This window comes from Trichosurus vulpecula, chromosome 2, assembly GCF_011100635.1.
Source record: "Trichosurus vulpecula isolate mTriVul1 chromosome 2, mTriVul1.pri, whole genome shotgun sequence".
Lineage (NCBI taxonomy): Eukaryota > Metazoa > Chordata > Mammalia > Diprotodontia > Phalangeridae > Trichosurus > Trichosurus vulpecula.
The window spans coordinates 178,833,519-178,977,697 of NC_050574.1; the positions used below are offsets into that span (position 1 = coordinate 178,833,519).

A 144,179-nucleotide genomic window follows, 5' to 3' on the forward strand; every position below is an offset into this window, starting at 1 on the left:
GCATCTAGTGGAAACTGAGCAGAAGCAGTGTCAAGACATCAAGCCATCCGGTAGCATCAGAAACAGCTGTGAGTTGCCTTGGACACATGGCTTCCTTCCTTGTATGCCTCTCTACCTGTGAAGCAAATGGGTTCTCTCTCTTCCTCCTTACATGGTATATATTTGTGGGAGCGTGTACTGTAGGTTTATGGAGATTTTCTTTTTTATTTTACTGTTTTTAGTATTCTGTTTTTTAAGCAAATTATCTAATGAGCTAATTGTGTTATCTACCTGACTAAAGATAAGACAAAACACACCAGTGGGGACTCATGAGTTATAGTTTTAGAAGCGGAGACTCAAAGGAAAGCTTTAACCTGTGAGAGTCTTCCCCAGGAGGCGCTATTATAAATTTTGGGGGCAGTCTGAGAGTGCTGCATATACTTAAATACATGATGTCCTGAAAGTCTGAAGATTTTTGGGATACCCCTCTGTGCTCTTTTCATTTACGCTTTTTTTTTTGGAGGGGGGAAGGCAGGGCAATTGGGGTTAAGTGACTTGCCCAAGGTCGCACAACTAGTGTGTCAAGTGTCTGAGGCCAGATTTGAACACAGGTACTCCTGAATCCAGGGCTGGTGCTCTACTCACTGTGCCACCTAGCTGCTCCTTATTTAAGTTTTAATAGCTTAAAATTGCACTCCCGTTTTGGGGCATCCTCTACGTAGAGAGACATCATATCTGTGAATCCATACCAGAATGAGATCCTCGTCAGTAGGTAGCTGTTAGCAGTAACCAGGCGCCGGGATAATTCTTGCTTGGCTGCCTCCAGCAGCTGAAGAGAATCTACTTGCCAGGCCAGCTCCTCTTCTTAAAAGAAGTCTAGGGTCTAGCCCATGTGTTTTACCATTCAATGTTTTCTGCAACTTTAATGACCATTAATTCTCCAGCTTAAGTCACATTGATTCTTGACTTTCTATTGTCCCTGGAGTTTAGATATCCCCAATATATCTATGCCTTTAATTACCTACCACTCTTTTCTGCTTTCATGGCTAGACTTTTGGTCTGGCTTCCACTGTCACTTCCCTTCTCCCCACCCCAATTATACCAGGTGACAAGAGTATTTTGCAGGGTTTTTTTGGAAAGGAAAATGTTCATATTTAGAAATAAATGTACCTGGACAAGGTAAATATAATTACAGATAGAAGAAAACTACTCAGTTCTAGCTTGGTGGCAAGAAAGGTTCCTAACAAATCCTTAAAGTTCTCTAGGTTTAGCTTGGCCTTTGATGAAAGTCTTACCTGTCTTCATCGGGTTCCCTCCCAGCTCTAGGAGAGAACCACCTTCCTTAGAATGATCTTCAAGAACATTATTGGCCTATTCTTTAAAGGTCATCCTTCCCTTTTATAATTTTAGGCTGATTCTCAGCCACTGGGGCTATAGAGGGATGTGTGCTACAAACGATTATGCTCCTTCCATATTCCTCTTGTTATCTAAACTAACTCTGACCCTTCCACATTCCCCAAAGGAGGGGGCACAGCTCTGTAATTCAGCCAAACTCATGACATCCCCTGTCCTTAGAGGGTCAAAGCTCCTATCCTTGGTAGATAGATGTTAATGATATAACCCAGTGCTTTCTTTCCTGGGTATGCGTGATTAAAAAATATTAGCTAACGTTTGTATAAGACTTTCAGATCTGCAAAGCACATACGTTATTGCATTTGATCCTCTCAACAATCCCTTGAGATAGGTGCTAATTGTAATTATCTTCATTTTGCAGATGAGGAAACTTGGGGTCACAGAGTCATTAAGTGATTCACTCAGGATCACACAGCTAAGTGTCTGAGGCAGGATTTGAATTCAGATCTTCCTAATTTCAAGGCCAGCTCTCCATCCATTGCACCATCTCGCTGACTCTAGAGGCCACTAAGAGACTGAAGATGCTGAAACTAATAGCTCTATGACCCCAAATTTGCTTAACCTCACCATGCCCTTTTCATTTTAAGTAATAGGAAAAAAAAAGATTATGAAGGTTTCAGTAATTTCTTTGAAATTTTAAGCATTGCTTGAACTTGTTAGCTGCTAAGGAGAAATATCTAGTTCTTTGGGACCCTATTTGGAGTTTTCTTGTCAGTAACACTGGAGTGGTTTGCCATTTCCTCCTCCTGTTCATTTTAGAGATGAGGAAACTGAGGCAGACAGGGTAAAGTGACTTGCCCAGGTTCACACAGCTCTAGTAAGTGTCTGAGGTCACATTTGAACGCAGGAAGAGGAGTCTTCTGACTCCAGGCCCAGCACTCTCTGCACTGCATTGCCCAGCTGCCCTTAATACATAACATAACAGATACTGGACTTTAATTATTATGCTGTTCTTTTGAATGGAATTCAGTACGCTCAGGGTCTCTCTCAGTCTACATGCAAAAGAAAGGACCCTATATTAAGATAATTTTTACCTTCAGGATGGTTTCATGGCAGGATTCCCCAGGATAGCACGATATGAAAGATCCTAAGTTTTTGATATTCATTTTGCCATGGGATTTACAGTCTTTGAAAATTTTTATAAACTTTAATTTTTGTAGTGGTGAGATTTCCTTTCTAATAAAATAGATACTGCTTAGCCTTTCAGAAGGAAGAGAAAAACATGGAAAAAGAGGCAGGAAGAAAAGATATTTTCCTTCAGGTCTTTTTCTAATCCCCAATAATTCTTAGCATTTTTGTTAGTTTTCTAAAACATTTTCCTTCTATTACTAAGTCTCAAAGCTTTTCTCTTAGCTGGTAAGTGAAGATCCTAGATTTTATCTTTTGGAGAATAATGGGTAATAGAGTTGTTGACTTAGAATTTGACCTTCACCCAGAGGCTAATATGAAAAATGCTTATTGTTCACATTGTTTGATGGTTATGGTTATTTAACTGAATTCATTTTCATCTCAGCCTGTAAATATAATTTAGTACATGCCTGTAAATTTAATTTAGTATATGTTTTAAAAGAGTGTATAGTCTGATTCATAACATAAATTATTTTCAGAAATTTCAATGTCTTAGAAAATTGATTAATTCATAGAACTGAATTCAGTATGTACTCCATTTTTAAAAACAAATTTTATTTTCATGTCTGAATTTTCTTCCCTCCCTTCATTCCCTCTCCCACCCAGTTAGAAGGCAAGGAAGACTAGTTATACATGTGAAGTCATGCAAAACGTATGTCCACATTAGCTGTGTTGCAAAAGGAAAAAAAAAGGAAGAAAAATAAACTGAATGAAAATATGCTTCAATCTGCGTCCAGAATTCATCACTTCTTTTTTCTGTATATATTTTATTTAATATTTCAGTTTTCAACATTGATTTCCACAAGATTTTGAGTTACAAATTTTCTCCCCATTTCTACCCTCGCCCCCATTCCAAGATGGCATATATTCTGATTTCCTTGTTCCCCTGTCAGCCTTCCCCTCTTTCACCCCATTCCCCCTCCCCCCCATCCACTGTCCCCTTACTTTCTTGTGGAGCAGGATAGATTTCTATGCCCCATTCCTTATATACCTTGTTTCCCAGCTGCATGCAAAAAATTTTTAAAAATTTTTTTTAAGCATCTGCTTTTAAAACTTTGAGTTCCAAATTCTCTCCCCTCTTCCCTTCCCACCCACCCTTCCTAAGAAGGCAAGCAATTCAACATAGATCACACATGAATCATTGTGCAAAACACTTCCACAATGTTCCTGTTATGAAAGGCTAACTATATTTCCTTCCATCCTATCCTGTCCCCCGTTATTCAGTTTTCTCCCTTGACCCTTTCCTTTTTTAGATGTGTTTGTTTTTTATTACCTCCTCCCCCATCTTCCCTCCCTTCTATCATCCACCCTTTTTTATCCCCTTCCCCTTACTTTCCTGTGGAGTAAGATACCCAATTGAGTGTGTATGTTATTCCCTCCTCAAGTTGAATCTGATGAGAGTAAGATTTGCTCATTCCCCCTCACCTGCCCCCTCTTCCCTTCCTACGGAACTGCTTTTTCTTGCCACTTTTATGTGAGATAATTTACCCCATTGTATCTCTCCCTTTCTCCCTCTATCAATATATTCCTCTCTCACCCCTTAAATTTATTTCATTTTTTAGATATCATCCCTTCATGTTCAACTCATCCTGTGCCCTCTGTCTATATTCCCTTCAACTCCCCTAATACTGAGAAAGGTCTCCTGATTTACACACTTCATCTTTCCATGTAGGAATGTAAACATAACAGTTCAACTTTACTAAGTCCTGTATGAATTCTCTTTCTTGTTTACCTTTCATGCTTCTCTTTATTCTTCTATTTGAAAGTCAGATTTGCTATTCAGCTCTGGTTTTTCATTGAGAAACTTGAAGGTCCTCTTTTTTATTGAAAATCCATATTTTGCCTTGAAGCATTATACTCAGTTTTGCTGGGTAGGTGATTCTTGGTTTTAATCCTAGCTCCTTTGACCTCTGGAATATCATATTCCAAGCCTTCCAATCCCTTAATGTAGAAGCTGCTAGATCTTGTGTTATTCTGATTGTGTTTCCACAATATTCAAATTGTTTCTTTCTGGCAGCTTGCAGTATGTTTTCCTTGATCTGGAAACTCTGGAATTTGGTGACAATATTCCTAGGAGTTTTCTTTTTGGGATCTTTTTTAAGAGGTGATCAGTGGATTCTTTCAATTTTTATTTTACCCTCTGGTTCTAGAATATCAGGGCAGTTTTCCTTGATAATTTCTTGAAAGATGATATCTAGGCTCTTTTTTGATCATGGCTTTCAGGTAGTCCAGTAATTTTAAAATTATCTCTCCTGGATCTATTCTCCATGTCAGTGGTTTTTCCAGTGAGATATTTCACATTGTCTTCCACTTTTTCATTCCTTTGGTTCTGTTTTATAATATCTTGATTTCTCATAAAGTCACTAACTTCCACTTGCTCCAATCTACTTTTTAAGGTAGTATTTTCTTCAGTGGTCTTTTGGACCTCCTTTTTCATTTGGCTCATTCTGCCTTTCAAGGCATTCTTCTCCTCATTGGCTTTTTGGAGCTCTTTTGCCGTTTGGGTTAATCTATTCTTTAAAGTGTTATTTTCTTCAGTATTTTTGGGGGTCTCCTTTAGCAAGTCATTGACTTGTTTTTCATGGTTTTCTTGCATCACTCTCATTTCTCTTCCCAATTTTTCCTCTACTTCTCTTACTTGCTTTTCCATATGCTTTTTAGCTCTTCCATGGCATGAGCCTAATTCATATCTTTTTTGGAGGCTTTTGATGTAAGCTCTTTGACTTTGTTGACTTCTTCTGGCTGTATGTTTTGGTCTTCTTTGTCACCAAAAAAGGAATCTAGAGTTTGGGTTTAAGTCTGCATGTGAGTCTGAGTTTGTTTTGACTGCCCGTTCATGCTCCCAGCCAACTACTTGACCCTTGAGCTTTTTGTCAGGATGTGAGTGCTTGTAGAGTACAGAGTACTTTGTCCCAAGCTTTAGGGTCCAAGCACTGCTGTTTTCAGAGCTACTTCTACTCCACCGTCACCCCAGGCTCTGTCACAGCAGCATTCCTTCTTCCCCAAGAGCTGCCAACCAGGAACACAATTCAGATCCAAGCAGAGCACAGCAAGAGAATCTGTCTTTGTGTCTACAAAGCATTCCTTGCATTCCCGCTCTGATCTGTTGCTAGATTCCTCCCACCTTGTTAGCCAGGGACTCAGGAAGCCGCTGATGTTGGCTCTCTGGAGGCAGCCTCAGGAGCTTCCTGCTACCTCCAACGCTGCATGATCTCCTCCACCCCCAGAGACTGCTCTGAACTCGATCCCGCAGTTTCCCCCTAACCTGCTCTTTGGCGTTTGTGGGTTGAGAAGTCTGGTAACTGCTACACCTCACTAATTCAGGGCACTACAGCCTGTTCTGCCTGGCTCCTAGTCTGGTTGGTCCGGGCGCGGCCCACGCTTGGCTCTGCTCCTCTCCACTCCCAGCATGGTGCAATAGACCTTACCTGGTGACCATCCAGGCTGTCCTGGGCTGGCGCACTGCTTCCCTTTGCTATTTCTTGGGTTCTGCCGTTCTAGAATTTGTTCAGAGCCATTTTTATAATTGTTTGGAGGGAGCTTTAGGCAAGTCTCTGCTTTCCTGCTGCCATCTTGGCTCCACCCCTCCCCCTGCCTTTTTAAAAAGAAATCTTTCTGTGATACAGACTTAGTAGTGGTAGTATTGGATCAAAGGGGATGCATAGTTTTCTAGCCTTTTGGGTGTAGTTCCAAATTATTCTCCAGAATTGTTGAATCCATTGACAACTCCAACAACAGTGCCCTAGTGTTTCCCACATCTCCTCCAACATTTATTGTTTTCCTTTTCTGTCATATTAGCCAATCTCATAGGTGTGAAGTGGTACCTTAGATTGTTTTAATTTGCATTTCTGTATTAGTGATTTAGAGATAGGTTTGATTTCTCTTGAAAACTGTTCATATCTTTTGACCATTTATCAATTGTGGAATTGTATTCTTATAAATTTGACTCAGCTCTCTATATATTTGAGAAAAGCTGTAAACCGCACCCCCCAGCTTTCTGCTTTCTTTCTAATCTTGTTTGCATTGGTTTTGTTTGTGCAAACCCTTTTAAATTTATTATAAAAAAATTATCCTGATTTTTTTCATCTTGTAATGCTTTCTACCCTTTTTTGGTCATAAATTCTTCCCTTCTCCATTGATCTGATAGGTAAATTATTCCTCGCTCTTCCAATTTATTTCTGGTGTCACCCTTTATTTTTAAATCATGTAGCCATATGCTTTTCATTTCTTACAGCAGAATAATATTCCATCATAATCATACCATAATCATTCCATCATAATCATACCCCAACTGATGGTTATCCCCTCAGTTTCCAATTCTTTTCCACTACAAAGAGAGTTGCCAAAATATTTTTGTACATATTGTTTCTTTTCCTTTTTCTTTGATCTTTTTGGTGGTATGGACTTAGTCTTGGTATTGCTGGGTCAGTTTTATAGCCTTTTGGGTGTAATTCCAAATTGTTCTCCGGAATGCCTGGACCAGTTTACAGTTCTACCACCAGTACTCTAGTAACCCAATTTTCCTACAACCCTTCTAACATTTGTCATTTTCCTTTTCTGTCTTGTTAGCCAATCTGATGGGTATGAGGTGGTACTTCAAAACTGTTTTAATTCGCATTTCTCTAATAAGTAGAGAGTTAGCATTTTTTTCATATGCCTATAGATGGCTTTAATTTTTTTCTTGAAAAATGCCTGTTCATGTCCTTTGACCAATTTATCAATTGGCAAATGGCTCTCATAGTATTTATATGTGTGTGTCTGTGTGCGTGTGTCATGCACTTATGCATGAATGTATAATAAAAAATCTCAGAGAAAGATAATGAGAGCTAGCATCTATTGGCATGATCTAGGTTTTATTCTTACCACTTGTATGTGAATTTGAGTAAGCCACTCAGCTTCTCTGTGATTCTGGTGCCTTATTTTTAATATGGAAATATAAGACAACAAATGGAGTAAAGTATGCAAAATGTTCTGTGATTATAAACTTTTATACTTGCCTTGATCCCTGATGTCACATACGTGGGCACACCCACCATCCTTACATATTATGCCTCCTCAGGGTCAGATGGCTAGGATGTGTCAGAGGTGGGGCTTGAACAACCAGGTCTTCCTGATTCTGAATGCCAGCTCTGCAAGTTTTGGTTGGTCAGGTGCTTTGCTCCCAGTATATATGTTTCCATTGTCAACTGGTGAGAAAATTCTGGAAGATGGGATTATTATCAGCTGTGGGGAACAGGATGATTTCATGGAGGAGGCAGGATCTGAGCTGGGCCTTAAAGGAAAAGAAGGAGAAGGGAGTACATTCTGGCCATGCAGCCTGTGTGAATTCCCAGGGGATACACTGGAGGCAGGGAGACTAGTTATGATGCTTTCCCAATGGTCCAGATGAGAGGTGGCAATGAGAGGATGGATATGAGAGATATTGTCAAGAAAAAATCAACAGAACTTGGCCACTGATTTAATGTGGGTGATGAGTGAGAGAGTAAACACAAATGATGTTTTGAGCCTGAGTGACTGGGAGAAAGAGTGGTACTATCAACAGAAATAGGGAACCCTGGGGATAAGGCGGTGAAGTGAACTCATTTTTGGAATTGCTGAGTGTGAGCTATTAGAGGAATCCTACCAGAGGAAGATTTTTCATCTTTGTAGGGGCCAAGATGAAATTAAAGAAGGGATAGCACCTCCTCTTCTTCTCCCTCCAACAGCAGATAAGAATGATAAGAATGGATAATACATATTACAAAGTCAGAACTTTACAACTCTTTCTTTACTTGTCTGTATGTTTTTTCTATAAAGGAGAATGATCCTCAGCCTGAGAAAGAGAACAAAAATAGGTAATGGTTAGCTAAAACCTAAGACGACTGAGGTAAGAGAGCATCCTGCCTCTTCAATCAGTTCAACTCATCAAAGCCAGATTAATTTCCATTTAAAGTACCGAGAATACTAGTAAATGTAATTGCTCAGCTTCTTTGTGACTTGGGAAAGTCATAGAGAACATAAAAGAAAGATGGTGTTGGAAAAAGGCAACTATCCTAGTGTATCAGTAAGGCAATAAACACAACATCAACAATAATCATGAATACGCCTATGTATTTCTGTATCACAAAGTGTGAGAGACTCTACCTAAAGAAGGTACAAGAAGTATAACATTTATTCAGACACCAGATAAGCATATCCCATAACCAAATGTTCAGCACCAACAACCAGTTAGCTCACTGCATCATAACAGCAAGGAACCTAAAACACAGTATCACATCCTGGAGCCTTGCTTTCCCAAAACCTTTCAGACCTCCTGCTGGGGTCTTCCCAAAAACAAACTCACAGATAGCCACTAGCTATTACAGGTTCACTTTCTTTCCCTCAGCTCTAACTATCACTATGACCATTAACAGCCATAACTGCTTTCTCTGCATTTCCTGTGGCACATTTTCCTTTCCCTCTCAGCAAGGTCCTCCCACCACATGTGACTTAGGCTTCTTGTGATGTAAGCAAGTCACATGGCCTATTAAAGGGTGGGAAAGATCTTCAAATCTAAATTGCTATTACACCTAGTTAAAGAAAGAAAAAGAAATGCCATCTTCAGACTTTGTAGGTCAATGAGCTTGATTTGATTTCTGGCAATTTAAAGAACACATTTTTAAAGGGAAAGCTTGTGAACGTTAGAAAGGGAAATAGTAATCACTCAGCATGTACATGATTTTAATGAAGAATGATGCCAGACTAAAACTTTTTTCCTTTTTTTTTTTAAATAAGGTTTTTAGATTGGTAGAGCAGGGAAATCCTGTAGATTTTAGGGGTTCAGAGAATCATTTGATGAGATCTGTTATTTTCTCCTTAGGAACAAGATACAGAAATTCAGGTTAGATGATGAGTTGGATTTGGAACTGGTTAAATGTCTCAATCTAAAGAGTAGTTATTATTGATGTCAACTTGGTAAAGGTCTCCAGTACAGTGTCCCAGGGAACTGTGCTTGACATTTGTATCAGTGATTTGGATGAAGGCACAGGTGGTGCATCTATCCAATGTGTCAGTGATATGAAGTTCAGAGAGTTAGCTGATATATTGAAATGACAGAGTGAGGATCCACAAAGCTTGCAACATTAAAGTTATGTTAAATTCCATTCTATTATATCATTAGTCTTCCCTCTGATAAGTGAGTGGATGGATGTAGTTTATTCTTTCTAGAATTTGAATAGTGAAGAGAAAATAGACATAGGATAATATTAGCTATGTGACCTTATTAGCTATGTCACCCTGGGCAAGTCACTTAACCTCGTTTGCCTCAGTTTCCATATCTGTAAAATGAGCTGGAGAAGGAAAGGGCAAACCTCTCCAGTATCTTTGCCAAGAAAATACCAAAAATAGGGTCATGAAGAGTCAGACAAGACTGAAATGACAAATGACAAATAATTGATGAAATAAACCCTGAATATAGAGAAAAGTATACTCTAGCTCAGTGTCTCTGAGCAAGGCCCAGTATATCTACTCTTCAGGCAAAAGGATATTTATTTCAAATATGTAGCAAGAACCAAGTATAAACATTTTTCACAATACCTGGCCACTTACTCTCTCCTACACTACTTTGGTTTCTGGAAAAAACAGGCTCAGCCTAGCTCATTTCCTATATAGAGTGGTCTCAACAAATTCCTATCCAGAGGCAGCCTCCCTGCTCGATGAGTCCTTGCTTTGGGCTAGGGTTTTCAGGCTGTTGATGCAAGGCTACCTGCAGCCCTGTATTTGAGAAGGCCAGGAAGCTGAGGGAGGCTGCACTCCCTTTATGTCTTGGGAGTATTGATCATGTCTGCAGACCTGGAGCAGAATGCTGTGATGCTGAGGGGCCCTCCAGATCTTTTGAACTCATGGGTTCATAGGGTCAGCTCCCTTCACTGGTTACTGTGAGCTGTCCCAAGAACATTGAGGCAAAGAACAAATGGCCTAAGCTGAGGCCAGTAGGCTATTTTGAATGCTTCCATAGTCAGAGAGCCTCATCTTCGCCTAATAGTCAGCCAAGCAGAACAAGTAACAGAATGTCTATGTCTGCTCCACTCTCTCTCCAAGGTACTTCCATTCCATCTCATCCTGATTTTCCCAGAAGCCAAATCTCTAGCTTCCTCCATAGTGAAAGACACTATCTGAGGCTTTCTGCTAATATGCTGAATCCTCGTTATAGCATAAATGCAGTAGTCAACCTTGGCAAATCGTCTTCTGAGCCTGGAGCAAAGGACTTGAGAAAAGGCTTTTAGGAGTGGAGGAAGGAACTCTTGATTTATGGTCCTAATCTGAGCAATGTCATGATATAGTAGAAAGATTACTGGCTCTGGAGTCAAGAGGACCTTGGTTCAAATCCTGCTGTTTGATGTTGGGCATCGCTTAACCTCTCAGGACCTTCATTTATAAAATGGGGGACTGGACTAGATGACCTTTGAGGTGTCTTCTAGCTTTGTCTATGACCCTTCTGATTCTTGAAGTTATCTATTATGTATCTTCTTTTTTCCATGCTAAACTTCCCTAGTTACTGTGATCTTCTGACACGATTTCAAATCTTGGATCTGCCATTTATTATTGCTAATTAGTGTGACCTTGGGCAAGTCTTCTCATCTTCCTGTGCCGTAGTAACCTCAACTGTAAAATTAGGGTGTCTAGAATCAAGGGTCTTGAAGGTCCTTCTCATTTTTGAATCTGTTATTTTAGGATTATCAGCAAAATAGGAGTCATTTACTGAGGATTGTGAGTGATTGTTGGGTAGCTGGAGACGTGAACAGAAAGAAGGTTCGGAACAGCCATTTGGGGAGTCTATCAGAGATAATTGTACTTTTTCTAGAGCTACTCTCCCAACTCCCACTCACACTGTTGATATAAGTCAGGTCCCCAGAGCAAGGCTGGCTTTTGTGTTTCCTTTTATGGTTGGAGGGGTAACCCTAAGAGGTTGGGGGTGGTGTATTTTGTAGTACACACAGCTCCTGAATCTCCACTGGTGTGCTTCCTGCCGTAATTCTAGGTTCAGTATCAGTTAACCAGACCTAATTACCTTTTTTTCTAATTACCTTTTAGAAAGGCATATTTTACTATGGCAGTATATTTGGTACAATACATCCCCCCAAAAGTCTGTGATACAGTGTCACATCAGTACATGCTAGAGCCCTGGGGAAAGTGGGCTTAAGCATAGTTAGCACAGGTGGCAAAAGATAACTCATAGCTCCTAGAAATCCTTTTGCTAGAGTCTTCCTTTTAGATATGGGGTCACCTCTCTCAGAGAAGCTCTTGGTGGAACTTTGAATCTGCATCCAATCTGTTCTTGTTTCTTAATTCAAACATTGCTGGAAATTGATCCAGGGACACAGCTAGAAGATGGGAAATCCTTAGGACTGTGAAGTTCACGAGGAGGGGGTTGGATAATGAGCCAGAAGCCTAAGGCTGTCCTGCCCTCCCCCCACATTCTTTCTCTGGAGTTTAGCCGGAATGTTCCCCTCAGTTTATTGTAATTTCTCCTGGGTTCTGAACTAGCTCCTGATTTTATTCAGGCCCCATATGGAGTTATTGAGTTTGCTCATCAATTAAAAATATTTTGTACCTAGTCTAGAACTGATAATTGATTTTCTCTTGGTAAAGGTATGAAGGCACAGATTTTATTACATCCTTTAGATGTGCTGGGAGTAATTTGAATGCTTTATTTAATTGACCCCTAGTCCTATATTAAGATTTGGAAGGCACCTCAAACCTGCCTAGTCCCCTCTTGGCTCTTCTTCTGACTTTTTGGGCTTGTCTGTTGTGCCTCAGAAACTGTCTCACCCTGAAATATCCCTTAGTCAAGCAGGCCCCCTTTCTCCCACTGGGGAATTTCTCCTCAGGGCTCAGTTTGAGGGAGTGGAAGCCAGACAACCTCAGTTCTCCTCCTGGCTTTGCTTCTGATTTTCTAGAGCTTCAATACTGTGCCTCCCTGGCAGGTTTATGCCCTTTCCCCTTTCTCCCCTCCACTTCTGTTCCCTTTTGTGTACTGCCTTCCCCCATTAGGATGTAAGCTCTTTGAGGGAGACTGCCTTTTTACTTGTATTCGTATCCCCGACTTAGCTCTTGGCTCTGTGCTTGGTATATAGTAAGCCCTTAGTAAATGCTTTCAACTCATACCCGACCAGCAATTCCATATACAGTGTTGCTGACTAGGAGCCATTCATTATCTACTTTCAGATATCCTGTAAGGAGAACCTACTACCCCTAGAGCAGGAATTCTCAACTTGTGATCTACAGGTCTCCAACAAGTTCATGGAGAGATTTCAGAGAAGTCTGTGAACTTGGGTGGGGAAAATTTTTATATCTTTATTTTCATTGTTAACTGGAATTTAGCGTTTCTTTCAATAATTTAATAATATGATTCTGAGAATGGGTTCATAGATTTCACCAGACTGCCGAAGGGGTAGATGACACAAAAGATGTTAAACCTCTGCTCTCTAGAGAATAGCTTTTGTATAGCTATATTAGGAAGTTTTTCCTCACCTCACACCAAAACTATCCCTTTGCAACTTCTACTCACTGCTTTTAGTCATTCTGTCTTGGGTCAAAGGGAACATTTGTCTTTCACATGATGGCCCTTCACATACTCAAAGGCCGCTGTTAATGTGCCTTCTGGACCTTTCTGTACCTATAGTCCTCTTCTCCATATTAAATCTCCCTCCCATGTTCTTTCTACTAATCCTCATATGCGGATGTTTTTTAGTCTTATCTTCATTATATTTCCTGTCTTCCTGTTATTTTCTTGTCTATTTTCTTCTTGAAACAGAGTGCCCAGAACCCAACACAGTATTTCAGATGTAGTCTGACAGTTTCTCAGCCCAGTGTCTTCCCTCCTGTTCAGTTAGGGGCCCATGATAAAATACCCTGGTTTTCCTTCTGTTCTGTCCGTCCAAGATGCTACTGTTTAGTGGATCATTGGACAGTGTTTTCTTCATTGTATCATCTGCTATAAGAATTTTTCTAACTTTAATGTATGGAATGTATGGAAGACATATTAAGAAAAACCTCTAAGGTTGCAGTTTATTCTGCTGAGTCAGTTAAAAAAATTAGCAAACAAGCACAGTTGGATCTTGTATAAGGTCTGTCAAAAGTTTTAGTGTTGGTTTAAGCTGTTAACACTTGAGCACTGCATAGTCTGTCTGAAGATATCTGTCTGTATCTGTCTGTGAAGAAGTGGTCTGTAGAAAATTGCCTACAAAAGCCTTCTTGCTTAATACTTTTGATATATCTATAGACCTTCTCATAAAGTCTTTACTAAGATGAGAAAGAAGGTAAATAGGTTGGTAGACTTCTGCTGTATTGTTTTCCACATATGAACACCAACTATAATTTGCACAGAACTGGAAGAGATCTTAACTTAGTTTTTATCCCATTTGTGTCTGTATATCTGTATAGGTATTCCATAGACACATATATCTTGGGCTTTTTGTTTTTCTACAGTAATAGTGGATAGGGAGAGGGCAGGCTCAACTGCAGAAGTCCTGGGGTTCAGGTCCCTGTGGATACATACTGGTTGTGTCTCCCTGGGCAAATCACTAGTGCTCTCAATTCTGTAAGTTTCATAGTTGATGATGATCTGCATTTTTAGATGGAGTTTGAATGAGTTTTTCAAACTGAGTATACTTTTTGATTACTATTAGTTTCTAGTGTTGTCACTGTAGATTCATTCAATTTTCTTCTCCTGATTCAGACCTTTAATTCCTTATTTAGTCCCTCCAAAATAAACTGTTTTGTGAAAGCCAGGTTCTAGGACAACATAGTGAAGAAGAGAAGGAAGAAATTTGTGGTTTCTCCCATAGAACTCTCCTTTTAATTAATAAGTGTAATTTAGCAAAACAAATCCACACATTGTCTATACATGAAACTGAGTACCTCATTCTGTCTGTCTAGTTCACTACATCTCTGAGAGGTAGGTAGTGATGCTTCATCATCACTTTTTTGAAGTTATTATTGATTAGATTTCTCAAGTCTTTAAAAAACTTATGTTGTTTCATTTCAGTTAAGTATTTTTCTCCCAACTTTGTGGCCTCTCCTTCCCTTCCCCCTTCCCCAAGTGTTTTGATATTGTTTTCCTTTACATTGTCATGGTCATTATGTAAATTGTTTTCTTGGTTTTATGTATTTCACTCTTAATTGGGTCATACTACTTCTCAAGTTATCTCTGAATTGTTCATATTTGTCATTTTCTTACTGTATAATACTATTCTTTTTTTTTGTTTGTTTTTTGGCAGGGCAATTGGGGTTAAGTGACTTGCCCAAGGTCACACAGCTAGTGTGTGAAGTGTCTGAGGCCCAATTTGAACTCAGGTCCTCCTGACTCCAGGGCCGGTGCTCTACTCACTGTGCCACCTATCTGCCCCATGTGCAATACTATTCTGATAAATTCATATGCAACAATTTATGCATCAATTTCCCATATTGGTGGGCACTTGCTTTATTTCTAGCTATTTGTTACTACATACATGCTGCTATTAATATTTCTACGTCTATACTTCCTTGGGTACGTACATGCCTTGTAGTTCTGTCTCTGGGTCAAGGGCTACGTACAGTTTTGTGATAACTTTTTGGTATAATTCCAAATGATTTTCTGGAATAGGCCAGTTTACAGCTCACGCAACAGAATGTTAATGTGCCTTTCTTTTGACAGCTTTTTCAACATTTACTATTTTTGCCTTTTGTCATCATTACCTATCTAAAGAGTATAAAGTCAAACTTCAGATTTGTTTTATTTTGCATTTTTCATATTAGTGACTTGGAACATTCTTTCATATATTTGATATCTTGTTCATAATACAAAAATTTTAAAAATGAATGTTAAATGCGAAAGAGACGCACATGTACAAAAATATTCATAGCAGCTCTTTTTGTGGTGGCAAAGAACTGGAAATTGAGGGAACCCCATCAATTGTGGAATGGCTGAACAAGCAGTGGTGTATGGATGCAATGGAATACTATTGTCTTATAAGAAATGATGAGTAAACTTCAGAAAAACCTAGAAAGACATATATGAACTGATGCTGAGTGAGCGAAGCAGAACCAGAACATTATACACAGTTATAGCCACATTGTATGAATGTGAAAATATTTTTAATGTAAAGGTATATGTAGAGCCTATATTGGATTGCATGTGGTCTTGGGGAGGGGGGCAGCGAAGGGAGGGGGAGAAAATTTGTAACTCAAAATTTTGTGGAACTGAATGTTGTAAACTAAAAATAAATAAATTTTAAAAAATGAATGTTAAATTTTTTTTACATGTAATTGGGAAATATTTAACAAAATAAACAGATATTTATTAAGAACAAAAGAAAACTGTTCAAATCCTTTGGCCCCTTATCTGTTGAAAATGACTCTTGGTCTTACATTTTTGTGTCAATTCCCCACGTGTCTTAGATGTTGGACCTTTATCAAATATATATGTTATGAAGTGTTTTTCCCTCAGTTAATTGCTTCTCTTCTAATTTTACCTTTTCAATTTCATGTAATCAGTATTGCTCATTTTGATTTCTGTGATCACTTCTTTCCATTTCGTTAATAACTCTCCCCATAGCCATAGCGGAACCAAACTACTTCCATTTTTCTCTAATTTTTATAATGCAACTTTTCTTACTTAGATCATCTATTCCTTTAGAGCTTATCTTGGACCGTGGATTAAGATGCTGATATAAACCTAATTTCTGCCAGCAGTTTTTGAGAATGTATGTTTAGAAGGAAAACTGTGTTAGAGAAATAGTTCAGATTCCCTACCCATTTTGTGGTGTTTGTGTCTTTTTTTTTAATCAGATGTATAGAAATATGCCTCCAGACTCTATTCCCCTTTAATTGATCTTTCTTCTGACAGGTATTCCTTACGTATGGATCTAATCATGTTTGGGAGGGAATAAGGATACATTGGAGGGCTTTTAGCAACCAAAGGTCAGACTGGACTGCACAATCTGGCATCCAGTGACCTTTCTCATCTTACTTCATACTGTTTCACAGCCCTCGCTTTTCTAGTCCTTTACTCTCCTGTTTTTGTGCCTTTTTTTAATCTTTTGTCTGTTTTAGCCCCATCTTTAACTCTGGTGCCACGTCTTCTACAAGGCTTAATGACTGCCTATCACCCACCGAGGTAGAGGGAAGTGCTATGTTTTTCCTTAAATCCTTCCTAGCAGTTTGCTTGGACCTCCCATTTATACTTACCATATTGTTCCTTACATAATCTGTGGCCTAGCTCCTCCCATTCTAAACTTATGTGGACTGAATTCAATCTCTGGGGCTGCCTATATAGATCTTTGGCTTTTGCTCTCACGCAGTGTCTCCCCTGGCAACCTCAGAATTTGGTTCATTTTATTTCCACTGAGTGTCTCCCTAGGGAACAGCAGATACAGCTCTGTAAGGTGCTCCGTATGAGTCTGTCTAGATACGGCTTGCAAGGAGGCCTGAATAGCTATCTTCAGGGTCTCCTCTGCCTGTTTTTCTTCAAGGAGGACTTTGTTTCCTGCCAGGCTTGGAGCAAGAGATTGAGAACTCGAGGCTGGCCACTTTGAAGTAGCATCATAGAATTATATCTCTTTGCCCCTATAAATATAATTAGTTTAGGGAAATAATGTACAGCTTCAGCCACTCTCCTGATTCGCTCTCTCTGCCCCGTACTAAATCTAAAGGCTTGACTCCCTTCCTGCCAAATACCAGATACACAAAGACTATCACACATAATGAATAGAGAATAAACACAGTTATTCAAGCTGATAGCAAATAGAAATCAGAGAAGCTATACACAGATATACCAGATAATACACACAGCGGAGGAGCTTTCCCGCTGGGAGCAAGACATGTCAACCAAAATAGACTTCCAAATTTCGCTCATGGGGAAATTCCCCCAAATCTCTAGCGTGGCAAAATGTGTCTTCTACGTGACAGCTTCTTCCTTGAGTCTCTTTATCTGTCTAGGGACCTCTCAGTCAATTAACGTTTATTAAGTGCCTATTATTTACCAGCCACTGGGCAGGTAGGTGGCACAGTGGATAGAGGGCCTGGAGTCAGGAAGACTCAGCTTCCTGGGTTCAAGTGTGACCTCAGACACATATGAGCTGTGTGACCCTGGGCAAGTCACTTAACCCTGTCTACCCAAGTTTCCTCATCTATAAAATTAACTGGAAAAGGAAATGGCAAATCACTCCAGTATGTTTTCCATGAAGACCCCGAGTGGGGTCACGAAGAGTTGGACACAACTGAAAAATAATACCCTCAAGGAGTTTACAATCTGATAGATTCTGTCCTGGAACTTTGTGTGTTCTCTTTCAAAGTTGAAAGCCTGAAGCCCAAAGATCTCTCCCCTCACCAACTTTACCCCTCAGGAAAATGAGGAGTGATAAATAAATATTCTTTACCAATGAGCTACAAATAGGTCACAGTTTACATCCAGGTCTCTACAGGAATAAAAAGGGCCTTTATCTACCATGCAAGGACTTGGCTAACAATACACCATTTGATATAGGACAACATTGATTTTACCTCATAGAAAGAATGTAGAATTAAGGACCCACAGTAGCCCATTAGTATTTGAGGCACCTCTCATTCCCTCTTTGGTTTGTCCTACCTTTCCCACAGGAACCACCTATATATAGTGCAGTAATCCAGACTCTTATTACCGTGTTGTGATTGAGACTCAGAATGGAAATGATCTCTCTCCGTGCTATGAACCCATACTTCCTTAGAGAGTCATAGAATTCTCTAGATTGACTGCTTCCTGAAGGTTTTCACAACTGTTGTTTTTCACCCCAAGAAGTTTTACTTTTGGTGTTGCTAGTATCAACTCTTATTTCTCCTGTACCTGTAGAGTCTGCATAGTTCCTGACCCTGAGTACAGGGCATAATTCATGTACCTAGTAGGCATTTAAAAAATGCGTGTTAATTGATTCTTTCACTTAATGTTTGGGGCCCTTGGTGCTCTCTTGAGCTGTGTTCTTGTCTGTCTTCTCTTTTAGGTACTTGGAACTTTTATATTGTTGGGGAAATCCCCCCTCTCCTCTTTCTGACTGGCTGGTCCAGCAACTGTCACCACCCCATTGCTGCTCTGGACTGTTTCTGTCTCTTAGGCCTCGTAAATCCAGGAGCTCCTTGACCATTTTCCCACTGTTCTTCATGACCACCATCTTTGGAGCTGGGGGATTCCCTGGAAGCAGAGCACACAGTGTACACTCGTATACTTCTGTTTGCTTCCCCATTCTTTGCTTCTCTGGGAGACTTGTCGACTTCCCTTTATAGACCCAAGTCCAAGGGTTCCCCTCACATCTTCAGTGTCTGAAATTCAATTATGTGTCATAATTCAGTCAATACCAGAGGAAATCAGGAGGTTTCTTCAAAGGCAGAAGAACAAAGGCACCACCTTTCAACTTTGTCAAATGGACCAAATTCATTCATCAGGATGTCCTCAGTCACATTGCCTATCTATACCTTGTATGTGAGGTGTCTTAGGGCTATCCCTGGTCATGCCACATGTATGTGTGTATGTGTGTGTGTATACATATACACACACACATATATATACACACATTTATCTGTGTTCATATACGTATATGTAGATACACACATATACACATGAGTATGTACATACATGCATCATGATCAGGCATACATACATGCATGCATACATACACACATGCATACATGTTATTGGTGTATATATTCCTCTCATATTAGATTGCGCGTTCTTTCACAGTGGAGTGTTCATTAGTCAGTCAGTATTTATTAAATACTTACTATGTACCAGCTAATGTGACAGTACAAAGAGTGAAACATTCTTACTTAGAGCTAGCTAGAGTCAGCTAGGTGATGCAGTGGCTAGAGTGAGGGACCTGGAGTCAGGAAGATCTGATTTCAAATTGTGCTTTAGATGGTAGCTTTGTGAATATGATCAGGTTAGCCTCTGTCTAACTCAGTTTCCCCATCTCTAAATTGGGGATAATAACAGGGTTGTTGTGGGGACAAAATGAGATAATATTTGTAAAGTGCTTTGCAAGCCTTAACATGCTATTAGCTATTACTTTAATGAACTTACATTCTAATTGAGATGAGTACATATAAATATATATGTATAGCACAGCTAAAGTTAATAAGTACACATACATACACAAAGTAGTTAAATACAAGGTATAGTGGGAGGAAGGGCACTAGTATTTGGGGTGATTAGGAAAGGCTTCAGGCAGAAAATGGTACCTGAATTGCAAATTAAAAGAAAAGAGGGACTCTGAGGGGGAAGTAAGAAGGGAGTGTATTCTAGCTATGGAGGGCAACCAGTGCAGAGAGAGGGAGAGACAGGGGGCTAGGTGTTGTGATTGAGGAACAGAGGGAAAAAGCTAATTTTACTAGATTTTAGAGTGTAGGAAGGGGAAACAAGTCTTCACTGAGGTTAGAAAGATATGTTAGGGTAAGGTTTTGTAGGATGTTAAATGCTGAACATACGTATATGTGTATATGTTTCTACAATCCGGCTAGCAACTGTTGTAGGGGTGTAAGACCAACCCAAGCCCAACAAGAAGAACGCTACCAGCATGCTGCAAAAGCACAGGTTCTTTTGATCTGCTTAACTAAGGAAAGCTACGTGAAGGGGTTGACAAGCTTACTTTAATTCAGCGTACAAATATCATTCACTTAGTTCAGGGGAAAAAGCCAGCATCCTGAACTTCAGAATAAATACAAACAAATTACAAACATCAACAGACAGACCTTGTCTGATTCAAATCCCAATACATAGTTACCAGAGTTTAACAAAGTCTCAGCATCCAGGTTACAAGCTGGAGGGCCCTTAGCTACAGCTGCCCAGAGTCTCTGCATCAACACCATCTCAAGTGAGAGCCCTGCACAAAGGGCTCTGTCTTCTCTTCTTATAGGATTTCAGATGTCATCAAACATCATCTGAATGACCAGAACTTAGGCTCCTATGATTGGCTCTTGAGTTAGCCCCTCCCCTTAGGACCCTGGGACATTCACATCCACATAGGTTAGGTTAACACCTAATAGGGGTTTGGGCCTGGGGCTTAGCCCTTAGTAAGACTCAATGAAATACACTGAATTATTCAAAGGAAACAAAAGCCAAACTCTTCAAGGGCACTTGTTGAACTAAGTGCTAAGAGCCCATTTTGCTTACCAACACATATACTTGATCCTAGAGGAATATGAAGCCATTGGAGTTGGTTGAGGAGTATATGGTCAGATCTGGGTTTAAGGAAAATTACTTTTCATATCTATTTTTGCATCCCTATTCCATAGCCCAGTGCCTTGCATGTGCTAAATGCTTGTTTGTTGGCCGAACATGATTAATTTTAATGGTTGAATAATTTTGTGGGGTTTTCTCCTTTTATCCTAGATTGGGCGAATTTTCTAGTCTCTTCTTTATTGGGTCCAGATCTGTGTATTGGTTTCCTAGTGATGCATTCTTAGAGAATTAGGTGAAATATTATTCTCACTTGCAAATCCCTGTATGCTCACTTATGAATTACAAGTATGTATGCTGCTGCAGAGTCTACTTATTTCTGCCTTTTCAATTTTAATTTTGACTTTTTGGAAGTTAAATATGGTTTAGGTTCTATCTGTAATATTTTAGTTTTTTTCGAACACCATCAAAGCAATTAGGAAAAGCAAGTGAGCTCTTGGTTTCCAAAAGATTAAGCTTTTGAATATTATTAGTATAGTTGGAAGACAGTTACTTTAGTCACATGTTTTAAGTATATATACCTTTGGTGCATGCTATAAAATTTCCTTGTGGTATTGAGCATTTCATTTTCCTTTTTGTAAAATGTAAGTAGTATTTTATTTTTTTCCAATTACATGTAAAGATAATTTTCAGCATTCATTTTTTTATAAGATTTTAAATTCCAAATTTTTCTCTCCCTCCCTATCCTTCCCCCTCTCCAAGACAGCAAGCAGTCTGATATAGGTTATACATATGCAGTCATGCTAAATACCCACATCAGTCATGTTGTAAAAGAAGAAAAAATGAAAGGAAAAAGAAAATGAAAAAAACCTCAAAGAAAGTGAAAATACTATGCTTCTATCTGCATTCAGATTCCATTTCTTTCTTTGGGTGTGTATAGCATTTTCCATCATGAGTGTTTTGGGATTGTCTTAGATCATTGTATTGCTGAGAAGTCTGTCATAGTTGATCTTTGCATAATGTTGCTGTTACTGTGTACAGTGTTCACCTGGTTCTGCTCACTTTACTCAGCATCAGTGCATATAAGTCTTTGCAGTATTTTCTGAAATCTGCCCAGCATTTCATTTTCAAATTATACACACACACACACACACACAAATATATACACACACATATATACATATAGATGTCGGTGTGTATCTATGGATATATGTAGTAGGTATTTGCAGGTTTACTTTACTTTTAATGGGAAAATATGGAATAAAGATTTTGAAAAAGCATAATGAGCATTCCTAAGATCAAGTTTCTATGATTTTTCTGTATCATAGGTATACCACTTGGTATGCTCTTGTAATGGGCTTCATATAAAATTCAGTGATGGGCTCATATAAAATTTAAAGTAACTAAATTTGATATTGAACATCATATGAAAATATTCCTTTTTTTTTTCTGGTGCGTTTTTCCTAGGCTTCCTGATGACATGTCTGCTTTCAGGATTATAATAAAAGGTATTCATGGGCAAATAGAACTGGACCTTATTTCCTTTATCCTTTTCAAGTTAAATAGTATATTATTTCCTTTTACTATTCCAGTCTTTGACTGTGGTAAGGAAGCCTGAGAGTGAGAGAAGTAGAAGAGAGCTTTAAATTACATGCTTAAAACCCAGTAGCATATGGTAGCTGACTCTAAGGTACCTATTCAGATCTTTGAGAAATTCAATTCCAAATGTTTTCTTATCAGACCCTCTCGCTCTAAATTCAGTGGATTGCTGGCTATTACCAACTAAGGGTGGTGTCGTTTTCTACACTCCTTATAATCTCGGTTCAACTTTGGCTTAATTTATTTATTCACTTCAAGTAATGAGGTTGGGGTGCTTTAGGGAACTTTAATGGTGACTGGTGACATTAGGTTTATCAGAACAGAAGTGTAGCAAGTATATCAGTTTCAATAACATGGTATGGAAAGAATTTTAGGCTTGAATGCAACTATGGAATAAAATCATCTTTAAAAAGAATCCTATTGAGAATATTGCAGTGAATTATTAGTAAAAGTTTATTTTGATAATTCAATTAAATTCAGTAAACATTTATTAAGCAAATACTATGTACTAGGCACAGTGCTAAGTGTTTGGGATGAAAAAAACAAACCAGTTCTTTGAGGAGCTCACAATCTCATGGTGAATGGTGGTAGAACACGCAAACAAATGTATATATCAAGCACGGACAAATAGAAAATAATTAAACAGAAGACACAGAATTAAAAGGGGTTGGGGAAGGCTTTCCTAGGAAGTGACATTTTAATTGGGACTTCAAGGAAGCTATAAGGTCAGTAGAGCAGAGGAGGGAAAGCATTCCTGGCACCGGGGGTAGCCAGGGATGATACTCATAGCCAAGAGATGGAGAGTCTTGTTGGTGAATCAGCCAGGAGGCCAGTGTCCCTGGATTGAAGAGTATACCTTAGGGAAGTAAGGTCTAAGAAGAGTGGAAAGGTGGGGCTAGGTTATGAAAGGCTCTGATAACAGCTAATAATAGTATTAGCCAACAGTTATATAGCTTTAGGGTTTGCAAAGTTCTTTTACAAAATGTTAGCTCACTTGATCCCTGTAAAGTGAGTGCAATTATTATGCCCCTTTTAGAGGTGAAGAAATGAAAGTTGAGAGAAGTGACTTGCCCAGGGTCACACAAGTGGTGCTTGTTTTATTTAAAAAAAAGGAACGGGGGGGGGGGCGGCGTTGTTCACACTCAGGACCTTAAATCCCAGGTAGAAGGACTTGTTCAGTTTTTTCCCCAGTATGACTAACCAGCCTAGCATAATTTGATTCAAGAAATCTTCAATTTCTACCAAATTGCTCTCTCTAAATTGAATATATTAGGAAAGCTTGTGCATCAGTCTTGCAGCGCCCTTCACGGATGATTAACTTCATTAAAAACTTCGTGCTCTCGCGGCTTCGAGTCGGGGCGTTCAGTCGCCGGGGCGCTCCAGCACCCGCGATTAGACAAGACAATGCTAAGCTTGCAGGCGGGCGAGCGGCCTCCTCGGCCTCTCCTCGCCTGCCCAGCCTTCATTTCCAGCCCCCGTGCTCCTGCTCGGGCCGGGCTGCGGCGCCCTCGCGGGCGCTTCTCCCGCAGGGCACGCTGGAGCTTCGGAAATGGTGCGCCACCATTCCGGCGGCATCAGACGGATACAGGGAGAGGAATTCTTGGGGCCTCAGGCAGCCCGAGGCCCGGGGGCGGGCAGAGAGGGCTCCTGGGTACGCGTCGTGCCCAGGGGGCCTGGTGGCCGCCCCGCCCCCCGGCTGTGGAGGACTCTAGAGGCTGGAGCTCTAGCCAACCTTGGACGACCAGAAAGGGTGGAAGGCTGTTGAGACGGCCGCCTGAGGATGGGGGAGGAGGAGGAGGCGAGGAGGCTGCAGGAGCGGAGGGAGGGGCACCGTCTTGTGACAAACCGAGGGGAAAGCTCCAACCCCTCCAACAAGCGGGAGTCCAGGCTCCAGGGGAGTCCGCAGCTTCCTCCATTTTGGTTGATGGAGGCGGGGAGGAGCGCCTTGATCTCTCACCTCCCTCTCCAACCCCTTTTGCTTCCTCTATCCCCTCATCAACATATGCTGGAGGCAGGGGATGCCCCCACGGTCAAACGACCGGTCCAGGCTGGGGCTTAGCAGGGGGAAGTGGCTTTAGCCCCACTGGGTTTGGTTTTGAATTGGTCCCAAGTTCCCACAGCAGCTTCCGACAAAATGGAGGACGGCGTCTCCTCCTCCTGCAGCCATGACAAGGGGGGGAAGGGAAGGGGGGGGTATTCCCCATGGGGGGGGAGAAGAGGGTTAGAAAGAGTGAGGCTCCCCTTCCCTCAAGAGGCTTTAAGAGTTTTACCCTATCCCTGCCCTTTAGCCTGGCACCCCAATGTCAGCTCCTGTCCACTTCTTGCCCCTTCTCCAGGGGCGTGAGGGATACTAGAGTCGGGGTGGGGAAGAGGGTTTGGGGGCATCTGGGCTGTTGGTGTCTTTCCCCAGTTATTCCTGTAGGGAGAGTTCTTTAGCTGCTGCAGTTGCTGCATAAGATTGAGTGCCCAGGCCTGGGTGAAGAGAGAATGGCCCTTTAGTCCCATTCCCATCTGCCATAGTTTCTACTTTTACCCGCCTGTGCCCCTAGGTAGCAACCACTGGCTGGTGGTAGTGGGCAACCAAATTCACATTTGCCATAACCAGAAAGATCCAGCGGGGGGTTGGGGTGGGGAGGGAAAGAGGATGGGGGAGGGGGTTTGGGGGAAAGGGGGAGGAGTGCAAGGGGGGGACGGTGGGTGTGGCCAAAGTTTGACGGACAACCCTTCAGACCACCCTGCGAAGGCGGGACGGTGAAAGATAATCCTGCTGGCCAATCGACACGTTCTAAACACCCCCGCCCGTGCCTCCCGGCAGCCAGTCCGCGTCTGGGTAGGCGGAGCCTCGTGGGGCTCGGTTGTGCCGCCTCCTCCTCCTCCTCGCCAGCGCTTAGCCCGGGACTGGACCGAGTGGAGTTGTGCGTGTTACCGAAGGGGGGGGTGGGGCGGGGGAGGGGAGGTTCGTTCCGTGGAGCCGCAGCCAGAACCGGGTGAGGATTATCCCCCACTCTTTCCCCAGCTCGGTCCGCTGATGGTGGGGGTGGCTGGGGGCAGCACTGCCTCCGGAGGAGGCGACTGGGGAGGCGGAGACGGGTGAGCCACCGAAGGAGCCTCCCACCTCCTCGGGCTTCTTACCCCGTAGTGCGGCGCAGCAGCCGTGCAGGGCCTCGGGGGCAGCCCCGGGCTCCCTCCCTCCCCTCGGGTCCGAGGCCCTTTTCGGCGCAGCTCAGCCCGGCCCGCTGGGCCGTGAGGCGGAGCGAGGGGGCAGGGCCGGGGCGCCGGTGGGGAGACGAGGCCGCGGAGGGGGCAGCCCCGCGGGCTTGGCAGTCGGGGCGTTCGGAGGCCGGGGTATTTTTCCTTTCCGTCTCGGTTTCTGAGGGGGGAGGCGCCGCTGAGGGAGCTGGAGGGAGGCGGCGGCGGTGAGGACCGGAATGCCCCCCCCCGCCTCGGGCGGGCTATCGCCGCCGCTTGTTTTCCCCGAGTTATTGGGGGGTTGCCCCCTTTCCCCCCGGAGAGCCCGGTCGTCGGCCCCCCGCCGTCCCAGGCGCTGCCCTGCGACGCTTCTGCGTCTCCCGTATTGTTTGCTTGGGTCTCTAATGGCGGACGGGGAGGTAGCGCTGCCGGCCGCCGACTGCAGGGGGGGCCAACCCCGGGCCCGGGGCAACTGCTGGGGGCAGATGGGGAGATCGGGGGCTGGCGGTGACGTGATCTGTTCGGGAGTGCGGTGCGAACGTCTGGATTCGTGGAAGGGGAGGCCGGCAGGGTCCGCTTCGGAAGGAACATCCTCTCCCTCCTGGCGTCGAGGCTCTCGCTTCCCCCTCCCTGAGGAGAGGGCGCGGATGCGTGCTGGCCGATGTCGCCTCTCTAAACCTGGTCCGGGTGCAGGGGCGGGGTGGGGGCGGCCCCTCGGGGCTCTGAGGGGAGGAAATGAGGCCAGACCTCCACCACCCCCTCCCCCGGGGTGGGGGGACGCGGGGTTGGGACGCGGCCTGATTGGGGCCACTTGATTGTCGTTCAAATCTCTTCTCTTTTTCCTAGGACCAAGAATCCTTTCCAGCCCCATCTGGTGCAGCTTTGGCCGAAACTACGGAGGAGAATCCCCCATTGTGAGTCCTTTTCTCGTTATTTGTCTCCTTTAGCGGGCCTAGCCCCGGGGTGGGGGGGGGATGTTAAACCTCTGGGATTCGCCGCCGGCCTCTGTTGTCTTGAGGAGGAGGAGCCTTTGCTCGGGTGGCAGCTGCCCCCGGGGCCAAGACCCAGGACTGGCTGGGAAGGCGGCAGGGGTGGGCGCTGTGTCGCGGCCGCCACAAACGCGTCTCCTGCGGCCGCGAAAGCCGCCCGAGCTCCCCGACGACGGGCTGCAGCTGCTCACGTTACCGGGGGAGGCGGCACCGGGAGGGCACTTTGCTGGTGCCCCCTAGAGTCTGCGGGTGGGAACCCGAGCAGACCCGAGAGGCGATGCGGAGATGTCTTCGGCATCTCTCCCACCCGAGAGGTGGGGAAAATGAAAACCAATCTGTTATTTGGTGTCCGGTTTGTTTAAAAGGTGGATGTCTTAATCGTCGAATGCGTGATGAGATGCTTCTCAAAGCTTCGAGTTTGGGTACCAAGGGCTTCGGTTGTTTCAGTCCGAGTGTTTAAATGCTGAACAGGCTGATGCCCCTTTTTTGCCTTGGTTTCCTAAGTCTCGGGATTTAATGTTAGATGTATTTTTCTCTATTGATTATTAAATGAGAATTAGAATTTAATGGTTGTAATTTGTTGTTGTATATGAAACTTTACTTTTTTCCCCCCTGTTCTTCAAAACTAAGATGATAAAGTAGTTTAGTGACAAAAGTTAATACTGTGCCTCACGATAATGTATTTTGGGAACCCGTGGAATTTTGTTTAATCGGGATTTATAGGACTCTCGCTAGGGGCGCTGCATCAGTTTTTCAGGTTTTTGCATAAATACGCAGTAAACACCAAATGCTCAAGAAAAGTTAATCACATCCGATCCAAATCCACTGAGTTTGGTATGTTAAAGAGTAGTATTTCTGAGAATGGGAGAATGTATAATTGCATTTAAAAGTGGAAAAAAATTACTTGTGTGAAATATAGCTTCCAAACTAATCTAGCAGTTTTTAAAGAAGGTAGTGATCTGATTTTCTTGTCCTTTCTTTGAAATTAAAAGGAATATAAATACTTTATAAAATATTAGATTTAATAATAAATTCTTCTCAATAGGTGAACCTGTTAATATAAAAATTATAGATACAGAACTAAGCTTCCCACCTTGTTCCTTTTCATCACCTTTTTTTGATGTGACATTGGATCATAACTACTTAAAGGTGGTTAGTGTTCAGATATTTTTCCCATGTGTTTCCCATCTTATAGTTACTTGAAAATGGGAAGGGAAGGACAGATGGACATTATTTAATTGTGATACTGAACAAAAATGAAGAGCTATTTTAATAGATCTTTGAAAGAGGAATGAAAATTTATTTTTTGTGCCTTTGCCATGATGAGTTTTATCTTAATGGGGGTGGTGGCATAAATATAGACAAACATTATAGTAACTAACATTTAAGGTTTACCTAGTGCTTTATATAGGATGTCTCATTTGATCTTACAAGAACTCTGTGAGATAGATGCTGTTTTGATATTCCTGTTTTACAGATGAAGAAACTGAGTTTCAGAGGTTCAGTGAGTTTCCCAGGGACAAACAGCTCTTTTCTGAATTGAGATTTATAGTCAGGTCTTCCTCACTCCCAAGTCTGTCTGTCTTCCATCATACTTTATAGCTAAGAGGTTCCCCAACTTATTAGGCCTACTGGCCCCTTTTCAAAAAAAAAATAATTCTCAGCACCCCTGGAAATCTCCTTTCTTTAACCTTTTGAACAGTTTTTTTTTAAAATTTGTGTCATTTAAAAAATACAATTTAAAAAAATATGCATCTTAATTTTGATAGTTTATTGTAAATTTATGAGTTTTTTCCTGCATTGAAATTTTGATGATGCAAGAGTACCATAAACGTCATTACCTGCGCATATTCCTACTGATATATGCTGGACTTCCCAGCAATGCCCCTCAGGCTGACCTGCCAGCACTTGTTTGTTAAGACCTGTGGGCCGACTTGACCACTGATTGGTTACAGCTTGCATTTTTTATGTTTGTTTGGAAAATAGCTGATGAAAACATATGAATGGTTTTTCAAAAATTTTCTTCTTTTAACTCATGCTTCCACTGCCCCTTTATTTTTATTCAATGCCGCCCCCCCCCCCCCCCCCCCCCCCGTGGTCCCCTTTGATTCTTCCAGTGGGGCCCCCCCAACAGATGGTATCACCCACTTTGGGAACCTCTGAATCTAACTGTTTATTTGGAATGAATGATTTTTTTTGTAGTAGATTTGCCTTTAAGATTTTACTTAAGCTAATGTGAAATTTTTCTTTTTTCAACCATTTAAAAATTTTAGGTTAATTGCCTTGAATAATCAACAAAGTAACTAATTGACTTTATTAAGAAATTGGAATAACTTCTAATAAATGGTTTCCCTTTTTTGTATTCTTTAGAGAGGGGTGGGTATACCCATAAATGATATGAAGTTAGTTTGAGTACAGGAAGCAAGCAGCAAATGATGTAACTTGGACTTATGGGTACTTCTAGTCTAGCTTTCTTTCCCTTGGATTGTCCTGCCTCCCCATCTTTAAAGGAATTTTCCTTGATGGGCCTACCTGGAAGTTATTTCTATTTCATTTGATCCTCTAGCTTTTTGTACTTTTCATTAGGTACTTTAAAACATTCAAATTTGGTTTTGGTGTGTATTTTTATTAAAACTCCTACTAGTCAGTGCCTTCAGGGCAGAGATTCAGTGTTTTGTAGTTACCTCAAGTCATAATGAGACATTGCACTACTAGTCACTTAGTAAATGTTGAATGATACCAGAAAGCCGAGTAATTTAAACTAATGTTCTAATGTAAAAGCATTTCAGTTTAGACCAGAATTACTTTCTATATAATTATTGTCTTTAACTTTTACATTCTTTTATTCAGGTTGATGTGTTTTCTTATAGTTCTATGTGGGCATGGAATCCTAGGAGTTTAGCGCTTCAAGAGACATTTGAGACTTAGGGTAATTCCCTCTGTTTGCAGAGAAGGAAACAGGCTCAGGTCAGTGAAATAGTACTCATGGACATTTAGCGGCAGAGTTAAGGCTAACATAGATATCCTGATGGTCAGTCTACCACCTGTTCTATTATGCTAGGCTGTCTCCTATAACGTAAATGTCTTAATTTAAAAAAAACAAAATGGAACCTCTAGTTGTCCCCATGAAATGACCATTTACTGAAAATTGAAAGTAAAGCTTACAAAGAACATAGAGATTTGAATTTAAATTTCAATTAATGAAAGGTACAGAAAGAATCTTTGTCCTGGAATAGAATGTAGTAAGAAGCAAATTCTTAAGACGTGTGAATGGTTTGATTTTTCCAAGACTGGGTTCATTATTAATGATAGTGGAAGGTTGAGATTGTTGCATATTTCTTTTTGTGGACTGGGTTAAATTTCCGTATGTGAGTGTTTGTGTTAAAATATTTCTGAGAGTAATTTTAAATTATTTAAGCTGTTGGGATGATCTGGTACATGTCAACATACCGCCTTATTTATATCATTACTGAGGTTTTTTCCCCCCGGAGATCTGTGAAGGTTTGCCAAAATGTAAAAGAATTTAGTTCATTCCATTTGGAATGACTTTCTTTAGAGCAAAGGTCTTAACCATTTTTGTGTCATTGACTTTTTTGGCAGACTAGTGAAGTCTATAGATTCCTCATAATAATGTTTTAAATGCAAAAAATAAAATGCATAGGGCTGCAGAGGAAAGTATATTGAAATGTAGTTAAAATACGTTTTAAAAAGTTAATGGCCCACAGATTAAGAACCCATTTTTAGGTCTACATTTTGTCTTTGTTTTCTTAATTGGCTCCAGGTATAAGTTTGCCTAAAAATTTTTGTACTTGAAGTATTTTGTGTTGCATGAAAATATGAAATTGTAAAATGAATATTTCAAGCAAGTTCTACAATAGTGTTCTAATGTAAATGAGTGCTAATAGTATAATCTTACTGGATAGGGTAGGTTGAGTTAATTTGACTTTTTTCTTTTTAGCAGGTGGAAGAGAGATTAGCATATCCACTTGTCCCAGTGGCTTTTTTTAAGTATTCTCTAATCATATTTGCATTGGTTAGGAAAAATATTTTAAGTATCTGGGTCAGGTACCAGGTATCTTGATTAAAAATCATGGAGCTACTGATCTAAAACAGATTTTTTTTCTTTTGTGTGGGCCAATTAACTTAGAAGAGAAAAGTTTGAGGAACTACAAAATGAGACTAATTTATATGTAAGGCTGAGGAAATTCTTACTATTTTATATCCTCATATTGACTATAGCCTGCCAGGGCCTTTCTGTCTTGGTCCACTAGCTTACCTTCTTTTAAATGTATTCTATAAGGTATAGATTCTCTGTTGTATTTCTCTCCTTTGACCAATAACAAAATGTATGCATTTGTGAGATGCCGGGGCACAGTGATGTAGTAGAACAGTTTTCTTTTCTTAAAAGTAAATCAGATTCTCAAGATGGAAGAAGCAGTTAATCTAGTCTGACCACACATTAGCTAATGTATGAATCCCCTTCAGTATCCACAAGTTGATTTGTTTCTAGCTCGAACATATTTAGTACTAAAGGTTACCTATAATGTTTTCAGATATCTCTCTATCTGTTAGGAGGGTCTGAAATTGAGCCTGGATCTGCTGGTCACTTCTTAGGCTCTAATAATAGAAGTAAAAGGAAATAATCAGTTTGTATTCTTTGTCAGACTATGTCAGCAATATTGTGCTCAATTTGGGAACTAACCTAGGAGATACTAACCTAGAGCACCTCCAGAGGAGGGTAGAAAATAGGCAAGAAGTTAACAAAATTGGACTTCATAGTGTGGTATTAGTTGGAGGTGTTGAAGCAAAGGCTGTGTACCTAAACCACTTGGTGGGTATAAAGGAAGGAATATGCGTTTTAGATTGGGCCAGATGGCCTGCAAGGTCATTTTAACTCTGGGAGTTTGACCTTTGTGAGGGCCGATCAGTTTTTAACTATTCTGCTGAACTTAATCACGAATACATTACTTTCCTCTCATTTAAGGATTGGGCAAGTGTCTATGGCTTAGTTTGTTTAGTCACTATTATATAAAACAACTCAATGTATTTTTGGTTTTAATGTCATCTGCCCCAGAATAGCACTTGTATATTGACCTAATCTCTAGTTCTCTAATGTTTATTATCCTTTAGCATTTCTAATAAACATTTCAACTCATTGGTACAGGGATAGGATGTAAATTTTAAAAATCAAGATTTCTTTAAAAACAAAATTTTATTTGTATCTTTTTTACATTGTCAAAATTTCTCCCAGTATCTCTTCCTTCTCTCTCTCAGAGCCTACATCCCATATAATAAATATTTTTCTTAAAAGAAGCAAGAGAAATAGATCAGCAAACCTTACCTATTTATTGAAAAAAAATCTGAAAACATATGATACCGTATGAAAACATAATACACCATAGCTATGGGCCTTTCACCTCTTCATAGGAATAAGATGTAGTTATTCTCTCATTTCTATTTTGGGGCCATACTTTGTAATTTTGAAACATTCCTCACTTTAAAAAATTTTTATCATTTTTTAACAATTGAGTTTGGAATTCCTTGCCACCTCCAATCTTTCCCCTATCCATTGTGAAGACAAGAAATGTGTTATCAGTTAAACACACAATATTCATTTTTGATTTGTGGTAGTTCTTGTTTTCTTTGATGTAGTATATTACATTGACGTTGTGTACATTGCTTTCTTGGCTCTGCTTTTTTCAGTCTGCATCAGTTCTTTCTATGCTCTTCTGTATTCTTCATATTCCTCATTGCATATCTAGCAGTAATCATTATATTTACATACTATAAATTATTTAGATATTCCCTAATCAGTATCTGCTTTGCTTTCAATTCTTTGGTACCACAAAAAAGTGCTGCTTTTAAATATTTTGTTGGGGATGATGACTTTGTTCCCAATGACCTCCTTGGTGTTTAAGCTTAATAGTGAAATCTTAGTCTGTTGTGAAGCATTTATTACACTCCTACTGTGTCCTAGGTATTGTGCTAATTTCTGGGTACCTAAAGAAAGGCAAAAGACCTTGTTATCAGGAAGCTCACACAATTGCGGGGGAGGGGGACAACAAGAATACAGATACTTTAAAACAACCTATCTATAGGATAAATAGGAAGTTATCAGCAGAGTGGAGATACTAGAATTAAGAGGGATTAGAAAAAGTTTCCTACAGAAATTTTTTTTCAGTTGGATCAAAGAGTATAGGCACTTAAGTAACTTTTTGCTTAATTCCAAATTAATATCCAAAAGCTGATTCTCAATTCTATCAACAATGCACTAGTGTGCTGTATTCCTGTAATACCACCAACAGTGATTATTCCAATATTTTGTCATCTTGGCCCGTATGCTGGGTATGAGATAAAACCTCAGCATTATTTTGATTTGCATATTTCTATTGATGGACTTGGTAGCCTTGTTAATCATTTGAAATTTCTTTTGAAAACTTCATATTCTTGGGCCATTTATCTACTGGGTAATGGTTTTTGCTATTAGATTTACATTGTTTATAATAGTGTGTCCCAAACTTTATTTAAAACTTTTTTTAAGGTTTATTTGCTTAAAACCTGCACTAAGACTCTTGAGACACGTATCTTAAGTTACCAAAATTGCCTGAGAAATTTGATAAAAAGAATTTTTTCATATTCTGCCTACAAAATTAATATTTTGCTACATGTTCTAAAGAATAATTTTAATTATGTTTAGGTGGGGAGGAGGTTAGTTGAAGGTAATGGCTAAAATGAAGATTTAATTTAAAATTCTGATTCTGGATACCTATCAATAACTGAGAGTTGGGTATATTAATATTTTGTGTTTTTATTTTCAAGTAGAAAGTGTGTCATCTCTTACTATATTAAGTTATTTCAGACCAGACCTACCTATAACTTAGTTTTTGCCACCTTATCATCTTGCTGGAAGAGATTTAGGGCATCTGATATGAGTTCTTTCATCTCTGAAACTTTTAAAAATACTCACCAATCTTCTCCTGTCCTCAGGTTTAAAAATGAAATGATATTTATGCCCCTTTGGGGACCTAATTCCATTACTCATCTCTACTCTTACATTCATTTTTGCACCTCATTTTCCCCACCTCCTTGTAAACTTGTACATGTCTACCTTATTTAAAAAAAAGACCCAAATGTTTTCTTTTGACACTGTTATTCTTTACAGCTATCATCTCATATCCCCTCTTCCTTTTAGTGATAAACTAATAGAGTAATCTACAGTTGGTTTCTTCCTAATTATCAAATTCTCAACTCCATGCATTTTGGCACTTTTCTTTTAGAATGTGCTTTTGCTAAGTCACTAGTAACCTAACAACCAAATCCTATATTTTATCCTCATCCTTAATCTTTTGCTGCATTTGACAGTACCACTTTGAAATCCTTACCTTCCTTAGCTTTTGGAGCATGACTACCTCTCCTGAGTTTCCTTACCTTTGTGACTGTTCCTTTTTAGTTTCTTGGAGAATGTGCCCTGCTTTTGTCACTTTATCTTTTCTCCATAGGTGATATTATCCAATTTTATCATTTATCATCATTTATCCTTTAGCCTCGTTTATCATGTATGCAAATGACTTCTAAAGTAATTGTCTTTATCTCCAACTTTGCCTTCTGGATAGTTGTACTGAGTGTCCTTGATTTAGGAGACTCCCCAGCTTCACATCTGTGCTTTACCCCACTGTCTTTTTGACTTTGGGCAATTCTTTTAATGAACTCTTTAAGCCTCAATTTCCTTTTTTCTAAAATGAGAAGGTTTGGCATCGAATATCCTTTAAATTCCCTTCTAGCTCTAAATCTATGCTCCTGTACTCTATGAATATGAAATAACTCGAACCTACATCTGACATTATTCCTAAAACTTAGCTAGTGGCAGCTAGGTGGTGCCTTAGATGGAGTGCTGTGCCTGAAGTGTGGAAGACGTTAATTCAAATCCAGCCTCAGATACTTAGTAGTTCTATGACCCTGGGAAGGTCACTTATCCTGTGTTTGCTTTAATTTCCTCACCTGCGAAATGGGGATAATTACCTCTGGTACCTCACTTGCTGATTGTAAGATTAGCATATTACCTGGCATATAGTAGATGCATAAAAATGCTTATTTCCTTTCTTATTTTTTCAGTGCCCTAGGCTTAACTTTCTAGAGTTGTCTTTGATTCTTCCTTCTTTCTTCTCCCTTTAATCATTCATACAATCCTATTGGTCAATTCCTCAAACATTAAACACTAAATTCTTTGCACTCTATTGTGCTAAGGGAGAAAAATTTAGATTGCCCAAGAGGCAGAACTAGGAGCAGTGAATGGTTGGAAGTTGCAAAGAAGTAACATTTAATTTAAGTAACATTTAATTGATTTAATTTAAGGAATAATGTTCTACAAGCTAAAGCGATCAAAAAGGCGAAGGGGCTGTTTGGTAAGGTGGTCGATTTCTCTCACTCTCTCACTGAAGATCTTAAAGCAAATTTGGGATGGATCTTGTGTGGGGAACTTTGTGTGGTGGATCTTATTTTTCAGAGGATCTCAGATTTATGGTCCTATAGGCAGCTAGGTGGCTTCCTTTGCTGCACCTGGAGTCAGGAAGATCTGAGTTCAAATGTGGCCTCAGTCACTGTGTTGACTGCAGACCAATCACTTGAACATCTCTCTTAGTTTCCTTTTGTATAAAATAGAGTAATGATAGCACTACTACTCAAGATTGTTGTGAGATCAACTGACATTTGTAAACTGCTTTGAAAATCTTATAAATACTATATAAATGTTAGCTGTTAAAATTATTTTTATTATTTAGATAGGGGATTGCATTGGGAAATTGAAGATTAGAGAAGTAAAGTGACTTGTTCAGAGCAAAATAGCGCCTTACCATATTTCGTGTCTTATAATAATTTTGAGGTTAAAGACATCAGAAGTAAGGACATAAATGTTGCCAGGATGGGGTGGAGAAAACAACGTCAAGGGATATACTATAGTTATTGGTGGTAGATGGTGATGATAAGACAAGAACATACTTTTAACAACATTTTTTTTGTTTCCTTGGAACTGATGTTATGCTAGATTATTGCTGTTACTGATTTGTGTGTGTGATTTGGAGCAGCTGTAGTGGAAGCCTGAAAGATGTTGCTCTAATATAAAATTGAGGCTTGCAGAAGTGTGATGAAATGAGAGTTAAATCAAGGGAAGATCGTAAACCAAACTGTTGGTTAGATGGTACAAAATTGTTTTGGTGATAATTTCTACCTAAAGGTAATACCTTATTTAGCCTTAATAAAGACATTTAAAAATTATGTAGTTAAATGCTATTTACTAGTGTATTTAAACTGATTGTGTATTTGAACTGGTTACTAAAGTTGGTACTTTGTATAGTAGAGGTTTTCTTGATAAGTTTGTGAAAATGGAATTTTCATAAATCTTATGTATAAACAAAAAGATTTCATAGCAGTTGCTTTGCAAACAATCTCTTAGTTTAACAGTTTTAAATGATTTTGGATTTTCATTTCCATTTAAGCTTTTTAGGGACAAAAAGACAACTACTTTCTATTACTCAGCATACATGTTAAATCTTCCAAGTCAGTATAATTTACCTTTTTAATTCTGCGTGGTTCTTTAAGTGGTTAAAGTTTGTGATCAATACTAATCCAAATATTTATGAAACTGAGCTTATATAGTTTATTATTTTATATTGAATTACACATTTTAGAAACAAAATTGCCCTGCTTTTCTGTATCAACTCATGAATTTTATCTGTAAATATTGCATATATTTTAAAATATTTTATTGACAACAACTTCATCCTTCCCAAAAAGAAGTCCTCCTTTATACAAACAAGTATAGTTAAGCAAAATAATTAATACTTTGGATGTGCCTGAAAATGTCTTGTCCATCATCCCTTTACCAATAGGTGGGAAGTATGCCTCATCATTAGTCTTTTAAAGTCATCATTGGTAGTTACTTTGATAAGTTCTTATGTCTTACACAGTTGCATTTCTTTTTTCTTTTTTTAATTTTTTAATCCAAAGTAATTTAATTGTTTTGCAAAAACAACTTTTTTTTTTGAGCATGTGCTTTTAGAACTTTTGATCCAAATTCTCCCCCCTCTTCCCTCCCCACCCACCCTCCCTAAGAAAGCAAGCATTTCAACATAGGCGACACATGTATCAATATGCAAAAAACTTCCACAATAATCATGTTGTGAAAGACTTAACTATATTTCCCTCCATCCTATCCTGTTTCCCTTTGTTCAATTTCCTCCCTTGACCCTGTCCCTTTTCAGAAGTATTGCTTTTGATTACCTCCTCCCCTATCTGCCTTCCCTTCTGTCATCTCCCCTTTCTTATCCCCTTCCCCCTACTTTCCTATGGGGCAAGATTCCCAATTGAGTGTGTATGTTATTCCCTCTTCAAGTCAAATCTGATGAGAGCAAGATTCACTCATTCCCCCTTACCTGCCTCCTCTTTCTTTCCAACGGAACTGCTGTTCCTGCCACTATTATGTGAGATGATTTACTCCATTCTATCTCTCCCTTTCTCACTCTTTCAATATGTTCCTCTTTTACTCTTTAATTTTATTTTTTAGACATCATCCCTTCATATTCAACTCACCCTGTGCACTCTGTCTATATATATGTATATTCCCTTCAACTACCCTAATACTGAGAGAAGTCTCATGAATTACAAAAATCATCTTGCTTTGTAGGAATGTAAACAAAACAGTGCAACTTTAGTAAGTCCCTTATGATTTCTCTTTCTTGTTTACTTTTCATGCTTCTCTTGATTCTTGTAAGTGAAAATGAAACTGTCTGTTCAGCTCTGGTCTTTTCATTGAGAAAGCTTGAAAGTCCTCTGTTTTATTGAAAATCAGTATTTTGCCTTGGAGCATGATACTCAGTTTTGCTGGGTAGGTGATTCTTGGTTTTAATCCTAGCTCCTTTGACCTCTGGAATATCATATTCCAAGCCCTCTGATCCCTTAATGTGGAAGCTGCTAGATCTTGTGTTATTCTGATTGTGTCTCCACAATATTCAAATTCTTTCTTTCTGGCTGCTTGCAGTATTTTCTCCTTGACCTGGGAACTCTGGAATTTGGCAACAGTATTTCTAGGAGTTTTCTTTTTGGGATCTTTTTCAGGAGGTAATCAGCAGATTCTTTCAATTTCTATTTTACCCTCTGGTTCTGGAATATCAGGGCAGTTTTCCTTGATAATTTCTTGAAAGATGATATCTAGGCTCTTTTTTTTTGATCATGGCTTTCAGGTAGTCCAGTAATTTTAAAATTATCTCTCCTGGATCTATTCTCCATGTCAGTGGTTTTTCCAATGAGATATTTCACCCTGTCTTCCATTTTTTCATTCCTTTGGTTCTGTTTTATGGTATCTTGATTCCTCATAAAGTCACTAGCCTCCACTTGCTCCAATCTAATTTTTAAGGTAGTATTTTCTTCAGTGGTCTTTTGGACCTCCTTTTCCATTTGGGTAATTCTGCCTTTCAAGGCATTCTTCTCCTCATTGGCTTTTTGGAGCTCTTTTGCCATTTGGGTTAACCTATTCTTTAAGGTGTTATTTTCTTCAGTATTTTTTTGGGTCTCCTTTAGCAAGTCATTGACTTGTTTTCATGATTTTCTCATATCACTCTCATTTCTCTTCCCAGTTTTTCCTCTACTTCTCTTACTTGCTTTTCCAAATCCTCTTTGAGCTCTTCCATGGCCTGAGACCAATTCATATTTTTCTTGGAGGCTTTTGATGTAGGCTCTGTGACTTTGTTGCCTTCTTCTGGCTGTATGTTTTGATCTTCCTTGTCACCAAAAAAAGATTCTGTAGTCTGAATCTGAGTTCGTTTTGGCTGCTTCTTCATGTTCCCAGCCAACTACTTGACCCTTAAGCTTTTTGTCAGGGTATCAGTGCTTGTAGAGTAGAGAGTACTTTGTCCCAAGGGGCTACACTGCTATTTTCAGAGCTACTTCTACTCCACACTCACCACTAGCTCTGCCACAGCAGCATTCCTCCTCCCCTAAGAACTGTCAACCAGGACCAAAACCCAGGTCCAAGCAGGGCAAAGCAAGAGAACCCTGCCTCTGTTCCAGCAAAGCACTCCCTGCGCTCCTGCTCCAATCCGCCACTTGCTTCCTCCCACCGTGTGAGCCAGGGATTTGGGAAGCAGCTGGAACTCTGGAAGCAGCCTCAGGAGCTTCCTGCTGCTGCCACTGTCACCACCTGGCCACCTTCACTGCCCCCAGGACTGGGGCCAGACTGCTCTCACCCCGATCCAGCAGTTTTCCCACCAACCTGTTACGTGGTCTTTGGCGTTTGTAGCTTAAGAAGTTTGGTAACTGCTCCAGCTTAGTGATTCATGGCTCTAAGGTCTACTCCAGTCGACTCCTGGTCTGGTCTGTCCTGGCACTTGGCATGGCCCATACTGGACTGTGCTCTGCTCCCAGCACCATGCGGTACACCTTTCCCAGTGACCATCTAGGCTGTTCTGGGCTGAAGACCTGCTTCCCTCTGCTATTTCGTGGGTTCGCAGCTCTAGAATTTGTTCAGAGACATTTTTACAGGTGTTTGGAGGGATTTGGGGGAGAGCTCAAGCAAGTCCCTGCTTTTCAGCTGCCATCCTGTCTCCGCCCCCATCCAGAGTTACGTTTCTTTACCTCATTGTGGTCATATATTCTTCTGTATCTGAATATTTATCTCTGTGTCAGGTATATAAATCTTTCAAATTACCCCAAGTCATATTTAGCATTTCCTAATTGATGGCAAGCCTTTTAGTTCTCAGTTTTTTTGTTAAAACCAAAAGTAGTACTGTCATCATCCTTGTGAAACTTTAGAGTTGCTATAATTTGAAATTCTATTATTTCTAGTGATTGGATCATTTTTTCCATATAGGTGTTAATAGCTTGGTTCTTCTGATTCTTTGTTCATTTATCTCTTTAAGAATGGCTCCTTCTTAAATTTGTGTCAATTTAAAATACATTTAGATACCATATTTTTATAAGAGAAATGTGTTGCAAATGTTTTTTCCCCTGAGTTCAAATTGTTTGCTTTTTAAATCTCACTTCGTTGATTTTGTTTACGCAAAAGATTCTCAGTTTAATCAGAATTGCTTACATTGTCTCCAGTGATCATCTTTATCTCTGGTTTAGTCAGGAAGTGGCCCCCATCATAATTAAGAAAGTTCTCCTTTCCCTGCTCTTTTAATGTTTAGATAGTATATCCATTTGAAGTTTATTGTGGCATAGAATATGTGATTTTGGTCTAAACCTATTTTCTTTAAGACTGGATGCCAATTTTCACAGTATATTTTGTCAAATAATGAGTTATACAACTAATAGGTGTGTTCTTAGGTTTGTTGAGTGCTACTTTACTACATTTGACTTCTAGGTCTTGTGTATCTAATCTTGTATTGATTCACTCTTCTATTTTTTAATCAGTTCTGAACAGTTTTGATGATGATACTGGCTTTTGTAGTATAGTATGAGATCCTGGCACCCTTCCTTTTCTTTTTGTTTTCAACATGTCCCTTGAGATTTTTGACCTTTACTTGAAATGAATTTTATTATTTTGTCTATAAAATAGTTGGTATGGCATTAATGTGTAAATTAATTTAGCTAGTATAGTAATTTTTATTATGTTGGCATGGTCAACCATGAGCAATTAACATTTCTTCAATTAAAGACATTTGTTCCTTCTCTATCTTATTGGTAATGTTCTGATTTTTGTGAGCTTATTTTAGACTTTTTTACTTTGCTGAATTTATTAATAGTTAATTTTTAAATTTACTCTAAATTTCTGTAAGCCAGTATGTCATCTATCAGTCTTGAAAATTTTGCTTCTTTGTATATTCTATCAATTATTTTATTTTTTGCTATTACAGTAGTTAGCATTTGTAGAACTGTATCAAATAATAGCAGTGAAAAATAAGTTTTCCTTAAGTGTAGATCTGATCATATGACTCTATTCCTCAACCAACATCAGGGGCTTCCTAATTTCTCTAGAATAAAACATAAACTCTCCTTAGCTTCCCAACTTACCTTTTCAAGGTCATTGCTTCCCTTCCTGAACTCTTGAATCTGTACCAGTTGGCTTACTACCTGCCCAGCATTCCTGGAATGAACTTCAACTCATATTCTCTTCCTTTCAGATGTGACTCAGCTACCATCTTCGTTATGAATACTTTACCCATCCTGCTGCCTGTTAGTATTAGTTCCCTTCTAGACTACCCAGTGTTTAATTTTTGTGCATGTGCATGTGTGAACTTACTGTTTATGATGTGTATATTTTTATATGTACTTGAACACGGGCCTATTTTAAGTACTCTTTTCTGCTTTTATCATTATGGTCTAGTCCTGTGCCTGAAAAAGAGTAGGAGCTTTTAAGTACTTGTTGATTGTTTGAAAATGGAACATTCTTGCTTTATTCTTTAAAAAAAAAGATACCTTTTGTTTTTATGTAAGTTATTTTTGGAAATACTCTCTTTGTCATGTAGTAAAGTTAGAGATTGTGGTGACTGACTTAAGACAGACAATAAGAAAAATGTCATTGACAATGTATGTGAAAGCTTTTGGAAGTCTATTACACATATTCCAAACTATTAAAAAAATGTTTTTAAATTGTGAATCAAAACACCAAAAGGGAGCATTTGTATATAGCTGAACATGAAAAGAAGATTCCCTATGAAACTAAATCTCCCATTTTAAATTATATGATAAATTCTACATGTTACTCTTAAAACTGTCCTGCTTGTTTCTTCTATCTTCTGAATTTGCTGTGGTTCTCTTCTGTGCATTTTTAAGTGTAAAAATGACCCTTTTTCCCATTAAACATTATTTTTGCTAAGCCCTTGATAACTCTCTCACACCATCCCTCTTCTCCCCATTAACTAAGAGAAACAGATGAAAAAAACCTCCATATAATAAATAAGCTTAGTCAAGCAGAATTAATTCATGTAGTGGCCATTTCCAAAAATGTATGTCTGCATCTTGTGCTGGTCACCTGTTGGAAGATGGGTAACATCCTTCATCATAGGTCCTCCAGACAATAAATGATTGGTCCTTGTCTTGATCAGAGTTCTTAGTCCTTTCTTTTGTTTTTCTTTAAAGTGTTCTTTGTATACATTTTCTCCTGGTCCTGTTCACTTCACTTTGCATTGCTGCATATTACCTGGGATTCTTTTGTCATAATATTACCTTACCTATACCTATACCCTGTGTTCCCTAATTGACTAAACCACAATCTAAGGCACTTCTTTATATTCTGTGGAGATATTTGCTTTTTTCCTCTTTTATCCCTTTTTTTTTTGGACTTGCCATCAGAAGCAAGAGAACTGTCTTGCTTGTGACTACTACCTCCCTACCTCTCCTTCTTAACACCTCCCCCTAGTCTCTCTCTTGGGTTGTTGTTTCTCTTTTGAATTGAATTTCTGCACCAAACTTTGTGTATGTGTGTATTTATTCCTCTTTTTCCATTTTGGGTTCATCTGATGTCTATTTACCACCCCCCCCATCTCCATGTTTGTATATTATCATGCACCCCAGTTGTGGAAAAAACAGCATATTCCATCCCCTTTTCTCCACTAGTATATTTTTGATTTTTATTCTTCCTTCTCCACACTTAAAATAGAACCAGTTCTCACCCTAAGATTTGTTTTTTCAAGAAATCACCTACTGAGTTTCTTGGTGGATTTCTTGATCAGTTTGTTTCCGTAAGAACTTAACGGTTTTACCTTGACCCAAGGTATGTGGAGAATGTGTGGCTTGACTTTCCTGAGAGATTAAGTCACCATCTTGCCCAAACTATAACAGCATTCTTTGTAGTATTAAAACACTGGAAAAAATGTGGGTGCCCATTTAACGGGAAAAAGTTGAACAAATTATGGTATATTAATGAAGTGGAGTATTGTGCTGTAAGGCAAAATAAATGTGAAACATGAAAAAATAGAAATAAATGCAGAATGAAGTAAGCAAAACATAATCAGTAGGCATTTATTTAAAATACCCATGTGCCAGGCACCGTGTTGGTCACTGAGAATATAAAGATAAAGAATGAAAGAAGCTCTTCTTTCAGAAAACTTACGTTCAAGCAGAGGATTGTGTATGTTCTATACTTAGGTGCTTTGGGGCACACACCTACAATAATTTAAATGAAAAATAAAAAAAAAAACTTGGAAGGGAAGTGAAATGCTGAATGATGATGACCCAATTGACCTGGAGATAAATGCAACTTTCGTCTTTGATGTAGAAAAATGTAAAGGAGGGCTAAAGGTGCACAATATTGCATCAAATATGGTCAGATTTTGTTGTGTCAATTAATTTTGCAGGGAGTTAGCACAATAAAGTAGAAAGAATATTTGACTATTCTAACTATTTCTGGTATTACTTTCAGTGTTTCAGCAATACTTTTTAATGATGATCTTTTTGCCGTTATTTTTAATACTTTAATTTTTTCTGAGTGGTAATTCTTGTGTTGATCAAGTTTGCTTTTTTTGGAATGTAAGGGTAAGGTCTTGCATTTTACACATTGTAAGTGATCAGTTAACAATGAATGAATACATTTATAGATGTTAACTCTTTATATTGGGGGAAATACACAGTTGTCTTAGATGCTTCTTATATTTAGATAATGGAACGTGTCTTGCACAGGATTACTTGAACCATCAAAGGCATTAAATAATAGATTTGTCCAAGTAAGCTGTTGCCAAGTACTTCATAGTTATGTAATTCTTTATCCAATTTAAAGTTTTAAGCTAAGGGAAACACTATTCTGTACCTTTGATACTTTATGATCTCTAAACATTTGAGTTGATTCAAGTTGTTTTGTATTCATTCTCCTTAAAGTTGATTCACATTTTTGTATGTATGAAATTAGATGTTTAGTATTTTGCTTCCATTCAAGAAATGCTTATGATGTACCAGTATGAACTATAGAGAATTTAATTTGGGGAAGTGAACTACAGTATTTGATTAGAATAAACAAACTCCTTACTTCCAGATACTATTTGATAATTAAAACTTTCTCCTTCTAAATGTTATGTTTCCTGCTTGAATTTTCTTTTACAGAAATGATAGCTTATACAAGTTTTAGCCAGTTTACACATCTGACAAGTAAAGAAACTAAGACACTGATTTTGCCTTAGAATACTCAGATGATGCTAAATAAGATACGTAGTTTTCCTTGCTTTGGGATTCCAGTGGAGATCAGAACTCAACATCTTGCATATATTTTATTTATAATTAAAATTTTGGGGGGGAGTATTAGTTGTATGGAGGAGGGAGAAAGATATAATTGAGGTGAATGAGTAGTAGGTTGTCGGAATTTTAAGACCTAATTAATAATTCCTCTAGTTTGGCTTTGGGCTATGTAAAGTTATGATTCTTTAAACATGATGGTGTTAGGTGATTTGGTGATTTAAAGACCTTTACTGATAGAATGTTTTTTAAGGTGAGTTTTTGTAGCTGAGCAGAATTGACATATTTGAAAGCCCTGTGTATTTCCCAAAATGTGAAGGGGCCTAACCATTGTCTTTAGTTTTTACCCTAGCCTATCCTCCTGTGATGACTATCCAAGATGATGTGAGACAATATGCAAAGTGCTTTGCAAATCTTAAAGTGTTAAATAAGTGCTTGCTGTTATTGTTAAAATGACCAGCAGGAAAATGCAGTCCTTGCAGTGAGCTTTTCATCAATGTTTTTCTCAACTTTGGATGGTTAGAATAGTGTCAGAATTTCTAATAAACTGCATTTAATTGAGGCTTTTTATTGTTCGTGACTTGATACAATTAGTATCATATGTAAACAGGGACATTTGAAGAATCTTTGTATCCCTGTGGAATCTTGTGTTTTAAACTCTTAGCGTCTAAATTGTCTTAGCATGTGTGGGAGACACTTAGTGGTGAATCTTGAAGGCCACATAAAACAAAAGTCACTGGAGCATAACCAGATCTTTTTTTTTATTTTAATTTTGGATAATAATATAATTATGAAAGATGTGAATCATGGTAGAAGATTGCAAAAACTGTTTTCTTTCTCTTATTTCCTCATGTGTGTATAGATAACTTTTAACAATTTTTTTAGTGATGAAAAAGATGTAATTTCTAAGGTTTTTTTTTTTTAAATCTAATTTTGATCCTTTTCGTTCTTTTGGAACCGTGGCTTCTTTGTCCTCAGCATAGATTCCATATGAATATATGTACTCGGGTCTACCTGTTCTTACGGGTCATACTATGACTGTTTCTTAGAAGAATATGTCTCTATAGAAATGGAGGTGTGCTGTTTCATATTTGCTTGTTCTTCCCAGTTTCACTTGCTTTTGCTTCCATCTGACTCAGACCAATCTACCTGCAGGCATATTTTCCCTTTCTCCTTTCCCCCTCCTGTTTAGACATGGCATTTGTTTTAAATCTTCTGCTATCCTTTCATGATGAAAAAAAGATGAGACTTGTATTGGAGATAGGCATTACCCCGGCTGCTTTCTGAGGTATGTTTTTTTTTTTTTGCATTGTTTAAACTTCTCTCAGAAATAGTGATATTTTGGAGCAAATAACTTGTTTACTCCAATTAGAGCACTTGTAAAATTTATATCTTTTCCTTAGACTTCTGATACTAATTTTGACCTTTACTCTTAACTAGTTGATTTTGAGTATACTGAGGCAGCGGATTCTGAAGTGACTGCTGTCTTAGTAATCAGTTTTCTGTTGTTATTCAGTCTTTGCCATTTTCCATGGGTTTTGAGGCTCTTAAGACATGCTGAAGCTTTTGAGGAGACTTAAGGTTTTGGTCTCTTTCATTTCTTGATCATAAACCAATTTCTCCATGTAATTGTTCATTGTGAACATTGATTCCAAGGTGAGATAACCAAGTATTTAATGATATAATATTATTAGTTGTCTTTGTATGATAAAACCGACTCTGTGATCTCCACTATTCATCCTTTTTAAGGGTAAACTATGAACTGTTATTGCTTCTAATTCCACTTGTTATCAACTTGAAGGTTAGACAAAGATTGTACGTTTTGTTTTCCAATGGTAAAGTTTGTTCATTTTAAATAAAAGTATTATTCTTTTTTCTGTTACTGTAAGGAAGCTGAAAGGGGACAGTTTAATGAATTCATATGACCAAAAAATTTCACTTAATGGCCAACCTTTTTTTGGTGAATCTGACTATATGTTTAGATAAGGTGATCTTACCTTTTCAAACAGTCTGTCAGGTTGTCTTGAAGATTTTCATGCTTGGTAGATAACTTGAAATATCTATTGCTCTGCTTATATAGCCTTTGAACACCCAGGGTCACTTACGTGCCATGAAGAGACATTGGAGCAGCATTTTTGTGAAGGATTGCTATAACAAAAATCAGCTTTATTATTGTTGATATATATGCAGCAGTTAAATCAGCAAACTGTTAGGTTAGTACCTGTGTGTCAGCAGATGTATTTAAGCCTTTTGATAGACTTTGCAGCATGGTACACTGGAAAGAGCATCTGGACTCAGATTCAGAAAATATTTAGTTGAGTCCTGGCTCTAATACCTGATAGCCTGGTGATCTTAGAAATCTCACTTACAGTTCTCTGAGACTCATTTCTCTTAATTATTCCTGACATGGGAATTATTAAACTTGTCTTGTTTACTTCACATAAAGAGTTATGTAAGTTTTATTATGCAAGAATGTACGAAACTGGTGGCAAATTTTAAAAATCAGTGTAGTATAACTGATGAATCAGTGGGTGGCAAACTTGCTTTCTTAATATTATCTGGGCAAATGATAGTGGGGAACTAAAATAATTGGTGAAAACCTAAATTAATTTGCAAGGCAGTAATACCTTTTTCTTTATGAATGAATTAATAATTGTCTTGCTCTGTCATTTTCATCTATTGAACAGTTTGCATCAGTGCCATCAAATAAACTGGAACTAATATCAAATGATCGCATTTTATTTCCAGTAGTGAAGCCTGTGAGTATAGTAATTGATTCCCAGTGGGTTGATCATGGCTTTTAAAGTAATTGTTGTAGTTGTGCAGAACCAATGAGGAAAAATTCAGGGTTTTTATACAGTTGCAAAACACCCAATGTGATCAGATGAAGCATTTCAGTTCTGTAAAGGAGGAGTTTCTGCTTTTATGAAACTTAGAGTATAGTTGATTTCTTAGCTCTTTTGCAAAAAAGTAGTTCAAGTACCGAATATGAAATCAAATCTAAAACTATACAACATTTTTATTATATAAATTATTTTTTATTCTGAACTTGAACACTAAATAGAATGGGCATTTGTATTATATAGTAGAATAGAAATTGAGAATTACACATGAAACTTAAGATCTCTATTCTGTACCTAGTTTTTCTTTTAGATATAAAAGATCCACCAATTGTTTTCGAAGCTGTTGTGTTTGGCATTCCTCCTGTTCTTTAAACTCGATTAACAAAAATCTTGGCATCCCTCTTTGTCTTCCCTCATCCACCCTCCCTTTCCTTTTCCTGTCCTGTCCTTCTTTTCTTCTGTATTCTCCTTCCTTCCTGCCCTCTTCCCCTTCCCCTGGAAAAAAAGAAAAAGCCCTTGTAACAAATAAAAATAATTAAGCAAAATAATAGAATTAATAGAACATTAGAGTTACAAGCAGGAACTTGGATGATCAATACATAGAAAACAGATCATTAGCAGTAAAGTGGCAAATGATGTCTTATGGCAAATACTGCCAAAGTTTTTACCACTCTTCAATTTTTAATATCGTATCATATCTGTTATTTGAAATAAGCATTAATATCTTCAAGTACATGAACATTACTTTTGGAATGCTATTTTTGTTTCATCTTAATTTTTTATCCGTGACCTGTTGTCTTTTAAACGTTGGGTCAGTGTTGAAAAACATGATTTTATATCACGTTGGCTCTGCGTAGTTAAAAAGGTGTCATTAAAAGTAACATGAATGCCACCAAACACTTTCTAAACCTGTGGAGAATTGTGAAGTCAAACATGATGATATGGTATTGTGGCTCCAGGAAGTTTAAAAATCATGGTCTTATATCAATACTAGTAATAGTTATAATGTGTGCAAATAAAATATTTCTAAAATTAGAAAATTGTATCTAAGGAATAGTGGGATGAAGTGGTACTTGATCTTCTTTGCTTTTGTATATGATATCTAAATTAGAACTTTGGATATCAGGAGACTTAATACTTTCTAGTGAATGTTAACTAGGGAAAGAAGGGAAGACTCAGAATGATAGCATATTCGATGTGGATAGGTTAACTTCATAGTGAAAATCACAGTTCATTTACTCTTCATCCAGAAGGATCTTGCCTATGTCCTTTCATAAATCAAACACCCTGTATTGTACATCAGCATTTAAAAAATATGCTTGCTGAATGTGAATCCTCCACACAGGGGAATCCACTTAGCATGTTGAGAACCTTTCACATCTGTTGGCATAGAAATGGCCTACTCACACCCACATGTGCATTTATTTTCATTGTCTTTTGGGTTTTCTACAACTTTAATTCTTTGAAAACTGTGGTATTCCAAGGTATACAGCTGTGCTGAATCACTGGAAGATGAGCCTTTGCTTTGGGGAGGATCTTGGTGCAATGCCTTTTCCCTAAATGAAAATCTAGTCCTCCCTCCTAGTCAATTTTGGTCCCATTTAATTGTGCAGTTGAAGTGTCTCTCTAGGTTTTATGTGAACTGATGGGCCAGCTCTATGGCCTGTAATCTTTTAGTCCGAACAGCAAGACTGTCATCCACCTAATCTTTCTTGTATGGTTAGGGCACAGTATTATATGTGGTTCTGTGTGTTTGATGCATTCAGCATAGTATCATCTACAATCAGCAACATCTGGAAGACTTCAGTATTTATGGGGAATACTTGTCTGGTAGGGCCTCTGTACTGAATAGTCTAAATGATAGTGGCAAACATCTTTGGCAAGGATATGGCTCTTTCTATTATAACTAGCTTGTGATACAAATAATCAGAATATTATTGAATCTTTGGTGGAATCTTGTTGTAAGGTTTTTGCCATATGTGATTACTTTGTTGGTGAGGAACCTTTAAAAGGTGGCATTTTGCTTTACTCCCAGAATGAAATGCTTTTTTATGGTTGATAGTTAAACAGTGCTATCTTACATTCCCCATTATAAGATGTTTGCTAAAGCTGTTAGCTTGCCTGTCTATCATTCTCATGCTTTCATCAACAGTGTCCTTAAAATATGTGTAGAATATTCTCAAAGGGATTTTGTAGACACAGGAAAGTCTGACTTGCATTTTTTTTGAGGGTCAGTAATTAAGGCCAATGGTTTTTTCCAAATAATTTAGCAATTTATTATCTTCAGGTAGCTTAAAAATTGTTATCAGAATTATCACTTTTATATAGACTTAATTTTCTGCAGTTGATCTTCCTGTCTTCCTTTTTAACACATGGGGGATTGGGCAGTGATGACTACCATGTCCAGCTACAGTGGCTTAGCTATCATTGATGATGAAATAAGTTTGTTACAGAAATGTTGATAGCTTTCCCTCTTTGCCCTTGTTTTCCTCCTTAGAATTATATATTTTTCAATGTGCTTGGAATCCTCTCTCTTACTTGGTCCTTTTACCAAGCTCTTACTCTTTTTGCTGTTTTATGAGATAGTGCTATTTAAAATCTTTATCCCTCTAATCTTTAAGATTTCCTTCCTTCCTTCCTTCCTTAAGATGTCAAGTGTTTATTGGCTAACTTTTTTAGTCATCGCAGTGATTGATTCTAAGCTTAGTTTTTTGTGTTCTATTTCCCACGTTTCTACGTCAGTAGTTATTTAAATAGGTTGGGTTCCAGCTCTTTTAATTGTATGCCATAGTTACTTATTTAAAATTTTGTATTGCTATGTTTGTTTTTTATCATCTTTATTTCCTACTATATCTCTTCTCCATGCCCACACGTGCCTAACAACAAAGAATATAAAGGGGAAAAATATTTTCAGTAAAATTAAACATGTCAATATCCATAGTGATCTCATATGTATTTTGCAAAGAAGAGAAGGAGACACCATCTCATTTTTTCTTGGGGAGAAGGGGTTGTTTGGACATGTTAATTTTTGGCAGCATTCAGTTTTGATCATTTTGTCCATTTACATTGTTGTCTTGTATTCACAATGATTTTTCCTTAACTTTGCATTAATTCCTGCAAGTCTTTCTGTGCTTCTCTGTGTTAATGATATTCAGTATAGTAATTCCCTTACCTTTGTTACGTTAATTTTGTTTTTGCAAAAGCTTTTCAATTTCATGTAATTGAAATGATCTTATTGTTAAAAATTAACACCAATCCTCTGTTTCCATCCTCCAATCCCCCCCCGCCCCAAGCTGTGAAAGACATACGTATACTTTTTTTTACCCTCTTAAAAGAGATAAAGAAAATAAAAACTCGAAGAGGATATTCAGTGCCTCATGGCTGGGCGATGCCAAAATAATGAAAATGACAATACTATGAAATTAATTTCTATATTTTCATGCTTTACAAACCAAGGTACCAGAACAATTCTTTATATAGCTAGACAAAATTTTAACACTTTGGAGAAACAAAAAGTCTAGAACAGGAGCTAAGAACATTAACACGTGGGGGAGTTCAGTGGTGATGACTACAGTGGTACTTGGATAACCTGTGGCCTTGAGGTCACATGTGGCCCTCTAGGTCCTCAAGTGCAGCCCTTTCACTGAATCCAAACTTCATAGAACAAATCACAGGTTCCCCATTCCTGGTCTAGAACATCAGGGGAATTAATGAAAATATTTGAGAAGATCACTCTAGACCCTAGTAATCATCAAAACTATTTGGTAATTTAACTATTTAGGAAAAAAAGTAGATCAATTGGACAGACTAGACAAAGAAGAATTAGGGATAATTTAACCCAATCCAATGTTAAATACATGAGAAAATCTAAAGTAGGAAAAAAGTGTTTGATAAGAATTATTAAGAAAAACTGTTAAGCAGTCTGGCAGACTGACCAATGTCTTCTTATACTATGTAGTACAATTAGTATGCATTTACTGAAGTAGTTTTGAAAATTAAAAAGTGAAATTCATTGACTTTTAGTGATCTGACAGAATGAAGTCTATTTAGTCCTATTAGGGGGCTTTGTTGTTGTTAGTCATTTCTATCACATCCGACTTTTTGTGGCCCTATTTGGGGTTTTCTTTGCAAAGATACTGGCGTGGCCTTCTCCAGCTCATTTTACAGATGAGGAAACTGAGGCAAAGAGGGTTAAGTGAATTGCCTGGGGTCAAAGAGCTAGTAGGTACGTGTCTGAGGCCAGATTTGAACTCAGGAAGATGAGTCATCCTGACTCCAGGACCAGCACTAGATCCACTGTGCCACCCAGCTGCCTCTAGACTTCGCTAATAGGAAATATTTGTTTGAAGAAAGTGGTATTTTTAAAAGCAGGAAATATATTCATTTTCTTTTTTAAAAACTAATTTTTTTCTGAACTTGAAAATTTACATTTCCATAAAATGTAGAGAAGTAAAAGAGGTTTGAATCTAAAACTGTGAATCTCCCGTGACGTGCTTTTCTTTAAAAATACAGGATAAATTCAATGTATAACTTAGAACTGCCCTGCTTATCTGTGATCCTCTGGGTTTCTGTTCTTTTCTTTGCATTTTTGAAACATGATTCATTGTCTTTTCTTTTACTTTATTTTTGGCTACACAATTGTGAAGGTTAAAACAATGAATGTATAAGTATATGTATGTGCCTGTCCATATAAGGCTGCATGCCTATGTGTATACACATATCTGATGAGATCTGATGAGTTTGCTAAGAGAAAATATAGGAGAAGAGAAGGGGGCAGAACTTTGTACACCCGACATGTACCTGTACATATAGGGCAGTACATAATGTGAATGTCAAGAAAGCAAAGGAGATTGAGAAGGATTAATTTGATAGAACTAGGACAGCATTTTGTCAGAAAAGAACCCAGAGAAGAGAGAGAATATCCAGGAAAAGAAGGTAATCTGCAGTGTCAAAGTGCAGTAGACAAGTTGAGAAAGGGTTAGGACTGAGAAAAGATCATTAGATTTGGTAATTAAGAGATTGTTCATAACTTTGTAGAGGTAGTTTCTGTTGATTGATGAGGTAGAAAGCCAGATTGAAAAGGGTTGTGATAGTGAGAGGAGAGCAAGTGGAGGCAGCAAGTGTAGAGTCTTTCCAAGGAGTCTTGACTAGGAATGGAGAAGAGAGAGAAGAAGCTAACTTGAGGGAATGGTAGGGTCTTTTGTGAAGTTTTCATTTTTTTTTTTTTTTTAAGGATGGAGGAGATGAGCATATTTGAAAGAAACAGGGAAAGGTTGAAGATTTGAGAAGGAAGAGGATTGAAGATCCAATCTGCTTAGGAAAGATGAGAGGGGATTGGATCAAGTGCACATATTTTTCAAATTGATCATAGTACACAGAATGGGGTTACCTGTCAGAGACTAAGGGAAAAGAATAGTGTGTGGGAGATGATTTCAAGGGGTTTTGAGATAAAAAGAGAATGAGTTCACTGACTTGATGTTTCATTGATTAGTTGTATCCAACTCTTTGTTGACCCCATTTTGGATTTTTTTTGGCAGAGATACTGGAATGGTTTGCCATTTTCTTCTCCAGTTCATTTTACAAATGAAGAAACAGAGGTAAACAGGATTAAGTGACTTGCTCAGGGTAACACAGCTACTAAGTGTCTGAGGGCACATTTGAACTCGGGTCTTCCTGATTCCAGACTTGGCACTCTATGCACTTTGCCACCTGGCTGCTTGAGCTCTTGGACATTGAATGGCCAAACCATATATAACAATGTAGAAGACAAAGGTCCTCAGCTGGGGCAGGGGGGAGTTGTAAGGGGATTGAGAAGGGAAGAGGAGGTTTTAGAATAGATTTTTGTGGAGAGTGAGGTATGGAATCAATTACAGAGGAGTAAAAGGATTGCCTTACTGTAGTGAGGGCCCAATTGAAGTTTGGTTACATGATTTGTAGTGAACCCACTCAGCACAGTTATAGGAAATAGGAGGAGTCACAGCTGAGGTTTGGTAAGAGAGGAGTAGAAATAAAATAAGGGGGTAAGAGATTCAAGAGCAGGGGACAATGTAGAATTGAAATGGTTAACTATTGGGAGATTGGAGACATAAGAAAGTGAAGTCAGATCAGGATCAGTGGCCTGAGAAAATACTGAGCGGTAGATTGGATATATATTTCTATGAGGTAGAAGGATAGGTGTAGGAGGGAGATGTGGAACACTAACAACAGTGTGGCTAGCAGCTGCTGTAGGGGTGTAAGACCCAACAAGACCAACAACAAGAGCTGCCAGCACAGGTTCTTTGGTCAGGTTTTCTAAGGAAAGCAACTTTAAGGGGTTAACAGTCTCACTTTAATCCAACATATACATATATATGTGTATGTATATGTATGTGTATGTGTATGTATGTATATATATATATATATATATATATATACACACACATACACACACACACACACACACACACACACACACACATATCATTCACTTATTTCAGGGGAAAAAGCCAGCACCCTGAACTCCAGAGGAAATACAAATAAATAGAAATTACAGACAGAAAATATCAACAGATCAAATAACACAGTTCAACAGACAGGCTTTGTCTAATTAAGATATCACATACGTAGTTACGAAAAAGAGAAGCACCAACATCTGGGATGGGGGGTGGGAGTTCCGTGGCTACCCAGAATCTCCACACCAGCATTCTTCCAGTGAGTGAGAGCCCCTGTTCAGGCCCAAAGGCTTCATACCTAATCAGCAAAAGGGTGTGAGTCTGAGGCTTAGTACCTAGTTAGCAAAAGGATGTGGGCCTGGGGCTTAGCACCTAGCAAGACTTAATCAAAGGCACTTGATTACTTTAGCATTCTAAAAGAGAAAACAGTAAAAAAAAAAAAAAAAAAAAAAGGTCCCACCTTAATTACCTATACAAACACAGAGATCAGTGGAATGATACAAAGTTATGTTTAGATAGAAGAATATCAAGTAGTTAGGGAATTGCTACACTTGTGAATAATGACCAGGGTGCAATGAGGTAGAGTGAAAGAATAGGCCATGGAACTTAAAAGAGGTTAAAGAAATAGGAAAATAGAGAATTTAATGGAGCATCTACATGGATGTTAAAGTCTCTCAGTTGTAAGGGCACAAGTTGGGGAGCAGAGGATGATGGTGAACCTGATGCTGAGCTTGGGAAAAGAGAAGATGAACTGAGGATCTCAGTATACTCTCAACTACCAAAATCTTAATTGGGCGGAAAATGTTAAAGAGATGGACTTCAAAGGAGGAAAGGTTACAGAGTGAATAAGGTAAAGGGAGAGTCTGGAAGTGATGGTGAGGAGCAAGGAATATTCTGGGGATTGAGATACTAACTTCCTGATAGCTTATATAGATTTTAATATACCTCTCCCTTTCCCGAAATAAATACAGAAAGGAAGCAGAAACCCAACCCTGACTGTTGATGACTCTCCATTATTGGCAGAATAATGGCCAAGCCTCTTAGATTGGCGTTTGATGTCCTTTATAGCCTGCTTCCAAACCTAACTTTTCAGTTTGACTGCCCTGTTTTCCTTTATATAAGAACCGTATCCTCAAGTTGAGCCAGACTACTTCCTGAAGAGGGCCTAGTGTTCCCCTTCCTCTGTGCCTGGAAAGCCTTCACCTGTAGCACTTGGTTTGAAACACCTATCCAGTCTTCACGGCCCAGCTCTCTCAGTGAATCCACAAAGCATAATCTAAATCTCTACTGTATACCAGGTAATGTGCTCAGTGTTGACAATATAAAGACAGAAAATGACAGAGACAGCCTAAATAAGCATACTCGAATAAAATATAATCTCTCATAGACCTTTCTATTTCTAACTTTTCCATCTCCTTAATATTTTTGTCCTCTGAATTTTCATAGCTTGTTGGGTCAAAATCTCAACTCCTTTACTACTTTGTAAACTCCTTGTAAATTATTCCTACTTCAGCTGCTCCTTTGAATGATGAAAAGTGAAAGTTAGGAAAAAAAACAATTTTAGCTTCTAACCCTTACCAACATCTGCTCTAAAAACACTGCTTCTTAAAAATAGATTTTTTTTAATTGAGGTTTTTTGGTTTTTCTTTGGCTTAGATTTCCTTCTATACCCCTATCCTTCCTACCTCATTCCTCCCAGGGAACCACCCCTTAGGGTGTTGTTTTTAGAACTTTTTAGAAATTTTTAGAAGAAGAGAATAAAGAGAAAAAAATTCATCAAATTCATTTGTATGTGGAAAAAAATCTGACATTACATTCTTTGTTCTAAACCCACCTCCACAGATGAGTTAGGCAGGGGAGGAGGGTATGTTTGTGGCTTCTTATATCTTTTCTTTGTCATTCAAGCTTAATTATTATAATTTCAAAATATTAATATCCTTTTTAAAAAAACATTTTGTTTGATACCTTTCGTTATTACGTTAAGGAGCAAAATGCATAAATGTCAGGTCTGTAACCCTTTTCCCAAAGTGATTGGGCAACTTGATAACAGATGAAGAAGGTCATTTAGCATCAGAAAACCAGATCATTCTCAGCCATCTTGTCAGATACTCTGACACTGTCTTTCTCCCCACCCTTGCTCCCCACCTAGAAGCTGTGCTCTTCTCAACATGTCCTGTGAGCTGATTGACCATTATTGATCATAGGACATCCTCTTATCAGCTAAGATACACTTTTCCTAAATTAATTTCAGCTAAAACTTTTGCATGCATGGAATTGAAGAATGATTATCGTGATTTAGTAAGTTTAGTTATCTATATATTTTTTCTGTTTGGATTTATGTAACTTTGTGAAATAATCTTACTTGACACTGCCAACCATTAACACCCAGCATTGAGTTTTTGTTTAAAAAATTTTCCCAATGGGGTATATGATCAAAAAAATTTGGAGACTATTTATATATAGCAATGGTTCTCACTGAGTGGTTTGTGAATCCCTTGGAGGTTCTTGAAGATGATCCAAATATATTATTAAATATATTAATGGCACCATAAGGAATTAATAATTGTCCAGTCATGTTTCAGATGTTTTTCCTCTGTGATAAAAGGTGTGCATGTTTGAAGCATTATTGAAGTAAATTTTAATTTGGACCTTTTCCGGGCAAAAGTTATCATTGTAGGTATTGTAAATATGTAATAAATATAAAAGACTGTTAGGAGTAGCATATTAAATTAGGGTTGGGGGCGGAGTTTCATAACACATGTTATTGTTGATGTTCAAAGTAGTTTGTGGAACAAAAAATGTTGTGATCCTCCGTAATAGAGGAGAGAGGGAGCTAGCTCTCCTCAAAGACCTTGGCTTATGTCCTGTTCTGCAGTGTCTGTGGAACCCTGGGGAAGTTGTACTCTCTTGAGTCCCAAGCTATTTCCTAAGGTTCCAGAACGGTTGCTTATTTGCATTCATTTTAAAAATTTTTTTTAAATTTTGCTTATTTGCATTCATAAATTACCCACTTTCTTTCTACCAGTGAAATTGCAGGCCTAGGTTTTTCACTGTTACAGGAAGCTTAATATTTGATACAGTGAATACCTCTTAATCATGTTTATGTTGAATGCTATAAGTCACATACTTTATGTGCATTCTTCTTTTTTCTTTTTGGAGGGGGGAAGGCAGGGCAATTGGGGTTAAGTGACTTGCCCAAGGTCACGTAGCTAGTAAGTGTGTCAAGTGTCTGAGGCCAAATTTGAACTCAGGTCTTCCAGACTCCAGGGTTGGTGCTCTACTCACTGCGCCACCTAGCTAAATTGGGCCACCTAGCCCAATTTATGTGCATTCTTGGAAAAAAAACCAAGGATTTAATTTTGTTAAGTGCAGTCTTGATTTTTTTTTTTTTTACACAAATGCAATATGTTGTTAGACCGGGTTAATAGAAAAATTCATTTAAAAAAATTACCGACTTTTTGTTGCTTATGACTTACGACTTTGTAAAATGAATTTGTCTTGATAGATTTTTGCTAAATCTTTTATTGTAGAAAGTTATATAAAATTACATGAATAGTGAATTGGTTGACTTAATAGTTTAGTCTGTTTATGTCTTTTGTAATCATTGGTTTTTAAGAACACAGACACTATTTTAATTGTTTATTTAGTGTACAAATGAATGTTTAGAATTTGAAGATGGGAGATACAAATTCAGATGGCCAGAAATTGATATTCAGGGTAAGGAGAAGCATATTGGGGGAAGCAGAAAAATATAGTTGAAAAGTGTTTGCAGTACCACAAAAGTTGGGAGTGAGTGTCATATGTACAGGTCATCTCATCTTCCTGACTACATTAAATAAAAGTAATTGGACCTCTTGATTCTGGATGCTTTATCTTCTAAGATTATTTTTTAAATTAAAAATAAAATAATTTTAAAAAATCAAATTTGACCTCACATTTTTACTAGCTGTGTGACCCTGAGCACAGGATCTCAGTTTGCCTCAGTTTCTCTAAATGTGAAATAGGGATAATCATAGCACTTACCTCACAGGGTTAGTACTCATTCCTTTTCCTTAGTAAGTAGTGGCTTATCTGAGCCTTTAGAAGTTAGGATTTATTTTTTTTTTAATTTTTTAAAATTTATTTATTTATTTGATGTATTTAGTTTTCAGCATTGATTTTCAGAAGTTTGAATTATGAAATTTCTCCCCATTTCTACCCTCCCGCCCACTCCAAGATGGCATATATTCTAGTTACCCTGTTCCCCAGTCTGCCTTCCCTTCTGTCACCCCACTCCCCTCCCATCCCCTTTTCCCTTAATTTCTTGTAGGGCAAGATAGATTTCTATGCCCCATTGCCTGTGTATCTTATTTCCTAGTTGCATGCAAAAATTTTTTTTTTTTTGGAACATCTGTTTTTAAAACTTTGAGTTCCAAATTCTCTCCCCTCTTCCCTCCCCACCCACGCTCCCTAAGAATGCAAGCAATTCAACATAGGCCACATATGTATCATTGTGTAAAAACTTTCCACCAATACTGAAGTTGTGAAAGACTAACTATATTTTGCTCCTTCCTAACCTATCCTCCTTTATCGAATTTTTTCCCTTGACTCTGTCCCTTTTTGAAAGTGTTTGTTTTTGATTACCTCCTCCCCCTATCTGCCCTCCCTTCTATCATTTCCCCCTTTTTTGTCTTCTTCCTCCTTCTATCCTGTGCGGTAAGATACCCAACTATACACGTGCGCGCACACACACACACACACACACACACACACACGCACACGCACACACATATACATATATGTATATTCCCTTCAGCTACTCTAATACTGAGGTCTCATGAATTATGCACATCATCTTTCCATGTAGGAATGTAAACAAAACAGTTCAACTTTAGTAAGTCCCTTGTGATTTCTCTTTCTTGTTTACCTTTTCATGCTTCTCTTGATTCTTGTGTTTGAAAGTCAAATTTTCTATTCAGCTCTTGTCTTTTCATTGAGAAAGCTTGAAAGTCCTCTGTTTTACTGAAAGTTCTTATTTTGCCTTGGAGCATGATACTCAGTTTTGTTGGGTAGGTGATTCTTGGTTTTAATCCTAGCTCCATTGACCTGGAATATCATATTAATGTAAAAGCTGCTACATCTTGTGTTATCCTGATTGTGTTTCCACAATACTCAAATTGTTTCTTTCTGGCTCCTTGCAGTATTTTCTCCTTGATCTGGAAGCTCTGGCATTTGGCTGCAATATTCCTAGGAATTTTCTTTTTGGTATCTTTTTCAAGAGGCTATCGGTGGATTCTTTCAATTTCTATTTTACCCTCTGGTTCTAGAATATCAGGGCAGTTTTCCTTGATAATTTCTTGAAAGATGATATCTAGGCTCTTTTTGATCATGGCTTTCAGGTAGTCCAATAATTCTCTCCTGGATCTATTTTCCAGGTCAGTGGTTTTTCCAATGAGATATTTCACGTTGTCTTCCACTTTTTCACTCCTTTGGTTCTATTTTATAATATCTTGATTTCTCATAAAGTCAGTAGCCTCCACTTGCTCCAATCTAATTTTTAAGGTGGTATTTTCTTCAGTGTTCTTTTGGACCTCCTTTTCCATTTGGGTAATTCTGCCTTTCAAGGAATTCTTCTCCTCATTGGCTTTTTGGAGCTCTTTTGCTATTTGAGTTAGTCTATTTGTTAAGGTGTTGTTTTCTTCAGTATTTTTTTGTATCTCCTTTAGCAAGTCATTGACTTGTTTTTCATGATTTTCTCACATCACTCTCATTTCTCTTCCCAATTTTTCCTCTGCTTCTCTAACTTGCTTTTCCAAATCCTTTTTGAGCTCTTCCATGGCCTGAGACCAGTTCATGTTTTTCTTGAAGGCTTTTGATGTAGGCTCTTTGACTTTGTTGCCTTCTTCTGGCTGTATGTTTTGGTCTTCTTTGTCACCAAAGAAAGATTCCAAAGTCTGAGACTGAATCTGAGTGCATTTTCTTTGCCTGGCCATGGTCCCAGCCAACTACTTGACCCTTGATTTGGGGTATGACTGCTTGTAGAGTAGAGAGTACTTTGTTCCAAGCTTGAGGGGATGCACTGTTGTTTTCAGAGCTATTTCTATACAGCCAGCTCTGCTACACCAGCACTCCTCCCCCAAGAACCACCAGCTCAGACAGGACTCAGATCTTAAGCAGGCTCTGCACTCCTGCTCTGATCTGCCACTTAATTCCTCCCACCAGGTGGGCCTGGTGCTGGAAGCAACTGCAGCTGTAGTTTTGTAGCCCCCCCTCCCCCAAACCATGAACTCATTTCACTCTGTCCCCCACAGCTTTTCCCACTAACCTTCTATGTTGTCTTTGGTGTTTGTGGGTTGAGAAGTCTGGTAACTGCCACAGCTTGCTGATTCAGGGTGCTAGGGCTTGTTCTGCCTGGCTCCTGGTCGGTCCTGCCGCCACCCAAGCTGGGCTCTGCTGCACTCCCAGCTCTGTGCACATTAGACCTTACCCAGTGACCGTCTGGGCTGTCCTGGGCTGGAGCCTTTCTTCCCTCTGCTATTTTGTGGGTTCTGCAGTTCTTTTCTGTTGTCTTTAGTGTTTGTGGCTTGAGAGGTCTGGTAACTGCCACAGCTCACTGATTCAGGATCCTAGGGCCTGTTCTGCCAGGCTTCCAGTCTGGTTGGTCCAGGCGCATCTTACGCTGGCCTCTGCTCCACTCTGCTCCCAGTTCTGTGTGATAGACCTTACCCAGTGACCATCCAGGCTGTCCTGGGCCGGAGTGCTGCTTCCCTCTGGTATTTTTTGGGTTCTGCAGTTCTAGAATTTGTTCAGAGCCATTTTTTTATAGGTTTTTGGAGGGACCTGGAGGGGAGCTCACCCAAGTCCCTGCTTTCCCGCCGCCATCTTGGCTCCGTGGCGTCGCGCCCGCCCCCCCCCCATTATTTCTTACCTAATATCCGTTTTTAAGATTTAAAAAAGAAAAAAGCCTCCAAACCCCTGTTTTCCTTTTATTTCCATTATCTGGCAAATGTTCCGTCTTATGTTTCCACAAATGTATTTCGTTCTCTTGTTTTTTAGTATAGTCAGCCACGATTATATTTCAAGCTAATGGGTACATGGATATTATTACTCGGTTTGTATCATCGGGAAGGGAACAGGTCAATTTTATGTAGAAGAGTCCAAGATAGTAATGTAGGGAATTTGTGTGGAATATTGGACTGTAACTTCTACTTTGGATCAACCAAATTTAAGAAAAAACTCAGTTTAATTCTCAGTGTTTGTTACTGTTGTTTAAAAAAAAATTGTGGTATTTTACTGAATTATGCTATCTTTTCTCCTTCCTTACTCTTCCCAACAGGTCATCTGGAATGGACACAAGTTCAGTGGGAGGATTAGAATTGACGGAACAGACTCCTGTTTTATTAGGGACTACAGCCATGGCAACTAGTCTCACAAATGTAGGAAATTCATTTGGAGGTCCAGCTAATTCTTTAGTTTCTAGATCTAACAAGTTTCAGAACACATCAGTAGAAGATGATGATGATGTTGTTTTTATTGAACCTGTACAACCCCCACCAACTGCTGCCCCAGTGGTATCTGATCAAAGAAACATTACATTTCCATCATCAAAAAATGAAGAGCAACAAGGAAATGATTCTAAACTTTCCTCCTCAAAAGATTTGACTTCTCAAAAGGGAAGTATAAGTGAGACAATTATCATTGATGATGAAGAGGACATTGAAACAAATCAAGGGCAAGAGAAAAATGCTTCCAGTTTTATTGAACGGAGACTTCCTGAGACTAAAAACAGAACCAATGATTTGGATTTCTCAGCTTCCAGTTTTTCAAGAAGTAAGGTAAATGCAGGAATGGGTAATAGTGGTATCACCACAGAACCAGACTCTGAAATTCAGATTGCTAATGTTACTACATTAGAAACAGGTGTAAGCTCAGTGAATGATGGCCAATTAGAAAATACTGATGGGCGTGATATGAACTTAATGATTACACATGTAACATCACTGCAGAATACCAACTTGGGAGATGTCTCTAACGGACTGCAGTCAAGTAATTTTGGTGTTAATATACAAACATACACCCCATCTTTAACTTCACAGACCAAGACTGGAGTAGGACCTTTTAATCCTGGTAGAATGAATGTGGCAGGGGACGTTTTTCAGAATGGAGAATCTGCAACCCATCATAATCCTGGTAAGCGTTAATGGCATGCATTTGTAGTTTCTTATCTATAGTTAGGTTATCTGGCTTTCTTCTCTCTTAGTTTTATAGGTTGTTAACTTTTAGATTAATAACGTTTTTGCATTTACCAAAATTTGTGCTTTTTCTTTCCTTTTAGAGTATGAAACAGATTTGACCTTTTCAGTGACTTATTCTTAAAATTCAGTTTTAGTCAACAAGAATAAATACAATCCTAGTTATTCTTCAAAAGTTTTATCAACTGTGTATGTCAAAAAAACATGTCTAAAGTTTCACTTTAGGGATCGTAGATTTGACTCAGAATAATAGTTTGTCAATATTTTTGTTTTCATGTCCAAATAAAACAATGTTGGATTAGAAATCTTCAAGGAAAAAGTACTCATTTTTGGCTTTTGTATTTATGTTTGGCTTCTTATTTTTACTAGTAGACCGAAAATTTATTTTCTCCTTAATGTTTTATTATTGTTGCTTTTTGAAAGAAAGAAAATAATTTTTTTCAAAGTTTGCTTCCAAATCAAACAGCTCCAAGTTTGTATTGGAGGAAAATACGAGAAGGAAACTAATGATCGCGTTTTTTAGATTGTAGGAGTAAGAGAAGAAAGAATGAACTAAGTCAGGGTTGATACTTTTTAAGTATCTTTGGTGGTTTTTTTATGAATGAATATAATGAGGATTATTAGCATGGATAACAATCTTGTATTTAAGATGGTTGATTAGAATTTTGCTAATTTTTTGTCTTCCTTTGTTTGATCTTTAATCTTTAATCCAGTTATTTCTACTAAGGAAGAATTTAAAGAAAGTGCTTAGATTGGAACTTTGTGTTAGCTAATATAAATAAGATAAATAAAATGGAAGTGAAATAAGAGAAATTAAACAAGTTGAGATGTGAAGTCTCAGTCAATCAGAATAATTCCCACATCTTTATGAATTCTTAAACTATTGGACATGTTCTTGTTAACATTATGATTAAAATTTTCCTTATATTAAATATAAGTCACGTATCTTATGTCCCTTCATTAATAGGGATAATTGAGGGGAAAAAAGTGGTATTTTTATAAAAATTATTTTGTTTCATGTGAGTCTTGTTATGGGAGGGTGATTTCATGTTTGACATTTCATTAACCAAATTCAGGTATTTTAAAGTTGTTATTTCTATTGTAAAAAAGGAAACAAGTTAAGAAAATATTCTTTATTAAACAGGAGAAGAAATTTTTACTGACAGCTCAATTGTATTTATGAATTGTGCCTTTTTTCAGGTGTGGGGGTTTCAATTGCTTTATAGTCAAGCCCAGTAATTATTGTTATGCACAAAACAATTTTTTCCCCATTTAGTCACTTGATCACATATGATAACAACCAACTTAACTTAGCTCTGCTTTCTGATGAAATAGAAAGGAAAGTTGACTTAATAATTTTTTCTCTTTTTATGTTGCCTACATTTCTCTGCCTTTCCCCCTTCCAGAGGCTCTGACTTATATTGGAGAATAAAAAAGAAGGAAAAAAGTTCCTTAAAAATGACTAAATCATTAGCCAAATCTGATAGGTGTTATATTCCTTTCTATACTTCCCCTTCAAGGAATAGAGGGAGATAGATTCTGATGTTTCTTTTCTAAGCCACACTGAATCATTATGATTTCACAGTATTCGGTTTTGACTCACTTGTTCTTTCCATTTATGTTATGTTTTCTTGGTTCTGTTAACTTTTGCATCATTTCATAAAATAAATGACTGTTGAATAAAGCATGAAAATACTTTTTTTGAAAAATGGCTTATAAAAATGATATTCTGTTAATGATAGAATTGTAGGAAAGTCTTACCCAATTTTCAAGTAAAGAAAAATTTTCCAATAAAGTAAAGGAGGTAATATGAAGCTGGATTTATTTATTTTTCATCATGAAGGAAGACAAAACTTCAAGCAGTTCCTCTGTCACAAATTTGATGTGTGATGCTGGATTTCCAGGACTCTAAGTAACCCTTTAAGAACAGATATTGCAGAGAGGTGCTAATCTGTGTGTAGAGGGGTTTTCTTATTTGAAAATTTAATATCTTGATGAAACCACAGGGCAGGCAGCTATCATAAAAAAATGCTTAAAAGAAGCATATTCTTTTTTAGTTTAAAGAGTAGCAAAATCTGTATGTTTTAAGATTTAACCAAAAAATTAAGTTTTGGTTTTATGAGTTGTTAGTATAAATAAGATAATATTGTTGGTACCTTCAGGTAATCACTTCTGTAGTGATTGCATGATATTTGCCATGAACCTTTTTTGGGTGTTATAATGCAAAGGTTATCTTAGATATTACTGGTGAAGAAAGTTTTAAGAAGTTTATTTCAGATGTCAAGGCGCGTTAACGTAGGCAGCGCTCAAGTAATATATTGAAGCTGTTCTAAGAAGGAACACACTATGTCTTTCTTATTCAGTTATGCACCGAAGGTAGTTTATGGAATCCCAGATTTTAGGACAAGACCTTGAATTAACTTTCCCTTGCTATACGGTACTCAGTCTCTCATTGCTACTCCTTTCTCCAGAAAGTATAGCTAAAGAGAACCATCTTTAGAAAGCCATTGCATGTATAAGATTCTGATTTTCTGAGTCAGTAACATTGCTGCATGGCAGAATGAATAACTGGACTCATCCAGGAGACCTGAGTGTAATCTTATTTCTAATACTTTATAAAATATTTACGTGATATTTGGCATATAATTTAGATTTCTGGCTCAGTTTCCTCAAGTGTAGGTGTTACCCTTAATGATATTCAAGGCCTCTTTTAGCTCTAATCTGGAATCTGTAAATTTAGATGTTTATTTAATCACTTAGCTTTTTTAGAGTATAAAATTTTCTTTTGGTCAGGCAAATTCTGAACTCAATTAGTTAAAATAGGACATGTCCAGAAAATGGGCTGCTGAATTTAGTTGAAAACAATTAATACTTTTGTTCCGTGTCTGGTATTGTAATTATTTCTGTGAATTACTATAAATACACTTTATAAGAAAAGCAAATTCCTTAGGGCTTTTAAATTTTTGTAGCATATTAAATTAATTACAAATTTTTCTAAAAGACTCATCCACTCCTCTTCCCCATAAAACTATGATAGCACTTTTTTTTAGCTTTTTGTTATTATTATGTAAAAAGTTGTTTTGGTGACATGGGAAGAATTTAATTTTAATTCTAGATTACCTTACAGATAGTAAAAATTTGTCAGTTGTTGATGAGGCAACTTTCTACGTCCTTGGACCTCCAGAATGTCCTAGGACTCAGAAGTTACCTGCCTTTTCTTTTCCCGTCCTACTTAGAATCTTCCCTTCCTCCCCTATCCCTCAACTTGGTGTGTGATATGTGCATACATGCATGTGTGTGTGTAAAATAAGAAGCAACTTTTGAGCACCCATCAATGATACAACTAAGAAGATGAGAAGGCTGCATCTAAGAAGCTGTGATTAGTCAGTTTGCCTGCTAGAAAGGAGTCTTCTTGTTGGCTGGTGGTAACTGTAAAAAGACATCTCTTTTAAAAAAAAATACCCCCAAACCCCAAACTTAGATGTACTGGAGAAGCTATTGGCGAGAAAAGTGTTAACACCAAGTATGAAGAAGAAAAGGGGGTAGTAGTAGTAGTAGTATACTACAGTAGTAGACGACAGAAGCATTGACTGGCAGATAGGTCATTGATGTATTGGCAGTGATAGTAGTCATGGACCTTAAATATAAAGAGGGATGGAGGGAGTAAGCCACTAGAAAGTCTTAACATTGCTGAGAGCTAATGAGTGACACAAAAGATAGAACAATTGTACACTTTAGGGGGAACCAGGACAGGGAGGACACCCACTGATAATGCAGTACTATAGTCATAGTGTTCCATGTTAAAGGCACTCTATATTACAGTTAAAATAATTCTGGTTTGAACAGTAGGGGGAGCATTTATTGACACTAGTATGGTCACAAACTAAGTCATTTAATACCATGTTTCATGTTAAATACTTTGGTGATAGCATAGAATAACTTTAGAAGTCAGGAAAGTGTATTTTCTAAAGATTTTCATGGGGAAAACCCCCACAAGATCCCTCTACTCCCTCATTTCCTAAATTGTAACATGAGGGGTTTGGATTAGATGATTCCTGGGATTCCTTTCAGTTCTAATTTTTATGATTATCTGGTTGTAGTGTGAATCCTGAGTTAAATATGTAAATCTTAATTATTCACAGAAAGCATGCTTGAGGATTGCAGATAATATTTTTACTAACATGCATATTCCCAGTTTAAACCATTCAGAAAAGAGTAATTTTGTGAAGAAGAATTTTCTTCCTCCCCTAAATCTTGCAATTTGGAGAGAGCTAACAAAATATTTTTATGGTATTGAAAATTATTTTAGTTTTTGTTCTTTGTGTATTATGTCTTTAAGATTCCTGGATCTCCCAGTCAGCTTCATTTCCCCGAAATCAGAAGCAACCTGGGGTGGATTCTTTGTCACCAGTGGCCTCACTTCCTAAGCAGATTTTCCAGCCTCCTTCACAACAACCACCTACCAAACCAGTTAAAGTTACTTGTGCAAACTGCAAAAAACCTTTGCAGAAGGGACAAACTGCCTATCAACGAAAAGGATCTGCCCACCTCTTTTGTTCTACTTCTTGTCTTTCCTCATTCTCACACAAGCCTGCTCCAAAGAAACTCTGCGTCATGTGCAAAAAGTAAGGGATATCTTTGAGTTTTTTTTTTTTGAGTGAACACACAGGTGAATATGACACAGGTTTTTTGGGGGCGGGGGGCAGAAATATACTATATTAGAGAAATGAAATGCACTATTGTCTATACGTGTCTATTGCTGGCCAAATTCTGCCTCCTCAAGTCTTTTTAAAAAATGGTTTTTTTTGTTACATTTTAAGTTCCAAACTGTCTTCCTTATTCTTGCGTTACCCCACACTGGAGAAGACTGTCATTTGACACAGATAAATAGGGAGAGAAACTATGCATACCTCTGTTTATCAGTTCTTTCTCTGGAGGTGGATAGCATTTTTCTTTCTAGGTCTTTTGTAGTTAATTTGACTATAATACTCAAAATAGCCTAGTTCAGTTATTTTTGAACAGTATTACTGTTAACTGTATCCAATGTTCTTTTGGTTCTGTTCATGTCACTCTTATTTCATGCAATTCTATACATGTTTTTCTAAAGTCAGTCTGCTCATCATTTCTTACACAACAGTAGCCATCCATCACAGTCTTATACCATAACTTGTTTATCCATTCCCCAATTGATGGACATTCCCATAGTTTCCAATTTTTTGCTCCCACGAAAAGAGCTGCCATAAATATTTTAGAACGTAGAGGTTATTTTTCTTTTTTCCGATCACTTTGGGAAACAGACCTAATAGTGATACTGCTGGGTAAATAGGTATACCCAGTTTATAACTCTTTGGGAATAATTCTAGATTGCTCTCCAGAATTGTTGCATCATGATGTTCACAGTTCCATCAACAGTATAATAGTGTACAAATTTTTCCACATCCCCTCCAACATTTGTCATTTTCCCCTTCCATTACTTTAGCTACTGTTTCAACAATCCTGCTAGCAGCTTCTGTGGGGGTGTAAGATCCACCCACAGCCAGCACCCAGAAAGCTGCCAACAGCACAGGTTCTTTTGATCTGCTTAACTAAGGAAAGCAAGGTGAAGGGGTTGACAAGTTTACTTTAATCCAACATACAGACAACATTCACTTAGTTCAGGGGAAAAAAGCCAGCACCCTGAACTTCAGAATAAAATACAAAGTACAGAATCAACAGACAGACCCAATACAGATTCATAGTTACCAACATCTAGGTTCAGCCCGGGAGCTCGGAACAAGGGCTGGCCAAGAGTCACACGCCACCACTGCTGCAAGGAGGAGCTCCCAAGAACAGACAGCCAGCCCTATTAGGGGTTTGGGCCTGGGGCTTAGTGCCTAGTAAGGCTCAATGAATTACTCAAAAGGGAACAAAAGCCAGACTATTCAAGGGCACTTGTTGAACTAAGTGCTAAGGAGCCCATTTTGCTTATCAACACAGCTACCCTGAGTGATACATGTGAGATGATATCTCAAAGGTGCTTTAATTTGCATTTCTCTGATCAATAATGATTGAGAGCATTTTTTCGAGATACATATAGTTTTGATTTCTTCATTGAAAAACTGTTCATATGCTTTGACCATTTATCAGTTGGAGAATGAGTCATTCTTATAAATTTGACAAAGGTCTCTATATATTTGAGTTATAAGATCTTTATTTGAGAAACTATCTGTAAAAAATTTTCCCTAATTTTCCACTTTCCTTCTATTCTTGGTTACATTAGTTTTATTTTTACAAGACCTTTTTTATTTAATGTATTCAAAATTATCCATTTTATCTCTCACAATGCTCTCTTATCTCATTTATTATTTCTTAAAGTCTTGTACAGGGTGATATTTGGAAAGTTACAGTCAGAAGGGCTTCTGGGCAGTTTGGTGATATTAAGCAGCTTTAGAGAGGTCTTTGACATTTGGTTGGATCATGGTATAGGTAGTGCTTTTATGACAATTGGAGGTTTCTCTGTTTTTAGTTGAGTGGATTCTTAATGGCAAATGAAATTTTAGCTTTTTAGGGTATGCATTTTTATAAACTTGACAAGATTTTGGTCTTGTTATGTCTTAAAAACAAAATTAGAGGATGCACTTGGATTTTATTTATTTTAAAACATTGAATAAGCCATAATAAATACAGTGTAGTTTTATCTTGAGAATCATTTGCCTTAAATGATCACTTTTTATTCCTATAAGTTTTCTTCTGCATCAGGATCTATCTTGCCCTGTCATTTTAACTCAACTCAGAAGTTAAAGGTAACTTAGATAGAAGAGAGTAGATAATAACTAGTCAGATCAGGGTGGGATCTTCTTGTCCATTTCTAGGTGAGTAGAGTTATTTTTAGCCCTGCATAATTTAGAAGACCTTTATTTGCTGATTTCTGTAAGAACGTATTGATTAATAAATAAAGGGGATGTGAAAGAACATGGAATCTATTGTTGGAAAATTTGGTTACAAAATCTGCTGGTTACTATCTTTGTGACCTTAGTCAAACCACCTAACCTGGAGGTTCCATTTCGTCAGCTGTAAAATGAGGGAGATTGGACTCAAAAGTTCCCTTCTGGCTATAAATCTTATAAGTTACGGCAGCTTTTGATTTCATCACAGTATGAGGCAGCTAGCTGGTGCAGTAGATAGAGTGCCAGGCTTGGAGTCAGGAAGATCTGAGTTCAAATTTGATTTCTAACACTTAATATCTGTATGCCCCTTGGTAAGTTACTTAATATCTGTTTCCCTCAACTTCCTCACCTGTAAAATGAGATAATAATAGCACTTAACTTCCCAAAGTTATTGTGAAGGTCAAATGGGATAATAATTGTAAAGTATTTAGCATAGTACCTGGCACATAGTAAGCTTTATATAAATGTTTGCTATTATTATTTCCAACTTGAATATTATAATTTTGTATTATTTTGCACCTACAATTGAGGTCAAACTTTAAAATGAATTTTTTTTTGTATATATTCCTATATAATTTTCTGATTTTAGCTAGAAGTGCATTAATTTATATTTGGTTTCTGGAATTTTTACAGACTTGACCATATTGGCTGTAATTCATTGTACTCTTTCTCATCTTGAATCATATTCTTTCAGGCCCAGATATGTTATCTACTAATAGACATTGTGTTCACATATGTTTGCAGATGACCTAATCTCTTTTCTTAGTACCGTAAACATCTTAAAATTGCCTTTTGACTTTATCCTTCCACATGGTCTCCTATTGGGACTCCCATCTGGTAGAGTTTGGTTGATTTTTTTGTATGAATATACAAAGGATTTTATAATTTTAAAAAATAGTGTTCTCATTAAAATATGTTGCACACTTTTTCTTTTTAGAGATATAACAACAATGAAAGGTACCATTGTTGCCCAAGTGGATTCAAGTGAATCTTTTCAGGAATTCTGTAGTACTTCATGCTTATCACTCTATGAAGACAAACAGAATCCTTCAAAAGGACTGTTAAATAAATCAAGATGCACAATCTGTGGCAAACTAACAGAGGTTTGTATTCAGTATGTTTAAAATAGTTTTCATGATAAAATTTTTTCTAAGCTTTATTTTTTACAGCATTATAATATGTACATTTTAAAAATTTGGCTAGCAAGGTACTCTGCAGTAGAGTCTGATGGAAGAGTTGGAGATGGATTTGATTGGTACTGTATAATTATCCACTTGCCTGAAATGGGTAGTACTTTTTTCTGTTTAAATATATGAATTTTACATTTTTTTTTTATTTGGGTAACTTCTGAGTCAGGGTGAACTCATTAATATCTGTAGTCTTCCTCATGTCTTCACATGCCTCTTCCCCCCCCCCCCCTTCCCATATGTAAGGGTAAATTGAGAAGAGTGGGGTTAGAGGGAGATTAAGTAATTATCTTGCTCAGATTTCAGGTAGAAGGGCATTATCAAGCATTTAAATAAAGATGTTTTCATTTCTTTTTTTTATTTATTTTTAGTTTTTAACATTGACTTCCATAAGCTTTAAATTTTCTCCTCCTCCCTCCCCAAGACAGTGTGTAATCTGAATATGGGCTCCACACATATATTCCTGTTAAATACATTTTCATATTAGTCATGTTGCATAGAAGAATTAGAACGAATGAGAGAAACAATGAGAAGGGAACAAGAGAAAATAGTCTGCTTTGCTCTGCATTCCGACTCCATAGTTCTTTCTCTGGATGTGGATGGCATTTTCCATCATGAGTCCTTTGGAAAAGTTTTAGGTCCTTGCATTGCTGAGAAGTACTTAGTCTATCAAAATCCATCTTCACACACTGTGAATGTTTTCATTTCTTAAAAATGTACATGTCAGTCCACCCTGTTTCTAGTTGAGTGTTTTTTAAAAAATATCTTTAAAATATTTATTTTTAAGAATTCTTGGTCCATTTGTCCTACTAGGCAGGACCATGAAAGCTAGTTGGTTGTCTGTTTGTGAAAGTGGAGGTCAACTAGTTGTGTGATTATAGGCATGTTAACTTTATTTGGGAGGGGTTAGGGGACTCGATTCCCTTATTTCTGAAATGGGCAGGTTTAAGTAAATTCAAAAATTCCTTTCTAGGTCTAATCTACTTCTCTAACCATGTGTTCTGCAGAGGAGTCACAGATCTTTTGTTCTTACATAATGATAACTAGTTTTCTTCTTTAAGTGTCACCTTAATGCTGTGTTGCATTTTTCTTATAGATTCGCCATGAAGTAAGCTTTAAAAACATGACTCATAAGCTCTGTAGTGATCACTGCTTTAATAGATACAGAATGGCAAATGGCTTAATAATGAATTGCTGTGAACAGTGTGGAGAGTACTTGCCTAGCAAAGGTGCTGGAAACAATGTCCTTATTATCGATGGCCAGCAGAAAAGATTTTGCTGCCAAAGCTGTGTCAGCGAATACAAACAGGTAATTATTCTAATAAAAATAATTTGAATTTTAAAAATGTGTATGAGATGAAGTGGCATATCTTTTATCTCTGTTCATCAGGCTTATCTTGGAAACACTGTTTGAGACCCTGTTTTAAATTTAGTGTTATTTTCATTATGCTATCTAGTACAGATATTATGTGACTATCCAAAGTTAGTCCTTAACATTTGGGTTTTTAAAGAAATCTTCCTATGAAAAAAAAGTTAGACTTAAAAGATGTATATATAGCGATCACAAATGTCAGTGTTAGGAGGACTCTCAGCGGCTGTTCCTGAGCAAGAATTGTCTCCATAATACACTCAAGTAGATGTCTAGCCTTTGCTTAAAGACCTCCATTGACCTTGGAAGAAGAATAGCCCTTGCCTCCGAGTTCTGGGTGAAGACAAAGACCACATACTAGGTTTTGAAAAGTAGAAAAACCTGACTTCAGCTTGGTATTTTAACTGCAATTGTTTTAGGCAGACATCCATGGAAGAAGACATTCTCTGTTATTTTCATGTTTTTTATTTGGTTGGAAGTCTCTTAGTTCATGAAGGATTGCTTTTTAGGAATAGCCTTAAACACCCTTATAGCCTAATAAAGAGAAATTAAAGAACAATTTAATTGGGAATAGTAGGGGAAATGGCTACAAAGAGTTCTTCTAGGCTATTTCAGAGAAGAATCTTTAAGGGTAATATTTGAGCTGTGTTACTGAGATGGTTTTTATTGAAGAAAAAACAGTTACAATTCCTTATTAAATTAACTTTAGGTAAAGAAAGGCTCATCTTTAAATTGATATCCTTTCCCTTTCGCTGTTGATAATTGAGACAAGTATAACACAGTTGTAATAAATAAGAGATTTAAAACTAAGCCTTTTACCTTTCTGACCTAAATGTAGAGGTTTTCTTGTTTTTAGTAGTATGAAATGACATAGCATACATATAAGACATCTTAGAAATGTCCTTTTCTTCTTATATGTATACATTTTTTATTTCTGTCATGGGTACTACATACATCCTTATACTTACCTAGGTTAGCTTTCCCTTTGTCTCCCATCCTACCAGTTGCTAATGGATTCTACCTGCACAAATGGTATATATGGGGACCTTTCTTTTTGTCACTGACTTCTTCAACATATATTCCTAGGAGTGGAATCTCTGGGCCAAACATGAGCATATTCATATTATTCCAAATTTTTTTTCCAATGGTTGGGGCAATTCGTAGCTCCTCCCACAACACGTTAGTGTTCCTGTCTTTTCTTGACTATTCCCATCTTTCACCTTTGTCAATTTGCTGAATGTGAGAGAACGCTCAAAAACCTCATGTCATACTCAACATTTACAAACAGTTCTGTCCTTCCACACTTTCCAACCAATTCATCCCTTTTTTGTAACTTCTTATTTCTGTTGAGGGTACTACGCGGATCAGTTTCCTCAGAATCATCTTCAGCTTTTCCCTCTGTCACCCCCTCATGTCCTACCAATTGCTAACTCTTGTGGATTCTACTTCCTTGATTCTATTCCATCTCTTCTCTATTCTCTAATTAGCCATCACCCTTGTTCAGTCCTCTTGTGTGTACTATTCTATTGGCTTCCTTTTGGGCCTACTTGATTCATTTCTTTTCCTCTTTCATTTCATCCTCCACAGTTGCCAGTGGGACATTCCAAACTAACATTCTTCCCTTGCTCAGTAAGCTCCAGTGTCTCCTTTGCCTCGAAGACAAAATAAAACTCTTTCATGTGGCATTTATAGCTCTTAATGATTTGGGTCCAATTTTTCATTCCTACATTATATATATTGCTTCCATTCATGTACTCTGAAGTCCACCCCAAAATGCCTTTTTCCGCCTTCATTTCCTTCCAGCCCTTCTTCCTACCTTCCCTCCCTCGCCCACCCTTGTGCCTTAGCACAAGTTACTTAGAATGTACTTAGTCGTATTCTATCTCTTCAAATTCTATTTTTCTTCAAACACAGCTCAAGTACTACCTACACAAGCAAGACCAGTCATGATCACCACAGCTATTTCCTTTTCCTGAAATTACCTTGTCTGTACTTGCATTTTCCCCATTATGAGCTAAAATCTTTGAGGGTAGTGTCAGGACATTTCATTTTGTCTTTTTGTGCACAGAATTTCGTACCTAGTAGGTGCTTAATAAATATAAGACTATCCTGTCTTATGTAACAGATTGTATCTGTAGACCTGGGATTCAAACCTTACTCTGTGATTCTAAGTCACATCTTAGCTACTGCTCTACCTACCTCTTTATTATGTATTAAACTTAGGATGCTTTGATCAATCCTCCAGAATTCTGGTTAGTCACTGCATTTCTTAAGTATTTCAATGTTCTTTGTTTTTATATTGTTGTTACTGTATTAATTGTCCTTTTGTTTATATTTAATTGATATGAATTTAAATTCCAGTTTTGTGATGCCTAGATTTATAACCAGTTATCTGAGGGAATAATTGAAACTTTTTATTAATTCTAGTTTCTTTTAAAAATATAAACAAAATATTGTTATTTAACCATTTCTTTTTGTTAAGCTGAAACAAGGTCCAGTAGGCAGTCATCTGAGGTAGATAGGTGGTTTAGTGTATATAGCACTGGGCCTGGAGGAAGGAAGACTTGAGTTCAAATATGGCTTCTGACAGCTAGCTTTGTGAAGTCACTTTTGCCTCAGTTTCTTCAGTTGTAAAATGACAATAATAATAGCACCTACCTTGCAGTGTTGTTGTGGGGATCAAATGATAAATATTTGTAATGTGCTTAGTATAGTTTTTGACACATTGTTACCATATAAATGTTTATTCTCTTCCCTTTGATGTATACTGTTGCAAGACATTTAGTTTAGGAGTCATAATGGGAAGGAATTCTGAGGGTATCAGTGACTCTAGGTTTTAGAAACCATGTTTTAAATTGGTAATTTTAGCTAAAATGATGGGACTAGTTTGCTTCACCTCCACCATATTTTTTCTTGAATGAATGAATAAAACCCGTATTAAACACAAAGTATGTGCAAAACTCTGGGCATACAAATACTAAAAAAAAAGGTTCTTGCTTTCAAGATCCTCACATTTCTAATGGAAGAGAATACCTCTGGAATGTTTCAGCTACAAGTCAAAAAGTTCCATGATCCTTATGATGTAGTAAAAAGTAGATTACCATATCTAATTAATTATTTCTACTGATAAAATTTTATCAGTTTCTGACGTTGAACAAACCTAAGGACTTTGGAGCAAGAACTTCTTAAAGTGATTGTTACTATGGATTATGTAAGCAGGTAAATTACTTTATTTAAAAATGCTAAAAGAAATTTAATGTTCTTCTTTATAACCATAGTGTTAACTGTTTATAATGCTAAAAGTCCAGTATTAATATGCAGCTTCTGAAAGGGGTGTGTACGTGTGTGTGTGTTTACACGTATGCGTGTATATATATGTATGTGTGTGTTCACATGCACACTTTTATCTTGACTGAAGAAAATGATTTAGATAGATTGTTAATTAGAATTAAAATGCAAAATTTTGTTTTTAAATAATATCTTAGTTTAGTTTTCCTTTTGATCATTACCATAATATGACTTGGCCATGCAAAATGTCATTTTCATAATCTAGGCTTGGAAGGTATTCTAATGGCAAATTCCAAAGTGTCAGTAAATAGTCCAGGTCACACTTTGCTGCAGCTTAAAACAATTTCTGGTTAGATAGTTGAATGAAGTAAAATTGTTAGCCCAACATCTTTTGTAGCCTCAGAAAACAATTGTTTATTGTTTTTCCCTTGGTAAGTAGTTTTCTGTGCTTAGGGATGTCATTTAGGGATATTCTCTGTGCCATGTCTGGAATATTATGGCTTTTGAACTCTGTATTTCAAGTCTGCTATTAGTGATTTTTGATGTAAAGCTGATCAGAGAAACCTAAAGCTCTTGAAAAGCTGGATATTGGTGATGTTAAGATACGAGAGTGAATATATCACAAGGCCGTCATTAGATTTTGACTTAGAAAACTGGATTCAGACCCCACCACAAAGTGAGATGTTATTTGCTCAAAGTGGTGATTATTGATAAAATTGGGAATAGATACTGGCCTTGACTCAAAAGCCTGTATTGATTTAATTTGTCTATGCTGTTAACTTATATTTTGCTTTAGGATAATACTTAATACTTCTCTGAATATGAAAACATCTTGTATTTTCTCCCTTCTGCCCTTTGTCCCTGTACCTCTTATCCTGCCCCACCCTGAATTGGCAGTTGATCTGTACAAGTTGCCCTCTTCTTGTCTCTTCTTTGATTTTTTGCATTATTCCAATATAATTAATTACTGATTCATTTGTCACAAATTAAAGCTGGTATCAGAAATGTCTTGTGCCAAATCCTTCTATGTTTTCCCCTTTTAGTGTAGCAATATGAGCTCTTAACCTTACATTGCAGTAATTCTTTGTTTTCCATGCTAGCAAGGTGAAGCAATGTTCTAGATCATGTAATTAACCCAAAAATAACTTCTTTGATTTTACAGACCTCTTGTGATTTCTTTGGGGAGCTAGGTGGTGCAGTGGTTAGAGTTCCAGTCCTGAAGGAGTCAGGAATACTCTTCCTGAGTTCATACGTGGCCTCAGACACTAGCTGTGTGACCCTGGGCAAAGCACTTAACCCTGTTTGCCTCAGTTTCCTCATCTATAAAATGATCTGGAGAAGGAAGTGGCAAACCATTTCAGTACCTTTCCAAAAAACCCCCACAAAACCCAAACTGGGTCACAGAGAGTTGGACATGACTGAAAATGATTCAACAACAACGTGATTTCTTTAGGAAAAAATGATAGGATCAGAGTTAGAAGAGACCTTGGATGAAATTACTCAATTACAGTCTGTTTACTTGAAATATTCACAACTATTTAATGGCAGAACTGGACATAGAACCCAATTCTTCTGATTTGTCCTCCGTTTTTATTTTAATACTCTGTGGTGTTGATGACCATTGTTGTAATTACATTTTCTTTAAGCTAATAATTAAAGTTGGGATTTTTCAAATATGAGCTGAGTTTGTCTGAAAGTGAGACATGTTAAGGGAAATTCACAAAGTATAAAATTGAGATTTACCTGTGTTTTACCTGCTCTATTTCCTTCCCACTTTATTTCTTTTGTTCCAGCTTTATTTCTTCATTAGGTAGGAAATAATTACCTAAATTTGAATGGTCCAAAATTAAAATTTTGGCCAAATCTAATTTCTTAATCTTTTTCCAGGTAGGTAGCCATCCCAGCTTCCTGAAGGAGGTTAGAGATCACATGCAGGACTCCTTCCTGATGCAGTCAGAGGTAAAGTCTGCCACTACTTTTTCTGTGTGATGTTGTTAGAACTCTTGAAGTTTTAGATGTTTTTAATTTTATCTTTATTATTACTTCTTGGTTTTATATCATTTGTTTTTGGTTAATTTCTTTCTCCAGTAAGCCATCCATTTGTAAAAAAGGTCTTAAAAGGGTGAAAAAGACAGCTTAACAAAAATAACTAATACATCAACCTTGTCTTGTAGTATTTGCTGTGTCCCACCTTTGTTATGCCTCAAAGGGGGAAGTGCGTACAGTTTGTCAACTCTTCTTTAACTTCAAACTTAATCATTATACAGTCTTCAGTTTTTCAGTTGAAATTCCTTCATATTCCATATTAACTAAACATAAACTAAGTATTTGCTCTGTACAGAACATTGTTTCAGACCTAAGGGGCAGATACAAAATTTAAATAGTTCTGCTTTCTTGGTGCTTACACATATATGTTAAATGAGAAGTTGTAACACAAGATTATTGGAAAAGGTGCACAGAAGAAGCTGTATTTATATTATTCAGGAATTTAGCTGGGAAGGGAGTAGAAAAGAGTACATTTTAAGGCTTCCCGATACTAGATGGTTTATAGAAAATTCTGTAGACTGCTTACCTTGGAAATAGAGTGGGCAAATGACCACTAGGTTTTAGAAGGGCTTTGACTAAAAAGTAAAAGCATTTCAATGGGTATGCCTTATGGAGTCAGTGAAGATACCTTAGCAGAGTGGTGTGATCTTTATGTAAAAATAGTGTTTTGTTATAAAGCATGGGTAGAGAGTAGACCATGTTAGACTATTTGTTAAGTTATGACTGGTTTGAATAATGAAGGCCGGTATCTGAGTGGTGGCATTTTGACGATAGCAGAGGGAGTTGGATTTTAGAACTATTTCATAGGTAGACTTTGTAAGTGGAATAAGAAAAGAGAAAAGATAGCTACAGGCTTACCTTTGTTGGGGGCAGCTAGGTGGTGCAGTGGGTAGAGTTCTGGACCTGGAATCAGGATGACTCATTTTCCTGAGTTCAAATCTGGCCTCAGACACCTACTAGCTGTGTTACCCTGGGCAAGTCATTTGACACTGTTTGCCTCAGTTTCCTCATCTTTTAAATGAATTGGACAAAAAAAAATGGCAAGCCATTCCAGTATCTTTGCCAAGAAAAACCGAAATGGGGTAATGAAGTCAGACATGACTGAACAACACCAAAATACTATCATGGGAGATATATTGAGAGATCATGTCAGAGTGAGCCTAGCTTGGGAGAAAAAATACCAAGCTCCATTTTAGCATGTTGAGATGATGATACATGATTAGGTGGAGAAAGTTATTAAGTGGCTGGCAGTGCCAGTCTGATGCTCAAGAGTAAGATTAGCCTTAAAAATGAGACTGGGGTAAAGATCTGCAAATTGTTAGAAGTTATACTTGAAGAGGTAGGAATTAGAATGCCCGTTTTAGAACAGAGGATGGGGTAGGGGAGGGAGATAAAATCAGACACCTTGAGAGCATCTACAATAGGTGTTTGTTTGCCGAGGATGAGAACTGAAATAAGGGAAAGTTAGAAATTTGGAGAACCAGGAGTGTATGATCTATTTGAAGTTAAAGGAGCAAGGACCTTTCTTTGGGAGGGCGTATTCAGTAGTGTCAAATTCAGAGGAGTCCATATAAGGACTAAAAGCCCATTGGATTTGGTGATAGAAAGTCTTTCAGTGATCTTAGAGCACTTTTAATAGAATGCTAAAGGCAAGCTTGATAGAATGGCAGTAAGGAAGTGCAGCCAGTTGATAGTAGTCTATAAACTACTTTCTCAAGTTCAGCAGAGTTCAAAAATAGCTAGAAGTGTAACCGATTTTTCATATCTAGGATTATATAAGTGAATCTTTTATTCCCAGAATGAAATTCCTTGTCCAAATAGATGACTGAATGGAGAGTGCCTCACTCATTACCCTTCACATACTGTAGGCTCCATTTGATATTTTTGTTTGTTGATTGAATGGTCCTTTTCTCTAGGAGCCTAAGATCTGGCTCCTGCCTTCCTAGTTTCATGCTGGAGGTGGTAGGGTGAGTTGCTGGATTAATTATTAGTTTTTCTCCATTTCAGTGTAAGCTCATTGTGGGTAGGGATTGTTTCGTTTTCCTATCACAGTGTCTTACAAAGTAAGCTATTAATATTTATTCATTGTTGGAAAGGTTTGCTAAGGAAATTACTAGTGAAATTGAGATTTCGCTGGGAGTATTTTATGTATTTAGTAGTTTTTAAAGGCTTCTTAATGAACAGTGCTAATTATAAGTCAGTCTTATCTTTAATCTTACCTAAAGATCCTTTCCTAAGGATTGTCAACATTTAGCCTATTGTAATAATTGTTAAATTTGCTTTTCATAAGTTGACTCAATTTCTTGAAAAATAATCCCTAATTCATTAGTTTTCTGTGTTGTGTATTCACATTTTTCCTTTACGATGTAACATGAAATTATTTGCCAAAATTATTGCCAGTGACCTGGGTATTATGACTGATCTAAGGTGTAGTTATTCTAATTTAGTTGTTGTTTTACCCATTATCCATTTTAATAATCAAAGCTGCAAAATGTATCCATTAATTTTTTCCAATATAAGCTTAGTAATAATAGCTTTACATCCTTCACTCTGTTTTCCTTTAGCAAAAAACTTGTTGAATGAATTAAATTTACTAAACTTAAACTTTTGAGTTTTAGCATTTCTGAGGTTTAGGAAATGCAGAAGTTAACCTAGTTATTGCTGTTACAATTAAGTTCCAGGGAAATATGATGTACATATCATATTAATTTTTGAGTTAACATCTCCATTTCTTCTCAAATGATGCAGTTAGTTTTTAATAGTTTTCTTATATGAGACTAGAAAAGCCTAATTTTAGGGGTAGGGAAATTATAAGACATAAGTATATAACCCCACAGTATAGTATATTCTCTAGATTATAAATTCCTTTGAGATAAGGAACCTGTTGCTTTTAAATTTTTGTCTTACAGAGAATCTTAACAGTGTAATTTAATAGAGATTGAAGATATATTTTTGTTGCATGAAAGTGTTTTCTACCATATTTCAGTTATTTCCACATTCTCCAAAGTTTGGATACTTGTTTGTTGTTACATTTCATTGAATTCTGTTATAATGGAGCTATAATATTCTCACCATTTCACCTCCTTGGGCTTCAGTTTTTTTCATTTATAAAATGAGAGGTAGACCTGAAAGCCTCTCAAGTTCCTTTACTTCTAAATCTATGATCCTATGACATGACATTGTTTGTAAAATGAGTTTTTATTTTGCTTATTCAATGCCCTGACAAAATCTTTCCATATTTAATACTCACTTTTCAAGGCAAGTTCCCAAATTGGTAAGTGCATTTTTAAACAAGGTGAATGAGTCAGTTATTCTCTAAACATTTATTAAGCATCTACTTTTGTGCCATGATGGGCTAGTCATAAATATGAGAAAGAAAGATATTCTTGCCCTCCAAATGTGTACAGTGTAATGGAGAAAGACCTTAGGTGAGCTCTTAATCAATAGTAATGACTTGTTACTTGTAATTACAAATGTATCTCTCCCGCTCCCCCCCTTAGTTACTAACTATATGTTAAAAATTAGTTTTTTTGGTAGATGTCCTGATGATTCCTTCTGGGATTTACTTTTCAATTACCAAAGTATTACAAAGGGCTTTTCCTTTCTGTATTTTACGTGCATTCTATTTTTAACAGTATTCTCCTATATTGTCATAGTTTTTGATTTCTTACCATGGAATTTTAACCTTCACATAGTTTACTGCACATGATTTATCTGGAGTATAGGAAATCCTTTCAACTCAGGTTGCCAATATCAGTGTTGTCTAGTTAAAATATTGCAATCACATCATTCCATTTTGGTTTTCATATAGAAGATTCTTACTACATATGCAGGGGGAAGGAAGCTAGAGTAAATAATAATTATTTTTTTAAACACAATGCCATGGAAATCTGACACCCTACTTGATTCCTGTTGTTTTGTTAATGACCACACATTTGTTTTGCTGTACGCAACCTCCTCAATATTGAACATTATAAAATGTATTTACTGTAATAATTAAAAAGATTAGAGGGAATTAGTGTTGTTTGTGTATATGTGTGTGTTTTTGTTTAACTAAAGGTTTGTAATGACTGTAAAGGTGATCTTTCTAATTTGGTAACATCTTTCCGACTTTTCATTTTAATAAGCTTGACAAAATTTGATTTTTTTAATAGAATAAATAAATTCTGAACAGTCGCTTATTCAAAATTCTTTAAAATGGCTTTTTTACGTGGTGTCTGTGGACTTCAATATAATTGCTTTACTTTGTAATCCTGTGTACTTTATATATATTTTTTATTTTAAATGAAAAGTTTTTTCTTCATTAAATTATAAAAATTTTTACATGTTTGTGGTGAACAGTTCATTTAAATTTCATATGTTTGCTTTTTAATTAACTTTTTTTCAATCAGTGAAAATTGACCTTCCCTGGTCAACATATTACCTTCTCCCCTGCCCTTGAGAAAGAAACAAATATAGTGTACCAAAACAAATTCCCACATTGACTGTCTTCCCCCAGAATATGTCTTAAGCTACACTCTTGTGTCCATTACCTCTTGCCTGGAGTTGGGTAGCATGCTTCATCATGAGTCCTCTGGGAATCATAGTTGTTCATTGAATTGATCGGAATTCCTACGTTTTTCAAAGTTGTTTGTCCTTAGAATACTATTGTTATTGTATAATTTGTTCTCCTGATGTTGCTTATTCATTCACATTTTCCTAGTTTCCTCTGAAATTGTCCCCTTAACATGATTTCTTGCAACACAGTTGCGTCATATAATATATTATTATTTCGTATTCATTAAAGATGGCTAAGTGGCAACTATAGGCCTGAGATCAGGAAGACTTGATTTCAGATCTGTCCTCAGACACTGTTACCTTTGGCAAGTCACATAATCACTGTGTTCCTCGATGTCATCAATGGCAAAATGGGGATAATAGTAGGGTCTAATTCCTAGGATTGTTTTGAGTGGCAAATAAAATAATATTTGTAAAGCACTTAGTATATTGCTTGGCACCTAGTAGGTACTATATAAATGCTTATTCTCTTATTCCTTTCATATACCATAACTTATTTAGCCATTCTCCACAATTCATTAGCATTTCTGTAAATTCCTGTCAAAATGTAATAGGAAGGCGTAGAAAAAGGAATTTCATTTTAAATCACTATAGGAAGCACAAAATATTTGGGAGTCAACTTGCCAAATCCCACATATAAACTGTGTATGTGGATACAGCCACAAAAAGTATTTTTTACACAAATACAGATCTAAATAATCTGGAGAAATATTAATTCCTCATGTATTGGGATGAGTCAATATAAAAATAATGACCATACTACCTAATTTGACTTATTCAGTGCCATGCCAATTTAATTACCAAAGCATTACTTTAAACAGCTAGAAGAAATAATTACAAAATTCGCCTGCAAGAACATAAGGTCTAGCATTTCAAGGGAAGTAGGAAAAAAGTGAAGGAAAGGGGCCTACCATTAACCAATTTTCAAATTATGTCAAAAAGCAGTAATCCTCAAGACAATTCAGTACTGATTAAGAAATAGAGAGGTCAATCTGTGGAACAGATTAGGCATCCAATGGAGACAAGCAAATGAATACCATAGGGCTAGTGTTTGGTATACCCAAAGATCTCACCAATTTTTGTTAAGAATTTACCATTAGACGAAATTATTGGGAGCCAGTCTGGTAGAGACTTAGCCTTGTGTCTTGTAGCATATGAGAACATAAACTCCAAATAGGTACGTGTATGTTAGATTTAAAGGGTGTCATCACAAACAAAATGGAAGAACAAAGAAGAAATTACCTTTCAGTTTGATGGTTGGGGAGACAAGTTCATTATCAAATATGGGATAGGACATTTCACAGATGAAATGGACAGTTCCTTATCTATTAGGAAGATATTGTAGAAATAGTTAATAGCAGTCAGCTTAGCAGAAGGATGTACCTGGGTTTTAAATCGGCATGTTTATTTCATAGGGTTATATTTATTGTGAGGATCAAATGAGATAAAGGGTATAAAGGAAATTACTGACTATAAAGTGCTGTATATAAATGTCAGTTAATCAATGATCCTGATCTACACTTAACACCTTCTTATGGTATTTGTTTGTTTGGCTGTTTTTTGTCTTGGGAATGGAAAGGAGGGGTAGGTAAGTGGATTTTACACACACACACACACACACACACACACACACACTAAAACTTAAGTCAGTTCTGAGTTTTCATTTTACTTGGTAAATCACTTAGAAACATACAGTAGGCTTTTGTTAGGTTATGTACAGATGAGTTGTATATAGTAACACATGTACAAAGGAGTGATCCTAAGGATAGGATATCTTTTGCCCAAAGATGGGAGGTGGCACTTGGATTTAAGCCCCAGTCAAACCAACAGAGATGGATTCTACCTTCTGTCTGCTTTATTATTCCCTAATAGAAGTTCAATTAATTCATCCTAGATAATGTAGCAGAATAACATTGATGTCAAGTGGAAGAGACTCCTTAATTACACAATCCACTTAGCCAATCTGGTTTCTTTTCTTCAAACACATTGGATGGATGGTTGCTGGTATAAAAGATAAAAAACTTTATCACATCTAAAATGTTGTCTTAATTTATCAGTTGTTGGTAGATTTCCCTGTCTAGTAAAGTGGCCATATTGTCCTTTCTTTTGCCAAACTTTGTCTTTAAAGAAACTGTGCATTCTCTACTATCTATTGTATATTGAACTACTTTAATCTTTCATGTTTTCTTTCCATGTCTAAGCAAATTGAGAGTAAAGGAGACAGATCCTTTTTTTGTTTGTTTGTTTTCTCTGTCACTAAGGTGTCTAGAATCATAATCTTTCTTTGATATATTGTACAAGTACAATGGGTGGCTATACTTAATAATGTGCTATTTTTCACTTTCTCTTTACCTGTGTTTTATTTCATCCTTCTTAACCCACTCTGCTGGGCTCTATACAGCCCCAAAAGGGTCTCCTACTTTAAAAAAAACCCAATTATTTAATGCAGTCACGCAGGATTTTAACTTTCTTTTATAGTTTAGTACTTATCTTTATATGAATCTTTATGTTTCCCCAATACCTCCATACTGGACTTCCGTATTTGTAGAAGTACTCCTTATAGTATTAAAGTATATATTGTTTTGAGAGAAGAAATACTGCAGGCAACGAGACCAGTAAAAGGCCACCTCAGCAAGCCGGTAGGAGAGTTAGTTGGTTAGGCCAGAATGAATGAAAAGAAGAGGAAAAATGTGGGAGAGATGTGGATGTAGATTCAACAGGAATTGGCCTCTGTTTGAGTGTGGGTAGCAAGATAGTCCGAAGAGTGAAAAGATTATTTATAGTTTCAAAGTTTAGGGAACTGGTAATATTGTATTACTCTCAGTACAAATAGGGAAATTTGGAGAAAAGGAATGTATTTTGGAGGCAGATATGATGGGAGTTATTTTTGATATATTTAGTTTTTTGTTTTGGCAGGACATGTAGTTGGAAATGTCTAGTAAGTAGAGGTAGGGGTTGCAAATTAGGATGGGTATGATAGAGATGAGAATTGAACTTGGGCGGGAGCGCAAATAGGATGTTCTTGTGTTGGGAGAGGGGTGGCAACTGACCTGTTTGTCCTTCATTCTCAAAGAGGACCATGACATCAGGGAGGTGATGCAAGTGAATTGGATTTAAATGAAGGAGGGCTATGCAGAGTCACCAGCCTCATTTTCTCTTCTGGAGCCATCTACATCCAGTGGTGAGATACAGATCAGGACGGCTGGAGATGGCCTTGGATATAGTGGGAGACCTTGGCCTTTTTAAGCCAACGTCTTTTCCAGGTCTCAGTTTGACTGAGGCAACACCCATTCACTGATTTAGGCTAGGTAAGAAATGAGGCAGAGAATAGCTTTTTTTACCTAGTCCAAAAAAATAAAAATCAGTCTGGTTGGGGAAGGCCCTCAGGGTTTTTGGCCAAAACAGAAACAATTACTATTTACATTCATTCTGAGCCAGTCTAGGCTTAAACAGTGACCAAGTGGGATTTGACCTAGGGCCTATTGTTGGCCAATCGTTGAGAGTCAGTAATCTAGTGATGTAGCTGTGAAGGTGATATTTTGGTCTGAGAACTGCAAGAGATTGATTAGTAAGAAATTAGAGAAGGTAGACAACAGGGGATTTAGGAAGTGAGAGTGTTTTTCCACTTGAGTTTCATTTGTAATGGTGGAGTGTGGAGGCAGTGAAGAAATGATGGCATGGATTATTATACAGTATATAAACCTTCTAGGAATTTATCAGTGAAGGGGCTATTTAACATAGGACAATAGTTTGGGAGAAGTTATTGGTTTTGTTTTCATACACTAGGGGAGTTTATATCTTTAGGCATTGGGAAAAGGAACGATTCACTAAGGAAAGATGAAAGTGAGTGTGATCATGAGTATTCTAGTTTTAGATTCTTGGATCTAGATTACATATCATACTGTATTAAACTTTTTTCTGATATGAACTTTAAGACAATGTGATCACTTCCTTTCTCTTCATTTTACCCTAGCAACCAATTAGTTTGGTTCTGCCCAGAAAGCAGCTCCATTTGTCCCTGTTTTTACCAATGGAACAATCAATCAGTCAATAAGTAATTAAGTGCTTAGTATGGGCTAGACTCCGGGGATACAAATACAAAGACTGACACTCCCTTTTCACAGATACTTCACATTATTATTGAGGGAGACAACAAGTAACTATAAATACATGTAGCATAAATATGAAATGAATAAGCAACTAAGTAGTTTTGAATACAAGGTATTTTTGGAGGGCAGGTGGAGAAATCTGGGAATGTTTCATGCTCAAGATGGTGTTTGAACTGTACCATCTCAGCTGTCTAAGCTGAGTGAGATTTTGAGGGCTGGGGGGTGGTTGTGGTGGAGGGGGATGGAATGTATTCTAGAATGGTAAGTCAAAAAGGCATGGAGAGAGGGTATAGAATTTTGTATCTCATGAATTCAGGAAAGGTGGGTTTGACTGGATCACCATACATAAGGTGTGGGAGAGCTGGTGATGCCCAGTGAGACCAAAAAGATACACTGAGGCCGTGATGTATAAGAGGGTGTGCATTATAGATATGGGAAATAGTTAAAATAGAGAAAGAAAGGAGGCCAGTTTGATTGAATTTCACAGTTCGGAAGGGGGAGTAATGTCTACTGATGCTGAAAATGAAGGTTGAGGCTAGATTGTATAGGGATTTTAAAACTAAATAGCGAAATTTATGTTTTACTCTAGAGACAATAGGAAGGCACTAGATTTTCACATTCACCTTTATTACTCTCTTCTTCTTCTCCTCTCTCTCTCTCTATCTCTCTCTCTCTCTCTCTTCCCCCCCCCCCCCCCCAATCCGCCTTCCCTTTTCTTATTCTCTTCCCCTCCTACCTCCCTTGTAATGTGAGATAGATTTCTATGCCCAACTGAATGCATATGTTATTTCCTCTCTGAATCAATTCAATGAGAGTAGGGTTCAGGCATTGTCTGCCACCTCCCTCTTTATGTCAAAAGTCTTTTATTTAAATACCTCTTTTATGTGAAATAATTTACCCCATTCTTTCTGTCCCTTCCCCCTTCTCCCAAAGCATCCTTTTTAGATATTCCATAATATCCTATAAAATTAACTCATATCCATGTCCTCTGTCTATGTATGCTCTTTCAAATTGCCCTAATGATAAAGTTCTTAGGAGTTACAAGTATCTTTTTCCTATATAGGAATGTAAACAGTTTAACTTATTGAATTCCTTCTGATTTCTCTTTCCTGTTTAACTTTTTATGCTTCTCTTGAGTCTTGTCTTTGAAAGTCAGGTTTTCTATTTAGCTCTGCTCTTTTCATCAGGTATGCTTGAAAGTCCTCAATTTCATTAAATGTGTGTTTTTCCCCTGAAGGATTATACTTAGTTTTTCTAGGTAGGTGATTCTTGGCTGTAATTCTAGCTCCTTTACCCTCATATTCTATGCCCTCTGATTCTTTAATGTAGAAGCTACTAAATCTTGTGCCATCCTGACTGTGGCTTCATGATATTTGAATTGTTTCTTTCTGGCTGCTTGCAATCTTTTCTCCTTCTCCTGAGGGCTCTGGAATTTGGATGTAATATTCCTGCAAGTTTTCATTTTGAGATCTCTTTCAGACCTGAGTTCAAATATAGCCTCAAACACTTACTAGCTGTGTGACCCTGGAGAAGTCACTTCACCCTGTTTGCCTCAGTTTCTTCATCTGTATAATAAACTGGAGAAGTAAATGGCAAACCAGTCTAGTATCTTTGCCAAGAGAATCCCAAATGGGATCACAAAGAGTTGGTCACGACTGGAAAATGACTGAACAGCTGCATAAAAGAAAAAAACTATGGTTGTAATGGGATAGTTTTTGTTATCATAATGGTCTAGGTAAAATCTGCATCAGTTGATGCTAGTCTGTCCTTGTTTCTCTGAAATGTCCCTTTTATTTTTTCCTATAGTGCAGTAATATTCCGTTACATTCATGTAGCATTTGTTCAACCATTTCCCAATTAATGGTCATTTCCTTAGTTTCTAGTTCTTTGACATTACCAAAAAAAAATGCTATAATATTTATGTACATGTGGTTTCTTTTCCTCTTACTGAATTTGGGATCTCATTGTAATGTTGACTGAGTGATGGAGTCAAAAGATGTGCATAGTTTAGTGAGTTGTGGAGGCATAGTTACAAGTAAGTTGCTTTCTGGAATGGCTGGAATAAATCACAGCTCCATCAATAGTTGGATTCTTTAAGATTATCTCCAGTCTCGTAATCTATTATTCTTTGTTCAGCATTTTTATAGAGTTTACTATGTGCTAAGCACTACTTTTACAATTAATTTATTTTTCCTCACAATAACCCTGGAAGGTAGTTGCAATTATTCCCATTTTACAGATGAGAAAACTGAGTCAGAGAGGTTAACCGATTCTTCAGGTTACACAGCTAATAAGTATGTGAGGCCTAGGTGAACTCATGTCTTCTTGATTCTAGGTCCAGTGTGCTCTGTCCCTTGTGCTGCATAACTGCCTCTAACTTCTACCTAGCTACCACTTTATAATGAAAAGTGCATTGTATAATAGCTCCTGGTTTTGATCTTAATTTCATTAATGTGCCTATTTCCCCACAGTACACCCCTATCTGAAGGGTGTGAGAGAGAACCTTAGAGAACCTTAGAGTTGCTTTAATTTGCATTTTTATTACTAATTTTCAGCATTTTTTCACAACACATTATTGATTAATTGGATTTCTTACATTGAAAACCACCTTTTAATATCCTTTGAACATATATTAGTTTGAATGGCTTTTATTCCTATTAATTTGAATTAACTCCTTCTACATCTTGGAATCATTGTAGCTCTTACATTGCTTTAGTCTTCACAGGTTGTATCGCAATCTTTTGAACATTCCTGAAAGTAACAAATACTCCTTCAAAAGTTATTGGGAGTTTAGTCTAGGGATTGATTTATTAACTTGCATTTGTTTTCTAGCAGTTGACCTTGATTGCAATTATATGTTGTATGGTTTGTATGTTGAATTCAAACACCCTACAAACTTGTTCTACTGATTTGTACTTTCAATTCCTTATTTTTATAAGCCGCAGTTAATTTCTCTGTCAGTTATGTAGAAATGTGTGCTACCCCCTTTTCCCTAAATAAGCACAAAGTTGAGTGCTTTGAATTCTTGTCTTAGTCATTTATCTGTAATCCAAGATTGCATGTGACGTGAATTTTGGTAGAGAAGAAAACTATATTTTTAAAGAGGCTTAGGTAATTTTTCTTTAAGTTAGTATCTTTGTTTAAAATAACTGTCAACAGTTGAAGTTTCAGTAATCGGCGATCATAGTTTTGAAGAAATTCTCTAAAAAAAAAAAGTTCATGGCCAAATGTCTACATAATTATGGACTGGTAATTTTTTATTTTTTGTGTTTTTTGGTGAACTGAATTCCTCACTGTGGTTGCTTTTGTTTTGGATATATTGTATTTAAGTTTTTATTAAAAATAAAAGCTAGTCAAAAAAATAAACTAGATTGTTTTGATTGAATTTATTAGTATTTTGTTAATAAGTTTATTGATTCATCAATCTAAATATCTAAGCATCTTTGCTTACCTTTATAAAAGTTTCTAATCATCATATCATAATACATAGATTTAATTTTTTAAAAATAATTTTTAGTTGAATTGATTTTTAACATCTTAAGTAATAGACTGTTTTCTATTTTATGTTTTAGAAATATGGCAAATTGACAGCTTGTACTGGTTGTAGAACTCAGTGCCGGTTTTTTGATATGACTCAGTGCATAGGTCCTAATGGGTATATGGAGCCATACTGTTCAACTGCTTGCATGAACACACACAAGACAAAATATGCAAAATCACCAAGTAAGTTTAAAGTTTTAAAAAAAAATTATCATCCCCTTAGAGTGTGTGTGTGTGTGTGTGTGTGTGTGTGTGTATAAGTGACATTTTCTCCTCCCTTGGACATCTTTTCTTTAGTTTTTGTTATTTTTTTAAACTAGTTACATTACTAATTTAGTAAGAAAATACTAATTCCATGCCCCACTAAAAAGATTCATATCTTTAAATGTTCTTGTTGAGGTCTTCTTGGACAGGAAGGTCAATATTCAAAGCTTAACAGCTCCAGTAGAACCCACCAGTGCTTTCACTCTTGGTCTAGTCTTTGAGGTTTCAGATTATTATAATAGATATGCTCCTTCACCATGTTTAGCCATATAAAATGAGCAACTTGGAATAGGTGGATTCCATTAAGGATTCCTCTATTTCTGTAGTCCATTATCCTGTGATCCTATAAAAAATATGCCATATAACAGTTACTGTTTTCTTTTTATTATTGAATAATTTCCTGACTGGATAGCCTCTAAAATTGTTAAGGTGCTTTAGATTTTACTTTTTGAACATCAGTGTGGCATTATAGATAGGGAAGAGTGGAATCATGAGACCTGGGTTCAAATTCCCACCCCCAGAAACTTGATAGCTATGAGTTCCTTAACTGGTTTGAGTTTTAGTTTCTTCATTTTTAAAATGAGACTAACAATGCTTGTTGTACTACTTACTGCGTAGTGTTGTATTGAGGAATGCACTTTGGAAACCTTAAAGCACTAAATAGACAAGTTGTTTTTTAGTCATAAAAACCAATTACTTTATCACTTTAGTTTGCAAGGAAATCATATGTGGACCTTTTCTCCCTCAGGTGTGGGAATCATTTGTCACTTTTGTAAACGAAATTCTTTACCTCAGTACCAAGCCACAATGCCTGATGGAAAACTGTACAACTTTTGCAATTCCAGTTGTGTGGCTAAATTTCAGGTTTGACAGTTGTTTTATGTAATCTTTATCCATATACATACGTGTTACAGGTTACTTTTGCATGTGCCGTCAACTCTTAGACTCTCTAATTCAGCTTTCCTACCTATTCTGATAGGGAAATAATATGAAAACTGCAAATTGTGTTTTACACTTCTTTACTACTGGGCCTCAGAACACTTAAATTGAAAATTCAATTAAAACTGTGTCCAGTTTTGTAGTAGACGTATGTGCCAGACTGTTGTATAGAAATTACTTTTGGATTATCCTTTGTTTTATACTTTTTAACCTTTAATTAGCCTACTGCATAATCAGAATTTTACTTTTTGTGCACCAGTTTTATTGATGGTAACACAGAAAGATTTACTGTAGTACATAAAATCTGAGCCAGAGAATGCAGAATACATTTGTATTATTTTTTCAGACCTCTGACATTCAAGAGATGAAATATAACAAAAACTTGCATTCAAATTATGTATAAATGAACTTGATAAAATATATTCTATCAAAAAGAATTAATTTCATTTGGCCATGTCCGTCATATTTTAGTTAATTATAGGGTTCTGAAGTTGCTGTGCCATGATTTACCCTAAATCTTTGGCTTTACTGTAGATAGCATTTGACTCCCCAACTTGATTGACATCCCAGACACAGTTATATCCTGGGACTGGCATTTATTTCCCTTAATTTCTTAATATATAGTTAAAACCAAAGTTTATAGCTTGGTAAGCTCATGGTTGAGGTGTCACAGACTTGTTTGGTACGTTAGGCTCAGACTGCATGCTGGCCTTGTGCTATGGTTTAGGTTCTGATCTTCACATTTTTATTTTGGAGACAAGAATAATTAATCATAAAAGAAATTCTTTGCATTTGACTCATTCATTTAGAACTTTTCAAATTAAAAAGGCCTTCTTTAAGAAGCATTTCCTGATTGGAAGGGAGGTAAATGGATTTATCGGTGTAACAAAAAGAATCTAGTGTTCAGTTCTAGTTCTACTTCTGCTGCTCCTGAAGGAGATAATTCAGGAAAATTATATAGCTGTTCTGTATTTTAGTTTTTGAATACCTATCATGAGGGAATTGTAGAAGTGTCTTCTTAAGCTATCTTTAGCTATGAATTTACTAAGGTTTCTGAATTTAAATACGCAAAAACTTTTCTTTCATCTTTTCCAGTGTATCAGTGGTTTTTAAAAATAAATTTCAAGTTCATATTTTTATGATGTATAAATTTCCCATAATTTCAATAATCATTAAGTTAATTAAAATATAAATTATTTTTATTACATTTGTGTTTCAGGCTCTTAGTATGCAGTCATCCCCAAACGGTCAGTTTGCAGCACCAAGTGATATTCAGTTGAAATGCAGTTACTGCAAAAATTCCTTTTGTTCCAAGCCTGAAATACTGGAATGGGAGGTAAGTTGTTGTTGTTATTATTTTAAAGTTAGCCTTATCATTTAGAATGAGTAATTTTGCGGTATATGGAATTATTTTTCTTTGTCAAAATTACTTGAATGTTTGACTCAATTATTAATTAAATATAGGTGTATTAACTGTCTTCTATTTAGTTTTATCAGGTCTTAGTACAATACTTTAAACATAGTAATGATAGTGAATAGCCAACATTTATATAGTGCTTCCAGTGCAATAATATAGCACATAGTAAGTGCTTAATAATAATTTGTTGAAATGTTGAATTTTTTCTCTATTGTAGAACAAGTCAGTCAATGGAGTAAATGTGACCTCTCGAAAGAAAGTACACATTTCACAGTTAACATTGGTTTGGTTAGGTTTATTTTTTTACATTGAATACTTCTTTGTGGGAAAGAAGTAGTTTTACTTCTGTAAGAACATTTTTCCCCCAGAAATGTGTGCATTTTTTTCCTTCCTCACTGTTATAAGTAATTATTTTTATTTGTAACATCTGCTAACTTGTCATTCTAGGTTTTTTTTAAAATTGTATTTAAGAGATTAAGTATCTAATTTGTTAGATGTTTCTTTTAATCCTGTAGCCCCTGTTTCTTTAGCCTTCTCTTTTCCATTTTCCCTTTTCCTTTTCTCTGATCTCCCATTTATGATTGTGTTTGTGTTTATATACATATATATGTATATATTAATTTAGGGAAATTTTTTTCCAGTTATGATTGCCTTTTAAGGCGCATTTTGTACCCAGATGTGTTATCTTTCATTCTTTCAAATAATTAAGCTTGTCTTTCAGGCATATGTTTAACTTGCAGTGTAGAATCTAGCTTTTAAGTTAGAACTGATTAATATTGGCCAATCGCTTCTCTGGATCTTTACTGTTTCCTCAGCCATATTATCAGTATGTTGGCCTAGATGATCTTTCTAAGGCCCTTTTTAATACAAAAAATTTAATTGTATTTTTGATTTTTAACCTTTAGGAAATCATGAAAGCCCTTATTTAAGCCCATGCTTGATGCTAGAGTTCTCCAAGATAAATTTATTGGCTCTGTAGTAAGGATACCAGGTTGATTGTGAAAACACTTGTTTGATATTTTTGAAGCAAGAAACAGTGAAAATTTGGGAAGGGAGAGAGAAATAAACATTTATATAGTGCTAACAACTATATGTCAATCACTGTGCTAGGCAGTTTTTATACAAATATGTCACTTGCTCTTTACAACAACCTTGGGAGGTAGGCACTATTATTCCCATTTTATAGTTGAGGAAACTGAAGCAGACAGGTTCAGTGACCTGACAAGATTCATGCAGCTCATAATAAGTGTCACAAGCTGTATTTATATTCAGGTCTTCCTGAATCTAGCCCTGGAGCTCTATCCACTGTGCCACCCAGTTGCTTCTCAATCATAGCTAGCTTTTTAATGACATTTTAAAGTTTTCAAAGCGTTTTACGTATGTTTCTCATTCGGTCCTGAAAGGAGCTCTGAGTAGAAGTTGTTGTTATCCTCATTGTACAGACTGAGACACATAGAAGTGAAATGATTTGCCTGTGGTCATACAGTTTGTAAATATCTAAGGTGGAATTTGAACTTGGTCTTCCTGATTCCAAATCTCTCTTCATTGTTTCACCTTAATTGCTCCTAATTTGAGGCAGAGATAGTACGGGGAAAAAAAAATCAAGGCTTTTGTTAGATGGGTGTTTTAATGTTCTACATTGGGGACTCAGAATCTGGTCTAGTAGAAGATTCAGTATTACTTTAGTGCGAGGCATAGTTTAGTCATGGTGTCCCATTTGTCAGCAGTGGGATGGGAAATGTGAATTTCTGAAGGGAGTTAAGTGGTTGAAATAGCTTAGGTGCTTTTTTACAGCCATGAAGTCTCAACACATTTAAAATTGTATCAGATTGAATTCTCAGATTGTCAGGGTATACTAGGACTCTTGGTATGCTTTCGCAATCTACGTTTGGGTATGTTTGCATGTAGCTCATTCCAATTTGTGGCAGTCTGTCTACTCATCCAATACCCCCTTAATTGTCAAGTTCAAATACTATTTCTTTTTTTTAGGCTCTTTTGTTCCCATTAAAGGGAGTATAATTTTTTCCCTCCAAGTTTCCACTCTCACAGAGCTGTTAGGCTGCATATTATGTTGGTTATTAACATTTTGGGAAAGGAGTACTAGTCATTGCCCAGTCTTGCAGGACTAATTCACCATACCCTTTTGTCTTAGTATAGTTGTTCAGCCATTTCCATTGTTAGAGTTTCAGTGCTAGAAGCCCTGTTGCCATTGATTGGCCTTAATTTTGGTTTGGAAGGGGTATGATTGTCTTTAGTTTGATTTAATATCTACTCATTGGGAACCTGAGAGAAGATGAGCATTCTGGGTCAATCTGGTCAGAAAGGCAAGAGTTATCTTCTGTTATGTTCTGGCTTTAAAGACATAGACCAGTTTCTTAACCTTTCAGTGCCCTGGGCAACTGTACATCGGATGAAATTCTGATATGTATCAGTAGAACTGCTTGACACACTGGGAGTTCCTCACACTGATGCAATTAATAATGTGGACTCCTGAAATTCCACAAGGCCTGTTTTGTGAATGCAAAAAATGAAAAATTCATGATTTACGCTCTCAAGTAACTTAGGTTTCACTGGGGTGGAAAGTATATAACATGTAGGAAGATAACTAAACTACAGAGTGATTTAAGGTGGGTGTGTTGACAGGGGGTCAAGGGTGGGTTTTCATAAGGCAGTTGGTGCCTGGAATGATAGCTCACAAGTGAAAAATGGATATATGCCTTTTTGGAAATTCTCGTCTTGACAGAGAAGAAATCAGGTAGATGGGAGAAATGAGGGACACTGGAATTACATCTCTGTTTCAATCCTACTTCCAACACTTAACTAGCTGTGTGATATTTGAACTAGTCTTGAATCCATTTTGACGCTTCAAGTGTTGATTAGAATTCTTGCATTATCTACCTCTCAGGATTGTGCCTATTCATAAATCTTACAGTATTTCATAATTATGAATTTTTGTTTCTACTTCATACTGTTATTAGCAAAGCCAGATTTCTAGCTTCTTTGTTTCTACTTTTTAATTCAAAGGTGTCAGGAGTGAGCATTTTGGAGGACAATATCTGATTTACCAGGGAAGAGAGGTAAATTAGGTGCCTAGAATTTTGGTCCATGTATATATGCCTGTGTTGAGTCAGGATTTTTTTTAAGGGTTCTGGACCGCAGCTTTTAGCAAAATTAACTGCTGTTGTTGCTGTAATGTTTGTTTGGCATTTAAGTTTGTTCTTGCTTTCTTGTGTTTAGAACAAAGTATATCAGTTCTGCAGCAAAACATGTTCAGATGACTATAAAAAGTTGCATTGCATTGTTACATATTGTGAATATTGCCAAGAGGAGAAGACCCTACATGAAACAGTAAATTTCTCTGGAGTTAAGAGGCCATTCTGTAGTGAAGGTAGGTGCTTTTATAAACTTTCATAATTGTTTGGGTAATTTTTATGCGAAACATTTTTTAAGCAGACCAATTGAAAAAATAATTTTTGTCTTTTGCACTGATTGTTTAGTTAGATGGCTTAATAGATTTGGATCAGAGGTTTCTTGTCTGTAAAATGGGAATAGTTGTTTGGCCTATCTTTTTCAGGGAAACTATAAAATTAAAGTCAATTATAAATGCTGGGAAAGTCCTTTGGAATGATAAATGCAGTTTGATTATTGATTTTTGACTTGGGAAGAAAGAATTGAAATGTAATCTTTCAGATTACAATAAAAATTGATCAAGTAGCATAGTCCCTTTGGGCAAAAAAATAGTCGATTCTGATTTCTTTAATATTTACATCTGTGATAAAATAATTTTTTTGTCTACTATTGTACAAGGCACTGTGGATGATATAATTCATTATCTTTGCCCTAAACTAGCGCTTAGAATATTGTTGTTTAAAAACATACTAACAAAGTTAAATAAGAAAAATATTTATGCCAGCAGAAGAAATTGGTAAGTAAAAGAAAAAAATTTCCTATTGCAGTGATTCTTAACCTTTTTTTAGATCCTTTTGGCAATCTGCTGACACCCATGAACCCTTTCTCAGGATAATATTTTTAAATGCCTACAATGTAATACATAGGATTACAAAGGCAACCAATTACTGTGTAAAACTATTATTGAAAAATTTAAAAAACAAGTTCATGGACCCTGGGTTAGGAGCATGCATTATTTTGCTATGTTAGGAAGGCGAGAGATATTTCACATTGCTGTGATAACATAGGTTTTTTGGTGAAATGGTCCAAACAAAGTCTCAGAGTTAGGAAATGGAAAGGCTTCTTTCGAAGTTTTCTTGTAGTACATCATTCATCAGATAATAGAATAGGGAAAGATAAAATTGTAAAGGGCAGCCAAATATGATTTTGTACTACCTTAAAGTCTTGTTTGACTCAACTTAATTATGTATTACTTCCAGTTTAATAATTTTATGGTGTCTTAATGGTGTACCTTTGATTTTTCCATCTTATTGTCACGTTACATTGCAAATTTCTTAAATTTAGCGGTTTACACATTATTTGAATCCAGTTGTATACCTAGTATATTGTCATGTGTGTTGGGGGATACTGTAGATGACTCATCTCCTTTTTTTCTCTCTTTTGAAGAAAATGACCCATAATGATTATTTCAGTAGTAAATATTGGTATTTCTTTCAGGCTGCAAGCTGCTTTATAAACAAGATTTTGCAAGACGTTTAGGATTGAGATGTGTTACTTGCAACTATTGTTCCCAGCTTTGTAAAAAGGGAGCAACTAAAGAACTTGATGGTGTGGTGAGAGATTTCTGCAGTGAAGAATGCTGTAAAAAATTTCAAGATTGGTACTATAAGGCAAGTAACTCAGAATTTTAGATGGCTTCTACAGTACTGTAACTGGTCACTAACAAAGAACTGCATTTGAGTACCTCATTAAAATGTTACAATTCATAGCTCTTTAAAATGTCCACTGAATGAGTTTAGAATAGTTTCTGCCATGCAGTCAGTAAAAATACAGTTTTTGTCATTTCAGTTGATGTTTGTAACTTGAAGTAGCATTTTTTTCTGTGAAGTACTTACTGTATAGTCTTAAATAATACAATAGTTATTTGTTCACCAATTTAGTTTTATAAATCAGGTTATTTTTATAATGTTTGTTTTAATTAATAAAAACTATTTTTGATGGCCATTTACAAATATTCAAAAATATTAGCAGGCAATTACTGCTTTGAACAGTTGAGAGATGTATTTTAGATGTGTTCTTTTTTTTTGTCACCTCAGCCTACTCCTAAATTTAATTGTGAATTTTGGAGACTTTGTTTTTTTTCAGTGTTTTGGAGGTGAAAGGACTCTCAATGGAAAAAAACAAGAGACCAAAGGCATTTCTTTTGAAGCTTTAATCCAGTTATTTTACTTTTTAATACTCAGGAAAGTTTAATAATTTCAGTCCATTTTGCACAGCATTGGTTATCTTGTAGGTGGGAGAGAGTGTAAAATTGAACTGAGGTAGTCAAATATTACCTTGGAGAAAGTATTTACTAGTTCCTGTGCCTGCAACATGGAAAACCATCTCAATAACTAAAGCTACATTATGGATACAATTCTAAAGCGTAAGAAGACAGAATTCGTCACCACCTTTACAAAATTGTGAGCTACCTCTGAGGAAATAAACAATAAGAGTTTCAAATGTTGGCGAATATTATGCATTTCATTTATGAAATTGGCCATTGAAATGGAACTAACTGTTGACGACTTGAAGGATATCTTGGAATGACTCCAGAAGATCTGCAGTTAAATATACAGTTACTTATTAATTTTTCTAGTTGAAAAGCAGCGATTAAAATTTTTTTAATATATGCCATTCTAGAGCATTAAGCAAGATATAATTGCTGAATTGTCAGGTGTGCAAAATTGAGGTTAAAGGTTTTATTTTGTTTAAAAGTCATTTTAAAAATTAGTGCTTTTTTTTTGTTGATATTGATCTAAACCTTTGAAATTAAGGTCTAAATTGAAAAGCCAGGCAGGGGAGAAATAAAATACATCCTCTAATATACAGGTTGATGCATGCCTTATATAATATACCAATGGTTTGGATTTTTGTTTTTGTTTTTGTTTTTTTTGATCTGTTCCTTGTATTCAATTTTTGAGCTTTTGTTCCATTTGAAGGTTTGTTTTTATTGGCTTCAGGTAACCACTGAAATAATTTAGTGCCTGATTTAAAATTTTTAAAAATTATTTTTGCATTCAAGATTTTTTTTTGTTGGGGGGGGCAAATTAACATTGGCTCACCTTAGTACTGGAAAAATTATAACTAAGAAACTTGATCCTACCACTAATTTAATTTTTATCTTAATACTTTCATACTAGAGACAGAAATTGTTACTTTGTGATGATTTATAGCTATTGTGCAATTTGGTGCTTTCCTGGCATGTTGTGAACCCAAGCCTTCTATGTTTTTAGATGGTAAAGATTATCTTGCAGATTTCTGTAATGTGTTCACAACTTTATGAATGTGCCTGTCTCTAGTTTATTGCTTTTTTTGAGGGTCTTACCTTGTGTTTATTTTCATACCATAGCCTAAATATAGAAATCTGTTAATTTTTTTCTTGAGAAGTAAATATAAATAATCTGTCGTTAAATATGCAGACTAATTCCACAAGTTGTAATTTGTTCATTTTACCACTTGTTTAAAGGGTAATTGTATTTAATGTTCTCTTTCATGCAATGTCCAATGTTGGAAATTCAATAAAATAATTTATTTCAAAATACTAAAAAACTAGTGAAATAGCCAGTTAATTATCTAGTTATGTTTAATGCCAGTATTCTATCCATTAAACACATTTTTATTATGTATCCTTTGTCTTATTTTGAACCTAGAATATTTTTGTGTATTTGAAAGTATTTTTCCTCCAAGACAGTAAATTTCTCATTTCAGGGAAAAGCATTAGTATTTATTGATCTGAGGTATAAGAGTAAAGTAGCAAGTCACCTGACAAGGACCAGCAGAGTAAACCAAAATATTGGTATCTTAACACAGTCAGCTATGTGCTGGCTGATCTAAAGGAGCTAAATATGATTTATCTTGGGCAACCCAGGTGATGTTGCCAACAGGCAGAGTAGAAAGAAGGTTTTTGCTTGCTGAGCTGTTATTTTTGAGTGAAACAGTACATTTATTTCAATCTCCTTTATTCAGCTTTTGTCAGGGATCTTTTTTTTTAAATTGGCAAAATATATTATTATTTTACTCAGCTTCGTTAAGGTTTCCACGAACATTTCTTACTGAACTCTTTTTAACCATATCCATTCTTTTATCTTCATTCAGTTTGGGAGTTTGGCCGTAATTAATTAATCCAGGCTACATCAACCATAAACAAAACTAGTATAGCTTTAATCTTATACTTGTAATGTTTGACACAAATGACAGTTATTGGGTACTCTTTTGAAATTTTTACATTTATGGTCTCTTAAGCTCCTGATTTTACTGTACTTTTAAATGATCAAGTTTCATAGTATATGCCCCCATTTTGTTACAATATGGGAGTTAAAATTGAGGTGACTTATCTTGTGAAAAGTACATTGCGAGTGGAATCAAATGTATTGGCATTTAGTCAGCCAGAAATATTAGAAACAGATTTAATGACCTTTCCCTCACATACATTCCTGGAAAGGCAGTATCCTCCACCTCTTTCCCAAAATAAATATTTCTTAGTGTCTTGGTGCATATTTAATTGTGGGTGGTCCTTTTGTCTTTATCTAGAATTTTTTTCCATTTACTATCTCCTATCATCCCTTTTCTTCCCCTATACCTCCTTCTCTATACCTAGTAGTTGAAACAGTTAGCATAGACTGGTATAAAAGTCTCCATTCTGAAAAAGACCTACTGTTTCTGCAAGATGGCCTCTACTCTTTCTTGTTTGGGCTGTTTGAAAAGTTTTTATAAAAATCTGACATTTTTCTCCCTTGCCACTGGAGCTTTATCATGGTTTTTAAAAGCATAATATGACCACATTTGACCACATTATTTAATGCAAATCCCTTTAAAAATGTTTAAGCTGCTTTTCTAGAACATCTGAAATGGCATCTATTTGATCATCATCTCCAGAACTTGTCATGTGTGTGATTTTATCTATGCTTTCTTTTTGAAAGCCATTTTACAAATACACAGTTACTCAGTCACAAATATTCCATTGTATTATTGGTACTTAGAAGAGAGAAAAGTTATCCACTTGTCTGGTAGCCTCATTTTGGCTACCAAGTATGCTTTTCTAGTCAAAAGAATAATTAGAAAATAATAAAAGGTTCCTAACAAACTATTTGTAAAAATCTTTTTACATCTTTTAAATTTTAACACCTCTCCACCCCATCCCCCGGGATAATTTTAAATTGGGATTTGATTTGTGCTACAAAATTCAGAAGTAGAACTAGATTAGACCTCAGTATCCTGATCTAAGGAAGAAGTTGATATGAATTTAGTTAATATTGTCCAACTCTGGAAGAGACTACCTCTTGGAGGGGGTATTTCCAGTCACTGGACATGTTCAAGCAGAGGCTGGATCAACAGCAATTCAGAGATGTACCCAAAAGAATTCCGGCAGTGGATGGAAATGGTCTTTAGAAGTTCCTTTTAAAATTATTTTCTTTTCTATTCTGTCCATGCCTCATCACTAGGGTGGCAAGGTTTACCCAGTAACTGAGTACAGGTCACATTTCTTTACTATAGAAAATAACATTCTCATTCTGCTAGAATGGTGAAAGTCATCAAAATTGTGGGAATGGGGTTGGGAATTGGGAGTGAACAGGACAAGTAGTCAACCTTTTTAAGTAACAGTATTGCCCAGTAGATCGTTCAGTTATGTTTTGGTTGGATTTAAAGTCTAGTGTAGTGATTTTCAGACTCTTCCATGGAATGCCAGGGATCCCTAAGCCCTAAGTACCTTGAAAAATGGAAGTGTATAGTGGGTAATAAGTGTTTAACTCATGAAACGCAATTTTGTAAACAAAGGTTTTGGGGTAATGGGACACACTAAAAATTTTTAAAAAGTATCCCCTACTTTAGAAAACACTTGTCTCTGGAGTACAAGTGAACTTGAACTAAGCTCTGAGTTTTGGCTATGTATTGCATACATTCAAAGCTGAGTAAATCAATACTCTTTTAAAAAAATATCCATCTATTAAGTGTTTGTGGGGGGAGAAGTTTTTGGAAAGAAGGGATTACAATGGTAATTGCTCTTTGGAGTGCTCTGAAAATGTATGTCTGCTATTGCTTGTTATTTGGGGGAGTTTATATTGTTGATTATGCCAAATTCTCAGTGTAAATTATGGAAATCAGTAATTATAAAATGAAGGATTATGGTTTTCTCAGTGTTCACATCATATAATTAGAACTAGACTTCATTTTTTTATACCTCTGGCCTTTAGATTGCTAATTTAAACAAGTATATATATATACTCAGAGCTAGAGAGTGATATGTAATGGTACTAGTAGGTCTGCATTGTATTGAATGAGTAAAGTTTACAGTGAATAAAACAGGTTTTAATCATGGAAATAATCAGATCATTAATAATAATGCAGACAAGAATTTTCTACAACTTTTATTATGTTCTGGCCCCTTGCAGATTAGATGGAAGTTGCCATTTTTCTGTATTTAGTTATTTGTTGAGTATATTATAGGGCCATTGAAAGCAGCCTTTTGCCAGTTTAATTTCTAGTTAGATCATATTTGGAAAGTATTATTTGTGGTTAGTATTAAAATATTACCTGTGTTAATATTATGTCTAACTAAATGTTATTCTTTGGCTTGTAAGTATGGATAATGACTCTTAGGTAGAATTATAATTCTGGTCTCAGAAATTTGCTGATGAGAAGTGACATTGCCATCACTGGTATTCATAATTGATACTGAGAATCATTTATTCAACCTTTATTTAGCAGGGGAAAAACCTGTCCCGGAGAAAAAAAAGATCCTGTGTTCTAATCTTTGGGTATGTGTGTTACGTAAGACTTTAAGAACATAGCAGTCAACATTCTTGAAAAGGAATTTTGAAGTTAGAGCTTTTCTAAGATTTCTCTAGCCAAAAATTAAATTATTAAGTAAATAGAAACCATATACCAGTTCTTGGATTATTTGGGGTCCACAGGGAAAATCATGGCTAGGATTACCTTAAGGTACAGAAAAATCTTTAAAGTATATGGGCACAGATGTCTTGCAGCTATTCAACCATACCTGCACTTAGGTGGATGAGTTTTTAAAATGGCATAGCCCTTTTTTTGTATTTGCAAGAAATTACTTTAGAAACATTTGACAGAACTGAATTTGAAAGTCAACCTTTATCTCTCCCGTGCCTGCCCTCTTCATAGAGATGTTAGGGGTTAGTAAAAACGGACAAAGGGTAGAGAAAACAGGCCCGGGATAGGCTGCAGACTAAATACACACACACACACACACACACACACACACACACACACACACACACTGCAGACTAAATACACACACCCACACACACCCACACCCACACCCCAGATACATATCTATATATATCCCTGAATATTTTCACATTAATGAACTACTGTTGGTATATGTATATTTTTAATAGTATGATAATTTTCTTGTTCTCATCATGAATTGCCATTTTTTCTGTCTGGAAATGTTTTAGAACAGGTCCTAGCCACATCTTGACTGGGATATAGTTTGACCTTCCTAAAAAAAAATTGCTGTTTAAAAAATTTTAACCTCAAAGCATTAATTGATGCTATTCTCGTTTATACAAATAGTTGGTTTAGTGTTGCTTGTAATGTTGTATTTCAGGTCAAAAGCCTTTTGCAGTGATATCTTAAGGATTGTTAAAATCCTTATATATACACTCTCCATTTACTCAATATCTGTTGAGGCTTGGAAAGGCAATCTTTTATTATACAATTTTATTATATAGTTTTATTGCTAGATTTTTTTTCATGGTTTTTGACTGGTGTATTTACATGTGACTTCGCAATTTGCATTAACCTGCAACTTAAGGTGGGCCTAAAACTATACCTCCATAAAACTTGATATGGACATTAATTTCGGTTAATAAAACACATTTAAGTTGGTCTTTCTGACCCTTGGTAAGTAATAAGAGACTATTGAAAATTTGGTGAACCAGTCATTTTTTGCTAAGGAAGAAAAATTTTTTAGACTATTAATAAAACTGCATGTGTACACAACATAATTTGGGGCATAAATTTTTTTCATCAGATTTATTTGTAAAATTTCATTTGGATTTGAATTTCAAAATTGATGAGAAAAGTTAGTTTAAGAATTTTAATTTGTGTATGTGTACAATTGGATTTTTCTTCGAAAGACCTCTTATTTAAAATATCTGAAACTTTTCCTTTTATATTAAGGCTGCAAGGTGTGACTGTTGTAAATCTCAAGGAACTCTTAAAGAACGCGTGCAGTGGCGTGGAGAAATGAAGCATTTCTGTGATCAGCACTGCTTACTGCGTTTTTACTGCCAGCAAAATGAACCTAACATGGCAACCCAAAAAGGACCTGAAAACTTACATTATGGTATGTAATGCTTCAGGTAGTAACTTGGAAAATTTCTGTAAAGTTTTCAGTTTCTCTGTTTTGATACCAAACAGTGTCCCATTTCTTGGAGATTTTGAGGACAGAATTAAATACAGCTTAGAATCAAAGAGTCTTGGATTGGAAGGATCTGTTTTTATCTGCAGTCTATTTCCTTTTCTACTTGGCATGGACTTTGAGGCAAGGTTCAAGATTCTTGACATTCTAAAAAGCTTTGTTACCTGAAATCAGGTATCCTTGTATGGTACTTCATGAAAATAGTGCAAAATATGTTAATACTTACACGTATTTCCATATGTTATTGACTATATTTTTATCTACAGCTTTTAATGAAAGTGCTGTTTTGCTGAACTTTTTAATAGTAGATATTTCTGAATTTGTGTGTGGTTAAGTTATACCTAAGTTGGTAGGTTCCAAAGAATTAAATACTATTAAGAAAACATGACAGATCTGCAAAGCCATATTAGTAGCCATTCTTATAAATGTTAGTATTAATTTAAATTATTTGCCAATAATAAAATGACTAGCATTTATGTAGTGGCTTTAGCTTTATACACAGCATTTTACCAATATCTCATCTGATCTTTACAGTTCTGGGAATTAGGTGAACTTAACCCCATTTTACAGTTGAGGAAACTGAGGCAAATGCCTCAAGTGACTTGCCCAGGGTCACATCTAATAAATGTCTGTGACTGAATTTGAACTCAGATTTTCCTGACTGCAGAGCTAGAAAACAAACCACTTTACCAGTTGCTTCATTATCTTTTATCATCCCATGTTTTAAAATTTTAGGGCATTTGAAATTAGGGAATTACTACCTAAGAAAGAATCTGAGATAAAACTGTTTTTGAAATCTCTAAAATATTACTGAAAAGAATTTTTAAAAATAGGGTTTCTTTTTGTATTTATGATGTTTTTGTGTTTTAAAATACATCTAGAAGCACCTGGCATTGTGTCTTATGTATGGAAGACTCATAATTGTGTAAAGGAAAATCCATTTTTGCTGAGACAAGCTGATTTTTCCTTTTATAATTCGTTGAACAAACCTTTTTTATTGCCTGTTTGCAGAAATATTATGCCAAAGTAGCCCTAGAATATTTTTATTGTAAAACTTTGGCTAATTGATAATAATTTCCACTTCCAAGTGTGCCAGAATTATGGAACTTGATCTTCAAATGACTATTTTAAAATCCACTGAAATTTAGGAGAAAGCAATAATAATTTAGAGGGACATTGTGCCAATAGTGTATTGGATTTGGGAGTAAGAAAGATCTGAATTCAGATGCCCCTTCTGACATTTAATATTTTGTGTAAGAATGTAAGCTTATTTGAGCATAGTGATTGTTATATTTTATGCTTACCTTCTCAGTACTGAGCTCGGTGCCTTGTATTAACAGTTCCTTAATAAATCTTTGTTGATTGATAAATAGTGCCATGAAGGTAATCGCTTTACTTCTCTGATTGTCAGGCAACTTTGGATCCTATAAATTTCAGAAGGGTTGAGATGAACATTCTGGGGGGCAATTTTCATGCCAACAACATCATAGGTCTTATTGCTGTAATGTTTATTTAAAGGATTTATGGAATGAAATGAAGTTGTCTTATTTTCATTCTGTTATAGACCAAGGTTGCCAGACTCCTCGGACAAAAGTGACGGTAAGTCTGTTAAATTTGATACTTTTTTTTAACTTCACTTTAATTTTTCTTCTTGTTCTGAACATAATACGCCAAATAGAATGGGAGATCGCACATACAAGGAATAGAAAAAGAGGATTATGCATGAAACTTCAGGTCTGTTCTGTATGGATTATTCTTGTTGAGAGTCTGTGACAGTCAACCTGTCATTTTCAAATTCATCCTATTTGGCTTTTTTTCCTTCCTTTTTCTTTTAAATGATTCCTCAGCCCCCTTCTTACCTCACCTCACCCCCCCCCCCCCCCCCTTTTCTCTTTTGCTATCATCATCTTCTTTCTTCCTTGCCTCTCTCTCCCTGCATTGGTAACTAAGGTGGGACTTTTTTTACTGTTTTAGAATCCTAAATTAATTCAGTGTCTCTCATTGAGCCTTACTAGGTGCAGAGCCCCAGGCACAAACCCCTATCTACTAGGTGCTAAGCCAATATGGGTGTGAAGCCCTTGGGGCCCTAAAGGGAGTTGCCAAGACCAGAGCCAATAGTATGCCCCTAAGTTCTGGTTGCTCAGATGACATTTGATGACATCCATGACTGTATAAAAAGAGAGAACAGAGCTATTTGCTTGGGGGCTCTCACTCTTGGAGGAGTGTAGATATGGACACTCTGGGCAGCTGTAGTTTAGAGTCCTCTAGCTTGTGAACCCAGTAGTTTAGAGTCCTCTAGCTTGTGAACCCAGATGTTCATGCCTTCTTGGTAACTATGAATTGTGTTTGGTCTGTTTATAATATGTCTTTGTAATTTGTTTGTATTTGCTCTGAAGTTCAGGGTGCTGGCTCTTTCCCCTGAACTAAGTGAATGATATTTGTATGTTGGATTAAAGTAAGATTGTTGCTAACCCCTTAATGTTACTTTCCTTAGTAAAGCAGATCAGAATAATCTGCTGGCAGTGTTCATATTGTTGGGCTTGTGTTGGTCCTTCACTCCCACAGCAGCTGCTAGCCTAATTGTTGCAACACTCCCTTGGGCAAAAAAGTAGAGACAAAGCCCTTGCAACAAACATGCATATTTGAACATAAATTGCCAAATTATCTTTCCACGTGGGATATTAATGAGTATTAAGATCATGTTTTACTTGGCTAAAAGACTGTGAATGCTGTAAAATGAACACGTTTGCCTATAGTAAAATTACTTCCTGGTTGTTTGGTCCTTGCTAGTTTATTTTAAGAAAGAGTTTAATGAAAAGACCATATTATTTCTATTAAGTTCTTTGAATTTCATGTACTTTGAGACAGAGGGAACAATCCTTCAGCTCCATTGCATTTCTTTGTATCAGAGATTTATCATAAGTGCTTCAAGGGAATTTAGAACCATTGCTTTATGAGAGACAGGCAAGAGAGAAGGTAGTTTTGTAAGAGGCAATGGGTCTTTCAAACCTATTTTTGTTATGCTGTCAGTTGTGAAATGTTTCTAGTCTTTTAGCTTCCCCTATCCATTACAGTGTGCCTTGATCCCACTGATCACAGCTTCCTTTACCCTGCTTGTAACTATACTCATAACATCAAAGTGTAGTCTAATATGAAATAAAGGTATTTCGCTTTCCTTAATTAAAATTTCTTACCTTTGTAAATATTTTGCAGTTATCCAGTCTAGGGATTTAGAATGTCATATTTACACTTTATCTGTTCAGGAAGAAGAATTTTTCTTCTAACAGTAATTTTCGAATTCAGAGATTTTTGTTCTATAAGATACAAACTTTTTTGGAAGCCTGATATTGTACTATTTATTAAAAATCAGTATTTGGTCTTCATGTATGTTTTGACAAAATAATCTTTTATTTCAAAGATGCTGCACATGACCTATGATTCTAGAGCACATAGTTTTAATTGTTTTTTTTTTAATGTACAGATGGATTTCCAATAGAGCTGGTTTTCGTACATAGTATTTAATTTCCATTACTTTGTTGTAAGATTTGATTGAATTTGTTACATGCTAGGCAAAGCCAACATGTTGATATCTATAGAACCATAACATAATTTCAGAATATAAGCTAACTGCTGACTTTTGGATATACCAAGTGGGTAGCTAAGAAATCAACTCTTGTGTGTTTCTCAGAGTTCAGCACCACCTCCTTCCCCAACGCCTAACAAAGAGATGAAGAACAAAGCAGTTCTTTGTAAACCTTTGACAATGACAAAGGCCACATATTGTAAACCTCACATGCAAACAAAATCTTGTCAGACAGGTAAGTTTTTTGACAATGTGACTGACTGTACATTTCACTACTGATTTACTTCACTAAGTGGAACAGATCCATTTCAGTTTCAGAAAAACTGCTAGTTGAATATGTGTTGTCAGTTCTTCGTGAAATACTATTGTGCTTCAGTATATAACAAACATTTTAAATAATGGAAATGAAAAATTAGAATTTTCTGAGAAAATCTACTTAGTCATATGATGAACTATAGAAATTGAAAGAATATTGGTAACTGATTTTTGTGTTAGAAATATACAAGTAATGGTTTCCATTCATTATTTTTAAAATAAAACTTATGTGATTGTAGACAAATCATTTTATTTTTTAGTTCTTTGGGAGGGGGGGCAGGGCAATTGGGGTTAAGCGACTTGCCCAGGGTCACACAGCTAGTAAATGTGTCAGATGTCTGAGGCTGAATTTGAACTCAGTTTCTTCCTGAATCCAGGGTTGGTGCTCTACTTATTGTGCCACCTAGCTGCCCCAATCATTTATTTCAGTTTTCCCATTCCTTAAAATAAAATCAGTAAATGCAGGGAAATTTTATCTCTTAAACTGTAGTATTGCAAGCCATTATTCTTTATAAAAACCTTAGGCTCATTTGTTTTTAACCTATTGACCAATGGACTGTTTTATTCATTCAACCATACGTTTTGTTTAGGACTTTTAATAACTTTAAAAAGTTCCTGTCTGTGTCCATTTGTTTGGGGGAGTGGAGTGTTGTAAATGCCTAAATTCCATTTTTGCATGTCTCAGGAGAAGTATAACTTCTTCTACATCAAGAACATCAGAGCTTCAAGAGGATCCAATCCTTAATTATTTTTGTAAGCCTTCTTTTTCACATGGTAGAGTTTCTAATTGGTATTTACTCATTTATTTGAATCTTACCATTTTCTGAATTTATTTGACTCTTACCAGTTAACATAAGTACTATTTAATGTCATTGTCTAAACCTTTTTATCTTGGCTTTTTAGAAGACAATTGGAAGACTGAATATGTTCCGGTTCCTATACCTGTACCTGTGTATATCCCAGTGCCCATGCATATGTACAGTCAGAACATTCCTGTTCCTACAGCTGTTCCTGTTCCAGTAAGTTAAATCTTTGAGATCCATCAGGCTTTTGTAAATAAGATACTGATTTGATTGAGCACAGTGAAACTGCTGAAATAGAAGGACGTTCCATTTAAAAAAATTTTTAAATAAGTTCCTTTTGTCATTCTCATGACTTCATTCCTAATTTGAATGATACTGATAATTTCTCTTCCTTTTAGAATGTTTCATACTGTCTTGTGACCGCTTAAGTATTAGAGAAATGGGTCTTAATTGTACAAATCATAAATATTAGTTCTCTGATTTTGTTTCTTGGAAGACTTAGGGCAGAATTTTTTTCTCAGATTGAGCTTCACTTTTTAAAAAATTCATTACTTTGAGGTATATAAGACGTCTATTTTGACATTTTTTTATTGCAACCTTTTATCCTCTGCCCTGGTCGATGCCACCTCCTAGAGAGCCATCTTTTATAATGAAGGGAAAAAAAAAGAGGGAAAACATTCATCAAGAATAACAAGGTATTAAAAAAAAATCTAGCTATACGGTGTTTGATCTGCACAGAAGGTGTGGTGCCACCTCACATCTTTCGTACTCTTTTTTCATTATGAATTTGCAGCAGTTTTTTTAATTGGTTTTGTATAAGTTTATTATTATTGTGTATATTAGTCATTTGATTCTACCTACTTCACTTTGTAATCAGTTCAAAGAAGTTAACATAGATGATTCTTTATCGATTGGGTGCTTATCTAAAGGCTATACAAATTTTGATACCTGAATGACTGTATCGTAGAATGTAAACTACCCTGAAGTTTTACTTGATGCTTGCAAATGGTTAAAGGTGACAAAAGATGGAGGAGATTTCATTATTAGAGGGGTTGTGGGCAGAGAAGTACCCTGATGTATTGCTGGTGTAGCTGTGAATCAATATAGCAGTTTTGGAAGGCAATTTGGGAAATATATGTCGCTAAACTGTCTGTACCGCCTTCACCTAGAGTTGACTACTAGGCTTATACTCAAGGAGGATATAGGCTTATACCCAAGGAAGATACTGATAAGTATTTTTAGCGGTACTTTTTGTGGTAGAAAAGGATTGGAAACAAAGTAGTTGTTGATTGGAAAGTGACTAAAGAAATTATAGTACATGAATGCAATGGAGTATTTTGTGCTGAAGGACATTACAAATGTTATGAATACAGAGAATTTCCCATGGAGTGATCTCCATGAACTAATGTAGATTGAAGTAAACAGAGCCAGGAAAATAACCTATCTAATGACTACAACAATGCAAATGGAAAGACCAACTATAAAAACAATAAAAATGAATGTTGCAAAATTACAAATGACTTTAGAGAAGAGATGTCTTCACCTCTTTGCAGAGGTGGGAGATCCATAAGAATGTGCATTGTACATATTTTCAGAGTTTTTCAATGTTTTGGTAAGTGTTGATAATTCTTTAAAACCTTTATTTTTGTCTGTTTTAAAAAATACTTTTTATTATATGGGAAGGCTTTTGGGGAGGGGAGAAGGCTACTGGGGGAAATATTGATAAGTTAAAAAAGGGAACACCAGGAAAAAAAAATTTTAAAACCAATATAATGAATACAGAAGAACATGGGAAAACTCTTGGTATTTTTAGATCCTTTTGTTTTCTTCTTGATGATGCTGTTCATTGAATAAATCATCTCCATAATTTCGAACCACAAATACCATTTTTCCAAATATTTTAGTGATATGTTTTAATATTTATTTTTATGTTTGGAATTTATTCTGTTTGTGTTATGAGGTATGGATCTAAAGTCAGTGTGCTTTATAACTCTTCTTTTCCATATTGTTATCTAGTTTCCCCAGTAGCTTCTAAATTTAATTCACTTCCCCAATGTTTTGTTGTTTAGGATTTATCAAATGCTGAGACATTACCTGCCTTTGGTTTTAATTCTGGACTTTAAACTTCTTTATTTCTTTCTAAATCAGTTTTATCTCCTGTTCATTACATTGTTGACTGCTGGTATCTGTCACTGGCTATCTGAATAATTCAGCTTCAAAAAACTCTTTTTTTTCTAATTTTCTCTAGATGCTTGAAAAACATTTATGTATTTACCTGGAAAATACTAGCAATTAAAAAAAACAGATGTTCTTTTTAAAGTTGCACACATTGTAGCACAATAAAAGTAAATCAGGTATCAAAATCATTTTCACTGTAAAAGATATCTACTAACAGTATTTAGTTATAATAACAATGGATACTTTGGTTTATTAGGTGCCAGTACCTATATTTTTGCCTGCTCCATCAGAGAGTAATGAAAAAATTCCTGTAGTACCTGAAGAATTAAAGAATAAAGTGTGTTCAGATCCCCTTGGTGGTGAGCTGCTTACAATGACAGCAGATGTAATATCTGAGGAAGAAGAAAAAACAGAAGCTACTGACATTAACAGTGAGTACAATAGTAAGAAGTGTGTGTGTGTGTCATATAAGCCAATTTACTCAAACTTGTTGCTTTTTAGTTGTGTTTGGCTCTTTGTAACCCCATTTGGGGTTTTCTTGGCAAAGACACTAGAGACACTAGATTTTCTATTTACTTCCTTAGCCCTTTTTACAGATGTGAGGCAAACAGGGTTAAGTGAATCGTACAGGGTCACACAGCTAGTTAAGTGTCTGAGGTTAGATGAGTCTTCCTAACTTCAGGCCTGTCACTCAGTCGATTGCTTCACATAGCTACCCTTACTCAAACATAGATACTCCAAACCATCCTCATAATTTAAATCCTGTTACTCTCTATCCCCTATCCTTCCTCCCTCCTCCAGTTTTCTTTATCACAAATTTTTGTTTATCACATATTTACCAATGTTCCCTGTTTTTGGTATTGATTTACCTCTTCGAAACAATGTTCGTGGTAACAAAATTACAATATTTAGCATTTTTATTTTTATAGAATTTGTTCTGTAGAGGGGTACATCTGCATAATTATATTTTAAGTTAATAGTAAAGGTAGCACAAATAATTTGGCATTTCCCTTCTTAGATCCTTAGTTCCTCAAAATAGTTTCTTGAAAGCTTATTACTTTCTAAGTGGAGTGCCAGCTTAGCCTTTGTTGTCTTAAATTACATTCTAGCTAAATTAGGAGATGCTCATCATCATAGAATAGGCCACCAGGTGCTAATTTTCTTATGCCAACAAGGTAGTATGATGATGGCCACAGCAATAGAATGTTTTTTAGACTTATCACTGCATGGACATGAATTTTGTAGATGAAGCATTCATTCCACTATATCATACTGCTTCTTAATCATAACTCATCAAGACTTAAAGTCCTAATTAAAACTGTGAGCCTTCAGATTTTTGTGTTGGTTTTGCAATTAATACTTTTGGTGACATAATTCAGGGAGAATGTGTAAAGAGTATATGTAGTTCAGAAGTATGCGTGAATTTGTAGATTTCCTAAAGGTATAAGTGAAAAGAGATTTTTTGAATGCATTTATGTTAAAGATAATTATAAATATAGAGTGTGCTGACTTCATGAAGAGTATAAATAGCAGATACCAACTGAAGCCAAACTGTTATTAGAAGTGTGCTGAATCATTATCCACAAAGAACATTGAATCTTCTCCAATCTGCTTGATTCATAGCTACATTAGAGATTTTTTTCTGTTATTTTGAATATTAAAACAGCATTCTGTTTGTCGTCGAACACCTCATGCATTTTCTTTTTGTATTATTTGTGTCTTGTACACAGCTGCTTTTCAAGGGCCGTTGGCCTGATAGCTGGGTATAGATATCCAGGTGGATAAGAAATAAATTTAGGTAACATTGAAGACACTACATACATAGATGATGAGGAGTTCTTAAGAGTAGTGGAACATATATATTCCATGGTCATCATATACATCTGAATGAACTGGATGAAGAGTGGACCCGAGGGTCAAAAATGTTCATTGTTATGATGGTTTACAGAGAGATTATGGTTGACAAGTTTACCTCAAATAGTATTATTACCCATAGTTCTTCATACATTAGCATGTCAGTTCAGAATAAAATATTGACTAGAAGCTTGAAGTCTTTGAGTTTGCATAGAAAAAAATGATGCTAAACTCTTGTTCCATGTGAAAATGAAGGACCTGTAAGAAAGGAAGTGTGAAAGCTGTATTGGAAGTGGTCTAGTCCATTGGGCAGGTTATATGCCAATGGTGAAAGACAAAGAGGTGGGCCATAAACGATTGATTAGGAGCCTCTTGGATTCAATGATTTAGTTTGGTTGTTTAGATAAAAAATTTTAATGAGTGTAGAATAATTGATACTGTTGTTCAGTGAGGGTATTTGTGCTTCCATTGGAACATGAAATAGCACATTTTAATCTAAAATATTTTTAGTATTACTAATCGGAACATTTCCAGAATACTCCGCATATTAAGGCTATCTTAACTTGATTGAAGTTAAAACTCTTCAGATTTAACTGTTGGTGTCATTATTACTCATGAAAATGTAAATTTTGTATGTTTAGACAACTTTTTTACTCTTTCTGGAATTTTCTGAGAATTTGGCTGATTTGTTCTTTTTCCTTTGATGTTGAGTGCCATCCCTTGATTTTGTTTTCTAAAATTGAATGGAGATGGGTTTCATAATTTTGAGCGTGTTATGTGTTTTGTGTCAGTATTTTTTCCACGTATAATATTTTTAAACTTATTTCAGGTGTAATTATTGAAACAGATGTAATAGTAGATACAGATGCCATGAAGAATTCTGACACAGAAACACAAGCAAATATGCCTGATGTTCCCTATGAACCAGACCTCGACATTGAAATTGATTTTCCTAGAGGTATTGAAATATCATTATAAATGTTCATTATATTTTTGTTTTGTTTTTATAATTTTTCATTCACTTAAAACTGTAGCATTACTGCCTTTGTTGCCTGGTTCCCTTACTCATTATCTGGGCTGGCTTAGAAATCACAAAAAGGCCTTATAGAAGATTCATTTGGTACCAGTAACAAATGGTTAAGCTGAATGAGCATGACTTAAGAAACACAGTTTTAGGTTGTCACTAGGATAAAGGAGAGTGGTTGTAAAGTAGTGGAGATTGAATAGGTTGTGTCTTGGAAAATCAAGACACTATATTTATACTAAGGAAGAAAAGATGATTAGTTTTTATGTATCCACCTAAGAAGTCCTACCATGTTGCAGAATTAGCTAATTCGTAGGTATTATCTAATTAAAATAAAAAATGAAATGACCAGAATATTCATATCAGTGTGAATTCTTTGTCAGAAATTACTTTTGACTGTAAGGCATGTATGAAGTTTTAAAATTTAGATCAATAATTCTATTCTGAGTCCAGTTGTAAGCATCTTGTCTTGCAGAGCTCATGACATTTTTCTTAACCTTATTCATTTTAAATACTTTTCTATGGACTTCATGCTGGAATTGTCTCTAATTATAGTTTTCATTTGGTTATAAAAGAGCAGATCATGCTGCTTTTTTTGGAGAAGGATTGGCCTCTCTCTTGGGCAGTGCAGAATGAAAATGCATCCTTACCCACTGCCCAGCCAGGGCTCATTTGATTTGCAGTCCATCTTAGTCCCATTCTTCTTGTAGTTCTGGAACTTAAGACACCTTATGTTTATATATGAAAATAACTTAATCTACTTTTTAGCTGCTGAGGAGCTTGACATGGAAAATGAATTTCTATTGCCGCCTGTCTTTGGAGAAGAATATGAGGAGCAGCCACGACCTCGGTCTAAAAAGAAGGTATAAAATTACAGCTATCTGCTTTATTGTCGTCTTTGGCTGTTGAGAAGAGCACTTACATGTGGTCTTATTATACCCTTCAGATAAGGAGAAAGCAATCTTTTAAATTTTTTCCTCTTAAATTTAAAAAAAATCTTCCAAGAGGTGTCATACATAGGTTATTTTAAAATTACAAGGATGTTTTCAATCTGGTTCATCTGTGATTTTTAAAAAATTAAGTTATTTTTCACTTAACATTTTATTTATTCTCATAACATACTGAAATTAAACAGTTGCTCAAAAAAATAAAATCGGTTCTTTGTACAAGGTGGTTTATAATATAAATGGCTATTAGAATTAGGTCTACAGAAATTAACTTAATCAGTTTGACCAATAATTTTCCCACCAGGAGTTGTGGGTAGGCAGACTTAAGTTAGCCAATCCAGTAGTATCATTAAATATTTTATCTCCAGATTTCTAGATTTAGATTTTTCAAGGTACGGGTCATTGAAACAATAACTTTGTGATAAGCTCAAAAGTAATAATTGTTTGGAGGGAGCCCGATTACACACACCTATTGTCTCAACAGTAGCTTTTTGAATTTCGTTTCTTTTTTTGGTGTACAATTATTTTTTAGGTTATGGGTTCATTTAAGGATGCTTGCTAAAAAATAATTCCTATCTTACATTAACTTCCCATCGGAAGGCATATTATATTTTCTCAAAAATGAAGTAATTTTAGAAATGTGGTATTCCTGAGGTGACATGTTGGTGAAACTTGATCTTGCAAAAGTTTTAACTTCAGAAATGTTTTTTAATTCAAAGTATGCAACTTGTTGTAATATATATCTTATTGTTTTATTTTTATTTCATCTACATTTCTCAGTGTGTGTATCCTCCCCCATCAGGAGACAATCCCATATTAGAAGGAAAGGGAAACCAGTTTCCAAAGCTAACAAAAATATTGAGTCTTTATAGCATTCCATAATCACCCACTTTTGTGGGTGGGTAGGGAGCATGTCTTCTTATATTTCTTCTTTGGGGCCAAACAGTCATAATTTTACTTTATTCAGCAAAACGTGCAACTGTTTCAAGCTTTACTTAACAATTTGAAAATTGTTTTTAAGTGCTACTTGTTACATTCAAAAGAATTTAGGTTTAAAATTAAAAAAAATTACAGTGATGTTTCATTAATAGGGAGCAAAGAGAAAAGCTGTATCAGAATACCAGTCCCATGATGATAGTTCTGATAATTCGGAATGCAGCTTTCCTTTCAAATATACTTATGGTGTGAATGCATGGAAACACTGGGTCAAAACTAGGCAACTTGATGAAGACCTGCTGGTATCAGATGAGCTAAAATCCAGTGAGTATTTTAATTTTGATTGTTTCCTTAGAATTTTGTCTTTTGAGCTAGGCTTTTGATAGCTATTTTCATATGGAGGGGTGGAAGGGTGGGAGAAGAAACCCAACCAAAAAGAAATCTATATGAATTAAATTGTATCTTAATGTATTTGATTGTGGCCTGAAACAGTCTTAAATAATACTCATAAATGAATTATAACCACTTTGCTATATTATTTTTTTCTAGCTAAGTCAGTAAAGTTAAAAGAGGATATACTGTCTCACACTACAGCTGAACTTAATTATGGGTTGGCCCATTTTGTCAATGAAATCCGAAGGCCAAATGGAGAGAACTATGCACCTGACAGCATCTATTATCTTTGCCTTGGCATCCAAGAGGTTAGTAATTTTGTGGTAGCCCTAGAATATGAAGGTAGAGTACTGAAAGCTAGCTTTGATGTTGAGCTTTATGAATGTTATTGGTGTAATTTTGTGAGCTGAGTTAAGAAAGCATTTTTTTAGTTATAGCAGTAGTGAAGAGGTGGGGCGAGTAGTATAATTTGGACTTAAAGCTCATTTCCAAGTGATATTCTAGTCCATAACTCATTTAGTTCTATGCATTATTCAAATGAGGTAACTGACAAGAAAACAATTGGTCTAGGCTCATGAGATGGACTTTTCATAGCTTTTACTCAATACAACCTTCACTCTTAGAAATTACTCTGTCTTAGTGAAACTTAGTTTCTCAACAAAATGCAAACTTTTATGCCTCTAAGATGTGAAGTGTATGTTTTGAGTTAGGTGAGAACAGAGAGGTCTGTAGATAAGTTAACAGGACCATTATCATCCTGTATGTTTTTCACACCTTACTTTTTCTGACTCATTTCTAATAATCTGTAAAATTTAAAACTGGTATCTGGCTAATAGGAACATTATTTTGCAGTCCTCAGTGATTGTTTTAACTTTTAAAAATAGTGCTTCAGTGATAATTCATGATTGATTTAGAGTCATTAAGTACTGGTCATTTCCTGCCAAAATTACTCAAACCCAATGATTTTCTTTTTCACATGGGGTGGGGGAAGAGTGGGGGAACAAGTATTTGTTAAATACCTACTATATTCCAGGTTCTGTGTTAAGGGCATCACCAATATCTTGTTTGCTTTATATGTTACTTCTCTTACTCAGTTTTTCAGTTAGGTAGTGAATAAAATGATTTTTTTTGCTAAGTTTGTTATTGAAGTAAAGCTCTGATAATAATTTCTTGATGTTCCTAACTAGCTATTTTTATTCCACTATAATTAATTTTTTTTCTTATTTCTTTAAAATTTGTAGTACTTGTGTGGTAGTAATCGAAAAGACAACATATTTATTGATCCAGGTTACCAGACATTTGAACAAGAATTAAGTAAAATCCTTAGAAGTTGGCAACCAAGTATACTTCCAGATGGTAATATACTTTTTGCTATGAATATTTTTCCTAATATTTTGTGTACTTATTTGAAATAAATAAGTATAAGATATTAAATTGTATGTAGCTTAAGGATAGAATAAAGAAATAAAGAAATGTTAGATAAAGGTGTTGATAACTTTTCTACTCGGAGAAAATCCATTAATTATAATCATACAGCAGAAATTTTTTTTTTATTTTAAAATTATTTGTTTTGCTTATTCTTTCCTAAATCATATATGAATATCTTTATGGCTCAAGGAATGGAGCCATATTTTGATTTTCCTTTCTTCTTAATAAAAAAATTTGATGTTTTTTTTAAAAAATGATGCTATCATTTCCCCATAACTCTCTCTTTATAAACAGTAAGATTAGACAAACTAGCACATTGACCAAGGCTGTTACTATGTGTCTTATTCTTCACCTGTACTACTAGGTCTCTGCTGAGAGAAGGGAGTTATTTCATATCAGTCCTCAGGAGATGAGATTGAGATTGTTCATTGCTTTCTGATGTCTTTTCTCTTATTTCTGCTTTTCTCTGCATCTATTTTTGCACTTCTTTCTCGGTATCTTTCAGTCCATATTCATCATTTTGATGTCTAGTAGTACCTTATTATATTAATATACACCATAATTTATTCATCCATTTTCCAATTCATGGAAAATGTTTCCATTTTTTTGCTTTCATTCTATTTTAATGAAATCAAGGGGAGGAGTAGACTCGGGTGATGGTCAGCATAAAAGCAGGCCATCTTTTGTCTATTTGTGCCTTTTTAAATTAACCTGAAATTTTAGATAGGAATTCTTTTTGGTCAGTTTGACAAAAATCCCTGGAATCTCTTGGTATTTTCTTCATGATTGATACATCCTACTTAGAGGTGTGATATGGGCTTGGGGGAGGGGGATAGAATGTTGATTAATATTTCTTAAGGTCATACCTCTGTATCATTTCTATATAGTTTCTACCTCTATTGTCTTTAATACTTATTCTTTTTTAAGGGTCAATTTTTTCTCGTGTTGAAGAAGATTATCTCTGGAGGATTAAACAGCTAGGATCACACTCTCCAGTAGCTCTTCTGAACACACTGTTCTACTTTAACACTAAATATTTTGGCCTGAAAACAGTGGAGCAACATTTAAGGCTTTCCTTTGGCACCGTATTTAGGCAGTGGAAAAAAAATTCTGTAACAATGGAAAACAAAGCATGTCTTCGATACCAAGTGTCTTCCTTGTGTGGAGCTGATAGTGAAGGTAGAGTAGCCAATTTTCATTTGGGGACTATTCATGGCAGGGTTGTCCCTACTTGGTCTGCCTGAGGGACGCCACTGATATGCCAGGCATCCAAGGGTTATACTTAATAAAACTTAAGCAATTCATAGCCCCACTTGTCATCAAAAATAATGTTTGTAGCATGGTGACTATCAATTTCACCTACATAAAGATTCTTGTTTTTAAAACCCATGAGTTTCCATAGATTATAAATTGTCTTTGTGGCTGTTTTTGTTGTAGTTTAGAGTGACAAAATAGTTATTGCTCTATGTTAATGAGCTTAGGAAGTTTTTTTTTTCTTATTGTTGTTTTTCAAAGATAAAATTGCTACTGGAAAAAGAAAACATGAAGATGATGAGCCAGTATTTGAACAAATTGAAAACACAGCCAATCCTTCTAGATGTCCTGTGAAAATGTTTGAATGCTACCTATCGAAAAGGTAAATAGTAGTGCATAATAATATATATTAGTGTCTATGAAGTCAACTGACCGTGTCTTGAAGAGTGGGATTTGGATTTTAAACTCCAGGAGCTGCTATATTTTTTCATTCATATTTTTCTAGATCACAATCAAGTGAGAATTTTGGAATCTTAGTAAAACTTTAAGAGGTCTCTTCAAATTATTAGAGTGCTCATTAATACCTGTTACCCTTTTTGCCCTTGAACTTCTGTGATATTAATCTTTGCAAAGCTATTTTAAAAAGACAGAAGTGGGAATCAAGCAATTTTAAGCAGTAGCACTTGGAAAAAGGAGTAATGAATGTAGCAGCTAGTTATATCTATTTTTTTTTAAATCACCAGGATTTTTTCCAGTATCAGTCCAGAGAAATATGTCTTTTATTCCCTGTTACTTTTCCTTTTTAGTTTAGAGCCCTTAGGATGTTTCCCATCTTTTTCTAATGTGGGCAATCCCTATTTTACAAACAGATTCTATTCTAGAAGTTCACTTTATAGTTTATATTTTTATAGGAATGATATTACAGATGGTGATTAGGTAACTAGGCCAACTCCTAAATGTATGATTGAACAATGCAGTCAAACCATATTAATAATTAATTTTGTGATGAGTATAGTGGCAAGAGAGGCCCTGGCAACCAGTGTAGTAAGAGTAGTTGTCTTCCATTAGCTGTTGTATGTATGGGACTTTCATTTTAAAATATTTTTATTATTTCATGATTTTAATGTTGTAACTATGTGCTTATCTCATGTGCTTTGTAAAATAGTGTTAGAGCAATAAGTGCAACATTCTGAGATTAATGGCTCTTGGTTGAGTTTTCTAATGGGAAAAGAGAATATTGTAGGGAAGTAAATATATGTTTATTACATGAAAATAATCTCTCTTTCTCTGTCTCTGTCTCTCTCTCTCTCTCTCTGTCTGTCTCATAGTCCACAGAATCTTAATCAAAGAACGGATATTTTTTATTTGCAACCAGAGTGTTCAAGTTCAACAGATAGTCCTGTCTGGTATACTTCTACTTCACTGGACCGCAACACATTGGAAAATATGCTTGTACGGGTTCTTTTAGTAAAAGATATTTATGATAAAGACAATTATGAACTGGATGAAGACACGGATTAAAATAAACTTTTCTGAAGCAGTTGGGATAAAACAGCATTAGATAGTCATGCTGCTAGATCTTTATTATGGAAAACATTTCAAGTTTACTCCTTCTGTTTTGAGTTTTGTAGCAGTGTACCCACACTGGGTATTACCATGTAAATAATCTGTGAGTGAAAGTTGCCATTATTCTATGTAGTGGTTTTAGGATACTTAACAAACACATTCAAATTCATTTTTTTATTATTTATTTGATTAGGTATGTTTGTAACTTTTTACATTACAAAATATGAATGAGAATGTGCCATGTGTAATTTCTTTTCTTGTAGTAAGAAACATCCATATTGCACAACTCCACTGTCGCCAAGCTTCCTCGGAAGGGGGCTCTTTTACTGGGTTCTTAACCGAATGGCTGTGTATGGGTTAGCACTACTAAAGTTTAGAACTTGCAGTGTCTTTCAGAATTTTTAAATAAACTGTAAACTAATAGTTTTTTTTTTTTACTTTTTAGTTTCTGAAGCCTTACAAGGTTATGTAGAGAGGATTCCATCTTATGTACCAAAAATAGACAAAAGAATGCTGTCAATATTGGTGTACTGTAATGTGAATCTATACTGGTGAAAACAACTCTTTTGTTCCCCTCATTAAAACCTTAGTGTCCTTTCCTCATTTGTGACTTTCTGCATTGCCCCAATAAATAAAATAAATATAAAGAATGACTATAAGTTTAAAGCACATACTCATCAAGACATTTACTTTGGAAAAATGTCTGATGAAATTGCTGTAACTGTCTTCTGTTTTCACTAGCCAACCATAAGTACCCGAATATCCTTAGCATTCTGTTGTAGAGGGGGTTTTTTTTGCCCATAGTAAATGGACCACAGTGCAGTATTAGCTGAAATAATCTGAAACTTTACCAATTTATCTTTTGAGTTCATTTACATGCAGCCCAAAATAACTGATGAGATATTATATTGGATAGATTTGTTTTAAGCAACACAATCCCAGAAGCAGTAATTAATGGAAGTTGAGCTCATGTAAATAAGATGGTCTCACATTTTTACTATAAAAATTTCCAGTGTGGTAATTCTGATACTTTGGATATTTGTTAGTACAACTCATTAATGTCTAGAGTCCAAATAAATAATAAAGAGCAAGGAAAGAAAGGATTAAGGTGTATCTCAGTGGGACTCATATCTGCTGTTAGATTGTCTTTTTAAATTCAGATTACTTCTTATAGAAGATTGCATTAAAAGGCTTTGTGCTTCTGCGTAGCAATTCATACTTTAAGACCCTTTCTTTGAAAAGAAAGAAGTTTGTTTAAAATTGCATTTTCCAAGATACTGAGAAAAATGCTAGTTGCAGATGATCAGTAAGAACATATGGCTAACTTTGTAGCATGTGTGTAGTACTCTTTTCTTTATAATTAGTGAAACATCAATGATAACTAATGTAGATTATTGTGATTGCTGGGAAAATCAAGCTTATTCTCCACAGTGCCCAAGAAATTGCTACATATTCCTAGGATATTCTGCCCTATTTTGTCAGAAAAATATTTAGTATATCTTACAAGAATATTCATCATTTAGACAAAGTTCACAGGTACAGTGATAATATACTCAGGCAATGATTATTTGAATTGTTTTGGGCCTATGAAACTTAACTTTATAATGCTCCATGTTCTTGAGATTTTTAATAAGTCTCAATAACTTTTCTATTCCTTAATGTGTTTATATTTATTGATAAAAAAATCAGGTTGCCAGTAGCAACTCTTGATACCGCTTATCTAAAATAGATTGCTACTTTTCTATTTAGCTGAGTAAGCAGTTCCCAATTTATAATGCAAAAAATGAGTGTCTCAATCTTTTCCCATTTTTCAGAACGATAATCATAATCAGGATCTTTCAAATACTTATTCTTTAGCTACATACTGATGACATTAGAAAGTGGTTGATACAAATACTCTTATTCCACATAATATGGTGCTAATAATCTGTCAAGGGCAATAATGTTTTTTTCCAAATGTCATCGAACATGTAGTTAGTTACCCAAATGTAAATAATTGGCATATCAGTGAGCAAAAAAAGCTCTGCCTTACTGTTATTTACATTAGCCTTTTTTGTTTCAAAATTTTAATAATGATTCAAAATATCTATTTTCTGAAAGGAATTGGCAGTATAATTCTGACCTTAACACAATTCAGGATTTAAATTCTAAACTTTATTTTAGCCCAGCAATTGTTCTGTTAATTTTCCAAAATTAATTAATTATAATATGAAAGTTTTACTAATCTGAGGTTCTTCCCAACCACATTTCTATTCATTCCTGGATTGTTGTTTGTGTAGTTATAGATGCCATTGAGGACAAGGAAGTTCTCTGTTGTTCCTTGGTGATTTCTGAATGTAGCATCTGGTAAACGTGACTGCATTGTCTTAAATATGCTGGGCTGTGAAGAGCTGTTGGTTTTTCTTTGGGATGGGGTGGGATGGGATGGGGAGCTTGTTCACAGAGTATATTTTGCCATCATTGAGTACAAGTTACCATCTCCACATTAAGTAAAATGGTTTCCTTAGATAATTGAGTCTCCATAACTCATTCCTTTAAGTTGGTTTTTTTTTTTTTTTTTGGTAGAAGGCAGGTGAAAGATACTAAAGGGGTTTGGTTAGGTAAGAAGTTTATTATCTTTATAATTATAATAATACTCAGTTTTTAAATAGTTTCTTTTATCTGTAAGTTGCAGAACTGGTTCATGGTTTTCTTTTTATTAAAAAATTGTTGCTAATTTACATGGTGTTACATGGTGAAATTCTGGAATGGGAAGAAGGTGCATATTGTACTATATATTTGGATGTTTTCAGTACTTTCCTGGCAGTTACTGGGATTTGAATTTTTTTTAAGTTTATTTATAATACTTAAAAAATAAATAGAAGAGCTATCCCCAAATTGAGAAATTTTAGGTTTTTTCATTCACCAGTGCCTGGGGCCTAATTCGTTCAAGATTTTTTTTATTTTCTAAAACTATAAGCATTTATTAAGGCAAAATTTAATTTTTCTATTGTTACAAATATGTCAGTTATTCATGGTTTCCAGTAAGTCAGCATCGCCCATAAGGCATTCCCAGTCATCCTTCAGTACATACAAACGTTTTGAAAACTTAAATTTTTTTCCTTAGTATTTAAGAATTAATTTCCCTCCCTCAATTACAATTTTATTCCTGGACTTTTCCCTTAATAAGCTGCTCTTCTATTTCCTAGATTGCTCTTTATATTTTCCCTCTTCCCTTGCTTTCAATGAAAGCTTATGTATAGAAGGGATGAGAGGTGAAATTTTACTAGTACTGAAATTTCTCATTTTTCTCCTTTAACTCCTAGTAATGAGCCTGCTTTTTCCTTAAACTCAGGATCTGCTTGTTCTTCCCACACCTATACACAACCAGTACACATAGAGGAAGTGGAGTCTTTACCAGCTTTTCTCAGCTTGTTAACTAATATATGCCCCTTCATATACCTAAATATTCAAATGTTGGCCACAGCCTAAATATTAAAATCTACCTCTCAAAGTCAGAACCAGACTTTTTATTGGCTAGTTGCAATATTTTAAAGTTGGAGGTGTAGATGTAGTAAAGGAAAAGAAGACTCCTCCCTTGTGTTTTCTTTACTTGAACAACTGAGCAGCCCAACTCCTACTCCTTAAATTTAGTTGGCAGTCATAAAGGTCCAAGAAGTAACTGTTCTGGCTACATAAAGTGTGTCCTAAAGATCTCAGTATAAGGTCATTAGTAAACTTACATGCTAAAGTGATTCATGAAGTCAGGGCAAACTGAGTGAAGAGAATGTTTAACACGCAGATGATAAGATAATAATGATATAGGTCCAAGGAGAGCATCAGTAAAATAATATTTAACAGATTTTTGTCCTGAGGAAATAGACCTGGATTTATATTCAGACAAAGTTTAGTTTCTGCTCATTGTAGATAATGGAAAGCAGTGTTACATCTTAGACATAGAAGTGATTGACTTTTCTGGTTGGGTTAAATCAAATTGATTCAGGAGGTTTTTTTTTTTGTTTGTTTTTTTATGGTCGCTGCTAGGTACTTCCACTGGAAGGCATCAGATATGTGACTTAATGCTTCTGATGTGATTTGTGAATCTGTACTTACAATTTTGTTACTGCGAAAAAAAACCAAACAACCTGTAATCCTTAAGGTTTCTACATACATCTAGTAGTCTTAGGGACTTAGAAATATGTTTCCTGAAATAGCACAAACATTTTCATTCTCTCAAATAAATAAACAAATACATAAATGTATGTATGTATAGGACCAAATTTTGAAGGATCTATACAGGTATCTTTAAATACAAATAAATTCAATACATGAAAACTCACCAGCAGTTATTTCAAAAAGCATTTATTAAACAGATTACTAGTGTATGGTGTAATTATAAAAAGCAAAAGATGTAGCTCTTGGGTGTTATTACATATGTTAGCCTGTATGGTTCAAAGAAGAGTGCCATAGAGAGGTGAACTATTGTGGAGTGGAGCTAAGGAAAGACGAAACCTGGGAAGCAGTAGATCTTTTTCTGATATGAGAACTACATTGCATACTAGAAATGAGCACAGGCTTCTCAAACCACCCCCACCCCTCCAGCTGATTAAAAAAAAGGCCATTATGCTCTTAATTTCGACCTCACAAAAAAACAGTCTGGCTCTAATAGTGGTGCTAACGGGCCTTGATCTAGTAGGAATAGTTTAAAAAGACATGGAAGGGGGACCCCCCCACCCCTCCAGCTGATTAAAAAAAAGGCCATTATGCTCTTAATTTCGACCTCACAAAAAAACAGTCTGGCTCTAATAGTGGTGCTAACGGGCCTTGATCTAGTAGGAATAGTTTAAAAAGACATGGAAGGGGGACCCAAAAGAGTTCTGACCCAGAGGTCAGACCAAAAGTGTGTGACTCAAAGAGGTGCTTTTCCAGGTCATAGGGATGATGTTTTAAGTATGTCAGAATGAATATGGTAGAGCAATTTCTTGCCCATCTTGAGTTGCTAAAGCCCAGCCTGGGTTACAATACATACCTTTCTTAAATACTGTAAGCCCCCCCCCCCCCCCCCCCCCCCCCGGCCACACACACTTTTTACATGGCCCAAAACAGTTGAACTATTGGAAATTTTTTTCTTCAGTATGCAAATGGAAAATCGGGGGTGGGACGTCAGTGCAAAAGCCTTGGACAACTCTTCAGGGACACTTTGTAAATAAAGGAATAGCTGTTAACTTTGAGCATGAGTGTTCAGTTCTCATCAGTGGATTGTACCTATAAGTTTGTAGTTCTATATGGAAGCCTGCAGATGGCAGCAGAGACCTACATGATAACATTCTAAAATTATGTGAAAACTGGATCATGTTTGGAAGGACTTCAGAGGCCATGTAGTTCAACACCATCCTTTTACAGAAATTGAGCCTAGAGAGTTTGATTTGCTTAAGGCCACACAGATATGAAGAGGCAGAATTTGGGCCTAGCTTCCCTGGATCCAGTGCTCTATCACATACTCCCTCAGTGCTTTCATTTCTGTTGTCATACCATTGTGATAAGGTTGACAAATACTTGCCTTCCTTTCTGTGTACTGGCATTAGGAATTGCGAATATTGGCAATGCCAATGTTTACCTTCTAAATAAAACTTGTAAGAGTTTTGTTTACGATTTTAGTATTAAGAAGTGTTAGTTTTTGGAGGATCGTGAATGACACACATGCTAGCAAGGCTGCAATGGCTAATTAGATAATTGTAATGGAAAAGAATGCTTCTCCTTTGGTAGGGGCAATAGTTGTAGATGGGTAACCTGGCTTTGGAGACCTTGGTAACCTAAATCATTAATTGATACTTTATTACATCGCCCGTGCCTTGTCCCTATTCGTCAGAAAGGAGTCTGTCAGCTGGAAATTACTACAAGTAGAAAATGATTAATGAAAGTTTGGGGCATTATTTCAGTGGTACCTCTAAACATAGAAAAAGCCACTTAGAGAATTTGAAGTCCAAAAGAAACAATTTGCAAGTCATGACCAGGTGTCATTTTCCTGCTTCATTGATGCTTGGATATCTTAAGGCCTTTTCTGGGCATATGAAGAAATGTTTGCCATTTTCCATCTGGAAGGACAGGACAAATATGTTGCATTTTCCTGCCACTGCTGTTGAGCGTTTCTCTCTTCCAGTCTTCTCTTTGTTAAGTCTTGGAAGGTTATGGACAAAAGATTCAGTGCTTGTGGAATTAGTAATTCACAGGTGCAGGGGTATATTCTGTAGGTACTCTGCCAGCGTATAACAGAACAACATGTTCATCTGGCATAGATTTGTTTGCGTGCATCCACTTGTGAAGTTTTTGTTTTTTTTAAATATGCTACATGTTAATGTTAGAGATGGAGAACAATTCTGAGTGGCACAGCTTCCACTAATCTCCCTCCTCGTATCTTTCAATTCTATCTGCACTAAGGCGGAGGAGGGGAGGAGAGATTCTTGTTAACTTTGTTACCTGAACTTAGAGCTGGTCAGCCATCCTGTTTTGATGATGTAATTTCATCCTTCTATACTTCTAACTCTATGTGGCCATTCAAACACCTTGAGCAAAGTTACCTGAATGCTAGAGCCTATATTCTGATACAGATTTTGGGTTACAGTGGTTGGGAAAATGAGGTAGGTATGGCAGCTATCTTTTGGTTTTTGTATGTGATTCATTCCTAGGTGACAGTTTCACATAATGGAGGAAAACTTAGTAAAGTACTTAAATTTTAATTGATACTTTCCTGGGAAAACAAACCTTTTATAAAGGTTCCAGAATAATGTTAAAATAGTTAGCATTTGTTTTAATGAAGCACTTAACATCACAGTCTTTACTGCATAAAATTTTGAAAATATGAAAAATGACTGGAAGAGGTTAAATAAATTTTGAAAGTAAGGTTAGCCAGAGCCCATAAGTAATTAAAGGTAGTATTTTAAATCTCTGCCAGGAACTTGCCTAGTTGACTGGTGATTGTTAGCCTATTTGTTTAAATAATGGTCTTTTTGAATAAGAGGCTGAAAATTAATTATTATGACTGAAGATCTCTGACCTTGCTCTGGTCATTAAATAGCTACCACTTTGTTCCAGTGAGAGTAACCCATCTAACTCGAAGCCAATTATTTTCTCACATTACGTAGTATGTGTAGTGTAGTCCACTGTTTCTATGGGAAAAAGATTAGAAACCCAACCAAACTACAGCATCTGTACATGCTAATACATATTTGTATATGATCTTGTATATTTGTGATTTTCAGTTGTAGTCCATTCAAAACTGAATGTGCCTACAACCAAACCAACCCCTACCCCCAGCCATCTATATTCACATTTTTCATCAACTTGTCTAGCCAGTGGTACCCTTTTCCAATAAAGTAGGTTTGAAACCTTAAAGACAGAGCAGACACTAATACGGAAGTATTTTGCGAGCAAAATAGCATACAAGACCTGAATGGCAAAGGGAAGGATGATGTAAAGGTCAGGAAAGGCTTGGGGTAATGAGTGCTTGTATTGGGGTTCTTAAGAACCAAGTAGCCAAGAATTCACCTGACAGTGCAGCAAAGGTATTTGTGGCACAGAGAGCAGGGTGAACAAAGATACGGAGGGTAATTTGGCCTAAGCATAAAGTAAGATTGCAAGGCTGATGATGACTAGAGCTGCCACCTCTCAGATTCCAGACTCCAGGGCTGTTACCCAAACCATTGCCAAATTAAATTTCCATAAACATTGATTTCAACAAATTAGCCTTCTCCAAAACCTTCCACAGCTCCTTAATGACTGGCTTTAAATCTAAACTGTCCCTGGTTTTGAAGTTCTCACCCTATCTGTCCAATGTTACTTCGCACTACTCATGCACGCATCCTATATTTTAGTCAAGACAGTCTCCTTAGGTTCTCAAATTTAGAATCCATTCTTAGAAGAGGCATTTTAAAACAAGGGTTGGCAAACTGGCCTACTGCCTGTGAGCTAAGAATAGCTTTCACATTTTAAAGTTTATTGTATTTAAAAGTATATGTGTGTGTGTGTGTGTGTGTGTGTGTGTGTGTGTAGACACATCTGAACTTACGTCCTGGCTGACTAGATTCCCTAGAGCCATAGTTTGCTAGCCCGTTTTAGAACATCTAGACTACATACTTATAGATGATTCTAAGGCTTCATGTTTCACAACTGCCATATTCCTGACTCATCAGTTTTGCCTTTAATTACCACCCTGGTTTCTCTCTGCATGTTGAAATCCACATTTTTTGTGGCCCAGCAAATGTCCTGCCTTTGCTTCACCTAATTGTAAATAAATCCATTCAGAACACCTACAGTATTAGTAACATACTATGCAACTTTACACAATTATTTTTTATGATTGGTTTCATTTGTTTTAGGTTTTGTATTTTAAGACTTGCCTCCTGGGGCCGGGCATATGACTGTTGGTGCTTCTCTATGCCTCGTGGTATCTAGGATGGGTTCTGAGTAGTTATGCTATGCTAACAGTCTTATCTGGGCTAATCTGTAAAGCTCCTCAAAGACAGAAGCTAGATCTATTCATGATTACCAAGTATGTGACATACCAAATAGTGCTACGTAGCCTGTGCCGCTTCACCAACGTTGGATGTTTGAATTAAACTAAGTTTGATGTCATGATATAACCAGCTCAAGAGCAACAGCACAAAGCTATTGGTCTGTTAGTGAGATAGATAATAATGTGATGGAAAACCCTAGACAGGAGACATCGATTCTAGTCCCAGTTCAGTCACTGATTTAGTGTAACCTGTAGCCTGAAGGCACCACCTCAGTGGGCCTCAGACCCCTTATCTGTGAAATGAGGGTTTGAACCAGATCAAGGCTTTACTTTTGTATGTGTTACGGAACCCTTGGCAATCTGGAGAAGCCAATGAATGACTCAGAATGTTTCCAACATTCCTAATTGCAGAAAATCCTAAATTTTTGTTTTAGTAAAGAAAACGTAATTTTTTTTTCCCCCATCAAAGTTCCTGGATCTTCCAGGTTAACCCTTGAACTAGATTCTGGTCTAATGTTGCTTCCAGCTCTATGAACCTATCTCACTAAGTGGTTTTTTAAAAGGTTTTATTGATGTTATTTTGTCTTTATCTTGCAAATATTTTCAGATTAATTCCACTGTGGAGTCTTTTAGAGCAAAGTTAAAAAAAAAACCTAATAATATAGAAAGCTCATCTGAAAATACAAGCAACATTGTTCACGTGTTTAGTACCCCTACATCTCTAAAAAGACTGCTTTTTCCCCTATCCTTTTACCTGACTGAAAAAAAGGTACATTTCTTGTAATAAATATGCGTAATTAAGTAAACATTCTCTTAATGGCTTTATACAAGTTATACACACACACATATATGCATGCACATACTTTTATGGTATAAATTATTCTGGTTCTTTTAAATCGGTTCATCTAAGTCTTTCCATGTCTTTATTTCTTATAGCACAATTGTACTCCATCCATCACATTCATATACCAAAAGCTATTCAGCTATTTCCCAATTGATGGGCATCCCCATAGTTTCCATGATTACTAAGGTTTCAATTTAGAAAACCATTTAGGAAGTATTTTACTCTGAAAGACTAACATGTATGAGGGGCCATAGGGAAGGCATGCACACACTATATGTACATTATATATCTGTATACATACATATATATATATATATATATACATTCATATATATGCCTTTCAGAAACTTAAAAGCTGAGTTAATAGTCTCTTCTGGAACTCAAATTACCTTTAAAAAAGGTATTAACAATGTTATTAAGTGTCAAATTATGTGGTACAAATTAACCTGGGAGAAGTCAGAAAAGAGACTGGGCCCCATTGTGGTAGAGAGACTTGAGCTACACATAAAATAGTAAGACTTTTATTTGAGGAGTGCTAGGAAATTAGAGTAATGAAATTCCTTAGTTGGAAAATAGCAAATTTGATGATCATTGATATTAAAGGGTTAGAACCTGTATCTTACAGAGAAAAAGCCACCCAAGAGGCAAAGGGAATCTTTTCCCTTTGTGTTTTCTGGAGTTTGGCTGCCATATGCTTCAGCTTAGGGAAAGTCTGCTTATTCCTTTAGATAAGAAAACAAAGCCTATTTCAGCTTTAAGAACACTAGTAATTCAAGTTCATATAACATTTTATACTTTATATACATTTGTTATGCATCATATCCATTTTTCCCTGTGTGTGAAGATGAGGATTTGTTTGAAAGTCGGGAATTATGAAATGACCCTCATCTTTGTGTTATTTTCAACTTGCTGAAAACAAGAAAAATTTCTGTTCTAATGCCTTTGCACTGGCTGTTTGAGATGCACCCTGCTCAGTTATGCCTGTTAGAATCTCTAGCTCTGACATCACAGAAGGCTTTTCCTGGATCCCTTCTGCTGCTACGCTCCCTGCTTTCCCACCAAAACTCTTATTTATGTATTTTAAATATCCATATTTATGATCATGTCTCTCACAATAGCAAGCTTCTCCACTATAGGGATGATTTTTTTTTATCATATTCTCAGGGTTTAGCACATAGGTAAGAAATGCTTGCTGATTTGATTACAGCTGGGATTCAGGAGACCTGGGTTATGTTCTAGTCTAGGCTCTGACTAATAAATTCACTGTATGAATTTCAGAAGGCCATCTCACCTTTGTGGTCTTGAATTTCTTCACCTGTCCAATACATTAGGAGTGGGTAACCTTGAAGGTAACTTCCAGCTTCAAATCTTGTGGTTCAACTTCAGAAAGGTTTAGATTTATCTTAGAGGAGGAATCAGCTCCATTGTGACTTTTCTACATAGTAAAGGATACTTGAAGTAATGGGGATGTTATTTTTTTTTTCAGTTAAACAGTGAAGGGTTTTCTGTAAAAGAGGAGTCTTACAATGAGAGGTAATTGTATGCAACCTTCATTTCTCCCTTTCCCTCTCCCTCCCCAAATCTGGTGATGCTGACAAGAAGGCTGTTTATCCTATTGTAGCAAGTGTTTGAGACAATCATATGACCTAGCTTCCAGTCAATACACCACAAAGACCCTGTAACCACAGAGTGGGCACAACATACAATGAAATGTTGATGTAACCACTTTTTTGTTAACAGTGAAAAATCAGCAACATCATACAAAACAAGTTTGAAAGAATTTCATATTGGAGAAAGTAAAATGTGATTGATTATATCAGAGCAAATACTTGCTTTTTGTAAAATTCATCCATTTCATTTGTAATGCAGTTAGAATTTTTAAATCCTACATTTTTTTTTTGTAATGTACAATGTACATTAACGTACCATCTCCAAACTAAAAAAAAAATTAAATTGGCAACGACATTTGTGTCCTAAGATCATTGGAGAACAGATTGTTCCCTATTGCTTTCATGAAGCTTTGGTGCATGTTTTGAATAGAGTTCTGAATAGATAGTCAAATCATTGATTTAGAGCTGGAAAGGACCTTATAAGTTATCTAATCCAACTCCTTAATTTTACAGAAAAGAAAGCTGAGTATAGAAGGTAAGTCATTTGCCCAAGTGGCTCCCTATTGCCCTCCAAGAGTTAGCTAGATATAGTGTGTGTATGTATGTATTCACTTGTGGCCAACTCGTTGTGAACCCATACGGGATTTTCTTGCCAAAGATACTGGGAGTGCCACTTCCATTTCCTTCTCCAGCTCATTTTACAGATGAGGAAACTGAGACAAACAGGGTTAAGCGACTTGCCCAGGGTCACACAAGCTAGTAAGTGTCTAAGGCTGGATTTGAACTCAGGTCTTTCTGCTTCTAGGCCTAGCACTTTATCCACAGAGCCACCTAGCTACCTCCATTTGTATACACACATACAAATATACACAGATACCTATAATGTGTTTCATGAAGGCAGAGACAATTTTTTTTGTCTCAATGTTTATTGACTGGCACCATACTGCCTGGTATTGTAGCCATGGTTTGCCTTACCTCACATAGCTAGTTGGTAGAGCTCCTGTCTGACTCCCAAAGCCAGGCTTCTTTCTACTAGACTCCTTTTTGGGGGGGGCATGTGGTTTGAAATTAATAAGAGCTAAAGCAGGGATTCTTAACCTTTGGCCTGTGAACTTTCTTATGTGGGTTTATTTTCTATCCTGCAACTTTGCTGAAGCTGTTAGTTATTCAACTAGTTTTTTAGTTTATTCTCTAAGCATACCATCATATCAGTTTTGTTTCCTCATTGCCTATTCTAATACCTTCAATTTATTTTTCTTCTCTTATTTGCTGTAACTAACATTTCTAGTACAATATTGTATAATAGTGGGCATCCTTACTTCACACCTGATGTTGGAACTTCTAGCTTATCTCTGTTACAGAAACTGTATGCTGATGATTTCAGATAGATACTCATTATATTAAGGAAAGCTCCATTCCTATGCTTTCTAGAGTTTTTAATGGGAATGAGTGTTGTATTTTTTTCAAAAGCCTTTTCAGCATCTATTGAGATAATTATTTTTGTTGGTTTTGTTATTGAGATAGTCAGTTATGCTAATAGTTTTCCTAATATTGAACCTGCATTCCTGGTATAAAATCCCACTGGGTCATAGTGTATGATTTTTGTGATACATTGCTGAAATCTCCTTACTAGTATTTTATTTAAAATTTTTGCATCAATATTCATCAGGGAAATTGGTCTACAGTTTTCTCTCTCTGTTTTTGCTCTTTCTGGTTTAGGTATCAGTACCATATTTTTGTCATAGAATGAATTTGGTAGGACTCCTTTGCCTATTTTTCCAAATAGTTTATATCTGTGAGCTTTTTAAAAAGTATTTTACTAACCTTATTTTAATATAATGCATTTAATTTGTAATCCTATTTATTTTATTTTATTTACTTAAATCTGAGAAGGGGTCTATTGTTTTGACTAGACTGTCAGAGGGATCCATAACAAATAAAGTTGACTCTTGAAGTAGAAGTTTGTCCAGTAAGAGAAAGGAGCAAATGAACCTAGAGACCATGAATTTTAGTGAGCTGTGGACCTAATTAGATGGTTGGATATCTTTAAGCTAGGTAGCAATGTGGTAACTGCCCATTAAAGGTACTTTAGGAGACTAAAATTTCAAGGACTGATACCTTTCATTCCACTGGTCACCAAGCCTGGTAATCAGGTAGTTTGCATTCGTAGTTAGCCACAAAGGTTAGCCCAGAATGCTACTAAATAGCAAACAAAAGACTGAGGTTCTTCCTCCAAACAAGGAATTTTGCTGTAATCCTCAGGGATTGGTAATATTTAACTTTCTACTGGCACTGAGAAACCCCTTTGTTATGCAAAGTCTTCCTATGGAAGAAAAGGAAAATTTAGGCTGAAGGAATACATCCCTACTCTCCAGGTAATCAGAGAGAATGAAGTATTTTCTGATAAAATGGGTTGGGAAGGTGGAGCTTAAGGACAAAAATGAAGGAAAGAAGGAAGTGAAGAAGCAGAGGGAATCAACCAATGCCATTAATTTGCAGAGTGGGGTGGTAGACTATGACATGGAAGAAGGGGAAGAAGAGCTAAGTAATATCTATTTATCTATCTTTCTCTCATATCTTTCTATTCTATCTTAGAAGAAAGAAGATCTTTGTACTCCAAGGAATGATGATATGGGCCCCAGCTGCCACTGAGTGAATGAATTTCCATTTTTGAGCAAAAGATGAGACCAAGCAAATGATTCCTTCTTTAGGGGTGTAAGGTAGCTGTTTGTCTACTTGATAAACAATAGGTCTAAAGTCTTCCCATTGTGAAATCCAAGGGTATGCAGAGCCAGCTCATACTACGCATGGCATGTACATGAGAAGATGTACATTAATGTATGTATAATAAACATTACATTGTAATGTACAGTACAGTACAAATGTACATGTACATTACTGACATGCAGGTAATCCGTCCTTCATATAGCTCATGATAGCTAAGGAAAAGAAATATAGTGTCTGTAGTATACCCTAGATTCTGGGATAAACATTTCAAAAGGGTTCAGAGACAGGATACATAAGATGCCATTTGAAACAAAGATATGTTAAATCTGACGACCACTTGTAGTGATTCATATGGAGACAGATTATAGTTCCAGAAAAGACCTAGAAAATATTGCTAAGGATGATCAAGCCCTGGGTGAAAATCTGAAATCTGTAAATGTATGAGTGGTGTTTTCATTACTCTTCTCTGATGAAGACAGAGGATTCAGAAGAGATAAGTATGTTTAGAAAGCGAAGAATTATTGATAAGCTAGTGTTTGAGAGCAGAATTTGGATATCTGAGCCAAGGCTTAAAAAAATAGGAATGCTGAACCCTTGACCAGGGGGGAATATGCCAAAAGAAGGGCCAATAAAAGTATATTTGCCTGTAGTCTTGCAAATCTGATCAAGAGAACCTGAAATTGAAAAAAAGGGGAAAATAGAAAATTGCTTGCTTATGTCTATCAAGCCTGTTACCATAGAGCTATTTTTCCAAACTTTTCATTATACTTCCTTATCAGACAATTACCAAGCATTAAACATTTATTATGTGCTTCAGCCACTGGGGATAAGAGAAAAAGTAAAAAAAAAAAAGTCTATTCCCTCAAGAAGCTTACATTTAAATGGGAGAAGCAATGTGTATAAATCAGAACATATGGTATAATATCAAATAGATGTAAAGTAATTTTGAAAGGACGAGACTTTAGTAAAGAAATTTTTGAGCACGTGTCCCTAATATATGTATATTTATTTGCTTAGTTAGAAATTATACCTGTAAAACTCTACTAATAACTATCATAAAACACAAAATGGACATTTAGAAAGGATGAAGTAAGATTTCATTCCAGTCAATAGGGAAGCCTTGGAATAGTACAAGGGGTTACATAATCAGACCTGTGCTTTGTGCAAATCACTTGCAGCAGTGTAGAGAATAGAATAGAGAGGGTAGAGATTTGAGGAGATCAATTAGGAGGATATTGAAACAATTAGGTGATGATAAGGGCCCATTGGAGTGAGTTGTGTTAGTAGAAAGAAAGGAATGGATCAACGAGATGATATGGAAGTTACAATGATAAGATTTGGTAACTGACAGTATATGTGGGGTAAAGGCAAGTAAGAAGTCAAAGAAAAACCTGAATATCTGTAAAGATGGTGATGTTTTTGAAGAAACAGGGAAATTTAGAAAAAAGGGTGGGTTTGGGGGCAAAGCATTATTCTATTTTGGACATGTTAAGTTTGAGTTGCCTATAAGACATAGGAATCTCTATGGCCAACTGGTGGCGTGGGAATTAAGTTCAAGAGACAGACCAGGGGTAGATATACAGTTATCTTTTCTATATTGCAGGATTTAGGGGTATGGCACCCCCAGGATCTGGAAAACTCCTGTAAATTTTTTTTGTACCAGAGAAGAAATCTGAGTTACTATAGTATTAAAAGATAAAATATGTTGATGTTATATGATATCATACATATATTTTACGCATTTCTGAGTTTCTAAAGTTTTTTTTGTGTGTCATCTGCTGGCCTTTGCATGTCATCTGCAGCTTCCACTAAACTCCCCCCAAATTCCCATTTAATTATCTTTTTAAAGAAATTTTAATTGTTTTATTATTTAATAGTTTTTAGTTTTCAACATTGATTTCCACAAGATTTTGAATTACAAATTTTCTTCCCATTTCTACCCTCCCCCACCCCAAAATGGCATATATTCTGATTGCCCCTTTCCCCAGTCTGCCCTCCCTTCTGTCACCCACTCTGCCCCCCCCCATCCCCTTTCCCCTTACTTCCTTGTAGGACAAGATAGATTTCTATACCCCATTGCCTGTATATCTTATTTCCCAGTTGCATGTAAAAACAACTTTTTTATTGAGCATTTGTTTTTAGTTTCAAATTGTTTGAGTTTCAAATTCTCTCCCTTCTTCCCTCCTCACCCACTCTCCTTGATAAGGGAAGCAATTCAACATATGCAAAACAGTCATGTTTTTAAAGACTAACTATATTTCCCTCCAACCTATACTGTCCACCTTTATTCAGTTTTCTCCCTTGACCCTGTCCATTTTCAAAAGTGTTTGCTTTTGATTACCTCCTCCTATCATCTTCCCTTTTTTATCCCCTCCCCCCCCACTTTCCTGTAGGGTAAGATACCCAATTGAGTGTGTATGTTATTCCCTCCTTAAGTCAAGTCTGCTGAGAGAACAAGATTCCCTCATTCCCTTTCACCTGCCCCCTCTTCCCTTCCAACAGAACTGCTTTTTCTTGCCACTTTTATGTGAGATAATTTACCCCATTCTATCTCTCCCTTTCTCCTTCTCCCAATATATTCCTCTCTCACCCCTTAATTGTATTTATTTATTTATTTTTAGATATCATCCCTTCATATTCAACTCACCCTGTGCCCTTTGTCTACATATATGTATATTCCCTTCAACTACCCTAACACTTAGAAAGGTTTCCTGAGTTACAAATATCCTCTTTCCATGTAGGAATGTAAACAAAATGGTTCAACTTCGGTAAGTCCCTTATTTCTCTTTCCTGTTTACCTTTTCATGCTTCTCTTGATTCTTGTATTTGAAAGCTAAATTTTCTATTCAGCTCTGGTCTTTTCATCAAGAAAGCTTGAAAGTCCTCTATTTTATTGAAAATCCATATTTTGCCTTGGAGTATTATCATACTCCATACTCAGTTTTGCTGGGTAGGTGATTCTTAATCCTGGCTCCTTTGACCTCCAGAATATCATATTCCAATCCCTCTGATCCCTTAATGTAGAAGCTGCCAGATCTTGTGTTATCCTGATTGTGTTTCCACAATACTTGAATTGTTTCTTCTGGCTGCTTGCAATATTTTCTCCTTGACCTGGGAACTCTTGAATTTGGTTACAATATTCCTAGGAGTTTTCTTTTGGGGATCTTTTTCAAGAGGCAGTTGGTGGATTCTTTCAATTTCTATTTTACCCTCTGGTTCTAGAATATCAGGGGAGTTTTCCTTGATAAATTTCTTGAAAGATGATGTCTAGGCTCTTTTTTTGATCATGGCTTTCAGGTAGTCCACTAATTTTTAAAATTATCTCTCTGGATCTATTCTCTAGGTCAGTGGTTTTTCCAATGGGATATTTCACATTGTCTTCTATTTTTTCATTCTTTTATAATTTCTTGATTTCTCATAAAGTCACCAGCTTCCACTTGCTCCATTTTAATTTTTAAGGTAGTATTTTCTTCAGTGGTCTTTTGGACCTCCTTTTCCATTTGGCTAATTCTGCCTTTTAAGGCGTTCTTTTCCTCATTGGCTTTTTGGAGCTCTTTTGACATTTGGGTTAGTCTGTTTTTTAAGGTGTTATTTTCTTCAGTATTTTTTTGTATCTCCTTTAGCAAGTCATTGACTTGTTTTTCATGATTTTCTTGTATCACTCTCATTTCTCTTCCCAATTTTTCCTCTACTTCTCTTACTTGCTTTTCCAAATCCTTTTTGAGCTCTTCTGTGGCCTGAAACCAATTCACATTTTTCTTGGAGGCTGTTGATGTGGGTTCTTTGGCTTTGTTGACTTCTTCTGACTGTATGTTTTGATCTTCTTTGTCACCAAAAAAAGATTCTATAGTCTGAGTACTTTTGCGCTGGTTGTTCATGTTCCCAGCCAACTACTTAACCTTTGAGCTTTTTGTCAGGGTATGATTGCCTTCAGAGTGGTGAGTGCTTTGTCCCAAGCTTCAGGGGTCTTGCACTGCTGTTGTTAGAGCTACTTCTACACAGCAAGCTCGGCCACACCAACGCTCCTCCTCCCCCAAGAACTGCCAACCAGGACTGCGACCCAGGTCCAAGCAGGGCAAAGCAAGGGAACCATACCCCTGTGCCAGCAAAGTGATCCCTGCACTCCTGCTCTGATCTGCTGCTTGATTCCTCCCACTGGGTGGGCCTGGGGCTCAAAGCAGCCACAGCTGAAACTCTGGAAGCAGCCACAGGAGTTTCCTGCTGCTGCCACCACACTACCTCTGCTGCCCTAGGGCTGGGACTGAACCACACACTTCTCTCACCCTGATCCAGCCGTTTTCCCACTGACCTGCTAAGTTGTCTTTGGTGTTTGTGGGTTGAGAAGTCTGGTAACTGCTACAGTTCAGTGATTCATGGCCCTAGGCCTTGCTCTGCCTGATCTATTCCCAGCCTTGTTGTTCCTGGTGCAGTCCATGCTAGGCTGCACTCCACTCCCAGTACAGTACATAGACCCTTCCCAGCAACCATCCAGGCAGTCCTGGGCTAGAGACCTGCTTCCTTCTGTCATTCCGTGGATTCTGTAGCTCTAGAATTTGTTCAGAGCCATTTTTTACAGGTGTTTGGAGGGATTTGGGGGAGAGCTTGAGTGAATCCCTGTTTTCTAGACACCATCTTGGCTCTGCCCCCCAAAAATTCCTTCCCATTTAATTTCTTATTCTGTTCCATGACATAGCAAAACTGCAACGGAGAAAGTCAGATGTGGATGAGTTAACTATAGATTTTTGAGTCGCTTACACTGAGATGATAATTAAATCCTTGGAAGCTTATGAGGTAAGTGACTATAGGAAGAAGAGAAGAGGGCCTAGGACAGAACATTGGGATATACCTACAGTTAGGGGTTATCATACATGGATGATGATTCAGCAAAGGAGAAAGAGGGGTAGCCAGATAGGTGGGTGGATACCCTAAAGAAAAGATAGGAAGTCCCTAGGAATAGAGGACTGTCAAACGCTTCAAAAACTACAGAGAGTTCAAAAAGAATGAAGATAGAACAAAGGCCATTGTTGTTCAGTCATGGCTGACTCTTTGTGATCCCTTATGTGATTTTCTTGGCAAAGATACTAGAGTGGTTTGCCATTTCCTTCTCCAGCTCATTTTACAGATCCAGAAACTGAGGCAAACAGGGTTATGTGACTTGCCCAGGGTCACAGTGTCTGAGGTCACATTTGAACTCAGGTCTTCCTGACTCCAAGCCTGGAACTCCATCCACTGCGCCAAAGACCATTAGATTTGTTGATTAAGGGATCACTGATAACTTTAAAGAGAGAAATTTCAGTTGAATGAGGGGTCAAAGATAACAAGGAAGACCATAACCTGGGAGACTGAAAGGATAGTAATCACAGAAATAGTGAAGTTTGGAAGAGAGGTGGGTTTTTTGGGCAAAATGTAATGAGATGCACAATGTAGGTTGTAACCTATCCATATCAGCCTATCCTATGCTACTCACTTTTCCCCACTGAAAAAATGAAAAGTTTGTGTCAGGCAAAGGGAGGAAAAAGTCTTATTGGCCATTGCTTTGGAGTGCAGAATTGCCCATAGAGGGTGCTTGTGGCAGCCACAGACTGGAGAGGGGTAGGGCGTGGTAACCTGGGGTAGGGGGAGGTTGATGAATTTTGCTGGGCAACTCCTATGGGTCCATGAGTCTGAGTAAAATTGTAACCACCACCCCAAGGGGTGAAAGCATGGCACAGGGGAAGCTGGCATTGGGAGGGTGTAGAGTGGGGCAGAGTTGAGCCACGAGAGTGAAGGGGTGTTTATGGTCATTTTTGGAGACAAATCCATGATTGTCTATTTCAGCCAAAGTGTGACATCCAGGAGCATGCAGAAGCTAGCCCATATTACCTGACTATTAAATTTTCAGTGTTTTGCTGATTTCTGAGGTACAGATGCTCACGTTGAAAAGTAAAAATACGTAGTATATACAATTCACTTCCACCCTCACCCCACCAAGACCTGGTTTTTAAATATTTACCAGCATACTCCTAGATACATCCAATCTTCCCGCTTTCCATGTGGTTGATTACATTCACTTGTGGTTTGCCTTTCACTGTCTTAGGATCTGGAGCCCTTACTTCAGAGAATACTGTCATAGAGAGTAATAGTAGATAGAGCCGATAATTCATAAGAGATGATTTCTAAGGAAAAACCAGCCAAAAAAGCCCATTGTTTTGAATGCCTACATACAAATGCAAAAAGCACGTGTAATAAACAAACAAACAAAAAAACCTAGAGACAAATGCAGGCACATAAATTTGGTCTCATAGGTATCTATATAACAGGATGGGATGGACCTACCATAATATTACTCTAGAAAGGTAAATTTATTCAAAAAGAACAGAATAGATAAAGGGTTGTGGATTGAATGGATGCAATATTAAGAAGATATATTCATGTGATAGAATCCAGGAATATGAAGAGGCAAACATGACAGAGAACCTGTGAGTAAAGATCAATAGGAGAAACAAAAAGTATATTGTTGGGGGAGTATACTGTAGACTATCTGACCAGAAGGGAAAAAAATGAGAGTGAGTTCAGGAAAGAAATTACATTGCTGGTATGGAGGTATGATGTGGTAGTGATAGGAGTCTTCAATTGTCTAGATACAATGTGGGGTTTCTTTTTCTGAAAAAAAAAATGGCAAAGCTGATACATTTTTTGTCTTACCTTAATGATAATTTCATACTTTGTAAGGTGAAAGAAGCAACAAAAAGAATTGTCAAGGATGTTGGTAAACTGGAATCATTGATTTGAACTTCACATTTTTTTCTCATTGGTCTCTACTCAAGTTGCCACCCTAGTTTACCTATCACCACTTATTCAGACTATTCAAATAATCTCTTGATTGGTCTCCCTGCCTCCAATATCTCACTTTTCTGATCCATCTTTCATTTTTTTTTCTTTTTTGTCCTTCCTAGACAAGGAAGAAGTAGAAATGATGGGAACAAGTAACCATTCCATCACAGAGCTCATGACATAGATGGGGAGGAAATTGGGGTATAGCAATCTGTTTTTTGGGAGAAGAAACTTCAAAGGTTCAAAAAGGGCTAAAAAATTCAAAGGGATATAAAATACTACAGTCTAAAATTCTATAGGGAAAGTCTGCTCAATAGGGATGGAAAGATTTGAAGGACAAAAATCCTAAAAACAGAGGCTAGAATGATTCTAATGAGGAAAAAGAGGGAAGACTGCCTAAAGAGAGCCATGTTAGTTGTACAAGGAACTCATTAACTGCCTTAGATTTTAAAGGACACAGCATGAAAGCAAAAACAGATAATAGAGGACAAATAATAAAGAGTTGCATGGTCCTATTAAGAATAGTGTTAGGAAGAGTAAAGTGTAGAATGAGCCGATACAGGTGATTAATTCTAAGGGTAGTTTAGAAAAAGAAAGAAAGAAAGTTTGGAGTGGTTATTATTCTTTTAGATTTTATTTTAATTATTTTTCTAATTAAAATCTTTTTTTTCAGTTCCAAATTCTATCTTTTCTCCTCCCCTTGCTCCACCCATTGAAAAGGCAAAAGCAAACGTCTTCATTAGTCATGTTCTGAGGGGGAAAAGCAAAAAATAAAAGAAATCTGCTTCAATCTGTACTCTGAGACCATTTTTATTTCTAGAAGTTGGTAGTGTGTTTCGTCATAAATCCTTTAGAATTGTGGATGGTCATTGTATTGATCAGAATTGCTAAGTCTTTCAGAATTGATCAGTTAGAATATTGCTATAGCTGTATAAATTGTTCTCTTGGTTCTACTCACTTTACTACTTGTTCGGCCATTCCCTAATTGATGGGCACCCCCTCAGTTTCTTATTCTTTGTTACCACAACAAAAGCTTCTTGTAAATATTTTTGTACATATGGATCCTTTCTTCTTTCTTTGATCTCTTCAGAGTATAGATCTAGAAGCAATATACCTGAATCAAAGGGTATGTACAGCTTAATAGCTTTTTGAGCACAGTTACAAATTGCTTTCCAGAATGGTTGGGCTAGTTCACAGCTTCACCAAAGTTGGTTTAATTTGCATTTCTTTAATTATTAATACTTTAGAGAATTTTAAAATATGGTTATTTCTGGCTTTGACTTCCTCTAAAAACTGCCTATTTATATTCTTTGGCTATGAGTTGGGGAATGGCTCTTATTCTTATAAATTTGACTCAGTTCTCTACATAATGAGTTTTTATTGATATTTTCTGTTTCTTAAGTCATGATTTATCCCAGATATCCTGTCCTGCCCCTCCCAGAGAGCCATCCCATATGACAAATACTATTTTTTAGAGAGGAAAAAAAATCAGCACAATTGATTGATACGTTGAAAAAGTTCAAAACCATGTGCAATGGGTAATACTTATGACCTCCCACCTCCATGAAGGGGTGGTTTGAGGATATCATCTCTTGTCTCTTCGTTCAAGTCCTTCTTGATCTTTATAATTTTGTTACATTTACTTTTGATTTTTTAAAGTGTCATCTTTTCCATTTACATTGCTATATTTTACCATATATATTGTTTTCTTGGTTCTGCTTACTTCCCTTTGCATCAGTTTGTATAGATCTTTCCATCTTGTCTATATTCATCACACGTGTGTGTCATCTCTTACAACACAGTAATACAGTATTCCTTTACATTCATGTACCACAGTTTGTTTAGCTATTTCTCAGTTGATATGCATCTACCTTGTTTCCAGTCCTTAGCCATCACAATGAGTGCTACTATAAATGTTTTAGACTATATGGCAATTTGCTTCTTATCTATGGCTTCTTTGATATATAAGCCCAGTAATATAGTTCCGGGCCTTCAAAGGATATGGTCATTTTAATAACATTTTCCCACACACAATTCCAAATTGCTTTTCAAAATGGTCATATCATTTTATACCTTCATCGACAGTGTATTAAAGTGCCTATCCATCTACAACACCTCCAACATTGACTGTTGCCATTTTTTGTCATTTTTGCCAGTTTGTGGGATGTGAAGTGAAATCTTGGATTAATTTTAATTTATATTTCTCTTATTATTAATAACTTGGAGCATTCTTCCTTCCTTCTTTCCTTCCTTCCTTCCTTCCTTCCAGCAATTGGGGTTAAATGATTTGCCTAGGGTCACCCAGCTAGTAAGTTTCTGAGGCTGGATTTGAACTCAGGTCCTCCTGACTCCAGTGCCAGGGCTCTACCCACTGCACCACCTAACTGCTTCTAGGTTGTTGTTTGTTTTTCTACAACCCTTTTTCATGTGGTGGTGAATACTTTGCGATTCTTCTTTTGAAAACCATTTATTCGTATCTTTTGACCATTTGTCTATTGGAACATTACTATTAGTCTTATAGATATTTATTGTTTATATATCTTGGATATCAAACCCTTATCAGAGCAATTTGATACAGAGGTTTTTCTGATTCAAACACTTTCCTTCTTATTCTAGATACCTGTATGTGCAGAAGCTCTTCAGTTTCAAATAATCAGTTATCTATTTTATCTTTTACAATTTCCACTATCTCTTGTTGAAGAATCTATCTCCTATCCATAGTTGTAAGAGGTATATGATCTTTCTCAAATTATTTATTATATGATCTGTAATATTAAGGTTACATGTACATTTAGTATAAATTGTGGAATATAGTGCAAAGTGTTGCTCTAAGCCTAATCTCTGCCAGACTGCTTTCCAGTTTTCCCAGCAGTTTTTAAAAATCAAATATGGATTTTTCTCCTATGCAATTCATATTTTTCACTCTAGCAAACACTGGATTATTGAGTTCTATTATTTTTGAATTTCTCTTGTTTAGTATATCCCATTGATATATCTCTTGATTCTTTAGTCAACACCAGATGGTTTTGATGACTACTGCTTTATAATATAGTTTGAGATCTGGAAATGCTATTCTCCCTTTGTCCCTACTTCTTTTCATCATTTCCCTTGATATTCTAGATATTTTGTTTTCCTAAGTAATTTTTTGGTTATTTTATCAAGTTCTATAAAATATCCTGATCATTTGATTTGTATAACATTAAAAGAATAAATTAATTTTGGTAGTATAGGTTTTTTTGGGTTTTTTCCAAATTTTATTTTTTAATTTTAGACTCAAAGGCTAGAACACAAATATAGAATAGACAAAAGAAACAAAAACATATCATAAACTTAAATATTGGAACTTAAATACAAAGTAAGAAAGAAAAAAAGCATGTCATGCATAGCAGAACATAAGAGAGAATTCAAAACATGTAACAATAAATTTAAATTTCAAGAAAGCCCGTATGATAAATAATACATGTTGTGTTGAGAACTAAACATCTTTTCTTGCTTCTTTGTAAGTTTTCTTTTGTTCTCTGCTGTGAACTTTTTTACTTTGTTCTTTTTTTCCCTCCCCCCTGCCCCGACTACAATTAAGTTTGGCTATGTTTCTCTATAGCTATCTATCTACCTATCCAACTATCTATCTACACATACATACATATACATATATACATACACACATACATACATATACATATACATATATATGTATATGGAGAGAGAGAGAGAGAGAGGGAGAGAGAGAGAGAGAGAGAGAGAGAGACATATACTTTCCCAAACAAATTCTACTCCTGTTTTCAAGCAGCCATCTTGGCTCCACCCCACTAAATTCTACTCCTGATCTTTGTTTTTATGTTTGCGCATATCCCTCCTGCCTCCTCTACTTTACTTCTATCTGCTACTTTGCCTTCCTATTACTTGCCTCCAAGAATCCCTCCCCAGTAGTATTGTTATTTTTATAATTTTGACTTGGAATACCCATGTGCCATTAATATTTCTCCAGTTATCTAGACTGTCTATAATTGTGTGAAAAGTATTTTGTAATTATGCTCATATGGTTCCTGTGTGTATCTTGACAGGTAAACTCCCAAGTATTTTATACAGTCTGTATTTACTTTAAATGGGCTGTCTCTTTTTATCTCTTCCTTCTGTGTTTTGATTCTAACATACAGAAATGTTGATGATTTCTGCAGCTTTATTTTGTAGTCTACAACTCTGCTGAAGTTATTAATTATTTTGATTAGTTTTTTAGGGGGCTCTCTAGGGTTCTCTAAATAAACTATCATATCATCTGCAAAGAGTGATAGTTTTATTTCCTTGTTGCCTGTGATTTTTCCTTAATATCTTTATCTTGTCTTATTGCTATAGCTAGAGTATCTAGTACAATATTGAATAATAATGCTGGTAATAGATATCATTGCTTCACCCCTGATCTTATTGGAAAGGCTTTTAGCTTATCCAAATTACATGTAATGCTGGCTCTTGGTTTAAGACATATGCTACTTGTCACTCTAAGGAAAGTTCCATTTATTTCTGTGCTTTCTAGTGTTTTTCTTTGTTTTTAACAAGAATGGGTATTATATTTTGTCAAATGTCTTTTCTGCATCTATTGAAGTAATTATATGACTTTTGTGGTTTTTATTGTTAACATGGTCTGTTATACTTGTAGTTTTCCCATTGTTGAACTGGACCTGCATTTCTGGTATAAATCAAGCCTGGTCATAATAGTGTTAATATCTTTATGATATATTGCTGTAATCTCCTTGTTAATATTTTATTTTTTCATTAATATTCATTAGGGAAATTGGTACACAGTCTTCTTTTTCTGAGGATATTATACACAATTTTGTTGGGCAGATTATTCTTGGATCCTAGATGTTTTGTCTTCTAGAATGTCACAGTCCAAACCCTCTGCTGCTTTAGTGTAGTGGTTGCTAAATCTTGTGTGATCCTGACTGTGGCTCCATGGTTCTTGAATTCTTTCTTTTAGGCTGCTTGATCTGGGAGTTCTGGATTTTGGCTATAATATTCTTGAGAGTTTTCATTTTGGGTTTTTTTCTATTTCAACTTTGCCCTTTGGTTCTAAGATATCTGGCAATTTCCCTTTATAATTTTTTTT

General features: G+C 36.4%; 1 protein-coding gene across 2 annotated transcripts; it reads left to right on the forward strand.

Moving 5' to 3' along the window:
• Positions 1-25,136: 25,136 nt before the first annotated feature.
• ZMYM2 (zinc finger MYM-type containing 2) lies at positions 25,137-119,611 on the forward strand. Of its 2 annotated transcripts, XM_036743070.1 has the most exons (26): positions 25,141-25,248; positions 26,297-26,364; positions 60,186-60,684; positions 60,946-61,039; positions 65,441-65,726; positions 68,965-69,130; positions 70,311-70,523; positions 75,759-75,830; positions 88,156-88,306; positions 89,136-89,251; positions 90,546-90,662; positions 93,981-94,131; positions 95,370-95,542; positions 102,069-102,234; positions 103,874-103,908; positions 105,998-106,127; positions 107,111-107,226; positions 109,445-109,619; positions 111,872-112,000; positions 112,835-112,929; positions 114,105-114,273; positions 114,499-114,650; positions 115,584-115,698; positions 116,698-116,949; positions 117,286-117,406; positions 118,353-119,611. In XM_036743070.1, exons 3-26 carry the CDS (start codon positions 60,196-60,198, stop codon positions 118,543-118,545), a joined length of 3,876 nt encoding a protein of 1,291 aa, XP_036598965.1. In that variant the 5' UTR covers positions 25,141-25,248; positions 26,297-26,364; positions 60,186-60,195; the 3' UTR covers positions 118,546-119,611. The 2 variants fall into 2 exon arrangements, with proteins under 2 accessions (XP_036598964.1, XP_036598965.1); XM_036743069.1 differs by having other exon boundaries at positions 25,137-25,248; positions 60,186-61,039.
• Positions 119,612-144,179: the final 24,568 nt, after the last annotated feature.

Bases quoted from the DNA above. Each gene is read 5' to 3' on its own strand.
- ZMYM2 (XM_036743069.1), top strand. From the start codon at position 60,196: ATGGACACAAGTTCAGTGGGAGGATTAGAATTGACGGAACAGACTCCT. The intron at 89,252-90,545 runs GTTTGACAGTTG...TTTGTGTTTCAG, and splicing joins GTTGTGTGGCTAAATTTCAG to GCTCTTAGTATGCAGTCATC. The intron at 115,699-116,697 runs GTAATATACTTT...TTCTTTTTTAAG, and splicing joins ACCAAGTATACTTCCAGATG to GGTCAATTTTTTCTCGTGTT.